This window comes from Chamaea fasciata, unplaced genomic scaffold (genome assembly GCF_029207755.1).
Source record: "Chamaea fasciata isolate MVZ Bird 193981 ecotype frontalis unplaced genomic scaffold, bChaFas1.0.hap1 SCAF_6, whole genome shotgun sequence".
In the NCBI taxonomy this organism is placed as follows: Eukaryota; Metazoa; Chordata; class Aves; order Passeriformes; family Sylviidae; genus Chamaea; species Chamaea fasciata.
In genome coordinates this window covers 60,475,081-60,619,259 of record NW_027094091.1, presented here as the reverse complement: position 1 = coordinate 60,619,259, position 144,179 = coordinate 60,475,081, and the positions used below count along the sequence as shown (strand labels likewise).

Genomic DNA, 144,179 nt, shown 5'->3' with positions numbered 1-144,179 from the left:
GGCCAGTGTGCAAAACACTGGCAGTCCTAGGAAGAGGAAAAGCAGAATGGCCAAAGTCCAATTGCTTTTAATCAAGAGGCCATAAGTGAAAAGATCCTGTCCTACAATTTTAAAAGAGAAAAAAAAGCCTCAAGAATATAGTCTGCAAAATTTCCTCATCTCCATTTGGGAAAGCACTCTAGAATTTTTGGCACTAAGATGAGAAGTCAGTAGCAATTTAACTAAAATGCCAAATGTTATTGCCAAGTGTTGGTAGCTATTTCAAGGTATAAATCCATGTTGCCCTAAAAGCCTAAACTGCTACCTTCTTCCCACTATCATCACTAGTATTTTATGGCAATCATTTAATCATGCCAGAGAGGGTCAGATTTGTAAACAAAACTAGAGATCTACAAATTTTAAAGTTCTTTCCTCCATTCGTGTGTGTGTGTGTAGCCAGGCCAAGTTATGTTCTGTGACTCATCACACCTGGAAGCAGCACACAAGGTGAGGTGCAATCTCCTAAAAGGACTAGTGACTTGCCTTGGGGAAGAACTCAGCATGCCTCACTAGGGCAAATGCCCTAAAGAATCACAGAGAGAGACAAACATTACATAGAATCAGTCAAGATTTCTTTTCTCCTCCTCTCCTTACATAAATTTTGGCTTTCTAATTGAAAATGCCCATGCACTTAAGCAACAATTTCTCATGGAAACATTTGCAAGCTTTCACCAGGAAGCTAAATCCTAGCCAGGCACAATTTTCCAGCCAAATCTAAAGTCAGAAACCTCAAATTTACACAAAGACAGGATATGGGACATGCTGATTCAAACCACTGATTTAATTTGAAGTGAGAACATACAACTTACTCATGAGGGGAAGAGCAGGGGGGCAGGCACTGATGTCTTCTCTGCGGTGACCACTGACAGTACCTGAAAGAGTGCTCTGGAGTTGTGTCAGGGGAGGTTGAGGTTGGAGAGCAGAAAAGGTGGTTGAGCACTGGAACAGGCTCCTCAGGCAAGTGGTCACAGCACCAGCCTGACAGAGTTCAAGAAGCACTTGGAAAATGGTCTCAGGCACAGAGTATGACTCCTGGGGTGTCCCGTGCAGGGCTGGGAGTTGGGCTGGATGATTCTTGTGGGTCCCTTCCCGCTCAGAATATTCTGTGATTCTTGATAACTTAGACTTCCCAGAAGAACATCCTAACTACTCAGACACCAAATCAGTCCCAACAAAGTTATTATATTGTGGGAGCAAACTCCAGCTTATAAGATACAGAAAAATACCCAAATTTTGGTCTAGTAGCATGAGAGCTGTCTTCGGTGGATATTACACAAAGGTTATACTCATGTTTTCATTGAGAAAATGACTCAAACTTCATGCCAGAGGCCTACTCAAGAACTGGTTTGGTATGGATCACTCTCCTGTTTTGATTTAAAAGTACACACTGAAAATCTCTGTTTGTATTATATACTATGAAAAGCAGAAATATTTGAAATTACAAACAACGTTTTTGGATAATTTTAATATTGGGTTGCTGAATCTGTTTACCAGTAGTAGTAAATCCTATGCCTACTAAAGAAAACAATCTCTACTGCAGGTTCACAATAAAGTAAACAGAAAAAAACCCAGTGGGGAAATATTGACATGGAGCACCAACCAATTGCCAACTTGTTTCTCATGGGTGATCTTTCTGGAAATTGAATTTGGCTCTGACAGTCTCTTCTCTCATATATACTTGCTAATCTTTATTAATATACCTTCAGTAACCTCAAGAGACCATGACTTTGAGAAAGCTATAAAGATGGCTTTGTATTATATGATTTACAAACAAAAAATTTACATCTCCTACTGTGACTTAGGGACAGCTGTATTTTTGGTTGCCAGGCATCTATTGGTTTAATTTGTGCCACTGTCAATGCAGTCAATGCAAACCTTCAAGAATCAGGCTAAAAAGATGAAGCTTTTATAACTGAGGTTACAGTAGTGCTGACTTGATTACTGTTCTTAAAATAACACCTTTCTGCTTACAAAATTATTTACAGAATTACAGCATTTCTTCTTTGAGAGACTGTTTTCCGGATATTTGCAAGTAAATGCCTTAGTTGGCTACTGAAGTAAAAGTTCTAAAATTTAACCTTTTAAGAAAGAAAGTAATCCTATAGCTTGAGATTGAATAATAGGAAGAAGCTTGCATGAGCTGCTCCATTTTAAAGCTTCAATGTAAATGCAAATGTGTTGTTAAAAGAATTATCTTTCACCACCACCAGCCTCCAAATTTGTCCTTGTTACAGGTTTTTATTATATTCCCTCTCACGGGTGAACTCTGTTTTCTCTTTTAACAGACGACTGCCCAGGGAAATGGCAAGGACAAATCCAGCTCCACTTTTCACAGCAGATAAGGAAAATGTAAACACCATTACTATGACCATAACGGGCATCCAGTGCTAATTTGTAAATGAGATGAAAACCTAAGACAAACACTAAAAGCCAGATGGTCAAGTTGCAATATTTTAATAGTCAGATTTCAGGCTTTCTGAAATGTATGTGTCATCAAGGTCAGAGCAAGAACACACCTGCCACACAGTGCCAGCATCCTAATAAATACTTTTGGAACTTGGCTCAAAAAATCCCAAAGAGTTCTTTTATTCAAAACTGGCATGCATGAATAATAACGAGTGAATGTAATTGTTGGTACAGACTTTTTTTTCCATGCCAGCTGACCAAGATTTATTAAGGTAGGCTCATGCTGGCATAAAAAATACTCTGAAAGTATCAAATAAATAATATTCTTTGAAAAGTTTGTAACACCCCAACATTTTGGCTAACATGCAAGTGCACATAAATGAATCAGAGCCTGTTTTTTCCCTTAGGAGATATTACTTTAACTAAATTGAAAACCGTAGCAGAAATGCCATGAGGATATGTCATTTTGCTCAATTTCAATATTAAGAAAGTGATATTTTAAATTAAGGAGCCGACTTTTCAAATAATTTATCACATTGTGCTTTCATAAACATTGAAATTTGAAAAAGGTCTTACTGAGAACCCTAATCCATTGTATAAAGCACAGAACTGAAGAAGTATAACTGGTGCTTCATTATTTCCAGCAGATTCAGAAAAAAGATGTTGAAAGATTCAGATTTCCTCTGGTATAATCTCCTCTTTCTTAGTCACCTCTCAATGAATCTTAAATTAAAACACTGCCAGGCTGAAATTACCACTGGTAATTATTTACTGGGGCATGGTTTGAATCATAAGATTTAGGCAAGACAGATACCAACATAAGGTACCAATTCTGCAAAACTTCCATTTGAATAATATTAAAGAGAACTATGAATTTTAAAAAATAGGATTTTTTTTGGTGGGTGCAAAGTCCGCACCTGAGTCTAAACGGAGTCATCAACAGGTCTTTTTGGCTACAGTTCTATTTTTTTTAGTAGTTGCATCAGAATTTAGCCTCATTTTTACTAAGTTGAACCAAGAGTTTCCATTACCACTAGGCTTTATTTGTCTATACTATCAGATGCATCCACCTGGAGCAGGGCTCCATTTGGACTTATCACCTGTCTCTAACACCTTCATGCCTATGTACATCTACTATTTCCCCAAGGAATTTGATGATCTTAGTGATATTAATGAAAGGGACTCCATCATAATAAAGGCTCTAGTAGACCAGTGGGGCCTCGTGCAGACTGCACAATGGGATATATAAAAGATTACCTTGTAATGAGAATTTGGGCCTCTTCCTTGGCCAGAATGCTACACACAGTAATATTAGTGGGCAGCAACTTGCACATTTGAACCCAATATGCACATCTTCCTTTTGGAAACTGTCACACATCCCTGGCTAAACAACAGGAATTGTGAAAGGCTCTTCCTACAAAGTGGTCATACGACTTTTGGATTGTTACACAAAAAATGGAAAACAGATTATGTTTCTTCAAAACGGGTTTTGGAATAAACCAATACCACTGGTATTGCTTCCTGCCTGTTTTCAGTCATTTCCTCCTCTCTCTCCTTCAGTCATTCACTTTTGACATTTTTTCCTTCTCTTCCAGCTGCCATAAGAACTTGTCTTTTTTCCTCTAGTTTTCCCTGAAAAAGACTCTTGCTTTCACCAAAACTGAAGAATGCAACCACCAGACCAACTTGTTTCTTCAGAGCTGTAAATCTTGTTTAATAATGCTTGGAAAACAAGGAAAACAAGTGAATGATGAAAATCGGGTGTTGGTTATTTCTATACTGCTGCTAAGACCAGAGTTTGGGTTAGTACCCCATCGGCTTCTCCCCATTTAAAAGTGAGTCAGAGCATGATCCAGCAAGAAATCATCGTGGATGTTTGTAGATCAGACTAAATGACAGACATAATTTTTTAACGGTGATCTTCTTCCATACTAACACCTCTCTTCCCTCCACAGAGACTACTGCATGAATCATTCAGCCTCCTTATCCACAAACTTAATATTCACATGCCTTTCACCATTTCTTGTGGTTTGATGGGTTGTGGGGTTATTTTCTGAACTTTCAGGTTAAAAAATTTCTCTTGAATATTTACTGCCTGCAAAGGCAAAAATCATATACTGCCTTACAAAAAGGTTATTGACTGCACTGTGATTATTAAAAGCTCACCTTAAAACAAGTGTGAGAACAGACAGCACTTTAAAAATGGCAGTAGAGGACCCATTGCACAATTTAGACATAACTCCAAATAAAGCACCATGGGCAAGTTTGTAAAATGTTCTATTCAGAAGAGCCGTGTGAACTTTCATAGTGTAAGAAACTGTTCTTAGCACATAATTATTATAAAATACACAATCTTTGAAAATAGAGTTTTGATCAAAATGAATGTCTTGCTGGCCCTCAAGTCGTCTTGCTGGTTCTCAAGTCAGCTAGCTGCCTGAAAAATGGTATCTTGGGGGGATACATTAGTTGTATGGAAGCTGAGCTAAGAGACTGCAACTAATTTCTATCCCGCTTTAATAAAAGTTTAACAAAATAAGTGCTTAGTTCTCACGCTGTTTCTACGGTGAATATAGTCCAAACATTTCCCTCCCTGGGCCCTGTCTTTTTCAGCAAACACACAGCAGTGGCTACAAAGCATAAATCAAAGAGTAAGTTCTCTTCTGAGTTTGCCTGCTCAATGTGTTCATTTCTAGACCAGCCACTTTTATCCTTCCTCCCCTCATTTAGGGTTTCCCCTACCTACCTTGACAAGGTATTAACACGGAAGTTCTTTTACCCCCGCTATTAAAACAGTTCTCCTCATAGTTCTAGTGGAGCTTGCAAAACCACTTTCATCTCTGTGTAGGCTCCTAGGAACACTTAGTATTCCTCAAATAAGAATCTCTTTGTATTATTAAGCCAGTTTGATTGATTGCCCAGTGTTGATACTCAGTATTTTATGGTAAATTGTGTGGCCTGTCACAAAATCTGTTACTTGTCAACAAGTAGGCCACCAGCAGCAGCGTGCCAAATGTTGTGGAATGACAAACATAATTACGCATGGTGCTCTGAAATGCATCTCACAGCTCCAATGTGGAGCAGGATTACCCATTTATTCGGTACTCTGAGAAAAGCACAGCAACAGACGTGCAGGGAAGGAATCTGGGAATATCTTCTCAGAACGCCAAAGGGAAGTTTATTACAGTTTATAATACTTATAATCACACTAAGATAAGCCAAGAACCAGCTGGCACCCATGTGGGAAGGCATTTAATACTAAAGCACTGTACAGCTACCCATTACCGCACAAAGATACTGAGACTCTGCAGAGGGAACAGCAGAGAGCAAGGGGAAAGGAGGAGGGTATACGAATAGTGGATGGAAAGCACATTGCTTTCAGCTAGTAGAAAGATGAAGCACATTAAAGAAACAAATTGTGTGGGCAGACAAAGACACGATGAAGGAGAAGGAACATCAAAAGCACAAAAGGAGGAGCAATAAGAGGTCATAAAACCAAATGAGTCAGATGCAAAGGTTCGAGCTATTGGGGAAACCCAGAGGAGCAACTGGAATGTGCTTAATATATTCCATGTGAATATATGTCTGCCAGCTCCCTTTCACCATCCTCTGTTTCCCACAGCCCACCACACTTCTCCTGTGGAAGAACCTGCTTTGAAAAGCCTCAGATGGAGGACTTCCCACACACCCTATGTGGCTCTTTCAGCACACACTATGCAAAACTCACTTCACATATCTAGGGCCTCTTTACAGAATCTGGGATGAAGAAACAAAAATATTAAAAAAGAGGGAAAGTTGAACATATGTTTCACTGAAGTCCAATAAGTCCTGTAAACAAGCACTGTGTGTACTATTTCAAAACTATTGTCCTATGAAAACCCTTAAATTAGAAATATCTGGAACGCAACAGTAATGGGATCTGTTCCCTCTGGCCCGTATAATCCTTCCTAGCTTACACCACCCACTCAATTTAATGTTGCTCTGTCATAAAATTGGCAAAAGTATATGCAGAGGTCAAGATAATATATTGCTAGAAGATTGTTTGAATCACATTTCTTATTCAAGAGTCTAATTTCCTAATAAATATCCTAGTGATCTGTGGTTTTGACTCTTGCATGTGGTTCTATGAATACTAAAAAGAAATTGTCAAGTGCACAGTGAAGACTGGGTGGGCAGTAATGAGTGATAATAGATCTAACGGCAATCGGGAACTAGCTGGAACACTCTCTTCATTCCTGGGTTTTCCTCATATTTGAGGTTTTAGAAGTGTAGATATTTTCAGTATGTACATTGCTCTGGGTTGTTGGTGGGGGTCCATTAAAAGGTTTTTGGGTTTCTTCTGATGACCACCAACCACTGATCTCAGTGTTTCGCTGGCTGAGAGATGTGGTCCCAAAAGGGGAAGCGTACAGTGCTCAAATTCAGTACCTGAATTTCAGTCCTTCTAGGCATCTTTAACCTCTTTTTTACTCTCTTTGAGTTGTTTCATTGAATCTAACTTAGTTTTCACAACTCCTGTTGCAAATGCTTGGTGGCAGTCAGTACTACTGCATTTGGATGAGAGGAACCTGTTTGGACAATCACAATGCCATCACAATGAAGAAATAACCTGTTATGATACATTATGGCTTTTCAACCACATGACTTGGGACAGCATCCAGACAGCACAGAATCAACATTTAATAGTGGTATAATAAGAGAGGAAAAGGAAGAGATCATGACAGTATTGCCTGAAAGCAAAAAACCCAATCAATCTCTAGGTAACGGACAATTTAACTCCCTTGTTTCCATCTAAACTTACGAAATATTACTGTGGTCAATCTTATGATTTTTTTTTTCCCCACACAGAAAGAGTACAACATATGACACATTATTTCTGGTAAACAGTGCCTTATTGACATGTTATTTCACTTCCACTGCCCTTTCAATCACAGCTAGCATGCCTTCCTTCTTTAACGCTGTTTTTGTCCAGATCCCACTTCAAAATTAAGTGGGAAAAAAATCAGAGCTCTTGTCCAAAGCAGTCAGTACTGCAGATTGAGTGCTAAAGACTGTATTCAGTGATGGCATGAAATAACTGTTTTACATTGCTCACGCATAGATCCAGACATCTCCATTTTTCCCCAGTAGTTTGATACAGAGCTGAAGACTGCAAAATACTTTCATCAAAACTCAATAAACACAAAAATTCAATTACACAAGTAGACTTTAAGTAGAAGATTGGAAGAAATCAGCATGTGCCTAAGGAAAAGCAAGGAAGCTTGTAATGTGAATATTTTTCGTGTTATGTCACAGGTCTTGTCTCACAACCCTACTGAAATTAGTTGCAATGAACTGCACAAACATCTAAAGAAAGGCAGGGCGTGGTCTATTTAATCACAGCCACTTCTGAAAACTGATGGGTTGCACAAAGGTGACCATAAACTGAAAATAGATTACTGCGTCTGTCATGCTCCCTGCAACTGCTGCAACCAAGGACAGCGGTCTGTGCAAGGACAGATGCAGCAGAGAGCATCCTGGCAGGCTTCCAGCTACAGCTGCCTTTCCTTCTCCACTGAATATCTCACCACCACAGAGTATCTCTTGGTTTTGTGCTTTTTTGGCAACTTAGACCCACATATTTTTTGTAAAACTGCTTTCAGGTTACTGATTTTCAATTGCTGTGTCAGCTCTGGGTTTTTTGCATCACAGCAAATAATCTCACAAAGCAAGTACCCGCGAGATGTGAGATATGTTGACCCAGAACCTGAAGGATTGTAAGCACATGGCAAATAAAAATAGATTTCCTCACGTCGGTATTTTTCTTTGCAAAATTATTTACATTACACTGCAGTTCTGCTGAGACAACAGTGACAGTGGCTCCGTTTCAGTTACCCCTAACACTGAGATATAAGGGTAAGCCACGGGTACAAGCTGTAAACAGCTGTAATGAAACAGGCTGCTTCACAGTACAAATACCTCAAAACCTGACTACATCTGAACTGTCCGAATTCCAAATCTAAGCACATCAGCCTTGCCTTAGAAGCATGTTCTCTTTAGGAAGCAAACACCTGACTTTAGTGACACCACTGGAGCTACTCACATCCCTATGTTAGTGCCTCACTAAACGGCCTGACCAGTGCTGAAAACAGAACCTCAGGTATTTCTACAGGAACTATTAAAGCAGGAGTAAGTAGTAGCTTAAATTCTGAACTTTGATCCCTTTGGTTTAAATCCACTGTTGAAATCCATGTAGCCCAGTGCCTGATGCATGAAATTCTAGAAATAAAAGTATTATGGGATTTGCAAGTCATGCGTTTCTTTTCTGTTTCATTCACCAATACATGCATCCCTCTTTTATATTTGAGTGGCAATATCTCAGGTAAAGAATATGTCTAGTAGTTTGAAAAAAAATTAGCATCCTACACACAGAAGCAGGAGCCCATGTTATTATTCTTTCAAAAGATAATTTGAATTTTTATTACTTTTCTAAGTGGTCAGTGATACAAAACTCACAGTTCTTATGTGAATTTTGCTAAATTCAGGAATTCAAAAAAATAAACAAACTGAGAAGTATTTCAAAATTTAATTAAAAAGAAATCATTATTGATGAAACAGTAAAGTCCAAATCCTATTAAAAAACCCCAAATTTTCCATTAAATTCAGTAGTGGTGTAAAAATCAAATGATTGGGCTTTACTTATACTTTAAAAAATGATATTTTAAAGTATATTTTCCTATAGAAATACTATAAGGTAGTGCAGCAATCCAGAAACCTTTGATTTCTGAGAGTATTTTTGCTTTATCCATGAATTGGCCTGGATATAGAATTTCATCAATGCTACACCTCTATTCTGTAAATTCTTGGAGCCCTTTTTTCAAACAATTGTTCTATAACAACAGAATATTACCTCAGAATTACTAAAGCCCATTAGAGTGTCTCACACCATGCCTGTCATATCCCACAGTCCTTTTCCCCCCCAAAACAATTTTCATATGCTCAACGTATGTTTAAATGGCTTTTCAGAGCATGGCCCAAAAATTAATAAACCTGAATTCCATCTGGGCAAACTCCAGAACCAGAACCCTTCAAGTTGCTACCTGGTTCTCCTTCATGAGCGGCTAGGTGCTGCTCTTTTTACCGCTCAGATTTGTTTCATAAATAAAAAATGGGCATTGAAACACTTCTGTCTCACATGCTTCTGTTATTTGGAGAAAGTTAGCCAAGGGTAAGAGGTGCTGGAACAGCAAACATGGCCTCTGTAAATTAAGCCCAGCATATTACTTTCTTATTTGAAACCCAGTAGTGTATTGCTTGCTTTTTTCTTTAATTCAGTAGATGTATGGGCATTTGAGTCAAAGTATTGCCCAGTACAAGACCAGAGACGTGACATAATCCACATGATGGCTATAGAATGGCATTCTGCTTTTCTCTTTTATACTTAAACTCAGTGGTAGAACCACAGGCAAAAAAAAGAGGCAAACGTATTCAGTAGCCACAATTTTAGCATGACCCTCTAATTTTGTTCTCTATCTCTCTTATGAGATGGAAAAACAGGCATAAAATGAGAAACAAACTGAAGACTAGTATGATGTCCATGACTTCCTACACAAAGAAAAGACAGTGCAAAGGCTAGGAAAGGTACATGGCCACATGGGCAAAGACTGCAGATCCAATAATATGAAGATGGAAATTTGAAAAAAAAAGAGAACCCTTATTTTCCTAGCAAAATAGAGACAAATATTGGTTGGACAAATATTCACTCTCCAATCAAGTCAGGTGGTGAAAAATTAAATTTTAACCCTGATTCAGCAAAATTATTAACTTTGAACGCAAGTAAAAATTACTAATCAACATTTACTAAATCTGTGATTAATTGAATATATGACTAGAATTAAACATCACACATCCTAATGGGGGACACTGCAACTCTCAGCAAAGAGTAACTGATTAAATTGGCACCATACCAATATGCAGAAATAAAAACAAAAATCCCATTCCTGATTATGTCACAGATGGAATATTTTGCCCAACAATGACACCTTAATTAGTACCACTGTCAGCTGCAAAAGGTCATCTATTTTCAACTGCAATAGCAGCATTGTACAAATTATGGTTGGCAGACTGGTATCTCCTTAATCAAAATAAAACATAAAGTGATCCTTAGTGGACCAACTGCAGCTGTCCAATCATAATAAACAAAATTCCTTAGTTGATTTCTTTTTCTCGATCTATGTTTTCTTCACCTTTTCAAGAAATTAAATGGATATAACAGAGATGAAGGAAAAGACTTTTGAGGCTGATTTGTGTATGTGTTGGATTATCTCAGATACACAGCTAAATCTGGGTGTTAGCCTGAAAACTGTGCAGTGTCAATTTGAAAATAAATAACGGTAATGGTATTTTCAGGATATTTTTTTTCTTACACGTCCATTGCCAAAGCATTTAGAGGACTCGGTTGTACATGTAAGGTGGTGAAAAGGTTTACCTCTACACATCTGTTGTTTCTTGAGAACCTATTGCATATTGCTTGAGAGCACTGAATGCAAAAATTAACGTATTTAATCTTGATGCTGCTAGGATGTGAAAAAGCCCATTAAGTAAGGCTCTTAAAATAACAGCATAACTAAATACTGCATTTGATATGTTTACAGTAATTTGCCCTAGGAAATGCTGTAGAAAGAGCAAACAAAGCATGTGTTTTTGCCAATCCAAATTTGCCTGCACTAAAACCCGAAGGTCTTAGTAACATAGTAGCAGTTTACTGAGATATCAGACTCAGACAGTATTTACTAAATACCACATATACATTCAGTACCAAGCATACAACAAAACACAAATCCTGCCTCTAAGGTGTGAGATCTGCTCTACTGTAATCCAATAAGTGATAACAACAAGCTTTTGATAGCCATTACAAATGTGTTATTGCATAATGAACGGCATTCATCTCACCTAACTCTAACAACAGCACCTGGTCTAAATGCACAAGCAAAGCTCCATTTCTAGTGGATTCAGAGAGATGTGGGCACTTACACACTATGATTTATCCTAGCCTAGTTTGAGATCCTAGATAAGACTATGATTAAACTTAAAACACAGGCAAAATTTTGATTCAACCTGACCCCAACTTAAGCAGAATTAAATCAGAGTAACTGAGAATAGAAAGAACACCTATGGAATATTTTCTGTGTTCAAGACTTTTGAAGTTATTCTGTACTTTTTTTCAAGACACAGTCTCCAGCCACGGTTTGTCTCTTCAGAATTATTTCATAAACTTTTGGTCATTATTCACAGCTAAGAAGTAATGACTAAATTAATGTCATAGTTAAAACTTTCAGGCAGAGAAAAGTTTTATTGCAGGTCTCAGTTTAATCCTCCTTCTCAGAAGCTGCTGGGTTTTAGGCACTTTGATCTTTTCCTCACCATCACCTCTCCCAGTAGTCTTGTGTCTAGCATCCTTAATGGGTGAGTTTCAAATGTTCTTAGAGTCCTTTCCTGTAGCCTCCAATACAGATCAGTAAAATGTTCCTGTGAGTAGCAACTCTATGCAGCCATTCCTCAAGTAAATATTGTCAGACAGACAAATACTCATTCCACAGTGATTCCTAGCAAACAACGGGGCCTTTATGGAATTTTTCAAAGATAAATACCAACAACGAGCTTCCTTTTCCACAACCCTATATTAAAAATATGACTAGCTCACCATTTTACCTAATAGTTTCCTCACCTTGCTTTCTAATGTACTTTGGTTCAATTCCAGGTATTCTGCAATGTATTGGCCCAGGAGCTGCATGTCAGTAACACCGTCCGATAAAGATTAGCCAGAATGCAGAAAAAAAGGATGATGCAGTAAAAGGAACCTAAAATCATGATGCAGCAGACTTAAATTGCAATCCTAGCTTTATACTTGATTTGCTAGATGATCCTTGTTTCTTGGCTCCCTGTTTCACAACTTGTTTAGAGTTCTGTACCATGCCTTTAACGAAGAACATCAGTTTAACTGGCTTCGCAGCTTTTCTACTGTGCCCAAGACTGCACCCCAAGTCTCATAATGTAAACAGGCCACAAAAATGAGTGGTATAAGCTACAGTGAGGCAGCAGTCACTGGGAGACATTGGTACTGTCACAACTGATCTATTGCCTGAAGGCAAGGAAATTTCTCAAAGGGAAGCTGCTAGAGGAAGAACCATCAAGGTGAGGTAATTCCATAGGACTGATTAAGCCAGTGGAAAGAGTGCTGCACTCAATGTATTTCTCCATATATTCATCAAATTGCACAAACTCAGACTTTGCAGGGTTAGGTAATGTCTGTTCAAGGCAATGCTTCTCAGTCATTTCAGATGTGCAACATACTTCAAATGAGCTTAAAATGCTAAGGCATCATTATGGTAATTTAACAGTCATCTATCAGAATAAGAAAGAATCTTATGTAAAACAAATTAGTCTTCCCTAGTTTTCATAAAGACCATAGAAAAAGCTAAAAAATCACACATGAAGTTAATGGCTTTATGATCTTCTCCATCTAAAAGACTCTTTTCACACTAGTTACTCAAAAAGTGTACCCAAAAAATCTGCAGTTTCTTCTGCATGAAGACCTCCCAGAAGCTTCTCCTATTTGTTTCACAGCTCTTTAGAAACTTACTTTCTTCACTATTTTTTCCAATTAAAATCTGTATTGGCACTAGAAGTGTGAAGATGAACATTTTAACCTGTTTTCATAGACAACACTCTTCCTTATTATTGAATTTTTCTCTTAAATACACTCCTAAAAATGATTTAATTAAACAAAGTTTTAAGATAGATCTGTTGATGAAAGTATATGAAGAAAGACAAAGAATTTTATATTTCAATTGCTGTTGTCCTCATGAAGGAGAAAAAATTGGTGATATAATCCCTTAGGTGGTTTCACAAAGGCTGAATTTTAGGACGCCTTTTACAGTATTGTTCAATTCCATGGTGATAAAATAAAAAAAAAAAAATTAAAATATGAGAGAAGTTTTAGAGGTAAAAAAAAAAAAAAAGATAAATTTGACAATTGCATCCTGCTCCTGTAAATGTTTATAGTTTTAACATATTTTGATCTACAAACATTTTCTTTGCACCAACCACAATAAGAGTATTTGTGAAAGGACTTCATTGGCCTCACAGAAGCTGAAGTCAGTGTAGAGGTGATGCTAGATGTTTGGGAGGGAAAAACAAGATTCCATTGCACTTGAGCATGACCTAGTGGCTGGTTCATTGAGTGGCATTTATGGCAGAAACAGAAAAGACTACTTCTCTGCTCAGGGCAATTAATGTGTGTGCAGCAGCTCATTGAGGATTGGATAAAGGGAAAAAAGAGTGGCCAGGAATGAGGTATGTAGGTGAAAGACCCACACTCCCACACAAATTGGCCAGTTGGGACTCATGCTCCTGGTAGTTGGACCAACCAAATGCACTCTATTCTGTGACTAAACGAAATGCTCAAGCAGATTTGCACAGAGGAACAAAATCTGTAAACTTTCTTCTTCTTTCCAACATATTTAGTATAAAGCCTATTTAAACTGTATAAAGGCTTAATGGGCTAAAAAAAATAGTCTTTGTAGCTCACAGTTAGTATCACCATTAAACCAGAGGTTGATATTTTTATTATTCTGTATTTAAATTGGGATTCCAGTTAGACAGCAAGTGAAAACTTTGCTAGTAAAATAAATGGTAGAAGAGTATATAATCTATATTGTTTACATGTTCAAATCATATCTATAGTTTCTCCAGGAAGACTATACACTTGTTCTTTAAACTTACGAAATAGTTTCCTCAAAGTCAGCCAAATTATTATTTAACTTGAGTATCCTGGCTAAACTATCTGCTAAATAAAGCAACTGACATCTGTACCTATTCAAGAGTTATTGACGCTGCTTACATTATAAGAATTTATTGTGATTGCCTTCAATTTAAAAAACATTAGTTTGGCTTAACCATTTAAATATCCCACTGTAATACACTCTACATACTCAAGGCAATAAAACACAAAGCTGTTGACCTGTACTAGTCAAACTAAAATGGTAAATGGCAATATGTATTATGTTATCATTACCAATTTTTAGCTAAATCCCTTGAAATGTAAAACAAACTCATGTTACTAAAGCCAAAACAACTTTAATAATGCTGTGTCAACAGAATCTGAATGCTTGTTGATAATGACTGACAGATAAAGATAAATATATGTCAAATCTTGTAACCCCTCATCCTCTTTATCCAGGTCCTATATCATCAAACATGCTTTTGCACCTCTCCATGTTAGTGGTCAAAACACTTAAGGCTTCCAATCATTAAAAAAAAATACATGTGCATTACATTGAGCTATTTAATGGCTCTTGCTACTCCCTGACTGTCGTTCAACCACAAAACAGTCACCTTGCTATCCAGATCTGATCCACACTAAAGACGAAAGTCTTGGCTCTGAACTACACTTTCATTCATTCTGCTGTCTTCTCCCTTAATAAATAAAGAGAATTTTTTAAAAAGTTATATTTTTAACAGTTCAGTCACACTTGTCTATCTTTCAGCAAGATACAGCTTGCCCTCATGATGACCCTTAGTTTGAAAACTCAGAAGCAAGGGGAGTAGGTATGTAATTCTGCTTGTAAATCATTAAAGCCAGGACCTATTACTTAGACTGTGAGATCAGATTTTAGTCCAAAATTTTCCTTCAGGCTGCCAAAAATCACTTAACATAAAAGCAGAAAATATACAATTTCAGAGATTGGTATATTCCTTTCTGAGTAAACACATGTCACTTTAAGAAGAACAGAACACATTGGGAGTGAGTAAATACATTCCAAAAAGAACTAAAATAACATTGTCTTTGGTCCTGATTCCTGAATGGGACATACTGAAAAGTCCAGGGGAAAAAAAGTCAGGGACTATGTCATCTCCTGTTTAACTAATGAAAAATTATTCTTAGTTGAGATAATTCTTCATAATGCCACCCTACAGAGTTCATAAGTCAAATTTATACGCAGCCTTTTTGGATGAGCAAACTGTACAAGGCTCCTTACTGTACACAGGCTGCAAATAACATCAACCAAGGGAAAGGCAAGCCTACTGCACAAAGCCACATAGGAAAGAGGAGAAACCTCCACAACAGGAAGTTGTGGAGCTGCCTGTGGGGTGGAAAGCACATGGAACTAAGCTCCCTGCCACCCACACACTCAAATTTTACTGGAACCAGGTACAGTATCTTGTATGATTTCCTTCTGTGTCATTGCTTCAGTAACTTTCCGGCACAGGCCTGCATACATAAAGAACCTACTCTGCTAATTTGCTTAGGGGAGGAAAAGAAAGAGAGGAACATTTTGTGGTAAGGAATAATGCCTTCCTTTCCCCTCCTTCCCTCCCTCCCCAGCTATCACTTTGTTTTAGTTGGATTTGTTATAATGAAATGGCCAATATTCTCCTGTACAGGACATCCACAGCTATGTAATGTCAGGCGTCTTCAGGTTTCATGTGAACAGAATTAGGTAGAACCAGTAAATCCAGCTCAGAAAAGTAACCCCTGGATAGCTGTAGTGACAGACCAATATTTTCATAATCCAAATGATATCTAGTCATTACATAACAGTTTCTAAGAGGAAGACACCTACACCTGTGCTACCTCCAGATTTCTGCCCAGAACCTCCAGATTTTAAAGCACACATTCACTTGGTCTTCCATCCCACACATAATTTGCAGCTGGTGGCAGGAATTAAAGCCCACACTGTGCTTTTGCTTGTGCTGGACCGCCCACATCTGCAGCAAGGCCCAGCCTTTCAACACCTTTTCCACACTTCTTACAGGAAGACAGACAAGTTCTTCTGCAGTAGAACTAAATAACTGCAAAACAACCCCAGCGTGTCCACACAAAATCGGAGAGTTGTGTGGACTACACAAATGAGAAGAGCACATCAGGCCTAGCTGACTTGCTCTGTAGAACCCTCACCACTGATACTTGAGCAAGTGCTTAGCTAGGCAACTGTGGATGGCTTTTTGCTGTAAAAGGACAGTAGGCAGGGCAAGAGGATGAGAAGAAAGCAACCACAAATGAGCAAAGAACTCTGATTCATGAATGAGAAAACACTGATCTTGGCAGCATTACAAAAGTAATATTTTTGCTAGAATGAACTGTTCTCAAACAATTTCTCCAATATGTTAAATACAAACAAGTTCTACTTCAGTATTAGGCATGCATGTCTTCTCTTTCCACCCCTTTTTTTTAGTTCCAAACCCAAATATATTGTGGCCAAAAGTCCTTTTAAAAAAAAAAAAAAAAAAAAAAAAAAAAAAAAAAAGTCCTGTCTCTGTTTGCATTTTAGCTGTGTTTCTCTCTCATGGTATACCGCAGCAGTGATGCAGTATGACATCTCATTCCAGAACAACATTTCCCTTTCTTGATCCTTCTCTTTTAATAGTCCCCTGCCATAGAGAAACTACCAGCATTTAGGGAGTTTCTATGGCAGTAGCACTCGGTTATGGAAACGAATGAGATTTTCTTTGTCTCTCAAAGATATTAGTAAGTCAAATATTAATGCTTTGACAAGCTCATAGTAACCAATAGCGTGTTATGGATTAGTTAAACCACAAGTGAAACATAACTGCCTGTGGGAGGAAATGTGGCAATTGTTAAACAGTGGCTAGCTTCAAAAACACCTAAAATTTTAGACAAGCAGCAAAGTAAAGAACCAAACATAAGAGAAACTTGAAAGGAGACGCAGACAGGCAAATCAAACCTGGAGCTTGGCCACTATTAATGCCCCTACTTTTGTAGGTACAAGTTAATAACTGCATATGATGAACATCACCAGTTTGCAGGTCTGGTAAAATCCAAATCAGTTTTCTGAGGGGATGCAGTTCCACACATATTCATGGGGAAACTGGATAAGGCCTTCTAATTCCAAAATTACTGCATTAGGGGACTTGGTGTTGATTGAGATGAGACATCGGAAATTAGAACTTTTGTGTGTGAGGCTGGCCTGGAGAGAGAGAGATTTTGAAAATCATGAACTATTTCTTTATTGCTAAACAGTGGCATTAACAGCAAAGAGCTTCCTATTGGATATCATGAGTGTGGATTCTCATTATGTCTTGGGGTAGGGGCAGGACTTCCCCATCTGCTTTGGCTACATCTAGGAAGTGAACTGGAGCTCAGTGAGTCTGGAGATGTAAACAGGGTTCACATCCTTACTATGGGAAAGCTTTCTATAGTGTTTAAAAAACAGTTTAAATCCTGTCCCTGAAAAAACTCTACATATCAGCATTACGACATTGAAAACTTGCACTCCTCTGAGATCACACAGAATCATCTGATGTAGCTTCCTGATTCAGAGATTTCTGAAATTCTTAGACATTCCATAAAGAGTTTTTTTCAGAAAATGAATTTGATAATGTCCTAGAAAGTAGGACAATAAATTGACTATTCCCCATTATATTACACTGACTGCCAGAAGCCTCTTTTCAGTGGGTATAATTCCTATTTATTACCTGAAAAGGGTGGAAACTGGAGAAAAGTCTTAAAATGTCCATTGAAAGAAGACAATATTTCTAGAAATAATTTAGCATGGTGTTGTGAACTCTTGGTTTTCATAGTAACTTCAGTTCAACTCTCTCCCTATCTTTCTCCGTATCAATATTAAATTTAACATGACAAAAACCTAGATGCGTGATGTTTTTGCAAGAAAAGGACATGTTTCAGATGTGGAAAGTTCACAGATTTAAGCCCCAACCAGGTAAAGGATTTGGATCAAGAAAATTTACTCCAAAATACTCTGTGAACTATCAGTGAGACTTTGAACAAATAGCCTGTCACATCATCGGTGTAAAGTAAATTTTTAATGTTTTAAGAGATTTGAAGAAAACAAATTACAAAATAAATGGCTATTAGAAAATCAGATGAAAGCAGGACTAATGAGGTTACCACAAATACACAATATGAGTGGGTTTGTTTGGTTTTTTACAGGTGTCTTCTAAATGTATTTATCTGAATACTGTCAGGAAACAAAACCTGGCACAGGGAAGGTTTCATGGCAGGGACTTCAGGACTGTGAGATTAACTGTAAGGAGTAAAAGGCCAGAGAAAGAAAGGAATACACAGTATGAAAATAGGATTTTTAATGGAGATACTCGCTTATCCATCAGAGAATTTTCATTGTCCCTATCACCACATGATTCCCAGAAGTGGAAATTGTTGCAGCAGCCCTCTCATTAGAGGGCAGAAATGAGCCAAGACACAGACTTCTTGTTTATCACAGAATGAAAAGGGTCCTGGTTTGTTCTTCTTTACAGCTCAGCCACCCTGACTCCAACCATTCACTGACTCCGCCTGCAGCAAGCTCCTACTGGAGGTTTCCCTTGCAGCCTCTGACTGCTGGTTATTTCTGACTGAACTCTGACTGCATGTATTGGTTTGCAGACTCTGGCTGCAGGCTTTTACCCAGCCAGACTGTGGCTGCAAGTTCCAACAACAGGCTCTGACTGCAGCCCCCCCACAGAACTAACTCCCAATTGAGATGATGAGCTCTTTACACGGACTAAGGAGGAAATGACAGAATGTCCTAAGGAAAATCACTACTGTCAGATCCACAAAGTATGGGTTCTGAGAATTTTGGTCGGAGTCTCCCAATGTCGTACAACAGCAATCTACCACATAGTTTCCTATGGCAGCAATGTAGCATTTTGCATTGCTGTACAATAAACATGAGATGGAAAGTATGTTCTAAGTTCAGAAAGGAGCTTTGCTGTCTAGCTCCCATAGTAGGTTAAAAACAGCAAAAAACTGGAAATTTCTGAATAGATTCAGCATCACTCTGTAGAAGAAGAGCATGAGTAAATTTAACTAAGTGGAAATATTCACACAAACACCTGCTTATTCAAGAAGATACCTTATTAGTCATGCAAAGCTAATTGATCACTTTCTGATATTTCATATGCAAATTCTCTGATACTGAAAGTCCACTCAAGCAGTAGAGAACACTGTAAGACCATAAGGAAATAAATGACTTACTGGGTGAGGAAAAGGTCCATCCAGTCCACTGTTCTGTTTTCAACAGTGACAGGAACTGCTGGGATTTGGGGAGGGTAGTCAAGCCTGGCCTTTATCTACAGGTACCTATTTTTAAGGCCTTGTTTCAAAGACGCCGCCAATAATGCATGCTGCTGCTACCTATGGTAATTTATTAGCTATCATGAGGTTTGTAAGAAACCATACACCAGTATAAAAAACAGACTCTCTTGCAATACAAAGCAATAGGAATTCTTTAGGTATTCCCACTGAAAATCAGTCTGAGCAAAAATTAGCCTTATAAAATATACTCTCAATATTGATCTGATAACACATATTTGAAAAGCACGTATGTTAAAATGCCACAAATAGTTTGATAAATTCTGTGTCACACATATATTTAATTTATGAATGAATAAATCAAAATGTTTAGATCAGTATTTGAACGCTGTTCATCAGCATTTTAGATGTTGCTTCCATTTTACAAGTGCTGCTAAAATACAATGGAATTTCAGATGCTCTCCACATTGACTTAACTCATCTGTTATGGAAATCAATTGGGAATTCTTCTCAATGTCCTATTTATGTGAGAACAATTTCACCAGCCCATTCTTGTCTCCAAAAACCAGAGTTCCAGTGTAGTAGCTTGCTGGTGTGATTTAAATATTTCCATAAAACCAAATGTCATATTTTTCTGACAGTAGAATATGTAGTGAAAATTGAAAACATGTTATAAACAGACTGAATTACTGTATAATTAGGATTTCCAAGAAGGCAGACTGCAGGCTAGTCAGCGTTTTAAAGATGCAGAAATAATAAATAATGGGATTGTTCATGCAATCGCTTCCCAATAAATACAAGTCTGCTAACGCAGATCCAACTGACATGGATCCAACATTTAATGACTTTTCTAAATCAATATTTCTTAGTCTGTGATTTCATTCACTTTATCAAAAAACAGTGGAATATGAAAATAGTCTATCCAGGCAAAGTTTTCAAAATAGAATGAAATGAACAGAAGCTCTGAAGCTGTGAAGCTTCCAGTGCTCTGAGTCACAAGTGCAGGTGGCTAAGCCTGGAGGTATAGAACACTTTTCATCTAATTCTCTTTACATATTAGTATAAACCCTCTGCTTTTATGTTCTACCTCAGTAAAATACAGTTGCATTCTTCCTGGTCTGACCGTGTAAGTCCAAACTCAGGGAGCTGAATTAGAAACCTGGAGCTGAAGCAGACTGTATGCTACATGGTGCAATGCACAGAAATGCTTCAGGCTTCCTCCATTCTTGAGTTGCACTCTTCCCCTGAGAATCTTTGTCTACCTCAATGGCAGTTTTTACTCATGTGAACTGTAGCAAGATGATATTTTAATATTTCCTTAATCTGACTAATCTCAATGCCTTGCTTTTTAGCAATGAAATAGGAGCATCCTTAAGAAGCTGGTAACAAAAGTATTCATAGAATCACGGAATCATTTGGGCTGGAAAACTCCCCAGAGATCCTTGAGTCCAAATGGTAAATCCAGTGAATTAAGTTTTATTTCTAAGTCTACATTTTAATACATTAAAGTTCTAGTGTAGGAATGGTAAGTAAACTGACTTCCAGTTTTAAGCTGGCTAAGGAGCAGAGCTCATCCTCATACCTTTGCTGGGTTTATCTGGACAACAGCTATCAGTCAGTGCAGTGCAAATAGACAGGAACTTAACTTATTGCTGACAGAAACTACCAAATAATGCTTTGTCACCAGAATAAAAAGTGACATATGCAGGGTACTCCAGGAATGAACTGACTGCAAATTCTAAAAACTAACGATTTGCCTAAAAATGCTCCTGTAATTTCAGAGAACATAAACATTGGAACAATTTTTAAATCACTCCAATATAATTATAACTCTTTTTTCCCCAACATAAGTGTATACATAAGAATAAATAATTACCAGTTCTCATGCTCTTACATATTAAAAATAGACAGGAGTTATGGTTGTTATTTCATTTTAACTGATGGGGCTGATGTTGTTCCTCTAAGTAATTTCAGCATATCACTATGTGTATCGCTTTGCTTTTAAAGTACAGAAAGAAATCAAAAACATGTTTAAGAGCTTAGTCCTGCCATTTTATTAAGGCCATGAAATATCACAAAAATTATGACTGCAAGTTGTTGTAACAGTAGGTTGTAAAAAGCCTGTTATCTCAGCATATTCTTTACCACACATCTCAGGAGATGCATTATTCTCACCATCATCCCTCCCTTGCAGAACAACCTCCTTACCTTACACCTTCCTCAAGAGCAACATCTGATCGAGTGCAGTTGTGATTTCTTTCTGTGAGGTGATCTGGAATTAGATAGTCCTACACTTGAATAGGAAGTCACCAGAGTAAACAGGAGAGTTTGCTTCAAAAGGTTCCCGTACTGAAAACATTAACCAGAGAATTCAAGGGCATTTTATAATTCAAACTCCTAAACAGGGCCATGTCTGTCTCTTAGGGATGTTGTAAAGCTGGCCACCATTGTCTGTATGTCTCTGGCAAGTAGGCAGCAACTTGCCACTTTGTAGGCCTAGAGCCTTAACAGTTACCACTCTTCACACCCAGGACCATTCCCACACGGACCAGGACTGTATCTCCTACAGCACCATGTTCCTAGCACCATTCTTTCCGTGTCTGGCACTTCAAGAGGTATTCAATCAAAAAAATATTTATAATGCATTTATTTCAGATGTGTACATGACAACATGTAAATACAATTGCCTTTGTTTCTTCCAACTGTATTTCTTCTTACTTCTTGAACTAGTAAATCCTTTTAATAATTAATAGAAGTAGTCATGTACAGAATCTGCTTTTTCCTTGGTGACCATATGGGAGACAGATCGAAAATGTAAGCAAAACTTGCTCTTCGCAAGCAAGCAAATGTGCAGGTGCACATTGCCATCAGAAATAGAGTCATGAAAAATATGACAAAGCACACAGTGGAAAAACACAGCATCCAGCCAGACTCAAAGCCCACTGAAAGTACTCTGAAATACCTGCTCACATAGTTCTACATGGAACAGCCATTTAAATATTTCACACGTGTTCTAGGAAAGGGGTTGGGGGACAATCAAAGGAAAATTCTTCTAACTGTGAACTGCCAAATAACAGGTAAGAACGCTGCCATGAACTGTGATACACTTTTGAAAGATGAACAAGGGAAGGAAGAAGAAACAACAGTAAGTCCACATTGCAAGCTGAAAGCAGCTTGGATGCAGTATGTTCTCTTGCTCTCTTGCTACTGAGCAACAAAGAACAAGAATTTCTGCATCTTCTGTACATTTCTGAGGATCAAAACAAGATCAAATCACCTGAAATGAGTGTTTTTCCTCATTTTTGTGCATTCTTTCAAGTTTCCTGCTACATTACTGCTTTGTGAGCAGTAAAGATGGGGAAAACCTTGTTTCATCTCCTTGGCATGACAAAAAAAATACAAAATGCATATATGATCAGCAAGAGATATTTAGATCTATCAAATTATGCTGACACAAGGAAACAAAATGTAAAGTTTCACTTAAAAAATACTTTCCTATTAACATTTAATGCTTTCACAATTTGCTTCTTTTTTACAGAACAACAGTATGTAGCAGCAACCAAAGAACCCTTTTTTCACAGTGATGAACTGAGACAAAAGTTGGAGCAATTTATTACTGACATCTCCATGATGTTAGTCAGAGTGATGTCATACTTTTAATAATATTTTTCCAAACTCCAATTATTGCTTATAAAGGCATCCAACAGAGATTAACACCACACTCTATATCAAGTGATAATCTAAAGACTGCCTGACAGTGATTGGCTCAGATTTCAAAACTCTTCTGAATAGAAGCCAGTAAACATACTGAGAAAGTTCTTTTCCCTACAAGATAATTATTCATAGAGGCTCTCCTTTATCAACACAAGGAAACAGATGAAGAGAGTCATGTTTGTTGGTAAATATTGATGGGTTTAATTTACTAACAGTATTTGCCTCTCCAGATGTGTTTCATTCTGAAAAAGGTATTAAAATATGGTGTGGAAAAAACCTGCACCTTCTAGTACCACGTTCCCTGGCCATTTTTCAGAACTATTTTTGAGTCATTTTCTGTCTCCTCGAAGAATCAGTTGTCAATGATGAATTAATTCAATACCCCAAATTAAATGTTTGTTTTAATGTAAAATTTATTTCATCTATACTTTGCGTATTTTATTATGTCTTTTTAGCTGCCAAATTTCCAACAACTGATAAACAGAGCCTCCTAAGGTATTTATTTCAATTAAGCTTGGCTTCAGGGTGGTCCTTATTTCAGTCAAAACTAGAAAATTGATGCATGATTTCCAAAGCAAAAGCCACACCAAGTTGCAAAAAATAATTCATTCCAACTTTTTAAAGAGTTTCACTGATGTGCCTTCATAGTATGTTCCATATTTTATTAAATGCGTTATTTTATTTACACATTTGTTGAATGCTTTCCTCTCACCAGAAAACATCAACACAATAAAAATTACATTTGATTGGCCTCTCCTTTCACAACTGCATTACAAATATATTGGTAACAGTTGAGACATACCAATACTTCTTCTCTACTAACAGTTCTAACTACATTTGCAAATGAGTGTCACTTGTCACCTGAAAATATGTGGTGCAGTAAATTTGCCCTTTCTTAGGGACTAGTCAAGTAACTTTTCCAAAATGAAGAACAGTAACTGGCCACTGGATTTCTTCCATGTTTTGGTACATACAGCATATGTTGCTGAAGTCTACCCTTCATCTACTCGGGTAGGTCTCCATACATATTTTATTTCAATACTTAAACTGTGAAAACTTCTGTTTGAGCTCAGAGGTTGTACATACTTTGGGGCCAACTTGTCTAATGTGAATTAAAATTGTTGAGCACCTTCAGAAAACCATTCCTACCTCCCTCACAGACAGCTCCAAAATACCAGCAGTTATGAAGAGGATAAGACAATGCCATACAAAGTTATAATTCACACAAAGAGCCATTTCTGTGGCTATATATCACCGGTTAATAGGATATCACAGAAAAGACTCAGCAGAGTTGCAAAATTATGCTCAAAGACATATATTCACAGGCATACATTGTGTATGTACATACTTATTTTGGACATAAATTATATTTATTTTTGGCAGTAGTGTCTCTGGCTATTAATTTATATTTAAATCTTTGTCTTTAATATTCTGCTTCGTTTGGACAATTGTATTGTATATGGACAACTGCACTGTAAAAGGCTTGACAACATAATCAAAGTTAAGGTGATTAAAATATCTCTCTTTTTATTTTTTTTTCCTTTTTTCAGTGCTTTTAGATTAAACCTGTTAAAGACAGCACCATGTTGCTCACTGGAAACACCTGGGTACAAATGCTCCTACTCAGATGAAAGACTAAAACTGTATGATGACAGTTGGATAATTATGGTGCTGAATGTCCTCATTCACAGAAACAACAGATTTAAATTCCAACCTGTCATCCACAAAAGTATATGCTGTATTTCAAAGAAATAATTTGCTTTGTATTTAAATGCCAAAGTTTCAGAAACCCACGTTTTCAGACACATGACTAAAACAGAATTACAGCATTTACTGATGTCAAAAACATGGTATGTCTTGCCACAGTTTGTAGAGCAATAAGCCCATTTGTTTATAATGGAGCCAAATAGACATTTATCTTAATTTTTTTCCAGAGAAATAGCGTCTCAAACTATATTAAATAGTTAGGTTTGTCACATAATACTCTTTCTGAAAGCAAGTATTAAAAATTTTAGCATTCACACTAAAATAGCATTCCTAGAGAAATAAGGGAAACAGAAATTTTAAGGTACTTTCCCTTACTGCAATTTACTTAAAAAATATAACACAAAAACTTAGAGTAAATTATCAAAAAATCCTGGATGTTGCGGTGCTATTGCCTTAGCGTCTTACTGAAAATAATCAAGCCTGGTGATGAATAGAGAAACAGGCTTCAAGATGTATTACTTATTAAACTGTATTATTTCTGTTTGACATGACTATACCTCAAGCTCCTGAAAATTGGAGACGCACTGTCCCATCATCTACACCAGTAATTAGTAACTGCATGACTTTATGAGCAATAATTTCCATCAGCTCAATTTCAGTCAGAAGAAACAAGAATTACTTTTCCAGACAAAAATTAAAACAGTACCAGTGCATCCTATGATATAAACAGAGAAGCTCCAGGCAAATGTCAAAGAATGGAAGACATTAAATTCATGTCTCAAAACAAATTCTGAAAAAAGTAAGCTCTTTATAGTTCTTAGCTCCCATCTTGAAGCACAGTTTAATAGGACTGAAATCAATTTTCCTAGTCAAACTGGGAGAACTCTCATGCCTATAATACAACTCAAAATATTTTTCACACCTCACATCCAAATAAATCAAATGGGAAGTTCCATACATCAGGCAGTAAAAAACCCAAATGTACTATAAATAGCTGGAGTGGAGGAGAGCAACATCCTTTTGGGTACTTTCAGTGAGCATGCCACAAACATTGGTCAGGCATGCTACCTTTACTCTACAAGTGCTTCTGTTCCAACTTTTAACAGGGATGAGCCAGCTGTGAATAGCTGTAGTGAGCTTTCTTCTTACTGCAGTTCGTACCAGTATTGCTGCACTGTGTGTGCTGAGATACTACAGCTGGCAGAGTTATAAGGTCACCTCATCCAGCCCTTGTCCATTCAGAAGTGCTTTGCACCTTTCACTTATCCTTTATCATGAGTAGATTGAAGTAATAGGATTTCTCCTAATTAGTAAGGAAATTCATTCTGTAGGTTCCTTGAAAGGATTTTCTTCCCTTGATATATTCATCTTTCACGTCTTCTACTTGTGAGCAGAGCTGTGAACCCACTCTCTTCTCCCTAGCCTTTCCTTACATCTGTACAATGTACAGTTCCTGTGTACATCCCTGTCATCCTTTGGTTCCTGGTGTTCATTCCCTGTAGTAATTTTGTATGAACTGCGTGGATTAGATAGTGAGCTCTGACAGGAAACAACCAGACCTCTGGCGTACATGGCATCACTCTCCTAAGAGGTTTCTTGAAATAGACTTCTCACAAACTCCTAAGAATATCCTCCACACAAAGCACAGATCAGGTGACCGAAATTAAGGTCTATAAAGGAGCCTGTTGAATAACAATGACAGCAAATTGAGGTTAGTCACTTTACAGCCAAATAAGCCACTTCTCTGATTATTCCAGGTCACAAATATCATGTAGGAGAGGCAAATATTTAGGGCCAGATGTTCCAGTTAATTCCACACTTCATGGCAATCATTAGAAAGGCTAAGGACTTCAAAGGGCGTCACAGGAACCTACACTACTGGGCCAGATGCCACAGGATGCAATACTCTAGAAAGGAATAAATAGCAGAGCCTGATTGGAATGAGGTAACTGCCTTTGAACCAGAACTTTTCAGTTCTGTGTAAAGCCCACTGTGATGACCAGACTTCAGAAATGAGACTTCTCATCCCACAGAACTGAAGCCCACCAAAGAAAACAATTGAGGACACAGATCTGAGTGTTTCCCCTGCTTTATATGCCTCCTCTCAGGTAAAAACAGAAATATCTGTAAAACAACACACATATAGGTAGCCACAAAGTTTGGCCTATGCTATCCAAAGACTTTTAACAGATCATAACAGCTTCCTCAGCATGACCATGGCCTCTTCCCATTCGTCTCCAGAAAACAGGTGTTTAGCAGCTTACCGTAAGTCACAGAATGACAGAATGGTTTGGGTTGGATGGGACATAATCACAGAATCAATCAGCTGGAAAAGATCTCTGATCAGATCCATCAAGTGCTGTGAACAATAGTACTTGGTGGATGGTATTTTAAGGCTCTGATGACGATAAGCCACAGAAGTTGTGGTCTAGTAAAATGTGCCTAAGAAATAATCCTGCTATGCATAACATATTTTTGCTACCTGAGAGCAGATAAATAGAGCAGCAGAATAGTCAGAAATGGCTGCTGCCTGGGGAGCACTAAAAAAGATGTCAGCTAGTAGAGAACTGTGTTTGTGTCAAATATATCTCGAGGCTGGGTTGGAACAGATTCTACACAGATCCCAGAAACTTGACCCAGGTATGCAAAACAGAGGTTGGTATTACAGATGGAAATTATATTCATACCATATGTCCACTGTCATCTGGTGAAGGCACAGCTGGGATTAATGCAGTTTTCTAATATTTATTCAAGTCCTGCTACTTGTCGATACCATCCTCAAAAAGTTGCCTTTCCTCAAAATTCTTGTGTGGTCAGTTTTCAGTTTTTCAAATCCCCAAGGCACTTGATTTGTTCCTCTTATTATTTTCTAGCCTTTTAAATTCTCCAAGTATCCTACAGGCCATGGATTGGTCAACGAACTATTAGGCTGTGCAGTTAAAGAATCCCGTGGACCAAGGGCAACACTCATCAAAGACTTGGATGGAGGCGGCCAAAGGCATCACAGAACTGAGGGTGGGCCTGTTCCACAACTAAGCCCTGCATAGCCTCAGTCTGCTCAGTAATTCTTTATAATTCATGCCTCCCCCATGGGGTAAGAAAGCTGGAGTAGGTGGCCTGCTGGTCCTCTGCCAAGCTTGTTTCTCCAGCTCCTACAAATGCCCAGACTTAACTAAGGGAAAACATACTGGCCAACTTACCAAGAACTCTTTAGACTGCACGGCTCCCCCACAGACCCTTCCTGTCCCATACTTCTAACACCAGTTTACTGCTCTTGTGTGCAGTGTCATACTCAGCCTCAATACCCCGCCTGCCCCTTGCACCGTCCCCTGCGTGTCCATGATAAATCCGTGGCTGTTTCCCAGTGTATCCCATCTCTCCTAACACACGCTTTCTGTGCCTCTGCTCCAACTGTCTGCTAACCCAAAGGTCTGGATGAGCATGAGGGAATAAAGGCTTTTATAGTATAAAGTGGGCAAGCCTTGTTCCCAGTTTCAGAGCCGTGGTTCTGATCTTCCTGGGTGGGCTAGTCATGACCCTGTCTTGACAAGAATTAAGGACTTTCCACATGGGTTGGGCACACGGCATGAGGGAAATGAATCAAAACAGGGATGGGTGGAGGACAGAAGGCTAAGTTGGCAGGGGAGAGTCGAATGAATGTGAGAAAAGCAACTCAGAAGGCCAGAGGACTTTGTAAATCCAGTTCTGGAAGCCTATCTGAATTAGATGAATACTGCATCCTTGGGAAGTGGGATTAAGGTCAAGAGGAGGAAAAAAGGCAGATGACTTTGACAGCAAGACTTAACTACTAACCTTCACATAACCAGCTAAAGAGAGAATCCCAATATTAATTTCAAGAATTTTTTACAGGGAAACAAATTACTCACTTAGATATACTGAATATATACTGAAAGCTATACTGAAAATACAATACTGAAAAATAAAATATACCTTATCTTTTAAAACATTGCGGTAATGTCATCCCTTTACTGCCCTCTCCAAGGTTCCCAGAAATTCAATGGCTAGAAGCAGGCTGCAATTTTATGGAATAAATACATACTATAATCTCCTTACACCCATGAAGCTATATTCAATGAAGAAATTAATTATCTGTGATATCATCTATATTGCATTTGTCTCAACAAGTACTTCTATTATGCCCAAGGAACTAAATATAAAACAAGTATCAATGAAAACCAAAATCAAGCATTTGCATCAGATATCAGAATTTAAGAGAATTATAGCATGTACTTGACCAGGACACAGTAGTTATACTGTATAACTTTTGAGTCTGAAATAAAATAAACTTTAAAATATTTTTTCCAACACCAAGCAATGGTACATTCCAAATTCATGAAATATTTTGTTAATACATTAACGTATTAACTACATTTTTCTTTCAGCCATTAAATCTGACTCATGTTCAAACAGAAAATTGACCCATCTTCTATTAAAAACATGATAGTTTTTCTATGGACTCACAAGAGAACTGGAGTAGGCCCAGAGAGAAGAAAAACTCCCTCCTCACTCCATGGTACAGTGCAATAACTTCAGAGTTTTCAGTTTCCTACAACACTTCCGCTGATTATGATGTACCCATTTACAACTTGTTAGTTCATTTTTTATTTCTCCATCCTCTGTAGACCATGCTGTTGATCACAATTCAGGCACAGTTTCACAGCTAGTTTCTTTCACAATCCCATGGCCATGTTGCCACCAAAAGGAAAGTTCTCCCTATTTCATTAAGCCCTTGGCCCCTCTTTTGTGCCAGCACTTGATCAGATGGATTGACTCTATTCAGCTGAAAACTATAAAAATTAATTAATTAGTTTTCAGGCAGATCAGCTCTTTGATCTAACCATTTACACAGTTGCCCAAATGTTGATGCCAGCAGAAGAAAGGCATTATAACGCATTGCCTGGAGTGAAAAAGTGGTGGGACAGTAGCAGAATAGATTTAAACTGGTTTACACCAACTGTGAAACTGCAGCCCTAAAAATCACATGGAAGTTTGCTGAACATACTGATCACCAGCACAACATACTTCAACAGCACTTTGAATGCTAAATGGTCAAGTAAATAGCTGTTGATGTGACACTGATTATATGTACAAACAAGAAATTAACATATCACATTATCAAGCACTGAATCACATGTTCATTAAGATGCATACTATTCTACATTCAGATCTTACTGAAAAAAGGAATTTCTAGATAAATTTTTGTGCCTCATCTATTTTTTCTGTTTCATAAACATTACATTTATAACTTGCTATTAAACCTTACCTAACAAAAAATGACTGTATTGCCATTTTGTCGCACTGTGAAAATGTTAAATAAATTTTATCCTCATTTTATGTCAAGTACCTTAAAAATAATTGCTCCTTTTACTATACACATACCAGTTATATATTTCGGAAAAAATCTCAGATCTAGTATTTTGATCAGTCCAGAAATAATTAGTATGTTCCTGTGTAAGTTTCATGTACTTCCTCACTGTTCATATGCTTTATTTGTTACTGTAATTTTTAGCCCCATTGAAAGTCCTAACCGGTAAACCTAAATGAACGTTGCATATGTGAAACAATAACGACATATCAAGTAATATAACTGCCTAGGACACACAGCAGTAATTTTCTAGAAGTGTACTATTCGTATCAGCTGAAATTATTTTGTTTCTAAAAGAAAAAAAAAAAAGTAGGTACAAACTCTTTTCTTTATCCCTTTATTCTTAACTATAAGAAGCTCAACATGGATCCCACCAATTTGAGCCAGTCAATAACTTCAAGTCAGCCTTGCAAAAAGCTGTTGCAGAGCTCCGCTGAAAAATCAGTGCTGAGTTTTCTCCAGGAATTGTAAAGACTATTGTCAGATATTATAAACTTCCAGGGGAGAATTTGTCCCAATATACTGGTGAGATTAGAAATTGCCGGCTTCCTTCCCTCAAGTATCACATTCCTATACATTCCAGCAAGAACTTTCTTATTTCTCCCATGGACTCTCCAGACTACCTAAAAACAGTAAAATCACAGAACTACTTTACTATAACTGATATCCTTCTATCCTACCAAATTTCTGAACAGACCCCTTGAACCTGCACTGTTATCAACATCTTGCAATCAGGAATTTTTTAAAAAGCCAAGCAAAAAAAAAAACCAAAACAAAAACAAAACAAAACAAAACCAAAAAAAAGAACAACAACCAGAAAAGAGTCAGAAATGTCAGGTTTTCTGGCTGTAGTTTTTTCCATTTCACCTTTAAATGCCAGAAGTAATTTGTCACTTCTACTGGATTACCTCATAGATGTGCGAAGTCCGCCAAGTGCTTTTCACTATTATTTCCATCAACCTTTCAGTGTGATGACTAATCTGCTGCAGAATTACGTGATGTAACACAATGGTTAAAAATAGTAAGGAATAGCTTTGCTTTCTTTTATTGCCAGTAATTTCCAGAGTTCTTCATGCCCTCATGTAACTTTCTGTCCTTATAAAATGAAAATTAAAGCACCTTTCTGTCCTTCAGTAACACTTAAGCATCAGTCTGTTTGGGCACACTAGATCATTCGTATATATACCTAAATGTATATTTATATATTGAGACTATGACTTGAAGCACTGAAAATTTAGAAAACACTGGAATTAGTGTTGTTGGTCCAACCCCACTTAAAAAGCTAAGAGGGACAGAGGCCTTACAAAAATCTCGGAAAAAAATGAATAATTCTACCTTTGAACAAGTATTTGAAATGTCTGTAACAAGTAGGGCTCGGAGCCGTGCATGATAAGGGCAATGTATTTAATAGCTGCTCATTAAGCGCATCCTGCGTGAGGTAGGAATTCTGTGGAAAAACAGTGTAATCTCATAATTAAATGTAAACACATGAGGGACCGAGTTTACCCCATCAAAACCTCCCAGGCTTTTTCTCATTCCTTATCCCTTATAGAAGCTGTTATGCCCACTGTCCACACCTCTCTTGTTCTTGTCTCAGTTCCTTCCGTTTATTTTTATATATATATTTGCCTTTTCCCAGCCTGCATTCCACCAAGGCAACTTCTCCTCTCTGTTTCCATGGGGGTTCGAAATAGCAAAAAGAAAAAGAGCCTGAATTGTTTGTTCCAGTGACTGGACCTAGATCCAGTCCAGTTTCAAACACTGCAGGAACACATGTGTACAAAGCAGGAGTTCAGTTCGAGGTTATTATATCTAAAGAAGAACACAGCTGAAAAGTTGATTTTGTCACAGGTGGAACTCTGGAACTCTGGTAACAGGCAATCCCGTGAGCCTGCCCACAACAACAAAGTCACACCGTAGGACATGCTTGTCTGCTCCAAGCACTGTTGTACAAAAATTGGAGGTCATGTAATTAAACATGGTGCACACACAAAAGCTCAAATCAAGCTGCACAGGTCATGCTAAGACATCAAGTCCTATGACTTGACTTCTGGATTTGAGAACTCTTCACACCGTTCTTTTAATACAGGTTGTGCGAGTATGTGTCTGTGTTTGTACACAATATATTTCACAATAAAACCAAATCTGATCAATGCTCTTGATCTAGAGGAGGTGTGATTCACCTCTCACACTGCTTTACACTACTTTGATTTCAGTGTAGCTATTTCGGATGCATATTAATCCACCAGTAAAGCATTGGTTCTTTTCATACATATGAGCACCCCCCCACATAAAGCAAGTTTTATACATGCAGTCATATAGGTACAGGTACCTGCACACTCAAACATTAAAACAAAGCATTTTATGTCTATTACATTTTGTGTATGGCCGTGTCTGACTGCATTTGTTCTACTGTGGTTTTGGGAAGATTATCTTACTAAGATCCTACTCAAACTTGCTGCCAGAAAAATTTAGTTTAGCACTAAAATGAAAGCTAAACTAAGGCAATAAACTAAACTTACCCCTTACTCCCGGAGGGAGTCCAACAAAAAAAGAACATAAAAGCTGCTTGTTCAGCTGTGGCACTCCTCCTTTAAAGCTATTGTATGACTGCCTCTATTTCAATGACACATGCTGCTGTCAGAAGGTGACAGTCTCTGTCATATTTATTAAAAGGCATTTTGGAACTAAGCAGTCTTAAGTAACTAACTAAAGACTGTGACATAAATCATGTATGGCATTATAGGACACAAAAAAAAATGGTTCTCAAAGTATTTAGCAATGAGTGACCCCACCATAAAATATTTTTAGCAACACAAAATGATCAGGAAAATACTGTCTTTCAGGGCAGAAGCTTCAAAACTTTTGAATGTCAAAAGGCTTAACTCTCAGCAGTTGATTTTGCCTCTCTCTGGTAACGGAAAAGGTATATAATCCTGCAAGCTTGAAGCCTTCTGATAGCTATGCCATTTCAGGGACTCATGAGAACAGTTTCATCCAACAGTTTCTGCGTCTCATTAACTCTGGTTTTTAAAGTGTTCCTGATTGCTGGTCAAAATACACAATAAATTATACTTTTAGCAGTACTTATTTACTATACCTTTTCTGAACATAATCTTCTAATACATCATTTTTTATGCAGCAATAGCATAACATTTAATGGTATGCCACTGCTAATTTACATTACAGAGAGGACTGTTCAAAAGACTGAAGTGCAGACATGTCCAAGCTCACTTTTAACCACCTACAAGAAGACACCCTGCTGCATGGCCACGGCCAAACATATCAGCTTATTTAGTCTGGAAAACACGCATGTTTCCCCAGCAAGATTTCTGCCAGTGGTCAAGCTTGCTTATTTATACAGGTATTTGGGTACTTTTACATTGTGCTAGATGTGCAGGTTTCATTTACACATCTCTGGTCCTGCCTGAATTTAACAAGACTTCTTGACTTGGCAGCATTTGCCGTGTTGCTCTGCTATAAACCTGAAAAGTGTATTTATTTTTCCCTTGGAGACAGCTAGTATGAAATTCTGATATCACCCTAGCATGTAATCCAGATCACACACACAATCAATGTTTATAAACACACTAAGCATTACTTTTCCCTTACTATACCTAACACCAGTTCATTGTTGGGTTATTTCATTAAAATAGGGGCAATAATATCACAAATCAATAATAAAAAAAATCACAATACTTTTCCTTTGGACAGTGAAATACGAGGAAATCCAAAATTTCAAGGAATAAAATACAATTCAAATATTTTATGAGGCTAAATATTAAATGTGCTTGTGTCTATAAGAAAGGTGAACAATTACTTGGTAAAGAAAGGAAAAGTTGGGTTTGGCTGCGCAAGAAAATGGCAGGAGAATGAGAGACTGCAGAAGTTACTGCAGGCCTTGACATTAATATAAACCACCAGAATCAAATGGCTGTGAGAGCAGTGCTGCTTATTTCTCTCTGCAAAAAGATAGACAGACATCTTCAACACATATCCAGGTACAGAGATATCAGGTCTTCAAATCACACAGAAAGAAAACAGATGGATCTAAGGGGAAAAAGAGACAAAAGCCTAATGCAGCCAGCACTCCCTAACAGTTTTCATGTTAAATTCCATTTCTTATTCCTATGGATTCCATTATCATTAAACTAAATAGCTCAATTTCCTTAAAGGAATGAGAAGGACCATCCTATCAATAACCCATTTTGTGGGTAAGAACTTGAAGTTTCAAATCTGAACAAGAAATTACTTTGAATGATTGCTGCTGACAATTGTTTTGGTTCATGCTATTTCTTGACATTGTATCTGGGTGGCAAATAGCTCCTTTCCTCTGAAATTCTGAAATCTCAAAAATATTTCTTCCCCACATTAGAGTTAACCCCAGAAGTTTCAGAGTTTCCCCACATAAAAGCAGGGAAGACAGAGTCCAGAACAGCCAAAAGGCATCAGTTGTCAGTGTCCTTTTTTTAATGTCAGAGCAGGAACTTGAAACTCAGCTTTCTGCAACCCAATCCCAGTGCTCCCTTTATTTTTCATATTTTTCATTCATTTTTTTCTTTCTTCTTCATTCCTAGTAAAAGTGATCATGTAGAAGCATTTTCAGGGGAAAAAACAAACAAACAAACAAACAAACAAACAAAAAACCCCCCCAACGTTATCCCTCCTCAACAACTTTTATAGAAACAGAGAAGAAAAATAGCCAGGCATTTTGCTAGTTCTTAGTGTAAAAATCAAAACCAGGTAAGTGAAGGAACATAGTAATTTGCTTGATGAAAACGTATTTGTTTACATCAAGCTGAGAATATTAGTGTAGTCTTTCTGAGGTGTAAGAGTAAGGATGTGAACCATTCTGTTGAATACAATATTAAACTAAATCAACATACTATTAACAACTATTCTAAATATTCCAGATTAAACTGGAAGTGAGGAGATCAGACTAACATTATTAGCCAAAGAATTTTCACCACTCATATGAATTTAAATTATTTAAGCCAGTTTCAACATTTGAAGAACTTTCCTGGTCTCAAGGGAGATATTAAACGTATACGTCAGTAATTCACAGATTGCTGCTGCTGCTAGTCACCAGAATCTGGCTTCAATTCCACACAGCTAAAATTTCTCTTCAAATTAAGAGTGTTTAATTCCCCAAATAACATATCAAAATCAAACAGAAACTAAATAAACTTACTAATGATAGACAATTTGAAATGATACCTTTTCTTTAGGAGGAAAGGAAGGTGCCTGATTAAATGAATTATCTGGAGAGTGAGCTGTGATCTTACATGGTAGTAATGAGCACGTAGCTTTCTAATTACTTCCTGAAACATTTGCACACTAAACTGATGGAACCTGGAGTCCAGAGAGCAAAGAATATTACACTATAGGGAAAAGGAATAGTCTGAGCCAAAGGAGGTTACAGTAAACATTTGGATGCAATTTGCATGGGTGTGAGGAAAAAACCCGGGTCATGATGTGGAAAAGAGTTCAGTAGTTTTCGTTTCCCACCCTTCATACATGTTAGGGCTACTTTAGTGCAGCACTGTTCCCAGAAGTAATAGAGGATGAGGTAGTGGTCTTGACAATTCGGACTGCCTTAGGCAGGGCTCTTGTTGTCTCTCCTTGAATGACAGTGTGGTTACAGAATGGCCAGGAGAAGATGTTGGGTTGTTCATTTGTCCTTCCATTCTCCCCAGCCATTAATCAGATAGGCAGGGGCTTGCTCTTCTGCTCCCTCTGAAATTCTCCGATACCATTCCTCAATAAACCTGGCTATCAAAGGTAGCTTTCAGAGCAGTCACCAGCCATGGAAGGGATTAACAAATCATTTAAGTGCTACCTGACTACTTGAGGAAAGAGGGGCTTTATACTCCAGATCTAACACATTCTCTGCAGATACTGAAGCTGACCACACTATGAATTGCCAAAGAGGTTTCAAGGAATGCAAAGTGGTCCCATTTCTATGCAAGAATTCATTTACAGTTGTATTTATTGAACAGCAGGGTAAGTCATTCCTTTTTGATTTCTTTCCTAAAATGAGACCAAGTGTCAGCTAGGCTTTAGCTTGTCTGACAACCTTTATTTCATGCAGACTGTCAGATACATGTGTTTAAAAACTCCCAGTGACAACTCTGGTTCCCCCAAAAAGGTTGGGTTTTTTCCTAGGAAGTCCTGTTCTACAGGTGAATCTAGAACTTTCTGTGATGTTAGGCAAATAATGCTGCCTCTAGGGAGGTTCTAAATCTCTGTGTGGTTATATACTTCAATTTAATGGATTTAACCCCATTTCTTTAAAAGAACCAATAAAGTAACTTCATTATACACTTCTGCCTGTATTAAAAAATTCTTACAGCTGTTTCACTGAGAGGGTCTTCAACCTTCCTTCTTTGGAGAAAGGACTTAAAATTTGGCAGGATCCTTTTCACTGTCACTATACAGTCTCACTCCATGCAGACACGCTCTAAACTTCTGAGAAAAATCAGGAGTTTGCACGTGCTCTATGAAAGCTTGCTAGAGGGTATCAAGCAACATTCTTTACAGAGCCTGTTTTCACATTTTGTCTTCCAGACTGAACAGAGCTTTTCCTTGCAACAGCTTCTCATGGCTGCCAGAAACAATTATGGCACTGGGCACTGGAACAGAAAAGAGGCAAACAGTCTTCCTGTGTTCTCAATGTTCCTCTTGTTATACACACAGCTCAGAAAAAAGGATCACTTGGGTTGGAAGATGCAGTGCTCATAAAAATAGTGAGTGAAAAGTGTATGTGAAAAGTGTATGTGAAAAGTGTATTGACAAGAGAAAATCAGAAGGGGCAAACGGCTGGGAAAAGTGTGAAAAATATTAATTAGTACTACTAATTCCAACTTAGTACTACTAAGTACAACTACTTCCCACAAGAACCTGGAACAGGACACACAGTTCTCAATTTTTAAGATTCCTCTGCTGTAGGTATCCTGTCGGGAAAGTCACTGCTGAACAGCATGAGTCTTCTCCACACTGTGGGCAGCCCACAAAGGAGATGACAGCTTACGGCTGTTGCCAAATACTTCATTTGAAGACATGCAAAAGCCTCTGCCACAGGTCAGTAAAATCTCTTATTTAATACCAAGATAGCAGTCTGTGTACCTCCACCTAAGAACAATTCTGTTTTTCAGGAAGGTCTTATTTCCTTTACTATATTCTGCCTTGTCAGATAGGATGGTACATTAAAATCTAGATAAAATAGGACACATGCTGCAAAGTCTCACTCAAAGTTTAAAACAGATCAGCATTAACTTCACTTGTACAATCTTTAATTGCTTCCTGTGTGTATAGAGAATCTACTTTTTTTTTTTTTTTCACATGAATGGGATCCTTGCTTCATGTAACAGTCAGGAAGCATAGTGATGGGAACAATTATGGCCTAGGCTTTGAATAAGGACATTGTCTTTAGACTTCTGCCTCATTTCCTCCAAAAGGCAGACAGTACCCTGAAATGAAGCAAAATCAAAGATTCATCTTCTCTTCTGAATGTGAATTTAAAAGTCTCTGTTGAGCTGAATAAGAGGAGATCCTGAGGGAAGGAGCAGCACTCTAGCCCTTGAGGGAGCAGCCTATGTCAGGAGAAAGGTGAGGGAAGAGAAAGCAAGGTCTCACTCATGCAATGGAAGACTGCTCTGTTGGAACTGTTCTGCCTCTGAAGTCTGCCAGAAGACCTGAATTCTCTCAACAATGACATAAGTCAAGAAGATCTCTGCTTTTCACACTTCAAGCTCTATAAGCACCTCAAAACCACATGAGCAATCAGGCCTAAAATCTCCTGCAGTCTGAGGAATAGGCATTCATGACAAAACAGGATTTGCTCTCAGTCTTTCAAGTACACAGCTGCTTCTGTTGGGGTATAGAAAGGAGCTCATTTCACAAAATATATTATTTCTTGCTTGCAGGAAACTCATTTAATACAGCAGCAATTGCATAGAAAATCCCACATGGAAATTAGTTACTCAAAACAGGGTTTGACTGGAGGTCACAAACAAAGCAAAAGGGGAAAACATTGATTATGCAACCACAAAGCTATGCTGTGTTGTCAGCTCAACTGAGGTATATTTAACTGGAGCAACACAGCTCCATATACGGATAGACAGGCTTGCCTGAACGACAGACTCTGTGCCCTCTGGGACAAAGCACCCTACTGCCCAGCAGGGCCAGTAAGATAAGGATTCCTGAATTAATTAAAATAAAGTTATTGCCCAGAATTTGCTGATATTCCTGTAAACAACAGGTGCATGCCAGGAACTAGGATGTAGGGCTATAGGAACCCAAAAGGACTGAAATACCCCCAGCTTTCATGTCAGTTCAGAAGTAGCCAGGAGAAGAGTCTCTATATTTCTGCATGTTTAGTTGGGAAGCAGGTGAATCCTCAAGACTTTGTTCTCCATCAGATTCTGTTGCACCAGAACATAAAACTAAAACATGTTTTACTTACACCTTGAATAACTTTGGAGATATAGAATGGATTTCAACTCCGTTTCTTTTGGACAGCTGCAATTACATGTCATTTCTTCACAGAACTTAACTTGAAAAGCACAACCAGCAACTGATTTAGTAACCTATGTGACTCAGACAGGAGAAAATATTGCAAACAGTCCTGAATTCTCAGAATATTAAACTCATGAAGGTCTGTCTTCATGTCTGAGGATCAGATTCTTAAGGTCCAGTTTGTGTAAACGTTGCTTACATGGCTCTTGGCTCAACAGAGGGACCACAAACGTTGCATACTATGGAGCCACTCAACATAATCTGAAGAGAACATTTTCTTCAGTGTAGCTGCAAAATACCATAAATAGCCATTCCCTCTGCTTCCTTACAAAGAACAAAATCTCAGACTTGGCTCAGTAAAACATCTGCTTCACTTGGGGGAGAGGATCCCCTTCATTTCTTTCCTACAACTATGACTGTGTAATAGAATCAATACTTTAAACAAAAAGGATGAGTCTACATTGTGCTCATTCTCTCTGATTTCATTATCTGCAAAAAAAGATTACAACACTATGCTGGATTAAATTTCACTCCCTATATGCCCTCAAGGAAAAGCTAATTCACAGCAAGTAAGGGGACACAATAACATGGAAATCAACGGGCTGCTTTAACCACTCTCAGTCCTACTTGCCCCAAACACTTCACAGCTTAGAAGCTAAGGAAAGTTTTTTTTCCTTTTCTGTTAAGTGGCTATTGACTTGAGCATATTAAACTGCCATGCAAATTGTTTAGGTATATGCATTATAGTAACAAGGGATATACATACATAGTTCACTCTGATACTGAGACAATTGGTGCCTACTGCAATTGGTAAGACTGGAGATTGAGTGCCCATGGCTATTCAAAGTATAGTGTTGCCTTTCCTCCCTCATTGTCTCTAAATTGCTACAAAAATTAGTAATTCACATGTCAAAACAACACTCCTGTAATGAACCCGTAACATGCAATCTAGTCTCAGATAAAATGTTCCTTTGGTTTTGAATAAAGAAAACATTTTCATCTATTTTATTTTTCTCTTCCTTCAGACAACCGTTGAAAACAATTAGCAGATAAAACATTTCTTGCTCTTCGTTCTTTATATGCAAACACCATGGACACAGTGAAGATACTAAACAGTATTGGTGCCAGTAGAGACCAATACACCACTCACTGCTGGCTTCCATTTGGACACTGAGCCATTGACTGACTCTATCTGCCCTTCCATCAAATTAATGTCTTTCACAATTTAGAGGCAAGAATGTTGCAGAAGTCGAGAGAGATGACATCGGTAGATCTTTCCTTGTTCACTGATGCAGTTAATCCACCCTTGAAGGCTGCAGGATCAGTTGTGCACAATTGACCCTTGGTGAATATTTGCCCTTGGTCAAGCCATGCTGGCCACCTCTAATCTAACTTCTGTAAAATGTTGCACATCTTGTTGGTGTTTTAGTTAAGGATGCACCTCTGTCATTTTAATTTAACAAAACCAATAGCATTCAGATGTGTGATACCATTTTTTAAGATAAGACTTCCAGGAAATGTGGCTTTCAACCAGCAAAATGTTCCAGCAACAGAGGTTATGCTGATTGCTCACTGGAAATAATGTAAGATACTACAGAGGATTCATTGGTTTTCAGCAAGCAGCAGACTGTTATAATACACACCACCCAATCATAATCTTCAGGAGCCAATGAGGGGTGGCCGGAATTTTGGAATTGCTGACAAAGCTCCTAAAATGATCTATTTTGGAAATTGAGTCCTTGCACATCTTGCAATTGAAAAGCTTGTGATTCTTTTATAGGACTGTTACTCCAACAATGCCAGTGATTGACCATATTCTGCCTGTGGTCGTGATTTCATTAAATCAGGGTAACAACCCTGAGAATAAATTTCTGTTAGAAAACATGAATACAAATAGAAAAATCTAGACTCAACCTTTGTATCACAGTAAGATGCAAAAATTTTGACAAACCACTGTTCAATGGGTAACTATGACCTAAATTCCTCTAGTTGAATACTTTCTGCAAGCCAAACAAGGAAGAATTTACCAGTATGAAATATACCCCTTTTCAAACCCATTGGCTTCCTAGGACTTCATTGTTTTATCCATAAAGCTTTGCACCCTCTTGAAATCGCTTTAATTAATAGTGTGTGTCTGGTACCCAGTAAAATGGTTCTGCTGCCATTTCCACTGCTCCTGTTTTTTCCATGGTGTGTCACAGAATTATCACTGCTTGTTCTCAGTTCTGTGCTACTTTTCCTGGTTTTCAACCAGCTCCAAAGACTTGTTCCTAGTCTTTATTGACTCTGATTCACCATCTTATCATACATCATGTGTAGTTTCCTCATCTGATTTTTGTATTTCTTTCACCAGCCTCTTTTATCCTCCAGTGCCTTACCCTCCATTTCTCTCTCCAGGAACACTTCTAAAGACATGAACCCTGCAATTATTCACTAGATATACTTTATAATTATGTTTTGCCTCACTTAAACTTTACCTCTTTTTAAATATGCCATCACATAGTCCTTCTACAATATGGCTGACTGTAATCATCAAGTAAAATTCAGTTTCACTAAATGAATAGTTACCAGTAAGAAATCAGGGAGTTTGTTGCTGTTCCTGTTAGATGCTTCAATTCAGTTATTTATTCCTGAACAAAACTTTTCTCTGAAAGTTGGCATATGTCTAAATTACTTCAGCTGTTGTCTTCCCTTCCACTTTCCTGTCATCATCAGTCATCTCCCAAATAACAGACAACATTAGGGAAGGCAAAGGAAAACCAAGAGAGGTGTAGGACAGTGCAGTAAAGAGAACCAAGCAGAAACAGAAGGGAACCATCAGACTGAAGAATATGGGGAGAAAATTGAGGAGGGGCTGAACACCAAAGGAAGACAGTGGTGAATCAGTGTGAAAAAGAGAGCTGAGCATGAAAGGAGAAAAGAAGGAAAAGGAAAGACTTGGGGAAAACACTACAGCCATAGATAGCATAAAGATTAGACAATAAGAAAGAACAGGCAAAGAGGAGACAGAAAACAAAGGAGTTTAATCAAGACCAAAAATAAAAGCCCTGGGGAGATGATCTGTATCAGAAATAAGGGGTGATTTTAACCAAAATTGGAGATGCCTGGTATAATGGGGAACACTACAAACCAGAGTAGGACAATAAATAGAATAAATATTGTAAAATAAATGAACACAGAGTGACTAGAGAGAGTTGTGCTGCTGTACACACTAAACCAGAAAGAGGTAAGTTATGAACATTCATCTGGTGTTTCTCTACACCTGAAAAGGAAAGCAGGATGCTAAAAGGAGTAAGTATAAAACTAAGATTGAATATTATGGAGGGGGTTTTTTGCTAAATGCTCTTGATACTTCTATGTGCGACAGTAAATTGAATAAGGATAATAAAACCACAGAGCTCTGCTGTCATCACACAATGATATATGGTAACAGTAAATATACATTTTACATTGGGGTAAATTGCTCCTGATTGCTTATTTCAGCCTTTTGCCAAGCTGTAGTCTGCCCCATTCTTCCTCAACATTATAAATATTTTTAATGGAAATGGAATACACATCAAAAGGTGATATAATTGTTTTCTGAGGCACTGGTTAGACCTCATGATTAGTAGGGCTCATTGTGCTACAAAAAGGCAATCACTGTACAACATAATGGAGTACATGGGATCAGTTCAGCCTTTGAGATAATTTCTTAGGAGAAATTGCGTGTTGGCAGATGCACTGATTTCAAGGGAGGCACCCATCTGCATCTGAAGGCACAGGATTCTCCAAAAAAAAAAAAAAAAAAAAAAAAAAAAAAAAAAAAAAAAAGAAACCTGCAAAGTAACCGAATGAAACCCTTTGAAATGATATTGGAAATTTGACATAATATACTTGGTTCTTAGGGTGCTTTCAATGCACAGTGCTTGGTTATTACCATCATGCTCATCTTACCTCAGGAGAAAAGACAGAGTGACTTGACAGTGGGCACTTGACAGATGCAAACCCTGAGATAATCCCATGAATTGGTAACATCAGCTTTGTTGAAGTTAATATTAAAATTCTAACTAGCTCCTACTGTCCCAGGGCTTAAGCACAGTTTTCCTGTCAGTTTGTCTATTAATCTATCAATCTAACCAGGAAAAATGGCAGTGGCCTAGTTCTTTTAGGGACAGGTGGTAGCTCCCACTTGCAGCATCCTCTTTGAAGACTGTTGAAAGGATAACTAGCCCCCTAGACAAATAGCTGTGCTGGGGGAAAGGAATGTCTAGTGCCAATCTCCTTTTCTGGGTGGACATGGCACAATAGTTGGGCTTCAAGCACGGTTATGTATCTGAGTAATAGATAACATGTGCTTGTGAGGGCAGTGCATGCCCTTACAGGCATTTCCTAGCTCCTCCTTGGCAAATGCAGCAGGCCAGATGGAACTGTTCCTTGGGCTGCCAGTTGGACCACCCTGGTTTGTACCAAACAGGATTTTAAAGAACCCAAGGGGATGGAAAAAGTCTGAAAATTAGCAACTAAAAATAAACAGGAAATGAAGGCAGAACTGTTTCACATGAAGTGCCATAAGTAAACGAAACAGAATTGACCTAGTTGGAATTATCAAAATTATGAATTCAAGTAAAAACACTGTGAATAGCGAAAATAATGCCAGGGCAGAAGGGAAAGGAAGAGCTATATTTAAACAAAAAAGCTAAACAAACACAGCTACAACGATGCTATCACTAGAACCACACCTGGATATCTTCAATGTGAGGTAAAGGAACGTGTGCAGAAGTATGGCATTTTGGAGGTCTGAAACATGTTCACTTCAGCAAGTTCCCTCTAACCTCCTTTGGAATTCCTTATTTGTCACAGACGATGGTCTTTTGCTTGAAAATTTTTTTCCTTTAACTAATAGCTCTGAAAAATTAAGGTTCAGGCCAAGTACATAATGGAAGCTTGTTTTCTATAATTTGTAAGGATGAGCAATTGGATAGGAGAAAGTCACTGCATAATAACAACAACAAGAATACTTCACTATTTACCCAGGATCAGTTAAGATTTAATGCGTATTTTTTTCCAGATGAATGTTAAGACATTGTCGGTCTGTGAGGACACATCATTTTCAAAAGGCATTATTTAATGGAAATAGAATGCCAAAGAGAAATAGCACCACCTACAATTTGATAATACTGTTTAAAGCTCAACAAATCAGAAGAATCTTCTCAAAAATACAAGGCACAATCCCCTGTTGCTGAGATAAAAACTAAATGATCTACACATGACCTTTTCTGTCTGTAGGTTCTGGTACTGCAAGGAGCTGTGAAATTGCTTTCTGACTATTCTATTTAACAATCACACCGATGAAACGTAACACGGAAAGCAAAGCATAATCAGATATTGTTTACGCAATGCATCATCTATGCCAATATTGAGATACTGAGTAAAATACTTCAATATGCAAATCCCTTTGGTATTTCAGCCATCTGAGACCTTGGGACACTAAAGGCTGTGTTTTATAATTTTAGAGTTTTACACAAATGCAGGCACTGGAGCACTTTCATCATCTAAACAGTTCCCCAAGAAATTTAAACACAGTGAAGCACAATCAAGCCTTATCAGATAGCTTATTAAGTAGGACTTGCTGGGATACTTGAACTGTTAGCCAAAACACCACAAGCAGCCTGTGTTTGTGCAGCAGGCCAGGAGCCTTGAAAAGTCTTGCTCTTTGGCAAGGTGAATTCCACTGAATAACACTCGGTTCTGCGGGGTAGGTGGGGAGCTGTGGAAGGGAAACAACAACAACAGAACACCAAAAAAGGGACACTCCTTTCCTGCAGGACAAAGGGAATGCGAAGCATCCAGGATGGCAAACTGAAGAAGAATCACTTCAGAGTTCTTTGGATTTGGGGCACTTTCCCTACAGTTAAGGTCAGCAACAGAGCCAGAATCTCAGGTGTTTCCACACCATCTCTGTGACCACTTTTCAAGGTGGCTGTCTCTGAAGTGTCTCCAATGGAAGGACCTCTCAGTGGTCATGCTTATCCACCAAATGTCTTAAGTCAACAGGTGAAACAGCACAAGGTTTCTTTTTTATTATTATTATTATTAAGTCCCATAGCTACAAGCGTAATCTTTTTCTGGTTCACTCTGTCTTATGAGCACCAATAGTATTTCTACATTTGGAATTTAAAGTGATGTGTAGAAGACAAATTCAATACAACACAGGCTGGCTAACAAAGAGGACATCATGTAAGACCATTTAAGAGGGTGGAAGGAAATTGCGCCCTGCTTTAGTTGGCAAGCCATCTTCTTTTGCTTCCAAAGTGCCACTACACTTTAATATGCTAAAGTGATAATGCACAAGATGGAGCACAAAGGATTTTGTTGCTGTTTTCTGGGTATGGTTTTTTGCCTCTCAAAGAAAATAACACAGAAGGGTCTTTACAGAAAGACCCTGGAGCAAATTTGTAGTTAGAAATTATTCAAACTGAAATCAACAGAGACAGGACAGTTTCAAATAGCCAATGGGCCTCCTCTTCTTTTTTTCAACTGAGACTTGAATGTGGCCATAAAAGCATCATAGGAAGCCCCAGCACAGAATTTCTGTGCCTCAGACATCAAGGACAAAAATCTGACTCTGCTACAGGTATTAATGAAGCTTTTTCTTCTTTAATTCTTAGAGCACGGATACTTCAAAAGCTAAGAATTTTGCAAATTTTCAGTAATTTAGGAATTTTCAAGCTCATAGTGAGTAATGGCTGTTGTTTTCCTTTCACAAAGTTAAAATTTAAATTAAGACCCGAACGACTAATAAGCAAATGTATCAATCTATTAATTTAACATTTTCTTTTTTAAAAAAAATAAGATTAAATCTTTACTAATTTACTTAGAACTATTCATAATACAAAACCAGGAAATCACCATTTAGAATATTATCTATAGCTCAGAGTTCACACCAGAGTTCAACAAGTCTCAATTACTGCCCAGAGATGTTTAATTTAATAATGGAAGGAAGCATGCCTTTTCTCCATATACAACAGTACCCTAATAAATGTTCCTTCTACAATCTCCATATTTCCTTAGTTTACTTAAAATTTACTCTAATGCTACTCTATAGACTACTGTAATATGAATTAAATGACAAAATCAAATTCAGATTGCCACTGTGCGGGGCAACATACAAATACATTTAAAATACAAATGGAAAACTAATTTCTAACAGTCTTAAAACAAAAGACTAGAGTTATATTGAACTAACTTACATAATGAAGATTTTTAAAGTAATTGCATTCAGCTTTCCCTTTCATTGTATCTTATTACAGTACCATGACTGTAGTAAGTAGATTTCCAAAAGCAGGAGCTTTAGACACTGTTTTACCCATGACACCACGTGAAAATAAAATTAATTTTGATGCACATTGTACCAAAATGTCAATATAGGTCCTGCAAATAGTATTCTGTAGCAATGCTCATATTTTTTAGTGTCAGCTAAAGTGTTTAATGAAAACTAATTACCCATTCTCAGTATGAAGCATCGATGGAGTTGGCGGTGGAATCACACTTGGGTTGCAGCACTCCTCACCATCTCAGCCAAAATCCACACAGCCAAGGGTGTTGGCTACCTGTAAGGCAGTGATTTCATCATTTCCAATTGTCTCCTTTCTACAGACATGTAAACAAATCAGGGCATCAACCTCTACGGCTCTTTGGAAAGCTGCATTTCCACAAACAAAGCAAATTCAAGAAATTGCATCTCGACAGTATTTTATTTTGAAATTTATTTTATTTGGAAAATGTAAAACTGTAACTATGAAAAAGAAGGGATCTTTATCATTCATTTGAACAGGAATGTTTGAGTATTCATGTGCTTCTGACATATATCGATACAACAGATCCTCAGTTCTTTTCTATCAGGACAGTAATAAATATTCCACAATGTTTATAAATTGTGACTCACAAAGTCATCGAACCTGTATGACAAAGCACAAAATCTCTCCATTTTTTGTTGCTATATGTTGAAACAGCTTCTCAGAGCCCTTGACACCAATAAAAAAAATGCATGTTCATTACATGCAGTAATTCAATAACACAAACTGCAGCGCTCCTTTCTATTTTGTGGGTTGCCATACACAAAGACTGTATCTTACATGCCAAATGAAGCAATGAAACATTATTCTCATTTAAACACTACAGAAAGTTACAGCACAGCCTGGCTAAATAATTTTCTGGGAAGAGCTTAGGTTTGGGAGTGGAAGAAAAATTTCCTATTATAAACAGTACTTAGCACTTAAGAAGTGCTTTGCATTTCCACAAGGCTCCTCAAACAAGTACGTAAGGATTGTGAGCATAGTACAAGTAAGGTCACTGAAATGGGCATCTTTCTCTAAGAAAGATTTAAAAGAACTGTTTTCTCAAGTAAGAATCAGAATACACTCCAATGGTTTGTCTCAGAGCAAACCGAAACCCATGGCTTCCCCATAGCTCAAAAGTTAAGTGGTACATGAAAGGATTTTATTATCCTATCAATGCACAACTGAAAGTATTCCATATTAATGCAACATTAATGAGTATAAGAATAAATGTAAGTATGTAAGAAAACAAATACCGTATAGATAGATAGCTGACATTACTGCACTCACAAGAAATAAAGTACCAGCTGAAGATCAGGTCCAGAAGAGAAGGATCTCCACAGTGAGGGGAGGATCAAGAGGGAACACGGGGTAATGACTTTAAACTGACAGAGGACAGGTTTAGGTGGGATATTTGGAAGAAATTCTTTACTGTGAGGGTGATGAGGCACAGGCACAGGTTGCCCAGAGAAGCTGTGGCTGCCCCATCCCTGGAAGTGTTCAAAGGCAAGCTGGATGGGGCTCTGAGCAATCTGGTCTGGGGAAGGGCACCCCTGTCCATGGCAGGGGGTTAGAACTGGATGATTTTCAAGGACCCACCCAACACCCAACCCAAACCATACCATGATTCTATGATATGAATTTCATGGGAACCTGTTGAATGGGCTCTGAATCAAGTCACAATGGAGAGGATAATTTGGTTTCATTACTCACTTTTTTTTAGTTTCATTACTCACTTTTCCTTCTCTATTTTATCACTGAGTGTTGCTCTTTTCCTTTTTTCTTCAGTATTTTTCAGTTATAGTCTAATTTTATTATTATTCATAAATCTTAACTTTCTACAAGAAAAGATATTTACCTAGTTCTACCCACCAATGAGTGAATTGATGCCTGCATTGAGAAAGGATGCAAAAAAAAATTCATAATTAACCCATTTAAATGTTACACCTTCTCAGAATTCTCTCATCCTACTGAGTGGATCTCAAGACACAGTGTGGAATCCTGTTCCAGAAATCTCTAAATTAAGGATCAGCAATAAGGAAGCACGGGACTGTATCCCCATCAGGTTATTTTTCTAGAGGTGCTCTATTTATGTCCTACATGACTCCCTCCCTGTAGCAAAACAGAGAGATAATAAATAACTCATAATTACTATGTTATCTGGTTGAAATTACATTTTTAACATTGTTTTCAAATCCGCATTAAAACTTTAAAACTCTGTCTTGTATCCAAAACCACTGGAAAATTTAGAATTATTACCTGCCCACTCAGCTCTGTCAAAACAATTTGATTGTGCAGACTTCCAGACTAGTTCACCGATTTCTTGGTACAACAGCACTCTCAGGGAACACACAGCTGTCACTTAGAAGTGTTTCCCAAAGTTTTGTCTATACAGATTGCCTCCTCCTGAGACATGCAAGTGCCCCTGGTGTTAAAGTTCAAACCCTTTGGAAAGCCACGCTTGGCAGAGCAGCGATACACAAGCCTCCCAGAAGAACTGAACGTTTGGTGTGAGGTTCTACTTAAAAAAACACAGGTCCAGAGAGAACAACCCACACAGTCCCTCTGCTCCTTCAAGCTGCCAGAGGCACAAGATTCAAATGTCCTCAAGAGCCTTCCTCCCTTACATGTATTTAGATAAGTTTATCATAAATAGTTCCACAGAAGTACATCTCAGACTCTATATTAGAAAAAAAATTACTGCTGGAACAAAGAATTCCCTTGTGAATATCCAGCTGGCCCCTGAGTTTCCAAAAAATGTTGAGTGGCAACAGAAACTCATCTGACTCCCACTAATACTTGAATCATTTGCTAGCAAGATTGAACAACTCGTCCATGACATAGACATTGTTCTGCAAACAATGTATTTCCATATTAAAAATCATTAAGTATCATTATTCCAGTGCATGGGTCTCAAAAAATTGATCCCTCATGAAAGTCAATGCTATATCTGAGCGATGACCTACACCTACTAATCTTGACACAAAAGTAGTCTGTAACTTTGTACAGTTCCTGGAATGCTAGGATTCTGTTTTACAATTTGGGCCCCATTCTAAAAAATTATACAGGGAGTAGGAAAAGCTAAAAAGCTAGAATAGTGATGACTATAATTTTTTTTTTTCCCAAATTAAAACCAAATCTCTGCCATAAGGGTTAAGTGCAGTCTGTTTACCTCATTCAGACAACATCTAGTCTGCAGTGACCATTCCTTGGGAAATTAGGGATTCCCTCACATCTGTAACAAATTATATGGAGCAGTACAGCTCATCCTTAAAGTTCATTTGATAGTGATTGTAATACATGCCTTAGGTTAGGATGGAGTGCTTAACTCAATCACTTGATTATATGAAGAATTTCAAATGCTGCAGAAGCCAGGCTGCATATGGAAGTTCTGGGATTGAGGACAACTCACCTGGAAATCAAGGCTCTTATTGTTCATATCCTACCACAGGCAGACCACATTCATAGGGAGAACACTACTATCTAATGGAGAAAGAAACATGCAATAGACTAGAAGGAGTTTTCTATTAGAGCTGTCCAGGAACAGATGGTTCCAGCATCTGCTATTGTCTCTCCTTATCCTGGGTAATTTATTTATTTTTTAAAATGTGGTTCGGCCTTAAGTTCAGTCAAAGTTCATCTGGCATCCACATCAGTTTACATCTTTATCCAAAGATCTTCTTTGTTCATGCATCTTACAGTCAAATGAAAGAAATTACTCACACACTGCCACCTGTGTGTGAACCTACCACCTACTTAGATTTATTTCTCACCAAAGTTAATGGACTCTTTACCTCAAGGTCTGAAGAATTTAGACAGTCTAAGCTGTCTTTGAGGACCACATTCCTGGCAGAATAGTATCAGGCTGCAGAACCAGGGAGTCCCAAAACCTGATGGTTTGACAGTACTCTGTGCAGCTGAAGCAGCTTTATGGTCACATCCCAAGCTATGGCCAAAAGAGTGCTGGCATCCCCTTTTAATTACTGTAAACCTGAGGATGGTTTTTTGGTTAAAGGGTCACTATTGCACATCATCTAAGATCCATATGCTTGAAATTTGCTGTGCATCACAGGAGTGTGAGGAAGGGCAAGCAGGTCAAACTGAGTGACTTCAGTGATGGATTCCCAAAGAACACCCTCTGTAAGAAACAGCGTTTCACAAAATCACCTGCTTCCAAGAGCTTTTTCCTTACATGACTGGGAGTCAGGCTACAGCTTTAATCCTCTCCAGACTGATCTCATCCAGTCAGGATTCAGGCTGGTAACACAATGTTCCCGATGCCCCTTCAGGGAAACAAGATGGAAAATGTAAAGAAAAGAGAGGATAAAATTTGCAACCACAGGTCAGTGGAGGCTGGCTAGGCACTTGGAAACGATGGCCTGATGTAGGTATGACACTGCACAGAGGTGCACACCAGCCTGCAGAGCTCGCGTGTGATGCCAGGAATGTGAGGCAGCGTTGGGCACTGCTCGGAATCGCTTACCATGGCAGAATGACTGATTTGGGGCAGGCTGTTAGCACAGGGCTGAGGATGAGTGTCAGCTACAGTGTTCCCCCTGTGTGCCAGGGCCCTGGGTAGCTGTGAGAACAAAGCACTGAAGAGCAATTGTAATAGAGCTGAACTCCTTAATTCCCAGAAGATAAATGATGGTACTGAACTAGAGACATCTTTCTGAAAGCTGCATCACACATATGAATTGGACACATGCTGTTCCAGAAAAAATATGAGGCAATGGTTGCTGACTCCACTGTTATTTTCCATCTGTGTGAGAAAAGCTTTTTTATTGTTTGTAAAGTAGCCTCAAATTAAGGTACACAGTGCCTTCGCAGCTATTATACAAAAGCGACTACGAAGAACTTCTCCAAGGTTCCATACCAAATAGGAATTGACTCACACTGATCTATGGAACAAAGGGAAATGCACATGCACCGCATCAACACAGGGAAAACCGGTGGGATCCTGTCTGACATCCCAGTCATTGGGCAGCTCACAGCAGAGCCCTCATGACCATTTACTTTTAACACTGCCAGGGAAAAATTTCCATCCCCACACTCAGCAGGCTAGAAAGAATACTAGGCATAAATATTTAAGTCCATTATTTAGTTCTGGCATGCAGCATATCACTTATTCAGAAAGACCTTTATTACTTTGGTAAGTATTACAAGCATTTCAGAGTTCCCCTGTTGACATCTTAAGCAAATTGTTCCTACAGCAAGTTATGGATACTTCAAACACTGGAGCAAGGCACAGCATACACGTGGCTTGTAAACTGCAGTACGGAGTGGGATTACCAAAGTCCCTGGCAGGAAAGAAAGATTTTTCCCACAGCAGCTTCCTTTGTCTCTTTGTAACACACATAAATAGAGACTCGCTGTTGAGGTGAATTGCAGCAGGTAGTGAAAGTATGCAGGCTGTAGGCAAGAGGGCCTCTTGAGTCTTCATTCCCTCACAAATTGCTTTGCTTTATCTGCCTCCTAGTTAGACCAGCCCTCATTGCAAAACCGAACACACGTAATTGAAGGTTTGTGTTAGCAGCTGACGTGATGTGCTAAAACAATCTGAAGGTCTTAATCCCTGATGAGCCAATCAAGTGGAGTTAACATCAGTCCAATACTGCTTTTGTACACAGATGGGAATCAGGGTCTTTTGAAGTCTTGTGTAGAGAGGAGACGCATTCGTTTACAGACTCAAATGGTCCAGGTGGCTTCAGCTAGGTTAGAAGATTTCCAAGAGCCGTGGGGAAATCCGTGGTAAAGGCATACCCTAAAAACCTTTCTGGGACTGTCTGGGCATCTATTTTCCCATAAAAAATATCCTAACAAGTCCTGTTCATTCATGCCACACCAGCTTTCACACCTTGTATTTGCGGTACGCAAAGACAAGCAACATGTTATTCTCAACCCCATGAAATGATGTGGGCTATAGTATAGGGTGGGGAGAAGCAACCAGAAATGTTTTGACCAACTGAAAAAATTCTGTTACATCACAAACAGAAATATAAGCAAAAAATATAAACCTCTGACTAACCACAAGACACTTTAATGAAACCATTCCAGCAGTTTTCCTTCTTTATTACCAGAGGAGCTGCTACAGGGAGTGGACTTGTGGAGTTCACAGCTGTGGGGAACTCCTGCCATTAAGACCGTCCCAGAGTCAGAGTTTCCTGATATTTCAGTTCTCTGCCCTAAAGCCACAGGAACCCCAGCCCCAGTGATGCAACCCAACGCCAGGAAAAACTCTCAGCTTCACTTCTAATGGGACTCTCAGGACAGTTGGGCTTTCACCCAAGAAAAGCCAGAAGCACAGGAGCCCAGACTGCCAAACCTTGAAACTCCTGCCCAGGTCCTCATTCCAAATTTCCAGATTCCTGTGTCTCTGTCCATCTAGCTGAGAGAAAACAGGGAGATGGGAACTTGAAGTTTCAGGAGCCACAGCTCAGGCAGAAGCCTCAGAGCTTGGGCTCTCAAGCTTGGTGTTGTTTCAAAGTAATTTAAACAAACTATGTGACCTTTAGAAAGATGTTTTTTCTGCTTCCCCCTCTAAATGAAACATATAAAAATTCAAATTAAAGGCTTTTTTTTTTTTTAATAGAATTGAATTTGGAAATGGAACTCTAGTTAAGAGCATCTACAACACAGACTCCATGATCGAGTGTTTCTTACTGGCCTGTGATACAGAATAATCCCAATAAGACCACAGAATTTTAGAATATTTTAAGTTGGAAGGGACCCAGAAGGATCATCAAGCCCAGCTCCCTGCTCTTCACAGAACTATCTAGACTGAAAAGGAATCACTGGCTTCACAACACATCCTACAGTTTATACAAGACTCAGTGAAAAGTGTAATGGTAGTGAGATACGGAGAGATTACACCCTCAAGTAAGTGGTTCTGAAAAAAAAAAACAAACAAAAATCTTTTTTCTCTTTACAAAATTAATGTGTTTCAGAAGTTCAACTCAAATTCCAGCTAAAACAAGAGCAGAGTCACTCTCCCAAGGACTGACATCCCCCTGCTTTATCTAGTTGTGCTCTTGATACACAGGGGTGATGCTCCCCTACTAGTATCTGAAATACCATAATTTTCTCAGAATATTGTCATTTCATAACATCGTAATTTCCAAGCCTGCTCCAACACTGCAACATTCATCCTCATAGCATGCCAGGTATTTGCCACCAGTGTGGAAGGCTGGAATTTAGCCCTGATGAAGACACATCTCACACTACATGGACTTAGCTTTTCCCAAGTTAGGTGACCACATGGAAAGTTTCCCTGTGAATCACAAGAATATGTAAATCTGGGCCACCAAACAACATCTGTTAGTAGTTTAGGGATAATTTGATGCTACTGTTTGCTTCTCTCAAACCTGGTGCCATGAAACCACTTTGCTCAGCTTCTGCTCCTATCTGCAAACTCCTGTGTTCTGTATTTCCCTGACTCTAGCCACTACACATAACTACACATTTCCTCTTTTGTTCAAACTGCTGGGGAGTTCACGGACCTAGAATCATAGAATCATTAAGGTTGGAAAAGGCCTCCAAAATCACCATGTCTAACCTCTGACTGCGCACCACCATGCCAACTAAACCACGGCACTAAATGTCACGTCCAGTTGTTCCTTGAACACTCCACAGACAGTGATTTCACCCCTCCCTGGACAGTCTGTTCCAATGCTTTAACCATCCTTTCACTGAAAAAATTCTTCCTGATGTCCAGCAGGTCTTCAAACCTGAAGGCAAGTTCTTGGTGAAGCTGAATTCCCATGCAATATATGGAAAACATAAACTAATTTGAGGAACAGTAAGTTCAAGGGCATGCCACAATCAGCCTTACACTCTGACACATTCAATCCACATGATACAGGTACCCAAGGACCCACCATTAGATAGATAATAACAACAATTAATTAAAGTAATGGTGTAACTAAGCACAGTCTATTTATCTCCCAGGAAAAACTAGAAGAAAATCTAGCTACCTTCAAACAGTGTGGCAGAAACAGCTTCCCCTTTTTAAAACTTTCTAACCCTTTCACTCATAATTGCACTGTAACCCAAAGATTCTTACTTATATCCTACAAAGATTCTCATCTACATCTGAAGAAATAACAGAATTTATTCCGCTCACTTATGGCATCACCATGTTTAATTATTTCTAGTAAGGAGCTTCATGTGACAGAATCCAGGTTGCCTTAAAAAACTGACGTGCTTATTATCCTTATATTTCCTTTGTGTATGTTTTTCTTTTGTCAGTATTCCCTTATCTCTGTTTCTCAGAGGCTGGAGGTCACCTGAAGTTAACACTCTGAACTGGCATATACTAACACTGATCTTAACTTTGCATTATTGAAATTAAAATAAAATTCTGTATCGACCAAGAAAAACACTTCATTAGAAAAGAAGCCAAGCTGTACTTTTAAAGAGTGGAAAGGAACATTAGATTAAATCAGGTCTTCTTGCACAAAACCCCAAGAATCAGCAATTTCTATTCAGAGATTTTAAAGAACATTCAACCTTCTTCAAGCCTCGCTTATACATCTTTACATCACCCCATCACTACAGAGATTGAAGTTTTGAGCACTTTATATTCTACAAGGTCAACAGTACATTCCACAGAATCTCTGGAAAGTGTCTCCATCATAGATCCACGTAAAATTTCGGTGCAGAAACAGCTGTTCACAAACTGTCAGTTCTTTCTTAGTTTGGCAGCTTGATCTAAATCCCATTTTGGGAAATCTTTCTCCATCTAATTAATACACCTCAAACTCACCTTCTCTAAGAACTAGTACAGATACCTATGCCTACACAGGGAGAGACACACAGACCTCCTGCTCTGTCCTTAGCCACTACAGTTCTGCCAGTGTAACCCCCTGTGAGGGATCTGCTTGGGAATCAAAGTGACTTTATTATGATACTGTAATTCTGCTGTATCACAGAATCACTTTCATTTCAGAATAATCTACGCAGAGTAGATTTCCAGGGAAATGGAAAGGACACAGCTGTCATCGTAGAACTGCACTGCTACAGCTCTGCCATGTCAGGTTGCTCATGGAACAAGTTTGTGTACTGCAACGCAGACCTCTTCTCTAAAACCACAAAGCAAGGATTCCGTATCACAGGAATACACCCGTATTTTACTCACAAATGTGAGAGATGAAGCCCAAGCTGCACCACAGGCCTTCCTTACTCATGTGGATGTGGCTGAAGCCTTGGTTGGGAAAACCAAGTCAGATGAGAGTCAGTGGCAAGACAAGGGGTAGTCGTGAGTTGCCTTCAAAAATGCACTTGAAGGGGGAGGAAAGGGTCTTTGTGTCTACTCAGTAATCTATCTGATGTGCTATTTATCCATGCCTAACTCCCATTTATTTCAGTGTGGCTGTTTAAGAGCTCAAGTGGAAATATGAAGAGACTCGCATTGTTTGGTGATAAACAGGAACAGGGCCTGGTCGGTTTAGAGACACCAATGCGTGTAAGGAACTTAATGCAATACTTTTCTCCCTTTCTCCCTTCTAAGGGGGCTCTTTGGGTACACCTCAATTTTTCCTCAATTTCTGGGATGAGCAGCCACTCCCTGGTAAAGACACCTCTGACTTTGGTTCCGCAGCCGCCCTTCGCCTCCAAGCCAGCGGCTGTAGCTGCACCTGCACCCCAGCCACGTCTGAGGGCTTACCCTGGCCTGGGGTTCTCTGGGCTTCCATCTTTTTCCTCCATTTCACCCCTGCTGGCCTTCCCTTTCTGGATGGCTCCTGGCCTCACAGGTGCTTTCTTACCACCAGGCACTCGGATCTTCCTGCTCTTCCCACACACGGGTCTCCCGTTCTCGGCACGCCGGGAGGGCGCTCACCCCTGCCCGTGCCACTCCCTCACACCTTTAGAGATGGCCGCCGTGCCGGCCCCACCCACAGCTTGTGCCTCGGTCATCGCGCCCACACACCCCAAGGGTCTCCCACGGTGCCGAAGCCCCGCTGGAAAAAGACACCGGGAGCTAAGGGCAGCTCCCGCCGTCGACGGCCGCCCCGCGCTTCTTCCCACGCCTCTGGAACCTTCCGTGGCGTTGGGGATGAGCTGTGGGCGCAAGAGGCGGGCGAGCAGACCCCGAGCCGCGCGCCGAGGGAGCCCCGCTCGGCCGTCGGGGGCGCAGGACCCACCTGCGGCGCTCGCCTTCCGCCGGGCACCGCCGCGATCCCACCGGCTCCCGCCGAGACGGGGGGGCGGGAAGCCGCCCGCCCCCTCGCTCTCTCTCTCCGCCGGCCCTCCGGGAGGCCCGGCTCCCGCTCCCCCGGGGGGAAGGGGGCAGCCGGACCCCGCGGCGGGGGGATCTCCTCGGGGCGGGGCCCCGCCGGGCGCGGCCCCCGCGCCGCTCCCGCTTCCCGGCGGGCCCCCACGGGCGGCACGCGCGGCCGGTGGATGCCGCCGGGTGACGTGCAGGGCGCGCGGTGGCAGCACCTCCCCGCGCGCCGCTTAAAAAGAAGAAGAAAAGAGGGAGCGAAACATGAGAGCCCGGACGAGCCGCAGCCGCCGCCGCCGCCGGCAGCAGCAGCAGCAGCGGAGGGGGCATCGCCCGGCCCGGCCGCCGCCGCAGTCCCGCCGCGGGGACACCCTTCCTATGGGACGACAAGTGAAGGGCTGCTGCCGCCGCCCGCTGCCCGGCCCGCCCCGAGCCTCGGCGCTTCGGCGCGGCAGCGGCAGCTGCTAAAACCTGTGCCGCTCGCACAACTTCGCCGGCTTCGAGCATCCTCCCGCCGGGGCTCGGGGGCTCGGTCCCCCCCGCTCCTGCCTCTTCGCGTCCGCCTTTTTGGAAGAAGCGGGGGTGGCCGAGGTGCTGTTCCTCCGTCGGCGCTTTAACCGCTACTGTTATTATTCTCCTCCAGACTTTCCCCTTCTGGGGGAGGGAGGTGGTTTCCTGATCTGAAGTGCAAAGAAAAGTCAGTGGGATTCCCCTCCTTCCTTCTCCCCCCACCCACCCCCCCACCGCCGGTTTGGGTGCATTCACACGCTCCCTCAGGCATGATGCTCAAGATGCTGCCGTTTAAGCTGCTGCTGGTGGCCGTGGTTCTGCGCTTCTTCGAGGGGGATGCCAAGTTTGGGGAGAGCGGCGCCCGGAGGAGAAGGTGCCTCAACGGGACCCCGCCGCGGCGGCTGAAGAAGCGGGACCGGCGGGTGCTGTCCCCGGAGGCCCCGGGCGGCGGGGAGGCGATGTGCCGCGGCCTCTACCCCCGCCTGTCCTGCTGCTCCCGCTCCGAGGCGCAGGGGCTTCCCCACGCCGAGGCCAAGGTAGGCACCACCCGGGGCTGCGCCGGGCTTTGGGGGAAGCTTTCGGTGTTGTGCTTTGGGGTTTGTTTTTTTATTATTACTTTTGCGCCGAGCCACGCACCGGCCGGGAACCTGCCGCGTTCCCACGCGGGTGGGGGCGATGCGGCGGCGGGGGGCGGCCGCTCCTGCCCGGGGGGCGAGGGCGCGGCGGGAGCGGGATCCGGCTGTGGGTCTGGCGCTGCCTCGGGAGGCGCGGGGAGCCGGCGCAGGTCCGCGCTCGGAGGGGGCACGGGCGCCCCGCGGGGGGAGCGCTGTGCGGGCTCTACCGCCGGCTCTGCCTCCGAGTTACTTTTTGTCCTCAGCGCCCGAGTTTCTGGCGGCGGCCCCGGCGCCGGTCCCGTCCCCGTGCAGCGGGGCCGGGCCGCCCGCAGGTACCGCCGGTGCCCGGGAGCGGCTGCGGGGAAGGGCGGAGGAGCCGGGCGGGCTCCCGGCAGCGGCAGCGGAGGGGCTGTGCGCTCGCCCGGAGGTGCCATCCGCCTTGGGTTTTTCCTGGAGTGAAAAATCGTGTCCGGTTTGCTCCACACGCTTACTTCGGGAGGGGGGTTTGGATAGTGGCTCGATGCCGGTGTACCGACATTCCGTGATCTCCGGCCGCCTCGGGGCCCGTGTGCTACTCACGGTTCCGCGTGTCAGCGCCGACAGCCCCCCGAAGTGTCCGCTGCGGAACCCCGGCCTGCCGGCTCTCGCCCAGGGCCGGTGTCTCACCAGGTGCCGTGAGGTACTCTGCCTTTCCACATTACCTGGCAGCCTCTCTGCCCAATTTCAAGCTGCGGTCATGTGAAGGGAAGCGCCTCCTCTGCTCACCGATTTCTTAAAATTGTCAAGTTCTCTGCATCCTTTAGCAAGTGAAATTCTGCTTATCAGCCTGTTGCTTTGATTTTCAAAAGCGTGGGTACCTAACCAGGCAGGACCGTGTTTGATAAGCTGTGCTGTGCTGTGCTGGCCAGTGCTGCATCCGGGGGTACGCACAGGGAGGGAAGTTGCTGAATAATGTCATTAAGAATCACTGCACATGAAATAAACAATCAGGTGTCTTTTTCTTTTTAATTATTATTACTTTTCCTTTTCTTTCTTTTTTTTTTTTTTTTTTCTTAAACATTTCATCCTCCTTTAGGTTTAATTAAGAATTCCTCAGTTACAACTCTCTAGTTGTCAAGGTCTGAGAGACTCCTGGAAAACTTGTGTTTCAGTCTCGCTGGCCCAAGCATAATAAAAAAAAATACCCAGCCTGAATCGAATTTTTATGCTCAGTTCACGGTAGATTTCACTCCATTCTCATGTAAACAGCTTCTACGAATCAACATATGTGTCTGGGTGGTATCTCTCACTTTGTTTTGTAACAAAAAGCCATATTGCATCATTTAATTTGCTCAAGTCATGCAAATAGGAAAAAATCAATAGGACAAAAAGGGGTCGACTTATCCTCCTCCCCACTAAACTGCTGCCCACACACAGAGTCCTGTTGCTTATGGCAAAAGAATAACAACAACACCATTGTGTTTGTTAGTTGGTTCACTAATGGGTGAAACTGGAGAACATCATTCTCCTTCAGTCCCCAGCTCTGTCCAAATGTTCATGCCTTTTGAGGGAGCATTTGTCCTACCCCCTCTATTCCCAGATGATTGAGAACTGTCTTACTGCAGGTTTTCAGCTGCAGATCTCTCTTTATTCATACCATATGCAGCAGCAGTTTGAGATTCAAGGCAGATATATTTCTTCATGTTGTCTAGAGACAGTGTCATTAGGCTCCTGTGTGATGATTGAATTAAACTATAACCACACACAGATAACCTGAAAGATCTAGCTGAAAAAAAAGAAAAAAAAAAAAAAAGAAAGAGAGAGAGAGGAAAAAATAATAAGGAGTGGGAAATATGTCCTTAATTCACCCTGTTTGCAATGTCTCAGTGGCATATATACTACTGAGATTATTCAGTGCTTGGAGACCCTTGTGGTAATTGGTTGAATGCAATAAACTGGAAGTTCAATTTTGGTTAGTTTTCCATCCCCAGGCAGTTGAAGTGTTTATTCTCTTCTTACTATTACTTTAAAAGATCTTTTAATTCCTTTTCAATGTGTTTTTTTTCTTACTGACGGTACTAAAAGCCTGATGTAAATGTGAGATGAGGAAGTGACCATACATGCCGCAGTACCTATTTCTGAGCTGTTGAACCCGTTCTATATTTTCTTTAAAATACATTTTTTAAGGAATATTATTTTACAGGGTTGTAAAATCAGACTTTTTTTTTTCACCAAAAATTAATTTTTATGAAACTCACAAATCTGCTTTATCATATCTGATAAACATATATTTTTTTAAAAAATATGTCAAAATATATGTCATTTATACTTGACAGAACGGGGTGGTCATTCTGTAAAAGACATGGCAAAGTATTATGGTATACATTTGAATGTAACTTTTCTAAAAGCACATTTTTTAAACTGTGTTCTACTACAGTTCCCAAACCAGCTCTTTTAAACTCCATCATCTACCTACATGATGGAGTGGCCATGCCATTAGCAGAAATCTGAGCACTGCCATCTTTAAAGAAAAAAAAATTAATTGACAATGCTCAGTTGACATTCCAATAAGAGCTTCTTGGTTAAGATGCTGGCTCTGTGAGAATTTTTGACCAAATTATTGATCTGTGCTTATAAATGAAAACACCACCTGCAGTTTTGGGAACAATAATGGAGCTACCTTAAAGAACAGATACAACTTTGCACTGGCTCAAGTAAAATATCTGCGTCCTGTTGTTGACATTTAACTCTTTCATTTTTCTGGCAATATCCCCTTGTTTATGAAGGGCTGCTACATCCCAGCCAAACATTTTAATATCAATTTTTCTAAAAGTTTGCTTACAGCCTGACAGGCAAAGAAGTCCTCTCTACCTTGGATGGTTTCACAGCCAAGGCTGTCAAGGAATGGGTGAAAAGTAATTGTTTTCAAGTGTGCCCTTTTACAATCATTTGTTTGCTCTGGCTCTTTCATGAACAAAGGCTATTGTTGAACACATCCAACTAAACAAATAACTCATCTTGGGGTCCCTTTAACAGCTGCCTTAGTACAATGATCTATTTAAATATTACCCTAAAATTGAAACTGAACTCTTTAATGACATAATCCAGCACTATAATACAGAAGAGGCATATGTTCAACTCAACAGCTGAACAATCTCGTCAGCACATGATTTTTAGACGTAAATGCTTGTATATCAAAATGGCTCAATGCAATGACTTATTTCACTGTTTTTTTCCTTTCTTTTAGCATCAAAATTCTACTGCCTTTCTCTAACTAGACGTGACAAAGTACACAAAACAGATGACAATATTAGTTGTAAAGAATCTCTGGCTATTGTGTCATCTTCTGTTTCTTCTTCTTTTCACTCTTCCTTCTGTTGATAAACCAATTTGGTATGCTGTGCTTTCCTGTACATTCCAGGATTTATCTTACCTTTAGTCTACCCGTTTTACTTTCATGTGGCTAGAGATTAAAGGATGATCTTACAGATGTTGTAAATTAGTCAGCAGCAGGCATAATCATTATTAGGCATGTTGCAATAAATGTTTGGAAGTTTTACATATTTTCCAGAGCGCAGTTAGTTTAAACCACTGCAGTTTGATGGTTTCACATACGACTTTAAAAATTGAAGCAGGAAATTAGTTTACATTTCTTTAAAAGACCAAAGCCATTGTCAACTTTAAGGTCATTTTCAAAGTAGACGTCCAACCGAAAAAGCTTCATTTAAACAAGTATTTCAGAATCTGCTTAGAACTGGTTTAGTATACTCCAGGATAAATACATTATCGATTTACTGAAATTCAGAATAGAGACTTGTCCTATCTCCAAGCCAGTACAGAGTTACACATCAGACCTCACACAGAGCAAATGTTACCACCCTCTTTTGCTTGAGCATTCTAAAAGTTAAGTAACATTGTACTTGATTTTCAGATAATTGATTGACTCTCATTCCTTAATCTTCCGATTAGCTATTATATGACCAAGATTCATTCCAGAAATTACATGAGGGGGTGAATTCCTGTGGTTAATTCCTGGATAGCAGCTGCTCAGGGGGATTAGGATCCTTTTGTCTTAACTTTGAGGACTGAAATGTTGGCAAGCCTGTATCACCAGGCAACGTCAATTACGTTTTCCACAAGAAACAGTAAATTAGCTTTGCCATCCTGTAATTTATTTCCCCCCTCTCCCTGTTCACAATGTGTTCTGGAGTCTTCCAGTAGAAGTACAGTTTTCTATCTGCATCTCTGTGGAGTTAATTCAATAAACACACTGAATATTTACCTAGTAATACCTTGTGTTTACTTGTACTTCTAAACACACCATCACACTGTTACCACAAAAAAGCCCCAGATGAACTCCCTGATGAAAACTTCTGCAAACCAGGTGGTACTACTGCATGTAGGCAAGTACTTTGAAGGTTCTGTACTCACAGTCCTTTGATGGAAGCACCAAAATGGGTCATTTCATCTTTACTTCAAGAGACAAGTGACATGATGTTCTTAAAAAGTAGCATTTATGGATAGTGGTTTTGCTCATCCCCTGTTGGCTTCAGACTTTGTCCTGTTTGGCAGCCAATGACCTGACTGAATTATACAGGCCCCTTCCCTGTGTCAGAATCTCAGCATCCCTTAGGAAAGTCCAGCTAGTGCAGAATATTGCCTCAGCAGCATGGACTGCTGCAAGCATATCAAGTCTCTTTTCTACTACCTGGACTGCAATCCTAGGCAGTTTTCAAGTTCAACATTGTAGTTGTTACGTATTTTGGTTATTGTTTATAGTAGTTATCATTATATTTTTGTTCCCGTCTTCAAGATTTGCCATTTCTAGAACAACATCTGAAACTCAAGAAGGAAGACTAAGGTTAAGAATTCTACTGCTACGGCCCAAATGGGCAATCTAGCAAAAGGAATCTAAACTTCTTCAGGAGAGAAGAGCCTGTGGCCATGGAAAAAATTCCCGAAAGAATTCAGGACTAATGCAAACCTTTTACCATACATGCAACATGCAATTAATTGATTACTGTCTTAAAGCTTAAAAAAAAATAAAGACAAGCCCTTTACAAAAGATGTGAGACGATTGTATTCTCAAGAAAGGTCTGAAGAGACATAATAAACTATATGTGGCAGATGTTAATCACATTACTTGCCTGGAGGTGCCATGAAGCTTAGGATAGTTTGACAGCAGATAGTCGGAAGAACAGAACATTTAATGCACTTAGGGATCCTGGCAAACCTGGAGGAATTCTTTTTGTCGCCAATGGCAGCACATCCAGAATAACAGCAGAAGCCAAATGGTGTTCTTCTAATCAGTGGTCCAACTTCCAACACTAAACTTCAGTGCATATTTCAGATAGTCTTTTGACAATGCATGTATGGTAAGACTAAATTTTCCTGGATAGAGTTTGCCTTCTAAATTAAAGTTGTTTTAAATAGGACGTTGTTTAAATGTATGGGCCGTATGTTGTGTAATATTTTGAATATATATCTGTTATAAACAATTGAAAGGGCATTTCTCTCAAGAATTTGAGGTCTATGTAATTATGCCCCGTAAATAAAAAAGCTGAGTTCAGACCTGCGTTATCAAAGTACAGCATCCTAGAAGAGAGCTGACCTATGAGACAGCAGACTCAAGCATATGCAGTGTTCCTGCACTAAACAACTTATTTATCAAAAGTAACTTAGATAATTCCCTTTAATGTTGCATGGCAAGGGAATGACATTGGAAAGTCCTTCTGTAAATCAGCTCAGAGATAGAAACTATAGAAAGACTAGTAATATTTGCAAATGTGTGATTTGCAAATATTTACAAATTCCATACAATACATGTATTTACCACATCAATATTTCTAAGTGTCTTACAGTCTCTGTTTATAGCTGCGTTATATAAATAGCAGAAAGAACCTGAGCTTTGTTTTTGCACTGGATCAGATTCAGACCCTCTAAATGAAGAGAACGCATTTCCCACTGCCCACCATTGGGATGAATGATCAAAAAACAATCCATGTGGTTAACAATAGATTAACAAAGTGCATTCAAAAGCTAATAAAGACAACTACGCTGTTTTCCATTATTTTTCATGATTTGATGACACTGCACTCCTTAGGCTCCTGTGTTTACTTCAACACATCATCAGTTGTGGTTTTGTGCCTCTTTAAGTGCTATGCACACATAATATATATTTTTTTTCAGGACAAAGTTACAGCTTCCATATTGACACAAACAAGACATTACAAATTCTACTTTTGCACTTCTAATAGAAAAATATGTCTGAAAACGTACAGGGTTTCCCACCTTTAAATAGTGTGCATTAGAGAGAGCAAAAAGCAGAGCAACATTTAAAGCATGAAAAATCCATGGCACCTGCTGAATTCCACAGCAGTCATTTCAGCAGCCAGGCTGTGGTGTCATTCAAGATACACCTATTTTGCAAATACCTAGACATGGTTTTCCTGCTGTGTTCTGATGGGAGAATTTTAATTTTTAATCTCTAAACACTTGAGTAGGCCACCTTACAAGTTAGGATTTTAGGTATTTCTTCTAAGAGAAGTGGGGGTAGGCCTGCTGCTGTCACTCCCTCATATAAACGATTCCTCTAGTTCAGAGATTGCCTATGTGATGGCAGGCACGGGTCCTTAAAATAACTTGAGTACTGTTATTCTTTTCTGAGAAGCAAGCTCAGATAGGAAATCTTAAAGAAGATTCTGTAAGAATCCTCTCTAAGAAATCAGAGAAATTAAAATCTCACTGTACCAATGGCATATTGCCCATTTCATAGTGATAACTTTTGCACCTCCAGAACGGTGACATGAAACTCGATGCAATGATAGTAACTGTATTGCTTCCGCAAGCATTGTTCATGGCATTAGGCCATGCAGTCTTTCTTTGTGTGAGACGGGGACACAGGTCACAGGTTTACTTGTCTCTGGTTTGTGGCTTGCAGGTCCTTTCTGTTACCAACAACACAGAATGTGCGAAGCTACTGGAGGAGATCAAGTGTGCACACTGCTCACCTCACGCTCAGAACCTATTCCACTCACCTGAGAAAGGGGAAACTCCTGAAAAAGAACTAATGCTTCCCTACCTGTGCAAAGACTATTGTAAAGAATTCTATTACACCTGCAGAGGTCACATACCAGGTAAAACTCCTAACAAAATATGGGGCTAAAGGATGTCCTGATATGGTGATATTGCCTGAGCAGTTATAGATCCAGCTTTTAACCAGGAAAAATCCCCACTGATATCCAGGGGAATTCACCCAAGCAGAGACAGAATGTCTTCACAGCAGATCTTGTGTAGGGAGGTAAATACTTTTAGAAATACTTTTAGGGCTTTCTTGCCACCCTCTTGTTAAACTCGCTATGAAACACGAATCAAACCATGAATCAAAAATGGTTTGATTGTAGTCAAAGGCACCTGAAACTACTACCTTTGCTGAAATATTAGTGTGTTCATTCTAATCATGCAAACAAGCAGCTGGCCATCCAGAAGGCTATTCTAAATGATAGATTGCTTTAAAATGCAAGAAAGAAAAGGTCCTGGCTGTTTGCTGCAGCCTCTAAAAGCTGATGAGTAAAGTGTTTTTTCTGGTTTTGTTACCCTAGAAACTGATGTTTTTTTCCACAGGGTTTAAAGCCCATTGAAATCAAAGGGCCTTGTTTGATAGACTTCTGTGATCTTTGAATCACTTCCAGTGTGCTGTTAACAACCAAATTCTTAACTTACCCAACACTTCCTCGGTGTAGTCAGTGGAGTTAGCTGGACATAACCAAAAGCAGAGTTTGCCCTGTGTTGTCTGAGGCGGTCACCAAATGTGTGCTATCACTTGTAACTGTATCAACAAAGTAACCGCAGAAGATGGCTCTTTTAGAAACACTGTCTTAAGACACTATTATGTTAAATAACATCTTTGGTATTCCCAATAGTAAATTATTTATATGTTTAAGACTGTCATTTTTAAACTATGCTTTTTTCCCTGTCCAAACACTACTTATAAACAATGCCACACAGGAGAAAATAATTAAATTGGTCAAGATTTCTTTTCTTTTTTTTTTTTTTTCCCCCCCCCCCTTTAGACTAGCAACACAGACTGGAAAAAAGGACTTGATAATGAGATGAAAAATGAATTTGTGAATAGTCACTTTTAACATATGAACACAGCTTTGTAATATAATATAAACATATTTGAGTAAAGGGGACAGTTTAAGTGGAATGGATTTGGAGGACGGTTTTTTAATTGCATGTGTACAGTGTGTACTTGTTTTCTCTGAAACCCCAAGAGTGCAGGGATTTTTTTGCAGTGTACTTTTATTGACTTGAGAAAACATTTTGAATTGACTTACTTTTTCCCTTTACTGTGGTTTAACATGTATCTCAACCCATTCAAATATGAAAATATTATTATTGTCTTTATAAACTAAGAGATGTTTCTAAGGCTTTCTTAAACCAGCTGTTTCTTGCTCTTTATCACATTCCCCAAAGCAAAGCAGAATAGATCATAGTTGCCAAGACTGCCTGCTGAAGAGCGATAACAGATTAGATATTCTAAATGTTTGGCCCATATAAGAAGTCAGCACAAAGACATTTTTGACATGAGTTTGTAGCTAGCACAAATGATTTTCATATTCTTCACAGTGAGACCCTCAGAGTTGTTTTGTGAAATTCTGTGTTTATGAGCACACAACTTGTTTAATTGAAAAAAGTGAAAGAGGGAAAAGGGGGAAAGAAGGAGGAGGTGGAGGCAGGGAGGGAGAATGAGAAAGGGCTGAGCAGCACAGGAGCTACAGGCACAGGAACCTCGCTCCTCAGATCAACATATGTGGTGACGAATGACAAATTTATTTTTCTACAAAGTTTGTGTATATGTAAAACTGCTGAAGTGCATCAAGATGTCAAGTGCTTTTTGTGACCACCCAGGTTGCCTTGAAAGATAACCAGATGAAAGCATAACTTTAGCGCTGGGCAGAGCACTGTGCTTTGCAGGAAAAGAGCTTACATACTTTAGCATCAGTTAAAATAGGATTTTTCCTACATCAATCAGATGCTAATAATCGTTCTAAATACTTGTCCTGAAAGTAGGTTGTACTAACAAAAACTTGTTGCATGCTTACATCCACCAACAGGATTAATTTGGTGAGTTGACTGGTACTCATGGTTGTTGATACCTATTCTAGGATTTCCCAAAGGTATTCATTAAGATTCAGGTCCCTCTCTTTGAGAAGATGGCCTATAGGATTTTAAAATAGTTTCATAATCTTGTTCATTCTGAAATATAAGTAATTAAAATAACTTATTTGGGGGTTCTGTTTTCCTTGTGAGACTTGTATATCCGTAATAATATTTATTGTAAAAGAAAGAAAAAAAAAAAAAAAGAAAAATGTGGAAGCTATATTTTCAGCTTAGCCTGGAGGATTTTACAAAGAGTTGAAAATTAACAGGCCCCCAAACCCAAGGTCTCTGGCAATGATTCACTGTGCATTTGTTAAAATGTCAAATAATTACTCTTCTCCATTAGGAAGTGCTAATTGTTTCTGAACACCAATACAACGGAGTTTAAGGAAATTGCTGACTGCAAAAATAATTTTATCCCTTGAGTCTTGTGCAAATGAGAAATATTATTAACATTTTAAGACAGCAAGCATCTTTTCTGAGATTGAAATGTTAGCAATACCTATTAACCAAGAAGGCTATAAGGAGAGGAGAAGAGAAATTATATATCAGTTTTTTTCATGAGTTAGCTTCAAAAATTCATTTATTGTTCTGTCTCCTGCAAAGACGAAAACTCTAGCAGATCCTTGGTTAACTCTTTTGATAACAGCAGTTTTCCCACCAGTTATGACTGCATCAGAACTTCCACTGACTTCTTCAGAAATATTGAGAAAAAAAGTGCACTCTATTCAAGCAGAATAATGTCAGAAGCTGTTAGGACTGTATGGATGAGCAGGAGGGTGTAATGTTTCACGAAGACTTTGAGATTAGAGATTCTCTGCTTCATTCCAGATAACCGTTCTGATTATTTCTCATCTAATCTTTACTGCAAGCCTCAGTTTAAGGGATTATTAATGGAGACACTGGAGTCAAGTGATTTAATGAAGTGTCTTCAGTCAATATAAATTTTAAGTTTTCCCTTTCCATAAGGGAAGACTGTCTAATATTTATTACTAATATAACTAGTAAAGAAAGGCACAGCTGATTCTGCCTTTGGACATAAGCAGAGACTTGATCCATGCCATTGGAAGTGGCACAGTCTAAGGAACAAATCTGTGCACAGCCACAGTGCCATCCAATGACGTGGGAGAGATTTTGAGCTATCTGTCCTCCATTATTTTCATTTGAAGGAATGGGTTCCAGATGATTGTTCGCATCCAGGCCCAGATCTGAATCCAGACATTACCAGAACAGATGGCTGATAGGATTTTTCAAGCACCAAACAGGGTGTTCCAAAATGTTGGAATTCTAGACCAAAACATTGGAATTCTAAGAAATTCTACAATTCACAGAGCACTTCCAGAATGTCTGACATGGCTGATTTATAGTCACTGTCTACATAGTCAACCTGCAGAAAAATAGTAGTGGCTGGTAAATTTGCTACTGATAACAAGAGCATGAAGGGAATCAACCCTGGCCCTGCCTCTGCGCAGGAACCTGCAGTGTCTGAGCAGGACAAGAGGGTCACCAGTCCCTTGCAAACCAGCTGGAAATGATGTGAGCTACCAGTGGACTTAGTACATTTTGAAACAATCTGTCTGAATTGATTGTCTTTGATTTGGTTCTTACTGGCAGTTGAGAAGAGAGGAGAACGTGGGGGTTTTGTGACCAAATTCACATTTAGCTGCCAAAGGTGCAAATCAGAAAGAAACCCCCAAAGGTAAAAGCTGCTTTGACACAATGTTGAACTGTATGCTCAAGGTCACAGCAGAAATCAAGCGGGTGAACCTGACTTCCAGGTGCCCTCGAAGGCAGTGCAGGGTTACTCAGATGAGTGGATGATACTCAATCCTGTGTACAATGCAAACCGGAGGGAGTGAATAGGAACTGGACTTGCTGCAGAGACTGAGACATGTGCTACCATGGCACTGGAGCTGTGTGTCAAAGAGAAGAGACAAGGGGATGGGTAATCAGGGAATCCAGCAAAGTGGAATTTGGTGAAGGTAGGATAGGAAGGGAGATAGAGTATGAGGAACAACTGGCTGCAAATACAAGTGGAGAGAGGAGGTGGGGATCAGCTGGGAGCAGTTTTCCTTTGAAAAGGCTTTTAATCTTGCAATTTATTCCCACAGTGTTTTATAAAGGCGAACACAGAAAGCCTTCACTGTAGCTGCCTTAACTGAAAAGCCTGTCGTTGGATTCTTGTTTGCAAGACAGAAAGTTTAGCATAGAAATGCAAGCCTGTGCAAAATCTGACACTTAAACATGATGTTTAATCATCCTTTGTGATTTCAATTTTCTTTGTTAACACAGGCATTGCTCTGTCAACACGTACACAGCTGGTAGGAAATTTGTAATAATATGTATGAGTCTTTTAAAATAAATTAGTAAGTACAGGAATTCACACAGGACCAAGGGTTGCAGTCCCTATTACTTTTTTTTTTTTTTTTTTCTTTTCTCCAAACAATTCTAGTGCTTAGGGGCACTTGTCAGGGACCATTCTTCTGGACACTGTACAAACTCTGAACAAAATGGAAAACTGTACACTAAAGACCTTACAATCTAAGCATGAGAAAGAAGATAATAAATGGCTACAAGCAGATAGGAGAGTAGAAGCAAATGTTTCTCTAAATGTCCTCAGTGAAACTGTTAGTGTGTTAAATGGAGCACATATAACACATGGAGATTTTTTTTTCTAAATTACTATGGTTTTTATAGAACAAAATAGCAAAATTCCACCCCTAATGCACAGGTGAAACTGTATTTACAGAGGTTACATTCCTTCCAGTAATGTAACATTTTTCATAGTTTAATTCCAACTGCACTTTTTCACAAGCATTTCTACTGAAAGTGGTTCATAAGCCTTATCCTGTCTTAGAATCTGCTGATGGGTTTGCTGAACAGCAAAAGGCAACTGCAGTGCACCATCCACTTTAGTGCATGATAAAATATTCCATGAGGCAAAAGGATTAGTCTTACATATAAGAAAAGGCATTGCACTGGTCAAGTGAGTTTGCATCTGATTGTTATTTGAAATGGACATGTACCAAGTGAACCACATGATCACAACCTGCTCTGGGTTTCCCTGACTAAAGATAACACTCATGCCAAGGGGAGTTTATCTTTAGTAAATAGTAAATGCTATACTTGGAAAATTCTAGAAATTCTTAGTAATCATACACCTCTAATTTGCTATTGCATGTTTTCGACTGACCCACTGTGCCTAGACAAATAAATTATTAAAGACAAACCCCTGTATTCTTAAGTCAAATAATTCAACAGCAAGATCTTAGATTACCTTTGATTTTTAGCATTATATTTACAAGCCTTGGAATACTACTCTGTGATTATATCAGAGTTCCTCTTCAGTTGTTCCACTTGAAATTACATCTCCCATTTTCTCCAAATAACTACTATAAATTAAAAGCAGCTCCTCGAAGATGAAATTTAGCGAAGCTCCAAATCACAGTAATTAAACTTCTACACCACAACACACTACCATGTGTTTCCAGATATTATTTTATAGAAATCAAAGGCAGGCTTTGTCCTGTCATTTTTCCAATATTTTTAAAGGAAGATGTATATGAAAAGAAGTATAGTTGGGTGGGAAAGGCTTTTCACTCCACAAGAATTCTAGGATCCAAAAAATTTTCCTATTCCACATAAGGAAGAAATTGAACTCTTTCGAAATTTTCCATGAAGAAAGCCACAGAGAGACCACCCCAGGATAGCTAATAAAGTCGTTGTTAGGACATTTACTTGGGAAATGGGAGACTTAGGGTCAAACTCTTGCCTGACAGATGAGGGGCATTGACCTGAATATTCCTCTTCCTAATGAAACACCCTAATTACAAGACATTGGAGTATAGTGATGCAAGGTTTGCTGTCTGGTTCTGTCTTTTTCATTTAGACCAGAAGTTTGAGCTTGGACCAGAAACATCATGTTAAGTGAAATTTTGTCGAAACTGATAATGTTTCTGAAAAAGCTTTGCTTGTAAGAAATTGGCATTTTCCAACGAAACACAGCTGTCCCTGATCAGTTCTTATTGTATGTTGTAAGCCAGAGGTTTTATGGCCAAGATCTATGGATTACTGCATCATTCACAAGTGGTAAAGCCATGCATAAATTAGGCCTCTAATTCCAATTAAGTGCTAATTCCGTGTATCCTATGAGTTATGTCTTGGACTATAGTACATCCAAAGACAGTTGCCAGGAATGCAAACAGGAATGAAGGTAACTTAAAACGTATTATCTTAACAACGTCCTGGTAAAATAGTACATGTGTAACTAGCCAGACTCTGTCCTCTTAGATTTAATACTCCTGATTAAAACCTGGATAGAAGTGACTAGAAATGGGTTTGTGAACAGAAATAGATTTTTCTTTTAATGTCCTTAAACATAACGCAAGCTAGTAATAGCAATAGTGGCAGGGTTTTTCTTCTAAGGCTCTCATTTTATCAACTTTGTGTTTCTCTGGGTCTTCAAAGTCCTCCTCATTTTAACCTAAAACCTAAGGACCACCATTCATCCAACGCAGCATGAAACAGCATGAAAAGCATCCCCTTTTCAGGGGATGGGGCTGAGACTTCACCATGGGACACTGCTCAGCTACTTTAATGCTGGCAGTCAACCAGAGGCCACCTGGATGTCAACACGGTGCAGTTTTCAGCACTACTTCCCACTTCTCACCTCTCCAACCAATGTCCTTTGCTGGCAGCATTCCACAAAATTTTTACTGCATGTCTTTTACCAGAGTCTTCACTGAGATTTTGACTAGAACTAATCACTTATTTAGAAAAAGTTAAACAGAAGCTGGTCAGGCTATTTTTACAGGAGATACTTCACTTGATTTATAGGGTTAAAATTAGGGAGAACTGTGTCACAGCCTCAACTCTGTCTCTTAATTTTTCAGTGAGTGAACTGTTGTGTCATTTTGAATGAAACTTAAGCACACTGAAAATGAGGTTTAATACAAATACAGATTAATTAACTGTAAAAGGCAATGCTCAGTTTGTGTTTATACATTTGTGTTTACTCAGAACAGACTTTTTTTTGCAGATAGCCCTTTGTTTAAAAGGACCTCTTTTTCCACCATAATCTATTTAAAGATGAGTTTGATGACACAAAACTGCAGACATGACAACACACTAAATATTTGTATACTCTTTTGCATTTTTAAGGTTTCCTCCAAACTACAGCTGATGAGTTTTGCTATTACTATGCAAGAAAAGACGGTGGTGTGTGCTTTCCAGATTTTCCAAGAAAACAAGTGCGAGGGCCAGCTTCTAACTCCCTGGACCACATGGAAGAATATGACAAAGATGAAGAGATCAGCAGGTTCATAAAGATAAATGCTGTTTAATCTGAAAAAAAAAAAAAAACAACCCGTACCAGAGCCTGTGGTTTTCACAGTGAAACAGCTCAGTGTGTGCTTATGCTGAGCAGCTGTGTTTTCCAGATGTGACTTTCTTTTGCTGCTGCTAGTGTACGTCAAAAGAGAAAGTTACACGAGCTTCAGCACTTCAGTGCCATTTGATATTTGCCTTGCTGAAAAGGTGTTAGAATCCTGCTCTGATCCACTCTGTGGATCTTGGTTATTGTCCAGCCCATGGATCATTTGTAGTTCTGGGAAGTAATCTGTACTTAAATTTAATATTTCTAAACAACTATGATAAGTTTATTAGTAAAATATTTATGTTGTGATCTTCAGTTTATTTCGTTTGTGGTTTGGGGTTTTTTTTTTTGTGCAAATAGTTCAATTAGATTATTCCATCATAAGTCATTATTTTAAAATTGATTTTAGAAGCCAAATTTTATCCAAATGATGAAATTTACTGTGTTTATTTTATAGTAGAAATTCCGTATTTCTAAATTTTTCTCTTGTTACGCCAATTTTTTTCCCTCCCATGGCTCTACATTTTGGATCTAAGTTTATTTAACATTCTCTTTTTTTGTATGCAGACTAAATTTTCCTCAAGTGAAGCTCAAGCTGATTTTCTGTATTATGTGTTTGCATACATTCAAGGAAATAATTTATATACATTAATATATGTATAAATGTTTTATTAGAAACCTGCTTTTAATATCATTGCAGAGAAATATTTTTTACCTTTTAGGGACACTGCTGTGTCATGGTTAGAGAAAGAAGAAATGTCTCACTATTTCTTTAAATTTCTTTAGAAAACACAAGCACAACTGCCTCTGTATTCAAGAGGTTGTGAGTGGACTAAGGCAGCCTGTGGGAGCAGTACATTGTGGGGATGGATCCCATCGCCTCTTCATCCTTGAGAAAGAAGGATACGTGAAGATTTTCACTCCCGAAGGAGACATACTCAAGGAACCTTTTTTGGATATACACAAGCTTGTTCAAAGTGGAATAAAGGTTGGATTTTATACTTACTTCTACCATTTTATATTTTAGCATGTATATGGGAGAAATGGGAAGAATATTTTTTAGATATTAATTAAATTTAAATAACAAAAAAGGGGAATGACAAGAGACACCACAGTTCTTTCTGGCAAAGAAGTGAAAACTCGTAGTGGGAAGGGAAAACAGCATCTTGTAACTCTTATCAAAACTTTTTCTTTCCCTTCATTTTTTCCTCACCTTAAATTCAAATGAAACTATTCAGCACCAGCAGTCCTCAGCAATATCTTTGTATTTTCATCCTTCGGGCTCACTTCCATCCCATTGAATTCATATGAGTTTTGCTGTGGTGCCAGTGGAAGCAAGTTTGGCTTAGGGCCTCCCCTGCTCTCCGGGTGCTCAGTGATGCCTAGGGAGCTGGACACAGGAGGGAACCTGGGCATGCTCAGGGATGTCCTGGAGGGGAGCAGGGATGCTCATTCCTTCTTGGCTTGACCCTAACTGTAGCGCAAGCTTCCCTGGGTGGGAGGCTGCTTTAAAACGGCGTGTACTGGAGTGGCACGTAAAAGTGACTGACCCTGTAAATTCAGACATGAGGGTTGGCGGGATGAAAAGCTTCCACCCTGTTCACTGGGAACACTTTCATGGTCAGGGCAGTGAGTGGGGAATGAGCACTGATGGGAATATGTTGGAAGGTGGAGGTGAGAAATTACATCTAGTTATGTGGTAAGTACCAAGGGAAAATTCATAAGTCTGTTGGAAGATATTTTACTTCTGGAATGCAGTCAAGTGTTGTTCCTCGTTGATTTTTCTGTCACAATTCAGAGTGGTAATGCAAGTAAAATCCAGATATATAAAGAAGTTTTAAGTTGTAATCAGGTTATGTCTAGAGCTGTCAGGACTATATATCAAAAAGCCTTCGTGGATGAAAGTTATATTGACATACTCTTGACAGATGGATCTTAAAAAATAATTGTGACAAACTAGATCTATTTGAAATGCATAGCACATGGTAACTGTTAATTTTGTTTCAGTTATAAGGGCAAGAGGCCGATTAGGATACAATTTATAGAGACAAAATCTCAGAGGGTTTTAGTGTGTGTTGAAAAAGAGAGCAATAAAACATTGCACCTTTATCAGGAAAAAGAACACGTTCTATGATTATGTATGTTGCTGAATGCTTCCCTTTCTGCCCCTGCAGATAACCATTACGTTCAAACAGCAGGGATTTATCAGGGGTGTTTTTGAACAATCATCTGTTTCATATTTCTTAATGAAAAGTTCTGATCACTTGTACTTGTGGAAAACTGACAGTGAACTTTCCACAGAACTGTTATTGGTCCCAGTAAGTTTTCCTTTCTCAAGGAAACTTTTACAGCTGCATCTTAGAGACGAGGCTGAATGGAAAACTGATTTTCCATGCTTCTGAACAGGCACTAACCTGCTTGATATGACTCAACAGGTACTGTCAGGATCAGATTCAACTTTCAGTTCTGGTTTAAATCCATGACCTGATCTTTTTAATCTATTCTAACCATCATATAATGCTCTACCCTGGATCTGTTTCAACTGTAACATTTTGTGTAAATAACTGGATGTTTCTAAGCTAGGAAGTCTAATTCAATTCCCTGAGATAACAGTCCAGTGACTGAGGATAATTGTGTTGCAGTGTTCAATGCAGGCTGGCAAGAACGGAGGCTTTATGTACTTTGCAGGTAAGGAGAAAGGGAATGTGCCTAGGAGCAAGACTCCAGCTCTTAAACAGAAAGAGTAAAGAATCTGTGGAATGAGTACATTACATAAAATAATAAATAAATCAAAAACCCCAAACCTGATATAACCAAAACAGTAGCTTTAAAACAAGGGTTTCTTAAACGTTTTCACATTTATCCTCTGCAGTCTGATTCCTATAATCGTTGTCCATGGTTCCTTACCCACAAGGATGGGAGATTACTGTGCCAATGGCAGCATTGTCACTGCTTGATGGAGTATTTGGGTTTACTTACCTGTTACACACTTCAGTACTAGAAATCGGTAATGGAGAATACTCTGTGGATAGATGATTTTCCAGCAGGCAGTGCAGAACAGTCAGCAGTTAAAAAAACCCTCAACAAACCACTATGTAAACCACTGCATCCACTTGCACAGTGCAAACATCATGGAATGTGTCCTCTGTGCTCACTCAGGAAATATGTATAGTGCCAGAATTTGAATGTACACACTTTAAAGAAAACAAAACCCGCTCACCTGTTTTCCAGCCTGGGAGCAATAATAGCAAGAAAAGGCAACCAAATTTTTTCCCTAAAAAGAAGTGTAAAAATTTTCTCTCTTATACTCAAATGTCTGAAAACAGCAGCTTCTGCTATTTTCTTTCTGTACTGAAATACAAACAAATACTTAATTCCAGTGACAGTAAAAACAGCAAAAATACTTTTTCAGGCTTTTAGAGACATATGTTGTGCCCAGTAAATAATTAGAATAATGATAATGACAATGCTAATGGTAGTAATGCAGCTGTGGTTGAATCAAAGGTAGTATAAATTTATGCCTCTGAGAAGAATTTTGGACAGTTATCCCAGTAAGATATTTTTAATGCCAATAGATGGAATAATATAGTGGTGGTTGATTTTGTCTTCTTTTTTTAATGTCCTGGGAAGGTCTTGTGATTATAAATAGAAAGTAAGAAGAGTGTGGTACAACTCTTTGCCTAAGTTTTATTGGTCCATTGGCTTTTAATGCTCATTGAAGTCACTGAGGTTCTCTGCTTGAAAATTGCTGCTGCAGTACAATTACTGACAGTTACATGATTTAATTTTAAGGAGTTCAAATAAAAAAGGAGCAGTAATAATTTTATCTGCTGCCAGTATCTCAGAAGGAATTAGCACTAGTGTGGAGAAGTATTTCATAACAAAGATAGATTCCATGAATGGACGATGGTGACTTGTGCTTCTTGGTGGCCCTACTCAAAAGAACATTAGATGCAAGATTCCTGAAGACTTGAAAAAAAGCTTAAGAACCAATTTTTCTTTGCATATCTCCTAATTTCTAAAACTCTTTGACAGCAGTTAGCGGGAATGCTTTTTTGATCTTCTATTTTTAACTTAGTTGTTGGAAGCCCTGAATGGATATTGATCAAGAATTTGCTAATTCAACATCTGTGGCCTTCTCCAATGCATTTTATGTCACCCTGGGTACATAAGTACTGTAGTGTGTGTGCACGGATTGGGCCAACCCCCTCCCCTATGTCAGGAATGTGGTGACAAGAAAAAGCCATGTACCTTGGTCTTGCCTCAAAGCTGAGGAAAGACATGAGTGAGACATGGACCTGTAACTTAAATCTAGGCCATGCACCTGGCTCAGCTATTAAGGAATATCTAGCTCAGTGTAGCGGAGAAAATACTATTCCATCTCCTAATATACTAACGTACCCATTAATATTGCAAAATATCCTGAGTGTATACAGAAGAATGAACCTTTCACCAAAAAATAACCCATAAAACATCCAAACTAAAAGTCTCCTTCCCTGTTTTGGTGATTTACTGCTCCATTATGTTGTGGTGAAGGGAGTTGTTAGTTGCAGAGTAACATTTTACAGTTCTTCCTTCAAAGTTATGCTGCAAAGATAAAATAATAATGAAAATATTAGAACCCATTTTTTTTGTTTCAGTCTGATTTTCATTATTGTTATTTTCTTTCTATTTTAAACTATTGCCAAGTAGAAAAGAGGCAGAAAGTTGAAATGAGAAGCTATTGAAATAATAATGGTAACAACTTTAAGTAGCATTTAAGGAGACCTTAATCAATTATCTAGAAAATTTAGACCTGATGTGTCTGAATCTATTGCCAAAATTTAGGAAAATAATTAAAGGTTCCAAAGGTATCATGCAAATCCGATTTTATCCCATAATGCACTCAGCAGGGGGGAAAAAGAAGTGTCAAAACATTCCAAGCACTTGCATTTAATGATTTCCTGGGATGCAACAAAGTTGAATATGCTGTTATTACGAGATCAGTCCAGTCACCTTGTACTCAAGATTGTATCTAACTTGCAGAAAAATGGTCAATGTTGTAGCAGTTCTCCAACTTTTCATACTCCTGTGACTGTATTTTATCTTATTGCCCGTATTATTTCCTAAGATTTGGAAACCTTTAGGTCAGCAGCCGTCACCATAAAATGTAGCACAACCTATTACATCAATTTTCACTTACTTTCCTCTCTCCTGAGCCCAAAACCCTGAATTGGTCTAAAATATATTGGTTTAAAATATATTGTTCAGAAGGGAAGGCATCAAGGTACGGTTTGGCAACAACAAAAAAATCAGGAGCTTACCACTTCTCTTGGGAATTAAATGCTATAATCACCTTTCAGGATACTTTCTGAAAAGCTAAGTAGCTCTAGGCCTGCAACTAGAGTTAGTCCTTAAATCATTTTTGTGGTCCTTTCCTATAATCATTCAACTTCCCCAAATCCTTTTAAAACGAAGGACCTCAGAACTGCACAAAGTAGCCAAGTTTACATCTTACTGCTGCCAATGGTAAAATCAAGTCCCTGTAGTTGGAAGGTTGTTTTCTACTTATAAACCCACCGACTGAACGAGCTCTTCAGGTGCGGCATTGCAAGCAGGGCTTCATGTTCACTTGCTTGTCATCTCTGATCCTTGGGTTATTTTCAGTTCATTGCTTCTTCTTTTGTTTGTTTGCTTTGTTTTCTTTTGGTTTTGATTGTGACTAAGCTCTGGTGTGTATCTGCTGGCTACAGGGTCATAAATTGTGCAGCCAGCAAGAACGGCTGCACTCTGCTGCCCTTTGCCTCACACAGTGCTGAGAGCAGAAACTCCTGCAAAATGGGTGTTCTTAAATTTGCTATTATGAAATTACCACTTGCACTTGTGTAGAGATTCAGTTTTTTATATTTCTTTTAGCTAGTAATAAAATATTTCTCATGCATCTCATAGGAAGACCATGATAAAGGACAAAGTCTCTGAGGAAGGAAAGGGCAGGGCAAGGGAGGGAAGGGAAAATGGACAGAAAATCTCAATTAAGTGGCATCAAAGATCACTGTGAAGAACATGAGTTAAACTCAACCTTTATCACCCTCTTCTCTGATCTAAGACTATGGTTTTCCTTGTCAGAAACACTTAAACAGAAACTTCCCCTAAATATTAAGCCATAGTCACCTTAGTTCATCTTGCTCTCAAATTAATATCAGTAAGACTACTTTATGTGAGTTTTTTTAATTCCCAAGGTTTTTTAAATGCTATATTCCTATTTAATGCCTCAAAATATTTTAACAGTCAGTTCTCTTCACAGGGAAAAAAATCTCCATAGAAATATCTGAGCATTATTTTAAGTGTATGCTCAGCAAATTTCCAAGTAATAGCCTCTAGATGAGTCAAAAGTTAGATGTATCTCTTACTGTGTTTTGGTAGTTTTTCTGCCAGAGCACAAGTGCTTTCAGTCCTGCAGAATCTTATTAATGAGTTATCCAGTGATTCAGGTAGGAATTTTTTGTGATGCCATGAAGACTGCTGTGGAACACAGCAATTCATATGTTCAGTATAAGATTATGGAAGTAGACTGTCGGGCATTAAATATGTTAACTGTGCTGCTCTGAGCCAATTATTCCAGAGTTTCTTAGGATCAAATAAGCATCTGGTCGCCACAGGCATCCTTTTGATGGAATGCATGATTAGTAGTGAAACATCTACTGTGCCTTCATGTTTGTGTCAAAATCCTGGAACAGACTGCTCAGGGAAGTGGTGGAATCACCACCCCTGGAAGTGTTCAAAAGACCGGTGGATGTGGCACTTGGGGACGTGGTTTAGTGGTGAACATGGTGGTGCTGGCTTAATGGTTGCACTTAATGATCATAGAGGTCTTTGCCAAAGTTAATGATTCCATGATTCAGTAACATTCAATCACATGAATATGTTTTACTCAGGTCATTCAACATATAATCAAATATATATATATATATTTATTTTTTTTAATTGCCACTACCTCCAGCACTGGAAAAACCTGCTCCAAGAAGCGTGAAGGAGGTAGGGCTGTCTACGCAGTGACGAGTGGCTACAGAAAACTACAGTAAGGCCAGGGATAAAACCTTTTTAAAACTTAGTGTGGAAACCAGATTGTATGTGTTATTTGCTGAATTGCTCAGTTCTGACCCTGATAAACTTTCTCACATAGTCCTCTTGACTGGATGTATACATTTGTTCTTGCATCTTGTTGATGCACAGACAGATCTAAGTTAACACATACACTGTCCATTGGTACCCACGGGATTTATGTTACTGACAGAATACCCACAATTCCCATAATTCATGCTAATCCTTCCATCCAAGTCCAGCAATTTCAGTTTACTTTCCTTTGAACACTTACATGGATGAACCTTTCTTGAACTTTTTGCCCTGACATCACAACAAGCTGTGCTCTCCCTCACTAAGCACTAGCTTGCACTGTCCAACAAAGGTTATTTGCTCTCTGCTCCCTTGAAAGCCAAACTTTTAGTGGCTACTAAATTCATGACCAATTAGTTCCAAAAGGAATTATTTTGATGTATGGATAGAAAGGAGCAGTGGAAGGTTGTATTTCTCTCCGGGCTGCACTGGAAGGACAATTCAGAGATCCTATTTTAATTTCTTCCTTCTTCAACCCAATGGGCCTGCAGTTCTTCAGAGTTATTCAGAAACAAACTATGAAAACTCTGGAAAGTAAATCCTCACTCTTCTGCCAGACCAAGCTCTCATCTCTATATGAGCAATAAGGGATGGTCCTCTAAAATAACAATGTTGGGGCACAGAACATGCCATGTGTGTATGACATATATTCTATGATGAACAAATCAAGATTTCATTTTAATTCCATTCTACAATTAATTGCAGCAGTGCTGCACTCTATTAGCTGTCCTGCTCCTGTACTTCTAAGAGTAATGAAATGGTAAATCCATGTAAGATATGTGCCTAGGCCCAGGCAGGGGGGCAAGGTGAATAAAATCATTGACGTATAACAGCGATACACTTTGGGGTATTCTTGGGTGTCCTGGAACTCCTCTTTCAGTGTACCAAAAGGGGGACTCCAGCCTGTCTTTGGTGAGAAACTGAAACACTACATTGCTTGTCTTGTTGCCTAAATGACAGACTTTGGATTTGTCCTGCAGACTGCAGAGGGAAGTGATGAAGACTATTTTTCAGCAGGTGAAGTGCAAGTGAAGTGATGTCAGGTCACAGGACATGGGGGTTTGTCACTCATCCGAGAGGTCAGAAGAGCAGCAGTCAGACCTGTCGCACAACAGACATGATTTTTGAGGCCACACCTCACTTCTGACCTGCCCACTAGGTACCACAACTAATTGCTTTTAAATGTCTTGACATAATTGGAGCAGAAAACTTAGAAAGAAATAACGGTTAAGATGTGCAAATGGCCAAATGTGAAAAAATCAGGACATTTTAAAGATACAACACATATAATATCACTGGATATAGTGACCTTAAACAGTAACAATACAGACACAATGCACACAGCACAACAGTCTGCATGAGAATACAGCCTTCTTCATGAAAAGGAAGACTTTTTTTTCTTAACCAGGGATAAGTTATCTGCAATTTTCGAGAGGGCGATATTACAATTGTGAGGACTTAATATACTTTAACTGTGCTCAGAAACTGTAAAATACTGTTTTTTAACCAAGGATTGTAGAATGACAGCGAAATGTGCCTGGGTTTCTCATTAACCATTTGGTTCTAATCCTAATAGGGGCACAACAGGCCTTTGAAAGAGGTTGTATCTTAGCACCATATAGCTTTGTTGAAAATAACGTTTCTTACCATCTAAAAAGCATGTGCCAAAAGCTCTAGAGACCTCTATTTCTGTGTGAGAGACTGCACTAGATAACCATACTCGAGCTAGCAATTGTGGAACAGTGCGGTGCCTGTCAGGTTGTAAGCTGACCAGATGAAGAATTGCCAGTTTATTCTGAGGAAATTTGAATCAACAAAACATAATCGTTTCTGTTGATTTTGGGTAGCGTGTCTCAGATTTGAGGAGCTGAGAGGGGAAAGAAGATAATACTTTATCATTTTACATGCACATGTGTAGATTTTAATGTTCTGTGTTTCCTTGAGAGGAATCCCATGGTGCCAATTAACCTAACTTATTCCAAAACAATTCTCTGTTTGGAAAGAATAATTTTCATTGTGGGTGTTCCATGAAATTGTATGCCTCATACCCTGTTATTACTGAGATGTGTGCAGTGCAATTGAGAATGCCAGTTTCTTTTCCATGCTCTGTATAGATTATAGCTGTATCCCACACACAGTGCTAGATAATCCCTACTTTAATTTTGTTATGTGTACAAATCCTTTTTGAACATTTAGCGGTTTAAAAAATGTAAAAATCCATCATCTTCTGAAACTACATTTGTTAAAACCAAAAGCTGAATTTAGAAGTGATCAAAACCAATGAATAACATGGCAATTATCTAATTAAAAGGAAATTATTGCGTTTGCTGAAATATAACAGGCAGATCATGATAGCCAACACAAAATGGCAAAGAAGGAATAAAGTTACGCAGAAAATTCCATGGTTTTTAGCCAACACAGTTTCAACCACATGTTTTTCTTTAATGGGAGGAGGTTTAGCAGTCCACTTAGGCTCCAGGATTCATCATCCCTTTAAGCTCTTGGACACCCCAAAAACTGTAATGAGGTCCTAAGAACCCTTCAGGGAATCCATGGCATACTGGAGCTCTCAAAACCAGTCCTGTGTCCTTGGGACTTCTCTGTACTTTCCTGTCCATCAGAGCTATGATTTCCTTTTGTTACGTCCCTTGTACTGTGCCACACCGAAAAAGGATCCGGTGTTTGTCTTGAAAGAGGTGAAAAATTGAGTAACACATTTACTTTCATGGTTAATACAGCCCAAGTGCTATTCCTATATATATTTCCCCCAGATGCCACAGAACAATTTTCCTTTATATCCTCTTGCACACATTTTCTCACAAGCTCTTAAGTCTTATTCCTTAGACAGGATCAGCAAGTTGGGTTGAGGGAGGAACACTTCCTCCAAGGAGCGCTGGTATATTATCATGTTTTCCACCCATTTTATCCCCTCTGCAGTAAAAGTTGGACAAATGATCTGCCCCTAATTAATGGTTTATATATAATTTTAGCTTTAAAAAGCAGTCAGAACTAATTTTTCCCATTACCAAAAACATAAAAAGCTCCAAAAGATGAAACCACTTAGTAGCTGACACTTATTTTTCTTCATTGTCAGTGTCTGCCTACATTCTCATATTGCTGGAATTTTTAAAGAAATTATTCCATAAATCTCAATAAAGTAATATTCTCTCTTAGATTTAATTTGGAAAATGGAATATACAATCTGTGGGAGAGAGGTCTGCAAACTACTTCCAACCATTTGTTTTTAATTTACAGCAGATACTTTTTAAAACCTTGATCTATCTTCACTGGCTTTGGATTGCAATCCCTACAGCTGAATTGCAACAACTTTAATTTATGTAATAATCATTATTTTTATGCTAACTGAATGCCTTGAAAAGAAATAAAAGAGGAAGTAAATCACCCAAAAACTTTTATATTTTTGGCATTCTTAAAAATTTGGTGAGTCTCCATCAGCTGGATTCTCAATCATTCTAACAGCCCAGAGACAACACACAAGTGGTGGTAGTAGATGCATGGATCTGAGTGATGCTCTAGTGTAAATGAGGTTTTCTTAATAGCAAACCACATAAGAAAAGCACTTCCTGAGCTCTTCCTTAAAGAAAATACATATTTCTCCATAACAAACTGGATGCTTAATTGTTAGCAATGAATGTAAAATGATGTTGTACCCATCACAGAGGCCTAGTTGAAGACGTGACCAAGCGCTATTGACTCTCTTTATCAAGCAGCAGACCATGTTTGGGGCTGTTAAAACCTTGAGCACTTTAAAGATCTCATCAAATCAATAGAATCTCGCAGATCAGAAGAGAAGCGATGTGAAATGGTGGCAGCTTCCATTGCTGCTGTTTTCCTTCCCCATAACGACCTTACAAGATATGACAGGACAATATTATCAGGACAGGATCACTCCAGTGACTTTTTGAGGGAAAGAGCAAGAAGTCAGTGAGTGCTCTCATGTAACAGGCAGGTAGGTGTGTGTGCCTGTGTAAATAAGCCAGAAGATCAAATAAACCTTAACAAGCCACGTACGAGGTTACTCTGCTTTGCCCCTCCAGTGAGTGACTAACAGATCACAGCCCCGCCAAACCCAGGGTAGTTCCAAACATCGTGTCCAAAGTCTGAGGCAGAGGACAAATCCAAAAGTAGGGAATATTAGGGAACTGCCTCACAGAAACCAGTCCCTGTGGGGTTTTACCCCTCTGCTTGTTCTCCCTCACTGGGGAAAATCAAAACTATTTCACAGACAGGATCCATGTTTCTCCAAAGGCCTGTAGGGCTGGGAAGGCTGCAGGTAAAATTGGATCAAACCCTTTATTTACAAATGCTTGGTAAAGAAATACGTAATGGATTACTTAATTTAAAAGTAATGTCATCCTTGAAGCAGAAGCATTGAAAACTGTGGTTTTTCTGTAGTTTAGTGAGTCAGCGTTTTGTAACTTGCAACATTTTACAGTTCTTGTAGAGATACATTCTCCTTACAAATTATATGGTCCATTAAATTTTTTTTCTTTTAAAATAGTATATTAAACTTATATGGCACAAATAAAAAAACGAAAGGAACATAGTTCTATGCAATCCACATAATCCCCTATTTTGTATAAAATGCATATACATTTCATCAATGTATATAAATTTTATTTTACCATCTGCATAAATATTTCAACTTCCAGGACAAAGGAAAAAAAAAGTAACAGATGACTAAGTGAAGTGAACCTAATTTGCTGCTTACTAACCCAGTAACTTCTGAAATCACGTTATATGAATGGTCATAAAAAACCAAAAAACCAAAACCCAACAAAATTCATGAAAGAAAATTACTATTGAGCAGAATGAAAATTACTTTTAATAAGGCCTAAGAATTCCTTTATTCAGTAAAACAAAAATGTACCTTCAATAGCCCATGAATAATTTAGGTGAATTGAAACATAATGAACTAGAATCCTTGGTAGTGAATTTTATTTATTTGATTTCCTTAAGTGTTGTAGTTCATCAAAGTCGAAATTACAGATGATTTCATGAGATTGAAGAGAATATCTTATGCATGTGTTAGAAATTCTAAATGTGCAGTGAAGGGGAGGTTTGTGGGGGGGAAAAAAAAGGCTTCAAAAGTGAAGCACTGGCTTTTAAAACAGAATCTGCAATGTGCTGGTTTGGTTAGCAAATGAGTATGGCCAGTAAGCAGTGATAAAGCAGCAAGTGCAAAGGCTATTGCTGTGGTATAGTATCACCCTGTCTGGAGTATTCAGAGAAGCTCCCAAGGCTGGGCTGCACAGAACTTGCACTTCTTCCATTATGTTTCCTTGTTTTCTGTGTGAATTCCGCCCATTTACAAAAAGGTAGAATAGTGTTTTCTTAATGCTGTCCTCAAGCGCACAATTCTTCATTTGATCAAAAACTAGTGGAATCAGGATTTGTGTTCAACTGATTAAAGGTCTGGGTCCATGATACTTTGTTTCAATTCTAGCTGTTTGAAACTTTATCGTCTTAATTTTGAGACTGAACATACACTGTGTTGTTCTAATTGCACTGGCTTTTTGCAAAGAACTTTGTACTGTATTCAGCCAAGTTACAGGGTTTCCAAGATCATGGTCTTGGCTCAGGATAAATGGAGCCAATGAGCTAAACAAATTCCTGCTTTCTTGGTTCTTATAGTACGAGAAAAATGGAAAGAGCAGGATACTTTTACTGCTTTGTACAAGTGAAACAATCCTGGAAACTGCAAAAATGTAAGTTAGCTGTGTTTATGTCAGAAAGACACACTATTTTAGAAATTATTTTTAGCTTTCTTTCAAAACCTGAACCCCAAATTATAACATTAATGAAGCAAATATTTCTTTCTTGGAAAATTCAAGAAAAGTTCGATTTAAGATAATCACTTTGGGATTTAAAATAATGAAGAAATTGAGTCTAGTACAGACCAAATCTTGTGTTCTCATAACGTGTAATAGTAACAGCTCTGTGTTGAACGAGGATACACATGTCCATATTCATTTCAACTTCTATTATTGAGAATGCTTTCCTAATGAGATAGATTTTAAAACTGGGGTTGAAATAAATGAGTAATGGAAAAAAAAAAAAGAGAAGGGACTTCTAATCAGGAAAACAGTGTACATTCTTTCAAAGTCATGTTTATAAGTTCAGAGAAGCAGTGGATCTCGTTCAAAGACAAACCATATTTCAATCTGCTTTTCAGAACTACCATATAGTTCACTACTAAAGTTTGTTTTCAGCTGAATCTTGGCCCAACAACAACTGATTACTTGAGGTACATTACTGGGCATCATCATGGGCTTTCAATTGTAAGGTATCACAATTTCTATGGAACACTGAAAGGGCAAACCTAGTCTTGATGCAGATCTTTGAGCAAAATACATGAGTTGATTCAGGAAGTTAACGTGGCTGAGCCACTAACTAAAAGCGACCATAATATAATTAAGCTCAACATCCTCCCGTGGGACTGTACCATAAGGTAATAATATTACAGTACTTTTCAAAAAAGGAAGATTTTTATATTGAGGAAGTTAGAAATAGCCTGAAGGGGAAAGTTAGGAAATTAAAATCCATAGAAGCAGCATGCAGGTTCTTTAAAGGTACCTTATTAGACTCGGGGAAAATATGTATATACTGGAACAATCAGGAATCAAGAAGGTGAGAAATATTACAAGGTACCAGGGAATGTTCAGGCCTCCAAAAAATAATAATCCAATAATAAAATGGAAATCCAACTCAAGTGGCACTAACAGAGCAGAATATAAATTCCGAACACCAGAGTAAGGGTTATATCCTGCCATTGTTTCACTGACAGAGTAAGTAGGAGTTTCCCATAAATATTCATGGTAAAACAACATTCTGAGGTTTGAGAGGAAATTTAAAGGACAAATAGGGAAAAATACAGAGAATTTTTAAAGACATTGTGATAGAAGAACTTCCTCAAGTTAGGTGATGATCTTTGGCAAAGGCTGGCTAGGTGGACCAACGGAGTATAAAAGCAAAAGATAGAACTTGATTCCTTTCCGTAAGAGAAACTGAGAAAAGCACATCCTATAGTTGGTGCTTAACATCTGCTGCTTCTCCACCTGTAGGATGAGAAGGGGGGAAAAAAAAGAGGGAGAAGAAAAATCATGGAAAGCAGCAGCATAAATTACCCTGAAAATAAGCGCTCTAAAGCACAAACTGAAAACTTGAGTAGTTAAGGTAATGAAGCAGTGCTACTTGTTTTTACAAAATTTCATCTTTGAGTCTGGCTTTAAAAGGCCTCTGAAGGTCATCCTGCAAATAACAGAGAAGGGAGAACAAAAAATGCTAGATGAAAAATTAGGAGAATTGTGAAATTTGGGCCAAAAAAGCATCTTGTTTGTATGTCTATTTCTTGCCACAAACAGCAGAATCTGTAAGATAATGAAGAAAAAGCAGTTTATATTTCTAGGAGTTTTTATTTGGCGTTTCTGAAGAAAGTGGTATGAGAGATTGCTGCTCATGCAATAAAAACACCCAGTTGTGGTTCTGACTGCACTCAGGCAAGAACTGCACTATACCAATGCCTCTGGACATATCTCCAGTACACTTCTAAATTAGGAGTGAAAAACAAATAGAAGAAATAAATAATCCATATCTTTAAAATAACTTTAAAATGTGTAATCTTGTATTGCTTCCAGAAAATCAGCTATTATTTTGAAAAGTTCATAACCAAGTGTCAGAATTTGCTGGTGATACAAGATTGAGTGTGTTGGAAGGAAGTCTAGAGAATTTTTTTTTTTTAAATATAAGTAAAGAAATGGCATAGTCATTCAATAAAACATAAAGAATCTTTCAACACACAAAGAGCTCTCTCTCAGCTTATTCTGTTCTATCCTGGAAAAAATATAAGAAGTGAAAGTGACAACTCCAAAAATCTACCCAACTATAAAAAGCAGGTATTGAGCAGTGTCTAAAAGAGATATTTGGGTAATGAACCCTGTCACAATTTAAATCAGCAGCATCCTCAGCAGCACAGCAAGATACAATTGAATAAAATAATACTGAAAGGGGTTTTGATGACATCTAAAAAACAAGATCTAGCAGAAATAGGTGGAGTAATATGTTTCAGAGAAGGCAATATTTCCTTTTCATTCTGTTTTTCCTTTGATGAAAAAGTTTAACAAATTGAATTGTCACACTTGAAAGGAATGACATTTGAGCAACATAATCACTTGTCTGTTACATGCTGCTGCTTTGATGGTTTCGATTCAGCACCAATTAATGAAGTATTCGCCTGTAGCTTTCCTGCTACTATAATTTATTATCCAATTGTTTACAAAAAAATACAGCAGCCATGTGGCTGTCCTGATAGGGAATTGGGCCATCTGTCAATAAAACTGGGTGCAGGTAGGTCCTACATCTGCTGGCGTGGTGGCCTATAGAACAATCACTTTTCATCTTTGCTTCAGATTCCTTGTCCAGAAATAACGTAGTGTTAGTGTTGGTTTTCTGTGTGGGACAGAACCAAGCATCTCAAAATTAGCTTTGATGTGAAACTTGAGGTGTGCTGCAAAGCTTGCTGACTTGATAACTAACGTTTAGGCTACCAGACTCACATGTACAGGCTGGTTTTTATCAGGGCTGGACGCAAGAGAAAGAAAGCATTTCCAAGAATAACTAGGAATTGTCAAGGTACGCTTCTGGGGAAGCTTATAAAACTACAAAATATTGGACACAATATCCAATATTACAATTAAATTCAGAGAGGCAGCTTTAAAGGCACATATCAAGTCAATGGTCCTTGCTCACAGAGACCTGCTATGCTACTGCATGAATTAAATATTGTTTGGTAAAAGGGATTCATTGCTCTATATAGATCAAGGACATTATTCAGGATGTGCAAATTACAGATTTGAGTCCCTGTCATGAATAAAGTGCAGGATTCCTCTCCTGATTATTAGGAAGGTCGTTTGGAAACCTTCTCAGGGCAAGAGTATAAATTCTAGTAAAAACAGAAAAAGAAAAGGAGAAGAAGTCCATTATAAGAGAATAAGTAGCTTGATGGGTTATATCTTTAGATTTGTTGCCTGCATGTTTTGGGGTCTGTTTACCGATTAGGTTTTCCAACAATACCTGCCACAGAAATGTTTTGCCAAAACCCCTAGACTAGCATAAGAGTCACAGACTCTCACAGAGGACGCTTACATTGGGGATGTCATTCTCAAATTTCATTGCCACGCTTAAGCACCCCACTTGCAGAACAAGGTCCCGAAGCCTTCTATTCCCTGGGCTGAACAAGCCCCATTCTGGCAGCCTCTCCGCAGAGGGCAAATGCTCCAATCCCCAGCCCCCCTTCACTGGGCTCACTGCGGTGTAGTGACACCACTCCAGTGCTGAGGGGCTGTGGAACTCAGAACTACAGGTGCAGTGCTCTCTCTGCAGCCTCCTGAGTGCAGAGAGGAGGGAGGATGATGGGTTTCTGTGCTGCCTGTGCTCTTGTTAAACAGCCCAGTCTGCAGCTGGTTTTCTCTGCTGCCAGGGCACTCTCCTGGCTCACGTTCAATTTGCTCTCTGCCGAGACCCCACACTCCCTTTCAGCAGAGCTCTCCCCAGCCAGTCAGTTCCCTGCCTGCATTGTTGCAAATGTAATGGGATTTGAAAAAGAAAACGTCTGCAGGAATCTCTATCTGTAGTTCTGATTCATTCCTTCTGGCTGGGCTATCGAGTCAGAGGTAGTTCTTCCCCAACACAACAGAGATCAAGATTTCTGTTTAAACACTAGAATCTAGAGATAGCCCCCCTGAGATATCTCACTTATCCTTCAGTCCCCCACCATAAAACCCAGCAAGCTGCTTTAAACGCTGTAAGGTTTAGAACTTCCTATCAGGCTGGCTCCTCTCTGTCTTAAGAATTGCTTTAATTCCTCTAACAGCAGTATTCAAATGAAATTTGCCAAGGGTATGGATGTACATCAGAGTTCAGAAACGATAGATGCTGTGATGCTGCTGACTTAATGGCTGTGAACAGCAGATGCGCATAGAAGGGTGTGAAAGAAGCCTCACCACTCGCACGATTTCCACTGAAGACTGTCCTTTAAGGGGTTGATTTTCAGAACTCTTAATCACTGCTGTAACCAGATACTTGGACTTGAATATTTATTATATACGTAAGGCATTAAATACTTATTGTGATTTATAGCTTGGGTTAGGATGTTATTTTTAAATAAGCCATGTAAAGTACCTTCAATCCTGTCCATTCACACACGCATGAGGCAAACTCCAAAATCACAAAAGTGGCTTAAAAGCCACGTGCTTAAAAAGTCCATTTGAAAACAGGGGGAGTGGAAATTCGCTGCCTCCTTACTTTTTAGTTTGATTTGTGCTCTCAGACGTCTTCCTGCAATCAAGAAGTCTGAAGGTTTCAAATTAAAAAGCTGAAAACCTGCTTGCAGTGCTTTATTCTACTAATTTCAGCTTTCAATACACCTCTTTTACTTTGCAAGGCTTGTAACTTAATTGCAAGCATTGGCTACACGACATTCTAAGATGTGCGCACACAGCTATGTAGCTGAAAATTCCACAACATAATGAAATATTAGTTGTAATTAACAAGGGACTGGATTGCTGAGGTTCTGTGGCATGCCTGCAAATGTTTGAGCCCACATTCCTTCCATACAGTCCGCTCTGACAAGGCTCATAAGTCCCTCATGCAGTGAGACTGTGGGAAGAGCCCATATGGGCAGAGAGAAGGGGAACCTGCTGGTGTTCTGGAGAATGTCTGCTTTGTTTCAATCTTCAGAGCAGAAAGGGCAATTTTCATATTACACTTATTACATTTCGTGTGTCCCTGGGAGATTTTCCTCTATCAGTTCCAAGAACAATTGCAAGGAAATATTTCTGAGTTTATGATTTTGTAGAGGAAGTGAATTTACCACTTTTAAATATGTTTAAGCAGTTACATTTTTATTCCTCAGATATAGCAAACTGTGTATAGCCTGTCATTTTTTTCAGAAGTTACTGTTCTTTTTCTCCTAAGGGAATATAGTTTCTGTAGCTTTAGTGAGGCTCTACTAATTATTACATACCTCATATTTCTAAAGAAGAAATTATATTTATGTCAGCTGTTTTTCTTTCAGGAATTGTTCCATTCAGTACTTACGTGTAGATTGCAAATGTGTGAATTTCCTATTCCGTTTTGGTGGGGAGGGAGGGTAACAGAAAATGTTGGCATTTATCAAGGAATAGTATATCTGCGTATTACAATATTCTGACAACTCTAGTAATTTTTTCTACCTTGAATTTGAATAACTGTCACATTAAGCTAATGTCCATTCAAATGCAAAAGCGTAAATAATGACATCATTTAAAACAGATGCCCAAGTCTAACAACAACAACAAAATCAGGAATAATGAATAATATTTACTTAAATTCAAGTTTATATTAAGTAATGCAATGGACTGTTTGAAAAAGCTGTCAGGGGTCTTTGGATTAAATTGGTCCACATCATCGGTGTACGGCATATCTTTGAAAGATGACTTGAAAGATTTAATCCCAGTCGATAATTCCGTTACAAATTAACTCAACTGGTAGATATTTGTCTAAGGATGCTGATGAGCCAGACATGCTGAAGCGACAAAAAATGAGTCCCTGACTCCTCTGAAACATTTTTTAAGTTTGATTCCAAGAAGCCTTTGCAGACCAACTGTGATAAATGTGCATTTGTCACATGGAAGGGAAAATTGCTTTCTACATAAAACAATTATGATGATGCTTATTTCTTTTAGAAGAGAGCAACACCAAAGGGCATGGTTCCTTTCTTCATGTGAGCCCTAAGACTTGGGACCGAAACTGTGGTTCTTACAGACAATCACATTTTTGACAAATTGCTACTGCTGTACTCCTATCATTCCTGGACTGTTTGGGGTTTGGTTTTGTTTTGTTTCAAACAAGCTACAAGGATGGCTTAACTTCAGAGAGCTTTTCTTAATGAAATCCATTCCACCCAGAAGGTGTTCTCTCTAACAAATGGGAAACATCACTAAATTTAACCCAAAGTCTGAGCATATGGAAAGCTACATAGATGATGTCAGACATTACAAATATTATTTGTACTTGCTAGTTTACTTCAAGGGAAATTATGAGAATGACATCATAATGATGACTGACTAATTTTTTATTAGTGTTTTCTCTCTGAAACTCTAGACTTCGAGTTATAAAGAAAAACAGCTTTTAAAATGCCGTATCTGTTACTCTTTTCTAACACTTTGTGATTTTCTTATTCATAAAAGATATTCATATTTTAAAATACCATAGATACTATCAGCTCTTATTCTACCCCTTTGACATGTCAAATATTTTTTGTCAAAAAAGAAAAAAAATTATTATTTAATGCTCATAAAAGACAGGAAATGATCACATCTTCTTTTAAATTAATTGCTGCTTGGGTTGGCCTACGAACCTATAAACTCTGCTGGAAGAGTTGCAGCTAATTTCTTTACAACAGTTTCTTACTCTGGGAATGAATTATGCTGATGAAGGGGTGATGACCAGCTTAGGAATAGCGATATGTTCCTGCAGTCAGCAAAGACAAATCACAGGGCGCCACAACTTTGGAAACATCCAAAATCCACAGAACCCGTGGAGCTCTATTTTACAGCAAGAAACCCGGTAATGCAGGGTTGTGTAAGTACTTCTTGCAAAGGTCTGTTGGGTAATTTTGCCGAGGAGCTCTTACAGGATCAGCTCCAGCTCTGCGGGGCTGCTCAGGTGCTCTGTGTTATCTTCAGAGCCAGAGACAGCAGCAGCCAAGGACACCAATAAAAGTTTCTGCCACGGCAAGGCAAGAAACATTCTTCAAGCCCAGAGGAAGGGCGTCCCTACAGGAATACTGTGAGAGTCATCAAGGGATGAGATACGACGGTTCCAGTCAGTAGGGACTCCACAACTAAAACCTGGTGGGTGGCACAGCAAGCCGGAGAATTGTGGAGAATTCTCCTCCCTATTTTTAGGAACTGAATACCGCCAGACTGCATTCCTGGGCTCTTTACTGAGGACAAGATTAGGCCACAACACCACAAATGTCCATGACCGTATTAGTATCTTTCTCCAAATGCTCTTGGCCCATTCAGCACCGTGTTTATGGTTGACCTCAAAGGCAATGGTCTTATTAATGTGTTTCTAATTGAGCATGTTCATAGATGTTGCACTTATTAGGACCTTTGTTTATCTGTGAAGATTTGTTCTCATGAGAAATTGATATTTATGGTGTCACAGTGCTTACACGCTTAAGGTGTATGCTGTGTCCCAGTGGAGCCATCATATTCATGAATTAATTTAATATGCACAATTCAAGGATGAATTTAGTATCAATAATCTCTGCCAGATCTGCATATTTGGCTCTGACTTCTGGCATGAAGTGATGCATTGTCAGTCACAAGCCCCACGTAGATATGTTTACATTAGGTCCGCAGAGGTGAGGTTCACAATGTGACTCCCATGGCTGAGTTAAAGTCCCACTGGTAAAGCTTTTGAGAAATTGCCCCCTCTCAGTCTTTGTCACCCTCTTGCCTTAGCAATGCTGAGTGAGTGTCTAACTGCTCTTATTCCACTCCAATGCAAAGCGAATAAAGTTCAGCAAATAACTAAGGCTTGGTACCATCATATGGTGTTACAGATTTTTACTTCCAGAAAATCCAGCAACATCTTCCATAAATGATGTGTATGTGAGTTCAAAGATGTCCCAAAACAAGAGGTCTAGGTGGTACCAATGGCATCATTCAGCTCAGCACAAAAAGAAGGTTAATTCTGAGACTGATTTGCAGAGCAAGTCTAAAGAGAGCTACACCACCATGTAATAGGCCTATGCTCCAAGGAATGCTCCCCTAACCAGCCCCATTTGCAAATGATTTTCAGGATAAAAATGAGCATATGATCTGTAATAGATAATAAACAGCTAATCATTACATCACACATACCACATCAGTTAATATTGATACATTTATTAAACCTCTTTCATATATGACTTACATTAAAGCATTCTATTTTATCAAGGATTCAAAGGGATTAGAGTTTAATTTGTTATTTTAGTATCCTATACCTTTAAATTGTTGACATATAAGTTGTATAAATAGAAACACCATAAATCTCTTAAAAATGTACCATAAATTTTTTATGTACGACCTTTAAGTAACAGCAGTCTGTTGCATAACTCTGCAGGGGAAGTCACATGGTGGAAACCTCATATTTCCTTAAATTTATGGTTGTTTCTTGGTGGTCTAAAAGACTTCTTTCTTTTTTTTTTTTTCTTTTTTTTCTTTTTTTTTTTTTTCTAAAGTTGTAATCTTAGTAAATTGTTTAATGTTTGGTCTAATGCAGGTCAATGTAAGTTCTTATTTAGATTTATAATAGGAAATATATAATGTCAGATACCAATGAAGCCTGGCTAATAAAGTCAAGGATACCAGTGTTATGTTTCATTATAATGATGTGAAGATAATTCCTTTAGCTGCATAACCACCACGTTAGCTACAGACCATAAAATAATCTTTCTGAAATCTCAGGGTAAGATTAATTAAGAGAAAATTCTCCACTTTTTCCTCCTCTATCAGAAGCATTTTTGATTGATAAATCCCCTCATCAACATTGTATCAGATCTCATTTACTGACACCAAAAATCAAGCAAACACTGAAGTGGAGAGAATTGGCTGCCTCATGTTATCCTGTTTTGCACTAGGAAAAAAAAAGAAATCAGTGGAGCTTGGGCACGTGCCTAAATACTTGCTGAATTAGGGCCTTATGAAACAAAATTTTGATCATTGCCATTACTTAGAGGAAATTTTACACATTCCAACTCCGAAAGAGTTTAGTTTACACTCAGAGCAGTGTTATCAGCATCAACAGAAAAGGTCCGCCTCAAGTTAAAACATGCAAGTGAATATAGGTTGCGCGAACAAGAAGAAATTATTAGTGGTTTTCCACCTCCACTGAAATCCTCAGAATCCAAAACAGGAATTTACAACACTTGGCAGAATAAAAATTAAACCCCACTCAGAAATGTCAATATTTGAAATACGTAGTACAACCATAATTTAATGAGCTCTTTAAAAATACACACGGCACATACGTGAAGTGCAGTTTTCAAATCCCTTTTTCCCAAACAGTGGAATTGAATGTTGCAGGCATAACAACATTAGTTTATTCTTTACTATAAAATAAATCCTTCTAGATAGTTCAAAGACCATTTATTTAAGCCTTAAGATATGCAAATCAAACATGTGTGCACTGTTTATATCCACTCATGTTCCACTTTTGGGGCTACAAAAACAATTACATTTGACGAGACTTGAACCCACAAGGCCAAGGAAAACAGTGTTCACCTAAATGCTGGATGCAAGTGTATGTAGCGAATATGCGCATAAGGCATAAGCATAAACAGCTTGGAAAATCCGAGCCCTGCACAGCCATAAATCCTCCCCTGAGAGGCAGATGTGCAAGGCAGATGTGCACGTTCCACAGGAGATGCAAGTGAAAGCAGCGCTTTGTGTGTCCAGCCTAGCAAAGGATGAGGGCAGGTTGAGACTGGATATGAGGAGGAAATTCTTGACTGTGAGGGTGAAGAGACACTGGCACAGGTTGCCCATCAGGCAAAGAAACCCAATGGTGTGCCTTCAGTGTCTTTGGTCCAACAGACTTTGGTCAGCCTGTCTAAAGGTCTCAGGTGCTATGCAAGTTCCATGCCTACTGAAAAAGAATGGAAAATGAAAGAATGAAAAATTTTTTTTCTCTCTTTTTTGGGTTCAGACTTCTGTATAAGCACTAAAACAATTAATACATGTTAAATAAATATCTCCAGAAGTGCTTAACAGTGAGAAACCAGATATGCCAAAAATCTGCTGAAAACCAAATTAAGACCAAGATACAATAACAGCCATTTTACAGTCATCGTATGAGCATTGCTCAGTTAAGGAACAGGCAATTTGTAAAATGAGTGTCTTTGAGCCTGGAAGAGGGTTAATCCAGAATCTTGACAGATATGAAAGACTAGCAAACCTTCTATTACCTCAATAATTTTCTTCAAAAAGAGCATTTAGAGCCTGAACTTAGAAGAAGGGTAATAGTACTCAAGGCCAGTCTGGAGTAAAAGGCAAATGTGCACCAAAAAGAGAGTCTGGAAGTTTTTCCTATCCATGCAAGGCATTCATTATCCTCACAAATAACAGAAAAATCAGCACTGCTGGGGCTTTCACAAGTAGATGAGGGTGTCAAGGGAGAGGCAAAAATCCATCCCGCAGGCAGCGAGTCTTAGGAACCTCAGAATGCTGGCAATGGCTTCGTTAGAAACCAGAGAGCCTCCCTATGCCAAGAACAGACACTAAAATCTCAGACAGTTAATGCAAGAACAGGATAGAGAGGAGTGAGAATATTCTGAGATTTTGAAAACATACTCTCACCAAGTGTGGACTGAAAGGTTCTCAGAAAGGGCCAAATGAAATATTTCATTTCAGTGTTGACATTCTTTTAACTAAAACTAATTTCTAAACTGAAAACAACTCACTGAAATCATCAAAATTCCCACTTTTACACGTATTAGAACTGGATGTTTCAAGAATTTCAGAACTATTTCATTTTTTGCCCCCCAAATACAATATGTGTGACAAGCAAACCTCCCTTTCCACCAGGGAAAGCGGGGGCTTGGACAAATCAGCATTTTCCAACTGTGGTCTTTATTCAGAGAGCTTCCAGCCATTTGCACTGAAGACATTTTTCATAGCAATTTACTGGTTGTCTTAGGACAAATGAGTTCTGAAGTTCTATGTCTGCATCAGCTATTGACGCACACAAACATATTCCTCCAATTATTCCATATGCATGCAGTGCCTCACCCTATTTCATTTTTATAACTGTGCATGCTTAACACATTCCTTCTTTGCAATGTCCAAAACTATCTTTGCATTCTCAACAAGAAACATATTTCTCATTCACACATCTTGGGCCAAACCCAGATGGTATTAGTTTCCTACAAGGGTATTTCCTGTATGTCTGAATTGTCAACACGGCTGTGGATTGCCATCATTCTCCTCTTATATACAGATTCTAGTCATGGAGAGCAAACCGTATATCCTCCACCACCCTGGTTTTTCCACTTGGCACATTTCATAAAAATATTCATGTCTCTCTTCAAAATATTAATATTTTTCTCGGCATTTTAGTTGAGAGGTAAAGACAAGACCTATATGAGGGATCCACAAAAAATGCTCGACTATTTTAGCTTCCTCAGGTGTTTGCAAAACGTCTGTGGAAAATATCTGGATATCTCTGGATTTATTTACTGCTCCTTCTCAGGTAGCTGGCAAAATACATGTATTTTCTAAGACTTACTGAAACAACTAAAATAATTTGATTGCTTAAGGTAGGATTTAAAGCCAAGCTTAACTGCAGCAGTGTAGGTAAGTTGCTCAGGGGCCTTTCTGCCCTTGGGCTGCTCAGCTCCTGGGGCATTGGGTGGTTGATGGGATTGGCAAAGAACCAGACAGAAAAATCCTTGGGCAGTATCAGAGAATTCAAACACATTTGTCTTCCCAGCTCTCATTCAGTACCTTTTCAGAAATGTGAGGGTTCAATGTTTAGATGTGTTTCTGACCCAGGTACAAACATGATGCACATGCATGATTTTTGTTGAAAAGAATGCAATCATGGCCTTTTTGGAATTATCTCTGGGTGTATTTGTACCAGGACGCCAAAAAGTGCAGTCCTTATATTTCAAGGAATTTGATTTTTGATAACGAACACAGTTCCAATGCTCACATTCACGTGTGGAAGGCTAGAACTTAGTAGCAGATGCTGGACATTTAAATGGGTTTTCTGTTTGCATTTGTGCCAATACAACAAGACCATTTACTTTTTGACACAGCTGAATGGCCAAAGAACGTAGGTAAAAACAATTTCAATACTGAAGTAAGAAGACATAGCACAGTGGCCTACCCTTCATCCAGTAGCGCTGTTGTATGTCTACTGGTAAAATCTTGAAGAATGCTTACAGAGCTTCTAAATACAAAGTCTGACTTTGCCTATTATGTTTAGCTCAATAATTATTGAGAAAACCAGCAACACATGCAGCCAGCATTTGCTTTGAAGATATGACACGTTATTATCAAAACTATGCTGAATGCTATTGCTAAATATAGGCTGAAATATGCCTCTCCATGCATCCAGATTTCAGAGTCCAAAAGTTCTTCGGATACTAGAGAGCAGAATAGCATTTGCTTTATCGCTAGGATTTGCACACACATTAGTTGGCAGCTGAAAAACAGTGACGTGTTCCCATCTTTTGGGGCCTGCAGGCAAAGCCTCACGTTCTACGTCGGGTCTCTGCCCTCAGGTGAGAACCTCAGACAACATCATAGGTGGATTCTAAGCAGCAATTGCAGCAAACCTTTTCTTACCCTTCCTGTCTCTCTCCTAAGTTTTTATGCTACTTGAACTTCTATCCTTCAAATTGTCTCCCACTCCCCTACTTAAAACCATTCAGATAATACAATTTTCCAGTTTCCTACAATAAGAAGAAAAGGAGATTGGAAATATCGTGCAGACATCACTTGAAAGCTTTTCCTAAGTGCCTTCAGAGCCTTAGTGACTTAAGCCAGAAATTTGCTTAAGAAATAACCTTCAATGAAGAAGATTACTTTTATATTTACAGCGAAGATGAGCATCATTTTGATAAGCCGTGGAATTCACTCTTCTCTCAAAACAGTGACAGAGCTCATAAAGGCCACAGTTTAATCCAGGTTATGTTGCAAATATGAATGATTATCATGGCAATACTTGGCAAAGAAATACAAACGGTGTGGACTGAATGAAGTGCCTCTTGCCCTTCATTAATCTCTGACTAAAGGTATCCTGTTGAAGGGGTGTTTTTTAGAATTCTTTTAACCATTTCTTTTGCAAGATGCAGACTGCTAGCAACTTCTGGCACTTGCTGAGCGAGTTTTAATATCCATTAGCATGCAGACAACAGTAAGGACACAGAGACCAATCTAAGCAGAAATCTAAAGCTTTTTTCCTTCAAGCTGGCTGTGGTTTTCTGTGTTCTCCCCCAGCCCCACAATATTTAAGCACATAGCTCATGTGAATGTACCATTCCTTTTGCAACCAGAAAAAGCAAATATCTGCTCTAATAGGTGACAGTTCAGCATTGAGAGCCAAAGGAGAAAGGCAGAATTGTTTGTAAGAGTAATGTCATCATGGCACATTCCCATTTGCATCCCTCTTTTTTGAAACTAGCTATTTTTAATGCCTACAATTAGACAGATCAACATTTCTGGTTTTAATTTAATGCAGAGAGTATGATAATTAGTGTTATTCTGTTCTGAATTATATGCCTAAATTTCCATATAAAGTGGTCACGGTAAAACAGCATGAATTTGTTTTCGATTATCGGAGTATAGAATTTGTTGTAGGTTCGTTCATTTTACATAAGCACTGTCAAATTTGCTCTGTGTCACCATACATCCTTTTTTTTTCCCCTCTCTCAGCAGAAAAGAAAATAAGTCTTATAGCTCATTTAAAGTGCTGTAGACTTTTTTGTGGACATTTATTAAAATTAGCAGCTCAGGAGATCCCTGCATAGTAGCAGGATTTTTATTTTTCCATAGCATATTTTTATCCACAGGAAGGACAAAAGTGACATCAGTGATTGGCTGAAATGTCATGCCATAAAAAAAGAGGAACTTCTGTATTGAATTGTAATTCTTTTAGTCTTCTGACAACTCTCTGCCACTAATCTGAATTTTAAACAGAAAAAAAATCGTATTGAACATGCTACTGCAAAATAAAGATAAGTTTTATATACACAGTGAGGGAAGGAGAGCATAAGAAAACCAGAAGAGATGGTTGTAAGGATCATAGTCAAATTAGAGCATTGGTAGAACGGCAAGTCACTAATAAGATTAATTTGTATTGTTTGTGTGTTTACAGAAAAAATAAAGTCAGATAGCATCAAGATAGGGTGTAAGTTTTAAAAAGTCATTCTTGATCGGAAGAGGTAAAGCCACAGTTTTGGTGACTGGGAAAAAAAGGGTTATTAGTGTCTTGTCATCATGTCATGTATTTGTGAATGTAAATGGAACATAGTATGTTCTCTGTGGGGCATCATCTGAGCCGATTTTATTGGACTGCCCACTGAAAGAGAGTTGTAAAATTTGCCTTTATCACAGAAGTGGCATGGAAAGGTGGGTAAAGCTTCAGAGCAACAGAAAGGAGGAGGAAAAAATACAAAGGTCATCAAGTCTATTCTCCCCTATTAATGAAGGATTTTCATGGTCAGTAAATTTCTGAGCAACTTACTGCATTCTCATTCACTGGAAGGAAGCTTTCTCGCTTTCCTGGAAGGCTAATTCTGCAGCACAATAGACCTCAAACCAATGCAGCAGAAAACCTGTCAGGGAAAGACAGTCTGTAGTGGAAGAATGCTGAAGGGGGAAAGTGTAGGAGAGCAGATATGCCAAATAAATAAATAAAAGCCCAGAAAGTGGAGGCGTGCCAGGGAACTGAGAAGGAGCATGCTTATTTTTTACCTTCCCATAGTGGCCTCCGCTGGTGAACCACTCACTGAGTTGCTGGTGGAATGTAAAGCTTCCTTGAAAATAAATCCAGCTGGGGACAGAGGTGGAATCACCACCTGTGTTCCCAGAGGATAAATGCTGCTTACAGCTCAAGAGGCCTCTGTGGTGCAGGAAAGTGTGTAATTCACACCTTCCTGAGCCAGCTTTACTGAATGCAATAATCATCTGGTCTTTATTTGAATCTCCCTCTTCCGGGACTGATTTCCACTGTCTTCTGTTATTCCACTTCTCCTAAAGCAGTGCAGTACATAAAGTTTCTCAGTCCAGATGTAGACCTCACATGGGCTCATGGCCACCTCCTTGCAAGCACACTCACAGCCGTATGTCACTCTGCCCAAAACCTCTCAATTATTGGCCGGCTCTGGGCAGTCTCAAAGCTTTCAGCTGCTCTCAACCAATAACTGGGAGAGTTGTAAAAGCAGGATTCCTGTTGTACCAGAGGAGTGTGAAGGAGGCAAGCTGTGCGTTTGTGTTGGGTTGGCATCTGCATTTATAAGTTTCATGTACTTTCTTTAGGAGGACGGAAAGAAAGAATTGTATTATCAGGGAACGAGGATTGTCATTTGGATTAAACTAAAGGCTTGCCCAGCAGAACAGCAAAATCTGGAGTTGAGGAATTAAAAATATAAGTACAGAGGACTAGGACTAGAAGTGAAAGGTCCTGCATTTAGTGACTGGTATCTTCAAAGGACTGTGAAGGTAAGGAAAATAAAAAGCGATCCCCCCATGTCAAAATTTTGTCTTTGCTACAACAGAAATAAGAAGAAAAAAATAATTAGGTTTTAAGCTCTAGTGCTGTCAAACATCAGAACAGAAAACTTTGTGATGGATGCATTTTGGCCATTTTCAGCTAAATCCTGCCTTGCACCTAACAGAATAAAAAGCATCTCTAATTTCAGTAGGTTTTGTACTTAAATTCCAAGTCATATACAGCCCTTTAAGTATTTCTCATATATAAATTTAATTGTAAAGTGTTCCTGTACCTAAAGTCAAGTCGTAAAATAGTGCATTTGTTGAAATCAGTAAAAACTAAGGAAAATGTTTTTTAAAAAATCCTTAGATAACTACAAGAGCCTTTATAAACAAGGAAAAAAGTGAAGCTCTGCAACACAAGAGGAAAAAGGAAATGCCTTGGAGATAGGGTCTAGTATGTAGACCATATTGAGCCATGACATCAGTGTAATTATTTTCCCCTGAGGTAAATGTCTTATGTTACAAATCCTTCCCTTGCCAGAGGCCTCAGGCCCCACAGATAGCAAAGCACTGGAGTCCTCAACACCCAAGAGGTCTCAAAGGAGCTCTGCTCCTGCAGCCTGCCTGCAGCCCAGACAACTTCTGCTCCTTTCATTCTATGTTTGCTGAATTTCCACCAGTCAGGGGCAATTCCCTCTTGAGGAGCTCAGAATAGGTGGTGCGGCTTGAAGGGCAGGGTGTACCTCTGCAGCAGACCTTGGCAGGCTTCTGCTTCTGCTGGAGTCACGTTTCTGTCCTGTGCTGGGGCCAAATTTCCAAAACATGGCAATTAAGCAAACACTTCCCACTGAGAAGAATACCTGACACTGATCTTCAGACCTCCTGAATCTCATTCTGAAGAGTTCAGATGGTGCTGCCTGATAAGAGGTTTTACCCTTCACCCATGTTTTTTACAAATAAAACTCCTTAAGATCACTTGGTAAGGCATATTGCTTATGCTATTTATTACATAGGAAATAAACTAAATTAAAGGTGATGATATTACTTCAACAACTTACCCAATATTTGTGCTATAAGAATAGATGAAAAAAAAAACCCCAGATATAAAGCTATTAGAGTTAAAATATTAGGTCAGTGTTGAATTTGCATATTTTAAGCACAGCCCCTTTTAGAAAAGGTTGTTACTCCATTTCAACACAAGAGTGAGTTTGTCCAGATAAAAAAGTCAAGTATAAATACCATTATACACCATATATATATACACACATCATAATAGTAAAGTATAAATACCGTTATTTTGGAAGTATTATATAAAGAGTGCATTTCAAAATCAATTTTAAAGGAAAACTTGGAACATGCTACCTACATTGTTTACTATTAAGCCACATAGAGTAATGGAAATAAATGGTCATGTCTGGTTTTGCTTACTAGCATTAATTACTACTAAGGATATGTAATTAAGGGTCATACTTACAATATGATCTAATTAAGGGTCATACTTACAATATGATCTATTTTAAATTAAATCATTTAAAACACCAGTTAAAGCATTCCTGTGTGTTTCTCTGTATTTACTGTATGCAATAACACATATATTGACATAATTAAATGGCAGTATGTCTTAAAAATAAGTGCAGCATATGTTTCTGTATTATAGAAAAAGTATAATATCTTAATAAAATAATAAAACTTTTGTCTGTAATATCAGAGCTACACCAGAGTGCATTTGAAAGCACCCAAATTGGAAGCAGAGCCTACTTCTAAGTAGTGGTTACATGAAAATAGCACCATTCCGTAAAAATCCAGTATTCACATGCCTCACTTCTAGTATTCACAGGCAAGTTACTTCTCTTAGTGTTAGGTCAAAATACAAAGTGGATCATTTTGTGCAGTTGTTTAACATTTTTACAAGTATAAATATATTGTAGCAGAAATTACAACACAAAAAGAAGTATCAAAAATATCCTTCAGTTGAGAACAATACTGCTGCAATATACTTTCAGAACTGACCTAATGTAGCTAAACAACCCTTTAAAAATGAAAAATATAGAAACACTTTGTTTTAATGTTTACTTGGCTTTGTAACGACTTTATGGAATTCTGATTAAATTATTTTCGTGACTGTGGTCTTACACTAGACCAGACTGGGGTTTAAAGGTGCAAGGTTCCTGGCCTAAGGAAATCAGTTTTGAAAGAAGTGTAGTATTGGTGCAGAAGGTGTCACAGCCACGAACAGGAGAGGGGGGCGTTCAAGCCACAGAGCAGCACAGGCAGACATCGAAAGTGGGAGCTGCCAGACTTAGTTACGACACGAATTTCACATTGGCCCCAGTCCACAGTATGTTTAAGTAATTAATACTCATTTCAGCCAACCATCATTCTTTGTCTTCAACAGGCATCCCAATGGAATACAAAGATTTGTCTCATTCTTCTTGCCCTTTCTTATACAACTGACAAACATTAATGGCTGTTCCATCAAATAGTGCAGAGCAGAATCTCATACAAGCTGCTTTGTCATCTACAGTTTGTTGGTGCTCGTTTCATCTAAAGGGAAACATTCAAAGTAAAGGATGCCAATAACCTTTTAAGCTGCCAAGAAGAAGATGCAGATATTTGACACGTTCTATCCACAGGAAAGACTGTAAAGCCTGGGATACTAGTTTCACATCAAAAGTCCATTGATAAAAAAAAATAAAAGAGGAATATTCTATAGAGAAAGTCTGAGGTTTTGTACATAATTATTTGGTTTGATAGTACTAAAATAACTCCTCCTAAGGGATTTTGCTGGGTATCTCTCCACTTACCACACAGCATATGAGACAGCACTACAGAAAACGATATACTTTCTGGCACATAGAGGGCATTTCAAAAGCTATGGAAATTGTGGCAGGGATGTGGTTGGGAAGAACAGGTTTGCCAGTTAGTGACAAAGTTGAAAATACGCATGAAGAATCCATTTCCAAAACCAGGAAAACTAAATGTGGAATAACTCATCTGGATGTCTAGTTGAACATGAGCCAACTAATGGCTTGATGCTGCACTGATTTCAGGATCTTGGAGGATATTCACAAAGTTTTTATTAACTGCATGAGTAAATAGAGTTTTTAGAACAAAATGTGTCTCTCTGACTTTGAAAAACACCAATGTGACTTTACAAGGAGCAACAGAAACAATCTACAAAGTGATACACTGCTCTCTAACAATCATGCAAGACAGCAATGGGTAGAAGCCACGGCCTGATCCTACAAATGCAACTTGCCATAGTTACTACTTTGCAGGTCCCGTGTTTCATTCATTTTTCAAATTCTTACTTCATGTGTGCTTCATTAAAAGCTCTTAATTTAATTTTCACCTGTTTACGCTTTCAACAACTTCGCTTTCACACTGAGACAGCTGCCATGGCATCAAGTGCTACATAAAATCTTCAGCTCAGTAACAAAAGGATCTTTTCTTTCTAATACTTTCAATAACTCACCTTGCGTGGCAGACCTAGTGTGACTCACTGACATTCCTGGGCCCTTAAATGAGTTGAACTCATCTCTCAGGAGAAGAAATAGGACTGTCTTTGTCTGGGCACAACAGATAGAATCATTCATCAGGAATCTTTGAAATATGCCTTTCTGTTCCCAAAGCAACTGATTTGCCTCCCTTTGCTTCAGACTTTATCAGAGCAACTTGGTCAAAACTCTTAGAAACTCAAACAATAATATCTAAAATCAGTTCAGACTCAGCTGCAGAATTATTTTTGGCTCATAAGGGAGAAAGAGCTGGATTGGCAGTCCCTTCATCCATGATGACTGCAACTGATTTGGCAGCTCTAACTAGACTTTCAAAACTAACCTTTCTGATAACCCCCTGAAACTAAATTTTTCTAGCAAACAAACTAGCAAATTTTGTCTGCCTCTAAATTAGCAGGATCCAGATCTCATTGTACAAATCTGTTTGTATGGAAATCTCTTGACCTATTTACATCTCCATTTCTGACTCAGGTTTCTCTTTGGTGGTCGTGATTAAAAAGGAAGTACGGCAATCACGTTGAATTAAAATAAATTAAAGCTGTGCACTTTCCCAATTAGGCCCTTTGTGGGATGACTTTCAACAGGAAGACGTGCCCATCCATCACTCTGAAGTGCAAATACATTCTAAAAGCTTCTTTCTCTCTTATAATTTCAAATTTCATAATTAGTTATCTTGGGTGTGGTTAGAGTTGCAAAACGTTGTCTCCTTATGAGTGCAGAGCTGCAGCAGTTGAATCTACAACAGAGTCACTGGTTCTAGTTTTGAAGGGCCAGCAAGTCCTGAGTCAAACCCCAAAACATCTATCACCTCGTGAATAATCACATATATTAATTGAATTTGAATTGTTAACTATGTGCTGTGTTTATTTCTGTGCCTCGGCTTCGCTCTCCGTATTGCCTCAAGAGCAAGAAATGAATCTAAGTTTTATTCTTCATTTCTACAAATACAGTTTTAGGCATAGTGATAGTACATACATTTTTAGAAGCTTTTTAGTAGCCAAAAAGATAATAGCCTTCTATTTAAGTTCTATTTGCATTGTCACAATACATTACATGGATTGGATGCCTAACATATAACTGAACTAATCTTCATGGCAAACATAATAACAAAAGAAAGTTGTTCTGAGATTTTTCTATTTTTATTTTTTTTTTAAAAAAAATAACAAAAAACCTTTCCAGTGAGGGACCACATGTAAAACTATGGTTTCTCTGCACACAGACCAAGGCTGCTTATTACCTACAGTACACCAGCTATGATGAACAGACCACCATAGTTGTGACAACTGATGTTGCTGCCTCCAGGGTAAAACAAAGGTTTACATATTACACAAGCAATTTAACTGTTTTCTAAACATATTGCCAAGACAGTGGGAGTTGGCAGCCAGCACTATGTTTTAGGTTTTGGATACTTGGATTAGAAGTGACTGCTGATTATAGACCTTTTTATTCGTCTTCTACGAATTACAAGCAACCTAGTAACCCAGCAAAGAATCCTTCACAGCACTTAAACTTGTCTTCATGGCTTCCCAAAGATTACATACACAAATCACTCCACAAAAGTGGCGTAACAGACTTGGGCATAGATAACTACAGAAGGCAATTGTCTTGTTCTAACTCTTAAAGACTTCCCCAAAGTGAAATGTTTTATAATCCTTTTTGTGCAGTAGTCAGGAAAGAAAGAAAAGAGTTTGGGCAAAGATTATCCACAAGAAAGAAACTTTTTTTTTTTTTTTTTTGGGTTCCAGCTGAAACACAATAAAGAACATAATTAACTTCACAATTCTTTGTGTTTTTCATTTGACTGCAGGGAGGAGATGAAAGAGGACTGTTAAGCCTTGCATTCCACCCCAATTACAAGAAAAATGGAAAGCTGTATGTGTCTTATACCACCAACCAAGAACGGTGGGCTATTGGACCTCATGACCATATCCTTAGGGTCGTAGAGTACACAGTATCCAGGTATGAGTAGAAGTCTAAAATTAACAAACTCTGTATTTCTCAGCAACCTCTGCACTTTATATTTCTGATTTCTAAAATGAATATGAGGTTTACAATGTATAAACTTGGGCACCTGCAGAAAAACTATTGTGGATTTTATTTCAAATAGTAGTTTTGGAATGACAGTAAGTTCACTGTTTTTTTTCTTTTTAAGACCTTTTTTTCAGTTATTCTGTCTTTTTTTTTGATTACAAATACTTCCTACTCATTGTGTATAGGCAGAAAAGTAATCATTTGTGAATGCTAGAAAATTGAAATTTCTCAGAAATAACTGTTAGGCATTTTTCCACCAAGTCACAACATCCACATCTCAAAGTATAATTTGAATGAGTCAAGTGTATTTTCAGAAAGAAGAACAACAATAGTGAACTGCAAAACCTGTGTTCCTATCCTTGACTTGCAGGAAAAATCCACACCAAGTTGACATGAGGACAGCAAGAGTGTTTTTAGAAGTAGCAGAACTACATCGAAAACATCTAGGAGGACAGCTGCTGTTTGGCCCAGATGGTTTCCTCTACATTTTTCTTGGAGATGGCATGATCACTCTAGATGACATGGAGGAGATGGATGGTTTAAGGTACAAAAACCTTACCAGTGGATAGACTTCTATTATTGTGCTCAAAGGCCTCTGGCTCAGCTGAATTGCAGGTGCTCCTGTGGTTTTTAAAGTATTTTTTAAGTATAAGGATATACTCAAAACTCAGACCAGAGGGCAACTGTAGTACTTGGATTTAAATTAATGGAATGGCATTAATTTAAACATCACATCTTTCCATGTTTATGAAAAGGGTTTTGGTGCTCTTCTTCTACTTCTCCTTTCCTCCATCACAATCACAAATGTAAGTTAAAACATTTTAGTTTCTTCTGTTTCATATAATGAGAAAGTTCTAAATCCCTAAAAAAACATGCCAATATCTCCATTCAAACAATACAATTTTTTTCTCATTTTCTTTCTATATAATTAGTCTTTGGATTCTATTGTGACCAGGAATCATTGAATTCAAGGGTGGGATCCAAAGTGTGAGCAAAAAGCACTTTGTAATTACAAAGTGATTATATCCATAGTTACTCTAGATGGCACACAGTATAAAAGAGTTAGCAGCCTTATATTTGAGGCCCTAAACAAGTTTGATGTTTGCAAAGTTGTTCTTATGATCAAGTTGCTTCCCAACAACATGGGGCATTTTCGTCTTCACATAACAAGGCAAGACATTTGCCAAACTGAATCTTTGACAGCTCTGCTAGTCTTCTTTGGACTTGCATCCACCATGAAATCAATCTCTACGTGATTAATCAGTAAAGTGGGTTGTTTGTTTTGCTGGTTCACTCTAGTATTGTATGGATTAAATCTACCTGTAGAATACTTTTAAAAACCCAATTATTTTACCTTCCAACTCTCTCAGTGATTTTACAGGTTCTGTATTGCGCCTTGATGTCAATACTGACCTGTGCAATGTCCCTTATTCCATCCCTCGGAGCAACCCACACTTCAATAGCACAAACCAACCTCCTGAGATTTTTGCACATGGACTCCACAATCCAGGCCGGTAAGTAAGTTTCAATTAAAGTGAAATTACTCTGGAGCAGACCCTGTTTTCAACCAGGATTTTTCTTTATACAGTCAGGCGGCAATATTTGAATAATAAAAGGACACGTGAACTTTTTGATTCTTCCACTCCTCCACCTCCACACATATGTCACAGTAAGAAACAAATGTACATTGGCAAAGGGGAAAGAGAAGGGCATGCACAGCTACTACAAGTCAAGACCAAAATGACAGAAACAAAGGACAGGATTTTTAGTTTTAATTAGTAATAAAATTGCTACCTTTGTGAAAGAAAAGGGCTTAAAGCAGAGAGGTGGTGAAGTGCAGCTGAGATGGGAATCTTGACTGTGGAAAAAAAGGCACGTGGAAAACAAATGAGAACATCTGGTGATATCTAAACAATAGCAAGGAGGAGAACAATGCTTTAACTAAACAACACATAATTCAGCAAATTAGGTGGGTGGTAGTACTGAAGTGACATTTAAAGTCATGGTTTGAAAAAAGTCAGAAAGTCAAGTTGTTCAGATAAGGACTTGATTCTTGGACTTTTTAACAGTCCAAAATTCCTACACCATATAAGTTCATTTAGCTTAAGGCACTATTCTTTTCAGGTGCTATAGTGCAGACTACATTATATCACTAGGGAAAAATAGGGCTTTTTTCATATTGTATAGAAATGGTGTAGGAATAGCAAAGTTGTATTATCTCCTGTATATAAATCTAACATATTTCTCAGGTATTTTGGCTCAGCATGAAATAGGTCCCCCAAAAGAGTAGACACCACAACGACACAATAGTACTTCAAAATATGATGTGTCATGTTGATAATTATATGCTATGAACTCACCTTTCTCATGGACTTTCTCTTTTTTTGTTGCTTTAAAGGTGTGCTGTGGACCGGCACCCAACAGATGTAAACATCAATTTAACTATACTTTGTTCAGATTCAAATGGCAAGAACAGATCTTCTGCAAGGATCTTACAAATAATAAAGGGTAAAGACTATGGTAAGTTCTATCCAGGGTAGAGCTGCTGGCAACAGTCAGGTTCTACGTCCATGGAATAATAAACAGAAAGCAGAAGTGAATATGTGAAGCCTGTATAGCCATGATAGGAAACTTACAGCATAGATAGGATAGACAACTCATTGGATATAGAAGTGAAAAGTTCTGTCTTTACAAAAGAAAACTTCAGTGTAGAAGTGGATGAAAGATGCAGGCCAAAACCAAATTGAAATGACTCAACTTTGTTCTTGTTTTGGTGTAGAATATCATGTAAATGAGATTTAACAAATTTGACAGTTGCTAGTCTGTCAAAGATCTCACTGTTGCTGTATATTTTGGCTCATAAAGAGAATATTTTGGAATATCAGGAAATGATGAAAATGTATTCTTAATCTTTCACAAATAACCTTTTAAGACAGAGAATGGAAACCTCATGTAATGTGCCTCTTATAATGGAAAAAGTGAGATAGACAACAACAGACCACAACCAAAGAGGGAAATGACTGAGCTCTGTTTAAATGTTACTAAAAATAAAAAACTTAGAAAAAGGCACTATGCTACTATTTCATAATAAATGACTAGTTTAGATTAGATTACAGAAAGATAAATACACACAGTTAGGGACTTTAAAATATTAAAGTGCTTCATGCTCTCTCTGAATCAGTACGATTGCCAGTCACAATTTGTTTGTTTGATGTTTAACTGATGCTCACCAAGATCTCTTGCTAGTTCAGGCAAGCCAGGTGACACTTCCTCTGAGCTATCACCTGCCTGGACTGTCCATTTAGCAGCTTGTAAATTCCTGATGGTAACACGTGATAAATGCCAAATCGTGTGAAGGCATTGAGAACTGGCCTGTCTCCTGGAATGTAGCATTTCCCTTTCTAATTCACATCCCTAGGTTTTCCCACCTGTACTCCACTTAAAAGCAATGCAGCTGTGCCGGCTGGCACAACAGTACGCAACAGCCTAATGCGATTGTACCACTTCAGTTATTGCATGGATTTTCTGTGTCCATTTTATAAAAGCCAAACCAAAGAATAATATTTGGTTAACCACTGCTCCAATGGAATTTTGACTGCATCCTTATTGCAGAGTAAACTAAGCAATATTGTGTCTATCCAGAGCAGCTTGCCAATATTAATACTAGGCTGTGGGTCAATGGCTTCAATAAAAAGAGTTCACCATCCTTTTCTCCCCCATAAAATTTCAGCTGTAACTCATGTAGAATAGTCTGGGAAATGCATTTATCAAAGACTTGCAGATAGCCCTCTGACTAAAAAAAAAAAAAATCCTATTAAAAATGGTCTACTGCCTGTGGCTTTTTCAAAAATTATGCAGCTAGCATGTCAAATGGAGCCAGCTTCTACCCTAAGCAGTATTTGATTGCATGAATAGGAACATGTACACTGAAACTTCCTTGAAGAATTGTTTGATAGGACTAAATTCTGTGGTTTTATGAAATAAAAAAGGGGAAAAAAGCATAGGAATTGCAACTACTATAGCAGTACAAAATAAATTACCATGAAAAGTTATAGCCAGTAATAGTAGTGTTTTATGAGAGATAACACACATACAATGTTTAAAACTGTGATTTGGAAAGTTTCTCAAACCATTGAAAGGATTTCAAAATTAATTCTACTGAAAATCACTGGAATTTCTGCACTGGACTCTACAGTGAATGGGAGTTATTTTGTTCCTGAAGTTCAGGAGATCCAGTCTGCAAACTGGATTGACATGTAGAAATTAATCACACTGATTTCAATGGAAGTCCACCCTAATCTTTATGTAGTTTCATTCTCCCAGCTTGCGCACATGGAAGAAAGCAATTATAAACTCTCCTTTTGAAATCACTAATGGATTATTTCATAAACAGACTTTGTTGTAATTTTCAGGGATTTTTTAACATCTCATTTCTGGCAACACATCTTGAATTCTGAGGAATCTTTCAATGGATTTCATCTCTTTTCTTGAAGCAGTGACATTGTCCTAAATGTGCATCAATAAGCAAAGGCATTTGATCTAATGCTGTGGTAGTTCCTTTTCAGAGAGCGAGCCCTCACTTCTAGAATTCAAACCGTTTAGCAGTGGGTCCCTGGTTGGTGGATTTGTGTACCGGGGCTGCCAGTCGGAGAGGCTCTATGGAAGTTACGTCTTCGGAGACCGCAATGGGTAAGTTTGGGACGCCTCACGCTGAGACAAAAATGCATGTGAACTTAGTGTGCTTAGTCACTCAGCTGCCTGGATAAAGCCACACCAGCAGTCTTGCGTATTGTGTCACTTGGCCAGTTTATCAGTGTGGTAATGCAGCTTAGATTCTAGATCTGGGAATAAAATAGCACAGCATTCTAATGAATGGTGACACACAGAACATACCTGGTCCTTGGGAAAAAGTACAGGAAATCGAAAGACAAGGAACTGCACAGATGTATCTGTGAAGCTACTTGCAGCTACTGAGAAGTGTTTACTTATTTATCTGGACAATGAAAACTCTCTGTTCAAAATGTAATATAACTTTTTTTTATGTGTTTTTGAATGTAGAAATTTTTTAACACTGCAACAGAGTCCTGCAACCAAACAGTGGCAAGAGAAACCCCTCTGTCTTGGCAACACTGGCTCATGTAGAGGTTTCTTTTCAGGGCCTGTCTTGGGATTTGGAGAAGATGAATTAGGTAAATACTAAAAGAATTGTTTGGAAATCATAAGGCTTATCAGTAATTCCCACTGAAGTTTTCATAATTACAGTAAATGTTTAAAAAGAAGGCTATCTGTCCTTTGCCAAAGCTGTCTACACTGCTCTCAGCTACACCTCAGCAGTCTCATAGGAAGAACTGAAAAGATAATGTGTTGCTGGAAGGGACAAAATTCTTTATTGTGTCTCACGTGCTCTGAACCCTGGCACTCACTATGACACAATGTATAAAATACTTGCTTTTATTTCCAGCATTATGAAATTAAGGGGCAAAGACATTGCATGAGCAGACTGACCCCTCTTCTCCCTTCCTCACCAATTTAATTTTTTTAATCAATTCTATACTATATGAAAGAAAAAACTTTCATGATAGAGTATTTTTCACATTTTAGCATCAATCTGGGGAAAGTGCTTATATAAATTTTCAATTAGTGATTGATTGTGCTGTATATTTCAGTATTTCTTCTGAAGTTTTTTTTAATCTCATTTGGCAAATACAATCAGATCACAATAGTCATGTATTTAACTTCTTAGAAAAGGAGAAGTAATTTATTGCACTGTTTTCCCTAACAGGTGAGATTTACATATTATCAAGCAGTAAAAGTATGACACAGCCTCACAGTGGAAAACTCTACAAGATCGTTGACCCAAAAAGGTGAGTATTGCACTTCTCTTTGGGATCAGCCTTTCCTTCAATAGCTTAAAAACTGCAGTTCTCTTCATGTGGCTGAATTATGCAATACTGACATTCAATAAAAAGGAAAATTCTCGATGCAGGGGGCTCCCTAAAAGCAAATGTCCCAGCAGCAGCAAGCAGAATAGATTCAGTGTGTCACAGGAAGTGAATGTCAGAACAACAGAGGGGTAACCAGCACTAACTTCTGGGAATTTTTACACTTTGACATTGTGCTGAAAGCTGCCCACTTTCCCACCCAGATGTATGTTCTTAACATGTTTCCATAGAGAAGCAGACCTACTTAATGTGGAACCATGTGGACTGGTGAAAGACACTCCTGGTAGTTCTGAAGCCAAATGATTCATAAGTACCACAAAAAGTTATGCAGCATCAGTGGAAGGCAGATGCTGGAATTCTCCCCAGTGCTGCTGCTTCCTCACCTGCTGCTGTGGTGGGACAGTGCACAACAGGAGCTGGCTCCAAAGATCAGCACTGTGTGACTATAAAGCAAGTACAGAAAATACTTGGCAGTCCTAGCCAGTGTCAGTTTGACCATAATTAAGTCTAAGGGACTCGTTCAGTCTTTCCCAAACATTTCTTTTGCAGTACAGGAGATACCAGCAATGGACAATAATAGAGAGAAGTCAGTTCTCAGTAGGTGTGAGTTGTCACTGCTTACTAATATTCAACATCCTTCCACACCCCTTCCATTACCTGTCTCTCCCCTGGCAGGCTTGGAGCACCGAGGAGGGAAATCCTCTGTCCTTGGACTCTGTGCCAGAAATACACGAAATTCTTTAACAGTTCTTAAAGAACTGTTTCCAAAGGGCTCATAAATGCCACTCAAGTGATTTGTAAGACATTGAATTAATAGGATTGTTCTAATTATTTAGACTAATCTACCAGTTTTAAAATGAGGATAAATGAAAATTATCAAACCAAAGTTCCTCAAGACATGATCTTTGCAGAGCAGCTGGAGGTACGAAAATATTAAGGAATCTGGACAGACTGCAAAAAGCCAGTTCCCAACATGTCCCCAGGGCCCCAGCAGCAATAAGAGCTGATGACTAGCAGAGAGATACTCACTTTAGCTGGGGGAATACCATGTTCCTCATGGTGGATGTTGCTGCTCTATCAGACCAAGTTCTGACGTGTAGAAGTAGCACATCTATCCTGCAAAAGAATCAGAAATCAACACAAAATGAGACAGCCAACAGGAATGAAGTTTGTTGTATAATTACTTTGACCCCCTCATACCCTGCAAAAGCAGCTGCCTATTTGTTCAGCATCTACTTCAGCATGTTCCTCCATGAGTACCAGATACAGTCAGACTTCCATTTTTGGCTTTGCTGTTAAGGGAGGAATTTATTGTCAAACTTAAATTGGAAACATTGTTAGTGGGATAACAAGGGAATACAACAAGAAAATCATGACACTGGATGCACATTGTAGTATAAATTACAGCAGAGTCTCAGTGGTAGTGGAGTTTCAGTGTTTTATAATTGTACTATCCCAAAACTACAGCAAATAATTTGGAAGCAGATGTTACTGCAGGTTGGTGCAGTCTGTCAGTCAAGGTTATTATGTATGTTTTATTTATGCTTTCTGGTATTGAAAACATTTTTTTAGAACAAAACTCGCCATTCTTCCTGGGATTGTTTAGTCTGTTGGTGTATGGTTTTAAGTGAATTTTACACCCTAAATCCACTATTAGTATCTAATTACATGGGGCTGCCTTGTTTGACCTCAGCTTTTTGTTCTTGTTACCTCTTCCAGTAGGGTGGTCTTCAGCTGACATACCTGAAAGGCCAGACCTCCCATTGCTGCACTCACGGTTGGCTGTTTTCATGCATGGAAAAGGGTCAAGACTGTGTTTGGTTACTGGTGAAAGTAACCAGAAAACTCTAAAATACTTTTGCAAATTGGCACACAGTTGAAATTAAACAGACTGTGGCAAAGGGATATAGTTTTTGGTAACACTTCTCAGGAACATGGGATCATTTTCATTCAGGCAAAGATTTGAGGTTTGTTGTCTTTCAGTCTCACACCATTGCAGCTTTTAAGGGAAGGATAATGAGGCACTTCCACAACAGAGCATTGCAGCTCTATTTACCATTCCATGTGAAGTTCACACTGCCCGTGTAAAAAACTTAAAAATTCCATGGCTTTGGCAAATGTTCACGTAAAGTTTTAGTAACAAAACACTGTTATTTACGAGACACCATTCTTTTCCATGTTAATATTTTGTTGCTTCTCCTCGTGGTGTGCACCACACCAATACAACGAATATTCACATAAACCCTACCACACTAAGCTTTGTAGAACACAAAGTAAAGATGCTACAGGTGGACTATGAGTAGCAGGTAAAAATAAAATCACGAAACTATTGATTTGTCATATCTTAGAAATTCATTCCTCAGTAAAAACCCCTGTGAGAGGTGGCCCCTGGCAGACCTGTTAATTTGCAAAGAGAACCTTCCATGCCTGGAGCAGTGTAGAACAAAATTATCATTCCTTGCAGTAGCCCCCTGCTGGAAGTTAACACTTCCTTGTAAACCCAACCCTCTTCTGTTAGTGGTCATTTGTAAGCTGCCGCAAGCTTACAAAACTGTTCTTTTATTTTAAAAAATAAACATTACATGAAGGTGCAGGATTTGATTTATTTTGATCATTTTAGAATCATAGAAACATTAAGGTTGGAAAAGACCTCCAAGATCAGCAAGCCCAACCTTTGACATATCACCACCTTGTCAACTAAACCAGAGCACTGAGTGCCCTGTCCAGGTGTCTCTTGAACACCTCCAGGGATGGTGATTCCCTCGCTTCCCTGGGCAGTCCATTCCAACACTTAAAAACCCTTTTAGTGAAAATATACTTCCTGATGTCCAACCTGGACTTCCCCTGGCACAGCTTGAGGCCCTGCCCTTTTGTCTTGTAGAGAACTACTGCATAATCAAACATAACCATGACTCCTATTTTTCTTGTCTCAAATATAGATTAAGACAGCAATCTATTCGGATATAGAAAAAAAATCAAGTGGGCAGGTTAAAACATTAGAAGATCAGAAGGTGAGGGTAATCCAGAGAACCCTTTGCATTAGTGTTCAATATACAGCAATGGGAAAGTCCCATCCTAAAACAATCCTCTAAGTGTAACAGAAATGAGGTGTTAAACTGAGGTGATATATGACAAATTGATGAACGTGATCAGCACAGAAGTTCTGAATCCCACAATTATCAAAGCAGTTTGAAATACAGAATTCCAGGTACCACAGTAAAACTTTTGTTCAGTTCTTCCAAACACTTCATGTCAATAACTAGATAGACTCCCACTGAAAGCATGGAGTGAAATAATCCTTCTCTTTGCAAAAAGGTTATAATGATACATTAGTGCCTGAGAGCTCATAGAAAATGAAGTGATTAAAAAAATCCCTAAGTATGTGAGGTGGTGCAAACTGGAGATATACTACATATTGCCAGAAATCCCACAGAGAAATGTGTATAGCCAATAGCATATTTAGCTTTGAGGATGGAGAAGATGTGGGAAACATTAAAAATTACAAGCACATAAAACCAACATTGGGCACATTAGTTAAACTGGCAGTTAAGAAAAGTTCTTAAGTTGAAACTGTCTCTGAAAAATATATCCATAGTTTGATGATTATCAAAAAACCCGTTACCACTACTTCCCAGGGACTGGAAGTAGTGAGAAAATACAGAGAGAAAGACTTATGTTCTTCTCTGCTAAAAGGCAGTTAGATATCCCGAAGGTCAATGCAAATACTAGCATTTTATAAATTTTGTGACCAAAACCCAAAACGTTTTTATTTTTGAGTTTTCTACTTTCTGTTTCGTAACTTTTCTGTAGTGTTTTCTGTTTCTAAAAATACATACTAATATCAATCACAAAAGTATTGATAAGTTGAAAAGAAAAAAAAACAACTAAGTAAACAGTAATGTAGAAAATGTATAGAGATCAAAAGATTCCAGTTAGTCGATAACAGAGAAAATAGGAGACAAACCCATTAGAAAAGAAAAAGTAATAATTTTTCTAGCATGATGAGAGGAGAAAATCAACTGTGAAAATGAATATTTAAATAAGATCTGTTGATAGGTCCGTGCAGTCTGTAATTTAAACATTATTACTAGACCAAGAAGTAAGAAAATAAACTTTGTATGGTGGAAGAACAGCCAGAAAGAGGCTTTGTAAGTTTTCTTTTAGAGTAGTTATAATATGATCGTTTTAATTTCCAAGGAAATGACAGATAAAAGGAAAGATATTCAGAGAAGAGTCTAGAAATGACAGACAATGCATGAGTTTTCCTTTTAAAAGATGTGCTGTCAAGTTTTAAGTATGAAGCTTTAAGAGTTTGCCACCATCCATACAGCGATTCCAAAGGGGATGAGTAATTGTTTTGACCAGTTTGTTTTGACCAAATTGTTTTGGCTCACAGAAACCAGCAGGTGATTTTTATGACGGGGGGCAGAGCCTGAGAAAGTGTTCCCGCACACAGAAGACGACTTCCTCTTCCTCTCCTTGTAACACCTTATAGATCTGGATTTCAATGTGTTTCATATCAACAGCCGGAATAGCTGCTTCCCGTTGGATTGAAACTTGAACTTGATTCAAACCATCTCACTCCTCTTTCATGCCCCTCCAGAGTATATAATTCCACTTATCATCCTTTCCATCATCACCTTCCGGGATTTCCGCTGTCGGAGAGCATTTCCAAACAGACTGATTTCAGACACGAAGGGACAGTATCTAGGTCATACCTCATTTTGATGCTGTTCAGGCTCTTTAGAAAGCCATTGGTGATTTGATTTTTTAATATGAGTCAGGAGTGTTTGGTGGTACGACAGAAGAAAAGCATTTGTGAAAGTGAAGCTCTGTTTGAGACTTTAATTCTTGTGGAAATGGAAACACAGTTTTAGAGTAATCTGCATCAAGATACTCAGTTCTGATGAGTTACAGATAAACTCCAAAGCTCCTACTGTAGAAGGAGCCAATTTGGTTGGTGAATGCACTCACCAACCCAGGTGGGCCATATGATTTCTTTCTGTTCAGAAAGTTACTATCCCTTAAGTCATTTGAGGGAATGGAAAGCCAGAATTAATGTCTAATTATGTTTAGTTTAGCCGGAGCATGCAAAATTCTTATCTCATTTACCTACCCACATGCAGTTACTATTCCCACAAGAGACACTAAAGAGAAATTAGAGCTTTTTGCAAATACCAGTCTAGAGAGTTTCACTTTACAGAAGTACTTCACAAAAACTCCTTTGTAACCACGATGGAAAAACCTAAGGATTTTTTTCAATCACATCACAGCTCACTGACTGTAAAAGTTTTTGTTTTGGTTTGATTTTTTTTTCCCCCGTTTTCTTAAAGTCTTTCTAGCATTGGCTATTCAAGAGTTCTCACTTTTTATCGCTTTATAAGGAAAAAAACAGCTCAGTTTATCTTGTGCTTATTTTCTGGAGCCTGCAGGAAGCCTCTGCCATCCTAAAGAAAAGTCACACATAATAGAGCAGCTTTAGCCCAGTAAGCCAGTCGTTCCCAATTCATCAGTCAAAGTGTTATGCAAGTGGCCCCCTAAATTGATAAATTCCCACAGTGCCTGTTGACCCAGCTGCCAAGTGCTCATGCAGCAGGTGTTGTTTTCATGACCACCCTGACAGTAATACAAACTGTTTAGCAGTTGCATTGACCTCTTAGCTATTAACATTGATACAGGCTTCACTAGGGACTAGTTTTCAAACATGACAGAATTTCTTAAGACTAGAGGTCATGAACAAGTATACCATATAAGAATAAATTTGATATGCTGCTGAGTTTAAATCTTAAAAGCCATGAGTTTTTTCCACATTATTCCCATGTAGTAAATCTGGAGACAAGTAACGAGCTTTTGGCATCTCTCCCAGGACTAAAGGTATACTTTTTAATTTTAGAAGCTGTACCTGAAGAGATACTGTATTTATTCTATGACAAGTAGTGAATTTAGGTTATGACAAGGAGTGAAGCAAAATTATTTTTTCTTGACATTTTCCCTTATAAAGGAAAAAACCTCAACAACTAATGCACAAATGTTGGTGATATACTTAAATATCATTCTAATACCTAAATCTTATGTGCAGGTAGCTGAAGCATACCATTCCACATATTTTGTATCAAGATTTCCACAGCAGTGTCTCTTGTTTGAATCTGAACATCGAGGAATTTTGTCTGCCTTCTTGGTTTTTTTGGTTTTTTTCCTCACTTTAGTAAGAGAAGTAGAGATTTTTGATATTGTGTCAAAAGCCTGGTGGAGGAATTGTTTTCTGTTCAGTACCGTTGTTTTACTGCTGAGTTTGGCCCTCCATTTGCATTGATTTATGCACGTGTGAGTTACAGATAGCACATACAGCAACTAAATCACTCTATGTGTTTAGTGGAGCTGCAAAGAGATGCACTAAAGAAAGCATGAAGTCCTGAGCTATGCCAGGAGGAGTTTTAATCTAATAAAGCATTTTGGACTTTTATATGCTTCTAAACAGTAGAGGCTGCTTTCTTCTACTAGCGATGGTAAGGCAACAAAAATTCTTTTACACATTGCACAGTCAAGAATTCCCAGCTCACTGCACACGTCAGCGAAGGGATCCAGCGAGGCCCCAGCCCCCAGTACAACTTTTCCTCCATGTTCCATACATTTAGAGTTGTTATACAGTTTCATGAAAGCCTGTTTTAACAAGCAAGATATACTGTACTGTACTGTATATATGAACAGCTCTTTAAGATAACTAGAATTGTACAGACCATATAAATAGTCATTATCAGCTACATTTTTGGCTGACTCTCTGTGGACCAAATAGTGCTTACTGTAAGAGTAATCAAGCTGTACCCTTTAGAGTTTTATAGATTGAGGGATACAAGGAAAAAATTCTCTCCAGCCCAGAGTGTGGCTCCATCTATTGCCCTCCATTTTCCACATCAGGAGACACAGCGAAGCACTGGCTATATAAACAAAATCATGGTCCTGTCTAACAGTCAGTTTCAGGACTTACGTTATCTTTGTGAGATTCACTTCAACTTGCACTGAGCCTGAACATTTCCACCCCTTCCAAGGCCTAAGAATGCAAAGTGTGAGCACTGTGGGGCAGAGGCTTTCTCTCAATACGTGTTGGTCCCAGAGCTCGAATCCTGAGAAAGAAGCGTGGCTTTTCCCAGAGCACAGCTCAGGAAAACCAGCGATTCTCACACGCGAGGATTCCGCTGCAGCTGCATTCGTATTCCTCTTCTCCTAAGGCACCCTGCCAACCAGAATTTTTTCCATCTTTGTTTCTACTCCACCCCACCATTAATAAATATTATCCAAGGCTGATAAGTGCAAGTTCTTGATTGATGGTAGAATAAAAGGCAAGGTTATATTCACAAGTACCAAGAGCAGTAGAAAACTTTAAATCATAAAAATGACCAGCCATGCTCAGCTGGATACAAAAAAGTATGACTTCTGCCTTCCTAGTTGCATACAAAAAGAACCATATAGTATAGCACGATCACAGATAAATACTTCACATCTATTAATAAAATAAATCATTATCTTCCCAAATAAAATACCTTTGTGATTTATGAGGTCATTCTTTGCTAAAGATTTGCCACTGGAGCTCTTTTCCAAGAGATGCTCCAGGAGCCTGAGGTTATGCTTCCTGTTGTACCTGTGTTTGAGCAAGAGAAAGAGAAGCCTCCCATTTAAAGAAACTTGAAATAAATGAGCTTTAAATAGTGACAGATAAAGAATGTTGCATCCTATGCAGTTGGCTATACAGAAATAATTCAAATGTAATATTTTTTTTCTGATGTAGGAATTAGAAGACAGATATTTTTACTTTAAATCTGAACAAGTCTCCCCTGAAAATCGTATTTTTTTCTAGAACCATTTCCAAAACAGCCTCTCATGTGAATACTGCTTTTTAAGCACAGGAACTTTCTTAACCAGATCATATGTAACACACTCATTGTTCATTATAGAACTGGAATTCCTTACAGGTCAAAAAAATAATGCATTCTATTTAAAAGACAGCTGTGGAATATGTAAACAGTAAAACTGAAAGGGTTTCAAGTATGCTGCACCAAAGGTGTCAAAACATGTTTCAAAGGCCTTAAATAATACAGGACCTTCAGTCTGATTCTCAGAAATGCTTTGGGAACCAGGACTTGGTGCTGTGCTAAAGAAGCATCTACACATTCTTTCTGTCCTTAACATCTTTGGGGAACCAGTTCTTATGTGTGGATGTTTAAAAAATCATGGTAGTAATTAAGACTGAGCAGAGAAAGTGCTATGCTGAAACAAACCAGTGGGCCTGTACTGTATTACTTTGTTTCAAGGAAAAATGCAAGAAACCCTGTAATGGCCCATTAACAAGATGCATGTCAAAATGGGACGGGGAAATGTAAGCCCAGTCAGCTAGTGAGGGACTTAGGTATGAACGCTTATTTTTTTAAAAGATTACTTTTACCCTATTTAATATTTCTTTGAATGGCCCCATTGTGCACAGAAATATCTATTTTAAATCCTAGTAGAACATGGGCTTTAGATATCTTTTGATTATCTTAGTAGCAACGAGTTCAGCTAGTTAATTTTATTTTCTTTATCTTAATTTTTTCCCTTGATGTTTCTTCTATTGAAATGGGAAATAAAAAAGAATGCCAATTTTTTTCCTCTTTTTCTTCTGTCACCGTTTTCCACACCTCCATCAAACCCTTTCTTTCTCAGACCCCAAAAAATATCCTTTCCTCTGCACAGGAGTATCAGTCTAGGAAATTAATATGTGACAGAGTAATCAATGCACAAGCTGCTATTCCAGCTATCTGCATATAATTGGCGTGTTAATACTGATGTCAGTATAATAAACAATGTTCTATTCTATCTCATAGAATTTTGGTTTGGTTTGTTTGGATTCCAGCTGGACACTTAGCCAAGGTTTCTCTAAGCTCTCCACTATTAGAATCTTTTTTCTATTTCTATTTAGGGTCTTTTTTCTATTCTAAAGATTCTAAACTATGAGAATCTTTTTCCTGCTCATTTCAAGCTTAGTATGTATGGCAGTAGTTAAGATGATTTCCTTGGGAATGAGTAATTTTGTATTTGTCACTAATTACCTTAATTTTCCATGATGCTCCTATTCAATTACTTGATTAGATCACTTGGGAGATCTTGACATTCTTTTCCAAACTTGTACCTGTGCAACCTACAGCAGAGACAAAACATGGTACCTCTACTGGGAACCTGCAGCCTTTGGATGATCCTATCACCCCAACCAAAACATCCAGTGTCAGAAATATTTTAAGTCATCTGAACTAGAATTTCCTTCGTGCATACGTTCCACAGAATCACCTGATGCTGAGTTTGGAAGGCACCTCTGGAGGGCACCGGGTCCCTGCTCAAACAGGGACTCCCACAGCCAATTTCCCAGGACCATCTCCAGACAACATCTGAGTATCTCCAGTGATGGAGGCTCCACAACTCTCTGGGCAATCTGTGCTAGTGCTTGGTCACTCTCACAGGGAAAAAGTCTTTTCTGATGTTCAGATGCTTAAATAAGCATCCAGAATACACAATCCAAATATCATTCCATGAAAATACAGAAGTAAAAAAGCTGGCAGTTTAAAACTGAATTCGTAGACAGAGGAAATACTTCTGCAAAATTATTGCACGTCATAATGCGTGACATAAAACTTGTTCAGGTTACTCTTCCCCCTTTGTTAGGGGAAATCTAGATCAGCTAGAAATGCAAAAAAACGACACCATCAGATGCTGCCTGCGATAAGCTGGCAGCTTTATGAAGATAAACCTTCAGCAAGCTGGTTTTGGCAGGTTCATGCTTCAAGAATTCTCAAGGACTATTGCTTAATCTTGTGGAAGATCTCTGAAGGCAGTTACATGAAATAATAGCAAATTGCACTGTATTTTTCTGTACTGTAACATATCATCTCTGGGCTTATTCCTTTTTCTGAAGAAAAAAGAAATCTCATGATTTGTCCCATTGATAATACTACAGCAGAGAATCAGGCTTTTAATAAAAAAAAAAAAAATCAAAATTTTTCTTCTAGATCCCAACTTTTAACTCTTTGCTTGGTTTGTATGGTTTTATTCAGGCCTTTAGTCCCTGAAGAATGCAAAAGAACAGCTCAGCCTGCACAGATACTGACATCTGAATGCTCAAGGCATTGTCGGAACGGGCACTGCACTCCCACAGGAAAATGCTGCTGTAATCAAGGCTGGGAAGGAGAGTTCTGCAGAGCTGGTTTGTATACAGATTCACAGCAACAAGTGAAAAAAGCAGTGACATGTCATAATTGGCTTTATTTATTTGCTCAGAGAAATTTTCAGTATATTTTGACCAATATATTAGCCTTCAGTTCCAAGACAACATTAAAAAATACTGATTTCACAAGCTGCAGGAGAACAATAAGTCTTTAGATGAATGCAACTGCTGAAACATCCAATGCATTGTGAGCCAGTGCAGAATGCAATTGATAGCATAAACATGACAACAGTGTTCCTTTTTTTTTCCACCAAGATTTTCAAATGAAAGGAGATGCAGTCAATACATCTCCTTTGTTTGGACATTCACTTTCCACTTGCAGTATCATCACTGTCAGTGTCAAAGAGAGTTAACTTGTCAGGAAGGATGGTAAACCAGAACTGCAGGTCTCCATTGCATCTTTTGCACTTCACTAATTTAATGCAGATTTTTTTAGTTTTGGTACATTCTTGCTTTTGATCCGACCAAATGTAATGGCTCCAATTTGTAAAAGACAATTCTGTCAACATATCACAAAACAGCTGATAATCAATGTAATTGTGATCCGTTATTACAGTGATTTCATCAAGTCCTATCGTGTTGCTTTAGCTTTTAAAAGTCATTTGGAAAAGTGACTGTGATCAAACTAAGATGATGGGTGTGCCAGCCAAGGGGTGAGGTGAGCAAGCCTGGAGTGCCACAGCTGTGCCATCACTGTCTCAGAGGCTGTGCTTCTGTCTGAGCTGCGTCATTTTGGCCAGTGCAGATGTTCCAGAGCCAGCCTGGCTACCAGGAGATGTTATTTACAAATATTTTATTGCTCAGCATCAGCAGAGGTCTCTGACTAGGCATATTTGGTCAGTGAGTTTGACCAGATGCCCACAAAAAGAGATGTTAATATTGTGGCAGTAGAACTCGAAGAGATAGCAAGGACTAAGGGAAAACTAGGATCCCATGATGGATCGTGGATAATTCAGGTTGGAAGGGCACTTAAGAGGACCCTGGTGAAGCAGCGTCAGCATGAAGTAAGTCCTTATAGGCTGGAGTGCAAATTTCAGCAACCTCCAGGTTTTCAGTGATGAGCAGGAGCGAGTTTGGAATGAACTTAAATGAATTAATCACTAGTAAAGTATCTTACTGGCAAAGATACATGAGCTGACCATCTACAACGCAGCAACAAAGGCAGGTTAGAGAAATGAATGAGGTAATCTGGCCAAATATCCCAGCTTCAATTGTCCTCACTTGTCAGAGCCTTCCTGCATTTAGAGAATGAGGCCCATTCTACAGCCTTTGTCAAAGTGGAATTTGGAAGTAAAAAACGCCTCCAACATGAACATAAATGGGTCTTGAATAACCTGTTCTGTTTTAAAAATCCCAGTATTACAATAGATTTGATGGACACAATGAGCAAGAAAGCCACAAAATTATGTAGACTAAGGATCTTCCCTGTATCCCACACAATGATTGATAGGGATGTTCTAAGTTGAACCTCAAGCTACTATTATAGTTTAAATAAGAAAATTTATCTTATGAGGTGTGAGTTTCCCTTTCAGGTAGTTAAAAAATTCTTGGACAAAATCAAGAAAACCTGCATTTCCATGGTGTATTATAAATATCCATAAATCCATATCAAATTTATTACAATAGATAACATTAAGCAGCCTAACACCTGCAGAAAAAAAAATATTATGTACAGTATATATATCACAGTCCTGTGACTATCCCAGAAGAAAACATTTCTGCAACTAAAGTTACTGATCGGTAATTTTGCTAACACTGGCTACAATTTAAAATAGGAGCTATATTTCAAAAACTGAAGCAAGCTGATTAACCTAGAACTCTATAGATAAATCATCAGGCATCTGCTAAAGAGAGAGGAAAACTTGGAAACTTATATAACTGATAAAATGGTTGAAAAAATATTCTGGCTCTTTTTTTCCCCAATAGGAATTCTGTTTTGGTCCCAGAATTAAGTGATTCAAGAGCAAAAGGAGTACATTTGGTGCACTGCTCAGGCGCAGTCTGCTTTGCTAAGGCACGTGTAGTGCAGAACCCTGAGTATACAAAGGAGTTTGCCTGAGATTGCTAAATGAAACCTGAATATGGAAATTGGACATTTCAAGAAATCTGTCATTTGAGTTTATCAGTCTGTCCTGGGTGGCATCCTCACAGATATACAGAATTACTTCCCCCCCCTAATATTCTAAAACCTTAAAAGATATGCTTCCAACACTCCTAATATTTCATCCTTTCTATGTTGCTTTCAATTTATATGCTTTATCACGACAAGGTTAGAAAAGCTCTAAATGAATGTGTACTGTAATTTTGGTTTGGTTTTTTTTTCATATGTGGTGTTCTAAACAAATTAGAAAATCACTGTTTTTTCACCCACAGCAAAATGCGACCCAGCCTGTCGACATGGAGGTGTCTGTGTAAGGCCCAATAAATGCTTATGTAAAAAAGGCTATCTGGGCCCCCAGTGTGAACAAGTGGATAGAAACATCCGAAGAGTGACAAGGGCAGGTATTCTCGATCAGATCCTAGACATGACATCCTACTTGCTGGATCTAACCAGCTACATTGTATAGTTTCTGGGACTATTGGAAACTCCACTTTCAACGGGCATTTGTTTTGAATCCTGTCATTTCTGAAAGACTGTTATCCTGCAACAAACACCGGTGATTTGATTTACTTTATTAATTTAAGTGTAATATCCACCAATGTGCAGAGAAATCCCTTGTATGTGTGTAAATATTCCTGCACGTCTCCACAGACGTCCCGATATCCAATATGTGCACACATACACACGCAGCCACTGTCACAAATACGGTTTTGCAGAGAGTGGAATCTTTTTTAATATTTATTTCTTCATGAGAAATAGTTTACGAAGCAATTCCACTGTAAAACACATTTTCGTCAAAGGACTTTCCTGATGTCTTAACGGATTCTTTGACATCCCAGAAATCTCGTTGCTGTACCTATCTGATTAGAGCAGTGAGCAAGCAGTTTCCAAACATCGCTGTATAAACTGCTGGACTTAATAAAATCCAGTTGTAACAGTTTCTAAGGTAAACTGAACTCCATCAAGAGACAATATTTCAGAACTGCTTAATGCATTCCTATCTAGGCAATTCATTGTAAGACTGTAACCTTCACTTTCATCAATGTAACTCTATTACAGAATGTTATTTCTTTATCTAGCATAGATGCAAAAATCTGGTTATCGCAGCTTAATATCAAGATTGTTTCAAGTGTTTAATAATTAAATTATATTCGCATATTTCAAAACCAGTCATCCTAGAAGGTCTGCTTTTTATCATATATTTTATTTAACGATGGGCACTGGGTTCATGTTACATATTTATATTATTTTATTTTATTTTTATAATATAGACATCACCTAGATAAGACAGCTTTACCATGTCCTGTAAAATACTAAAGTTACATTTTTCACCAGCTTAATTGGAAAGATTGGGAAAGAGAGAGCAAACACACACACACTTCAATGTGTTGTGGATGTAATCTAGAAATGTACCCTTGTGCCAACTTGTGTTCGTTTACACCGGATGAGAAAAAAAGCAAACGCCCACCAACCGTTAAAAAAGTTACAGCATGTGTTAAAAGTGTCCATGAAGTGATTTTCACTGTAGCAGGAGAGTGTAAGAGGTGACACACAGGCAGACTTTGCCGATGCCACACTGAACGGGGCGTCCTGGGGCGAGAGCTCACACGGGCGTGTGCTGCCTGTGCACGGGGTCACTTGTGCAAAACCTACAGCAGTTCTTGCAAAATGCGGTTCTGAATGTGCCTTGGAGAGCCAAGGGAAAACCGAGTCTTTGTAAATGTGTCAATAAATGTGGTGTACATGCTGTAGTCAGGTTTTCTAAGGTATTAATTAATTAGATGTATCTGCAGAACTGGTGCCCTCTTATCTCCAGCTCTACTGGCAGTCTCTTTGTTCACTACTTACCAGCTATCAGGTTTCCTTTGCACTACCTGCAAACTACCTACTGCAGCTTTTACAAAATCTTGCCTAAGAAAAGAAAGCAGAGCGGCCCCAGTGTGCACATCCTGTGGTCCTTGGAAGCAGCTGCTCATGCATCGAAGATTGACAACACTTTAGCCAAACAGATCTAAAAGACTTTCACCGTGTTACTCTCCAGTAGTAAAATCATCTCTCCAGGGCAGCAACATGCAACAAGTTTTCTCTTATAGAAGTTTGTCAGTGTTCATTTAGTGAGTATTAAATCTGAAATTACAGCATAACCGAAACTCGCATTTCTGTGTCTCACACATTCCAGCTCTGAGGAACAGACAATTACATTTGCCTTCCATATATGTTTGCCTGGGTTTCGAGTGACCTCATGCCAAATGGAAATTGGTTGAGAAATCTTGGTTAAGTGCTCAGAGAACAATGGTCTGCATTAAAAAGTGCATGCATAATTTTGCACAATGTAGATTCAACTGACAGTCCATTGAAAGACATCTTGGGATTAAATGAGCATGAAGACCAAATTGCCCTCTCACCCCAGAAAAGGGTGGTCCCTTATAGTCACACGAACACTTCATTGGGTAAGCAGTGTGACCAATCTTAAAATGAACCCTGTGGTAGCATCTGTAGGTTAATAGCAGCTCTTTGTCTCCGCTGCTTTCTGCCTTTAGTCTTTTCCCTGAATTCCATCACAAAAAGTTTTACAATTAAAAAATGTCCTGACAACCATTTTTGTAAATTGACCTTAGCATCTAATCTTTCCTTATGCAACGTGGGTGACAAAAATGTGAACTTCTCATGAATGAGCCAGCTGTCTAAATCTGTCACATAGCACGGTTTTATTACACTCTTCATAATCAGCAAGGCAAGAAAGTCGCTGAAGTATTTTAGCAACGTTTAAATATCTCACAGAGATAACATCTTTAACACTTTCTTCAATGAAATATATTTAAAAATAAACTTAACTCCACTGTGACACATTATTTTCAACAACCAGCTGGGAAGATGTGATAGTTCTTTTCTCACTGCTTAGTGCCTTAAAAAATACCACAGATGGCACCTAAATTGAAGATTCACAATAAAATATGTATGCCACAGTCACGCAGAGAACAGAAAACAATGATCTTGGAGTTTTGATCTTAATAATAAAGACAATTTAGTTTACTAGTGAAATCCAAAAATAAAACTTCAGTAAGAGCTAAGAATTAAATCCAGGCCACATTCAAATCAACAGCAAAAAATCATATCGACTGTGCTGCACCCAGAAAATCACTTTCAAAATGAAACAAAATTTAACGAAAATTCTTCAGTTTGTTTTATTTTAAAAAATCTGCTCTGAGTCGTTCCATAAAAAAACTATAAAATTAAGAAATAATCTAAGTGAAGGTTAGAGGCAGAGGGGAGATAGTTTATGAAACTGCTTTGATTCATTTTTAAATCATCTTTTATATTGTGTGAAAGCAGGCATCTGCATTAAGCCCACATGTTCATAGGAAGTCCCAGTGGAAAAGAAGTATTCTCATAAAAAAAAAAAAAAAAGAAAAGAAAAGAAAAAAGACACAAAAAAATCCTAGCTGCTTATTTATAAAAAGAAATTATACTATTAAAAAGAGTGAGCAAACCCCAGGCCTAGCCACCCAAGATGCTGATATAAAAAGGGCAACTGCAGTAATTGCCCTGAGAATTGGCATACAAAAAAAAAAAAAAAGGGTCTGTAGAAAGCCAGTTGCCAGTTAGGTCATTCTGCAGCCATTCTCACACAACCTCCGAGAGTGTCCCAGAATAAAACTGAGCTTATAAATGCAACTAGATAAATGAGGCAATTAGATAAGGGCCTCCAGAAGGGATTTTATGTATGTGTTCAAGTTGTCTCTGTCTCTGTGTCTCTCTCTCCTAATCTTTTATTCCATTCATTTCTTCCTTTATTCCAAGATACTGCCTCTCTGTTCCCAACACATTGTACATTTCAAGCATTCTTTCAGCCTTTCTGCTGCTAAAGGAGAACAAACGTACCTGTTGCAAGAAACATGACTCTCCCTGATGCCTGCTAGTGTTAAACCCCTGCTTTAGTATTTTGGGACAGAAAACTCATCTTTCCCTTTTTAAATGCTGCTGGATCAGAAAGAAGATCAAAATACCATATTACTGGAATATAAGGAGAAACATCTTTACTCCATAGATAAGTAGGGAGACAAAAAGATGTTATGCAAAATCAGCTCCAAATCGTTTCACTCCATTTCAGAAAAACAGTAAACTCATTTTTCTACTGCGCCTCAAAGCCTCCCCCTCTGGGAATAAATTTCTTCTGTTAACAGACAGGGACAAAGATCCAAACCCTTTTTATCTTTAAATCCTCACACGTTGTTCTATTTCATGCAAACGAAGTGTAAGTTAGGTATAAGTAAGAATATAAATTGTGTATCACTGACATGGCACCTCTGTGTATCTCCTTCTTTTTCACTCACTTGCCCACATTTGGTTTTGCAGCTCCTTCCTTTCTAGACCCACAGCAAACATCAGCAATCCCTGGTTGCTGCAGGTGCTTATTATTTTTGAAAGTGCCTGACAGATGTGTATATCAAAATCTTCCCAGCAGGCTGAGGCTTTTTATATTCTGGTCATTCCACAGAATTTTGTTATAGTGACTTCGAGCACTACGTCTTAGCTGGGCATTTACAGTTCAGGAGTAGCAGCTCACACAGCTCAGGCAGAGACAGACTGAAGCTGCAGGAAGGCAGAAATTGCTTCAGTCACTGTGCTTCTCACAGAGTTACCCCATTGCAATCCAGTCATCAGATGCCTTAACTGAAAACCAGAATGATATCCCTGGCATGATGAAATGTAGCCTTTCAGTACACATTTTCTCTAATTTGGGTTGAGAAATAAGGACCTTTCCCTGTCAAATTATGCAAAATGGGGATGCTGAAAATATGGACAAGTAATTCCACAGGTGTAAAGTTGCGCTATTGTGAAAATGAGTATTCATAAATGTAGTTCTAATTGCATCCATGAAATAGGCATTTATAAGATTAGTTCTACATGGAAAAAACAAGTCCAAGGACAGCCTGTTCTGCTAATTTGTCCTTAATTACATAAATTCTTAAAAGACATTAATGCATTTTAATTTACTATCCTTTGGATTATCTCTGTATCAGTTTAATTAGGAATTATACCATTTTGATCTTCTGTCCAACTTAAAATGCGTCCTTTGTCTTGGGGGAAAAAAAAAAAAAAAAAAAAAAAAACCAGAAGGAAGCCAAGTGGTAAATAAAAACTAACCATTTCCATTTTGCAGTATTAAAAAAATAGAAAGTAACATTCTTATTGAAAATGCCCCTTAAATTTGTTTCAATTCAAATTTGCAGAAAATTTGTACTAAATAATCTGGGTTCTGGCTACAAAAACCTGACAAATAAATCTTTCCCTAAGTAATTTCAGGACAAAATGTTTCAGAAACACTGAAAAAAAATTAAGACTGTTCTGCTGAAAAGTTTGTTGTTTTCAACAACAGAGTAAATCAGTGAAATAAGGCACTGTACTTTTTGGGATATAGGTGTGAAACAGCAGAAGCCACCTGAAAGCTTAGTACAGGATTACTTTAATCTTTGAGGGCCTGGCTCCAAGCCCATTGATGTCAACTGATAATCTCCTATTGACTTCATTAGTTACAGGATTAAGTCCTTAAAAGATATCCACTTAGCTGGCAGAAGATCTTAACTTCAGACATCAGTGCACACATGACCTCTCCGTGTCTGCATCTGCAGCATTACACCAATGCTTTGTGGAATAAGAGTGCAGACCCAGCCCTGCAGAAAACCCTACAGAGCTTTCCAATCCTCCTGGGTTTCCTTACAGCTACTGCCAGCATTTACACAAAATCTGCCTGACTTCTTGGTACTTTTTTATTGTCCAGCAATCAGCTGATGCAAAAGCTGAGTGACTCACCTGCTTCCCTGAGCTCTCAGTGCTGAAAAAGTATCATCTAGTGATCATTCTATGCTAAAGATAGTCACAAACATTTAATATTCTGACACATATGCAAATAATGTGTGTCTTTACCTACTGTCTACTGCACACAAGACAGGCTTCCATAAACAAAACTGTCAGACATTTTTGCACAGAGAGCAAGCTGCATTACTGGAGAAGAGTTGTATGAGATTTTTCTATCCATTTTTGTTTTGTGAAGAAGTAAAAAAGTAAAAAAAATATTTTAAGTGAAAAACTGCTTAAATTCCCAGGAAATTTCAGGAAGGCAGCATCAGCTAAAGCATGTGAATATACACAGTGGCTGTGCTCACAGTATTCTTGGGAAAAAAGCAGAGAGAGCTGACTGGTTTGGAGGCGGGGTTTTTGTTTTTTTGAAGTAGGATACATTTTACAGTAAGACAAAAGGGTGTTTTGCATCACAAGGCAGTAATAAACAACCCCATTTTCTGAATGTTCCTAGGAGGAGCTGCTAAGATGTTCTAGGCAGTCTAAACTTGTGTGCAGAATGAACTTAATTCATATCGAGACATACTGAGACCAGAAACCACCTGGCATTAAGTCACCACACGTAGCTTGTAGTGGTCTCCATTAGTACCAGAAGCAGTAACCCTACCCTGTGAATTATCCAGAAATGCTATTAGCTGTCCCCCACAAAATATACTGCAGAATTAAAATTTCAATTCCCCTTTGAGAACAATTAGATTGTAATGGGAGCCAAGCAGAAGAGGAAATCACAAAACTTCTGTCACTCGAGAACATTACTGTAGTGGCATTCCCCTGTTCAAGTAGTTCTATTTCATAGTAGCTGTCAGGTACTGTATGTACATTTGAAATGTGGGAAAATAGCTTAGAAAATATCACTCAAACTAGGTTTAAGCGTCCTTCTATAAACTGAATTGTACTACTAAGCATACACAGGCACCGATCTAGCTGGGAGCACACAAGTAATTTTAAGCATATGAGCCTCACTGAAGTCATGTGCTTAACGTTATCAATATCATTAAGTGCTTTCTTGGTTTGAGACCTTACAAGTCTTTGCAAGTCTACCTACGCAGACGCCATATGCTATACGTGCATTTCTTTTTAGGGGGACAGCAGGACTGAAGTTCCGAACAAGAGAATTCGGTTGCTGTCTGTCACAAATTCAATATAACCTGAAACAATTGCATCTTTTTGCCTCCACTTCCCATCCAAAAATTAGTGAAATCAATCCCTGTAAAGCACTTTGAGCTCTTCAAATGAAAAGTGCTATAAAAACTACAAATTATTATTATATTATTGAACACCATGTATGTATACACACTATTATGTAATATATAATATATGTATAATGCATATAAATTCTAACAAATGTATTTGTGTAATATCTGAGAAATGGAACAGTTGTATCTGGAAGTGATAAATACATAGAGTTGGATTTATTGTTAATCTGTGGATTTAATGATTTTTTTAGACAAAAGGATGTTTAAGTGTATAATTGCTTTCCTTAATTTAATATATTTATGTAAATGCATGCCTGAAGTTCTGATTAGATAGTTATTCTGTGTCCCTTAAGCTAATAAAATATATTAAACTTTATCTTACTATATAAGGTACAGCTGCTGTTTTAATTATTTTTTGTTTTAATATTTTTTATTACTAAATGCATAATTTAAAGTTCATTAAATTTTAATTTTAATTGGCTTTTTGATCTTTGCAGTAAAAGCAAAACGCCAGCATTTTATATATTCTTTGAAATGTACACTAGTTTTATTTATATAAATTCTAAGATGCTTTCATAAAATGTGACTGAACACTGCTATTATTTTTGGAATGGGAAGTTTGGAATGGTGTTTCCTGGACAGAAAATTAAGACATCCCTATTGAAAAGATACCTGTCGCATGGCAAGCAGTATGTGACTGGACATGCAGCTGGAACAAGGGGATTTCATGCACAGGCTTTGGAAATACAGATATCTTGGAGAATTGGTTCAGCAACAGTGGGAGAAGCATTGGGGTCATTTATTTGTTGTTTTTTTCATCGCTTCAGTGGAGCACATCATCAAATCAACATATGTTAAATTCAGAGGTACCATTTCCAGTGCTTTAAATGAGGGCCATAAAACATGGATGCAGTGTGGAATTCTTTCCTTTTCTCCCCATCCTAAGTCACAGGTTCTGTTCCATTGAACTCAACACCTGAGCATACACATGGGAGCAGGGCCACCTCCACAGATCAACCCCCTGTGTTTGATGATAAAAAAGAACAATCATCTCAAAGCTTTAATGCAAGCCACACTTGCATCTGGGACAGCAGAAACCAGTTGGGACAGGGAGCACTAAAGAGCCAAGGGCTTCTTCACACACTAAGTTTACTTTGGTGGTGTGAAATGCTGTTGAATTAGTCTTACACATTTAACTTACCTAAAGCCTTTAGCCTGTCCTGTGTTTATTTCTTAAACTAAAGAATGAAGCATTACCAACTCTAAGATATTGATGCTATCTCTACGTTTCAGATTGAAGCCAAAATAATCCTGAAATTTTCATGAAATTGTTTTTCCATTTTTCAGCTAGCTATACCATTAGTGATATGGGCTGGTGGCCAGCCAGAGAACTAGGATCCAAGGAAAATTTGAACTTCACCCAAATTTGAGGATATTTGGAAACTGTATTTTACTGCAGCTTTTCAATGAATAAATACAGCAGTTGTAGCAATGTTCTTTTAAACATATTTTCTTGAAAATTTTCTGCATTTGAAGTGCTCAGAGCAAGAAAACAGCTGAAAGATGGCAAATAAATAATGAAGAAATCCATGAGGACTGTTTTGATTTTTTAGTGGGACTCATATATTCATGTAGAGAGTAAAAAGAGTTCTGTGAGTTTTGTACATAATTACAATAAATACAGTGCAGTGAGTAGTTCTGGTGACATCATGAGTCACTGAGTTTGTTCTTGTAATTTATTAAGACATTATGAAAACCCACTGACATATTTATAAGCCTTGGAATTAACAGCTACCTTTCATTCCTTTTACAACACATAAGACATGAATTTTACTTAGAGAATTATATACACTCAGCTGTGTACAGCAGGACTGTAATTCTACCTAGAGCTTCTGATGAGATCCTAAACCTGAAGGGCCAAATTCTGAATCTGCTTTTGGATTTACCAAAGGAGGTATCCTCAGCCTCTTGAACAAGGCTTGTGTGGTTTGCCAAAAGCCATCAGAACTTTCAAAAGGAGTCCAAAGCCTAATGCACGATTCAGGCGCATTTCGTGTTAATATGTTAGTAATTTCGTGTTAGTAATACAGTTACTAGCCATATATATTTAATGATTATTCCCAAAATATATACTTAGAACAATCTTCTGTCTTTTAATTGCCTTCTTTTTATTTTCACATACAGCTCTGTTCCTTAAATCCTTGGTTCTTTATTTGTTTTCTTATAGATATGCTGCTTCTCCCTTCTGTTGCACTAAGTTCACTACATATTTACAAGTGTTTCATGAAACTGGTTATGGCACAAGTGCTTTTTTTCTGTTTTACTTTGACGAAAACACTAAGTAATGAATCAGGCCCTGGCAAATTAAAAATGCACCACAAGTAAGTAGGGTAGAATCTTTAGGATGCCAAAGAATCATTTCGGTCTATGTGGTTGGATTTATTTATTTTGGGGGAAGGGTTGGTTTGAGTCAGATTTGATGACATGTCTACGGATGACATATGTCTCTGGCAGAACTGGGCAAAGTGGGACACAGCTTTGGTTTGGAAAACCTCACTCAACAGTGGCTTCCTTGTTTGCTTGTTTTGGGGTGGTTTCTGGGGTTTTTTTAAGTTCTTTTTTTGTTCGGTTTTTTTTTTTTTGTCTTTCAGAGCTAGGACTACTGGATTTTGCATGAATTCCAAAATTTTGGGCTAAAACAGTTGAATGACTGGCTCTTACACTGGTTCAACATTCAATATTTCAGATATTATCAATATTTCAGTCATCTTCAACAGTTGCTTATCTTCCATTAGCACAAATTCATTGATATCAGCGTTGTCAGGAGGCAAATCGGGCTAAGCAGTGGCTTTTCCTTTTCACTCATTTTATCTCACTTTCAATACATTTCACTCAGAAGTGTCAGCCACATTGTCTCGCAACGAAACTGGTGTCATTATCCCAGCACAGCTGGCTCCAGTTGTACACACTGGAGCAACTTCTACATGTCTCACCTTTCACTGTGCACGTTTGATTACTCAGACATAGACTGAGGGAGGCAATGTTGGAGTTCTGTGCCTGTCCTTCATCAGAACAAGAGGTTTGTTCTCCTTTCAGCATTAGATAATTGGGATTCTGTGATACATATGCAGGCTATTTTCACTTCAGGGAAAGGGAGCATACACGTGAATCAAATGGCTGCCTTTGGTTCAGGAGATTTACAAAGAAGAGATCCAAACTGCACAAACTTTCCTGCAGTGGAATTCGTGCTTTCCTGGTTGGATGAATAGAACAGGTGCAGACACAGCTTTCAGGCCTTTAAACTACACCAGCCCAAATAAATTACAGCTACGGAGCATGTTCAGCAATTCCAAGCAAACATTAGAAATGCAATGCCCATGGTGCAGATAAAGTGCTTATGAAAAAGGTGGACGTAACATCTGTACTGGCACAGAACGCCTGTTCTAAAGTAATAGCTGCAAAATGCCTCCTATAAAGCATAAGACTGTTAGTACAGCTGCAGCTTTTAATAGCTATTGAATTTCTTGATCAGGGAGGCAGGTCCAGAGCAAGGGAAATGGACAAGTGAAACTATAAACTGCTATTTTACACCTATGAATGTAATATCAAATAAATGTGGCCGAACCCACTTTTATTTTTTTAAGAAATTCATCCCCAGAGAGCCTCGTGCTAGATCTTAGCTAGCAAGCCATCAGAAGGCACTTATGTCAGCCTAACCCTGAGGTTTCCAAGATGTATAGCTGTGCAGCCTACATATATATTTATATATACCTTTTGCTTATTATATCTGTAACACAAACCTGCAGCCACACACACGCGCGAATACCTCATGCATCATTTCTGCACTTGCTCAGAGCTATTTGGTTCTAGATCGATGCAAACAAGCAGTGAAAAGCTAAAACAATAGGCTGTTTTTAAAATGGTTCTGCAAGAAAAAGTTATGGCAAAGTGACTGAGTTGCACAGACTTCAGTATGGGCAACAGAATGCAACCAGTAAACTCATTACCATGTTAGCTTATTAAAATTACTCAAAAAAATACAGCTGTCTAGCATTTTCTCAGGTTTCTTATTTAAATACCTTCGTAGTAAGATGAATTCATGTCTAGGAGGCCCCTGTAAATTACCAGAATCATTTTTACTTTGCATTTATAATTATAGCTTTTTGTTTCTGATGGAACTTCTACAGAATAATCAGATTTTCAGTATGCAGATGAACTGCACTTTAATATTTTTAAAGCTTTTTATCTTGCAAATTCTTCACATCTTCTATTAGCCATGAAATGAAATGCCTCACACAATACTCAGGCAGCAGTGGTTGCTGAAACTGCAGATTCACCCGAAATTACCCCAGATGGAACACTCGAAATATTCACAGAATATTCTGAGTTGGAACCACAAGGATCATCGAGTCCAGCTCTTCAGGAAAAGACTCCTATGGGGATTGAACCCACAGCCTTGGTGTTGATGTGTCTCAAACACAGATTAGACAGGATTGGTTTGGTCATTTTGTTGTGTTTAGGACCACTTTTTCCTCCAAGAAGACAGCAGTTTTCAAGCTGATGTGTGTGTCTCCCAGGCCTGCAAACCCTTCTGAGTCCCAAGGAACAATTCCATCTACCCAATTTCCAGTACTACTTAAATATCCTGGCACCTGAGCTCACTATGTCTCTTTTAATATGGCTAATTTTTTTTTTCTGGCTGGCATATATGCTCAGAAGTACCCAAACATTATGGAGATAGATAATTATCTCCTTCTAAAAGCAGAGCAGGATAAGACATACCACTGCCAAAGCTTGCTTGAAACCTTGGAGAATCCTGAAAAGTTAGTCATAGCCAGCACCTCAATTAACTTCATGGGTGGTGGTGCCAGTTTAATGATAAGAACACCACTACGATTCACAGAGAGGTGGATCTAACTTCTGGTTAATTCCCAAGAAATTGTTTTGACTGCAGTCTTTCTGGTTGAATACAAGGTACAGTGAAGCCAGATGTGATAAAAAAGCAGTGGATCAAAAGAAGAGAGGGAAGAGCAGAGTCAGAATCTTCTGGCGCAGAAAGCTTATTTGAAAGTGTAAATTAGCCCACTAAATTAATCCTGCTGAGCAATTTAGATATACACGCTCGAGGAAGCAGGACCCAGTGCCTCAGTGCCTCCTCCCAGGTGAGTCAAACTCCCTTTTCTGCCTCTATGCCCTGCTTTTCCAAGCGGTCTGTTTGCAACAGGCAGCACTGACAATGCTGCCTCTTCCACACTTCACTTAGCCCTCACTGGGGCAGAGCATCTCTGAAATCAAGAAAGACATGGACCTGTTGGAGCAGGTCCAGAGGAAGGACACAAACGTGATTGGAGGGATGATTTTCCTATGAGGAAAGAATGAGATAGTTGGGGTTGCTCAGACTGGACAAGGAAAGGCTCTGGTGAGACCCTGTTGGAGTCTTTAAGTTCTTGAAGGTGACTTGTAAGAAAGATGGGAACAAACTGTTGAGCGGGGCTTGTTGTGACAGGACAAGGGGCACTGGTTTCAAAATGAAGGAGGGTCGATTTAGATGGGACAAGAGGAAGAGGTTTTTCACAAAGAGGGTGGTAAAACACTGGCACAGGATGCCTGGAGAAGTTTTGAATGCCCTATCCTTGGAAATATTCAAGGGATAAAACGCTCCAACAAAAAGCTCAAAACAAAAGCTTTGCCAGATTATGGCAATGAGACATTAAAACCCCCCAGGATGATATGAATCCTTTCATGCATCTTTTGAACAGGTAACAGAAAGAGCTGAAGTGTTCTCTATATTATCAAAGGGAATGAAAGTGAAGACAAGTTTTTGCTGAAGTTTTGAGTGGCTACTGAGTCCTGGGAGACAGCTTTGAGTCAGCTGGAGTATGAGCAGTAGCCCAGTGGTGGCAACGGGAAGTCTGGGACAGCAAAGAGACATCCCAGGCAAGCCTGTGAAGCTCTGCAGGACTGTTTTAACTGCAACCTGTATCCCAATGTGCTTACAGACACCTCATTCAGAAATGTATTCTGGCTGCTGCAACCACTGTTAAATGCAGCACAGGCACAGCAGAAGGCTCATCTTCAGGATCACTACTCATTTAAGCAGAACCTGAGATCAGAAGATCAGAAGATGATCACTCAAATTAAGAGGGATGAATTAATAATTCATATTAACCTTTTTATAAAGAGTAAAATGAAGCAAATGAGATTCTGTCCTCTGACTGTTTTGAAAGCTGCCTGCTCAGAAAGAGCTTTCTTTCAATTATCTGTAATGGGCTGATTAGCACATTGTCCTCAGTAAGTTTCTTCTCAGAAATAGATAATGCTGATAAACTCTCCACAACAACTATGAGACAAGCAAATTTAAACAAACTAATATTCTCTGCATTGCAAATATTTAGATGAACATAATCAGGGCAGTGATCAGCACTCCTATAAAATGACAGTGCACTATAGGATAATGTTTGAAGTAAATAAGCTGGATTTTGCCCATGTAAAATATTTTCACCAATTTCAATTAAATGCAAAATTTTCCTGCATCCTCTGCCTCTGTTTCCTGCGATTATAAAATAACTGCTACACTGCATTTCAACCAACCAGATAGGTTAGCTTTTTATGTGGTCACAAAAGCATAAGGTTTGGCCTTCTTCCTGTTGATTCTTGGTGACCAAATATTTCAAGTATTATTTTGGCTACAGCACACTTTTGCACACACAGCATGTAAGCTGCTTAGCACAAAAGAGAATAGGGATCTGCAGGCCCAAATCCTGACACCAAGTGAAAAGAAACAAAGTTCAATCCCAAAAATCAATGATGTGCTGGATCAGATGTGGACCCTTATGCACACTAGTGTATTTAACTCTTAGAATTTTGCATGCATAAAAATTCTACTTATTTGTAAATTAGAGAATCCTTAAGCATCAGCTATATATGTACAAAACACATATTTATTAAAATATATTAAAGTGATGCCTCAGAAATATAGATGGTTCAACATATTAAGTCCAAGAATACATCTGGAAGGGGTAATCCCATCTATCAAAAACGAAATACATGTGAAAATATCTGGGAGATGTTATTCAAACAGAAAAATTACAAAACACATTGCAGAAGATGCTCCCCGCAATGTCCCATTCCCAACATCAACCAGCCATTACATCACAGATGAGAAATGAAAGAACATGGGCCAGGGGGTTTCACATCCTAAAAAAAAAATTAAGGCTCAAACTAATTTTTTCAGCTTGCTTCTGTCAAGGAATGACCGTAAGAATTTCCAAGCGATATACAGGAGAAGTTTTGAATAAGAGGAATGGAATAAAACTCTGAGAAAAGGAATTAGAATGTGATTTTAAATTCTTTGCGTAGAAAAATGATGTCTGAACAGCCTTGAATGTCTGGCTTTTATTTCCTGATCCTGCAAATTGTCCTACTTGCCAGCTTTACAAGTATAACCCATTGGAATGAACACAGAGCATCTGCTTATGGATTTTTAAATTTCACATATATAATATTTTCAGAGTCGTATCTTGACAATAAAAAGATTCTTTTCATTCCTGCCTTCCTATATGACATGACAACCTCTCCAATGTTCAGGATACAAGAGCATCCTGAGTTATTCAGCACAAATGTGTTTACATTTTTTCCAGTGTATCAGTCACTTGCAGTAGTTTTTTTCTTTCTCTCTCTTGATTAGTACATATCCTAATGCCTCAGCAGCCCAAACACGAATGTGAATAGATAAGCTAAAACCTGAGAATTTCAAGAGCAGTGAAGTGCATGCTTTCACCTCTCCCCCTTTTAAAATTTTCAAATGCTTCCTGACACGCTTGGGTCCATGGAAATGGAACATTTTTTCTCATTACGTTAATTAATAGGTCTGCTTGGGTGGTATAATTCAGTGTAAATTTCCTTTAGTATTCTGTCATACCTAAAAGGGATCTTATTTTTGTGATGTCTTTAAATTTTTATGACTTCTACTCTGTTTAGTCTGTGTGTAATCCTTCTTTTGAAACCTAATGTCCTAGAAAATCTGCAGGTTTCTCTCAAAACTGGCACATACTGTAGTTTACAGTCATTTCTTTTTCTTGCCTTCTTAGAACTCCCTGCAAGTCCTTAAGGTGTAGTTCACAGCTCAGGGAATTTATGATTACATCTTCAATGTGAACCCAAGCACTGTGATATATTAAACCTGACAAGATGCCGTTCATTAATCTCTGAAATACGGCCAGGTGTGATGTAATGAAGAGAGGCTTCCAGCTCAGAGAAGCCTAACACAGCTCCCAGCTCAGCTTGATGGTGGCTTCCTTTACCTCATCTGGGAGAAGGACTGCCTGGGTGGGGACTCTCCTGGAAGCATAATTCCAGAAAAATGTGGTCTGGGGAAAATGAGACAGGGTAATCTCTTGCTGTGCCAGTGCTTCTCAAACAGCTCAGCTTCTGCTTTCCTTTCATTTCCAGGTTAGAACACTAACTTGGTCATGCTGTCATGAACCACAGCTTCCCAAGGAAATGGTTTGATGGGCTGGAGGTACATTTTTGTGTAGGGAAAAAAAATAAAATGGAGCATTTTAAATATTGGAGTCTCAGCTAGTGGAGAAAGCAATGGCAGGCTCAGAACACAGAGCAGCAAGGGCTACAATTTACACCCACATGATATCTTAATCAAAACAAGGCTAGAATTTTGTTGTGACAATTTTTTTTAAAATGAATAATTGCATCATTTCAACACAAAAAGAAAGGGTAAAATCAAACCAGAGCAAATATAAGGAAAAGCACAACATTTCCACATCATTAATTCAAATCTCAAAATAAATTGATAAGTGTTATTACCCAACTTTACTTCATTAACAGCACACAGGGAATATATATTGAGTAAAAGTAAGACTTTGAAACTCATCCCTGTTATGGCAACAGAAGAGACTGTGAACGAAACTCATATTCCTGAGTTGAAAAACAAACAGATTTTTTTTTTAAATATGGAAACAAAATGTGAAAATAAGGTTTTATACAGTCCATGATTTAGCATTTTGCATCCATGAAACATCGAAGTCCACATCCTAAAACAAGTTAGACCACTAAGTGGATTTGCTCTCTGCAAATCATAACCAAGTTGCTTATTGCAGCAGTGCAAAACCTGGTTGATTTTTACAGGTTATTTGATTTGATTAATTTTATGCAGCTGCAAAGGTAACTTTTAAGAACAAAGACAATTCCTATATCTACCCTGGAAACAAAAGACAGATCTTCTCAGAAATGCAAGAATTTGGGCAACATTTGTACTACCTTTTGAAACTTCTAGGAAAGAATGCAGAGCAAGACTAGCCCTACATTTTCTTCTGACCATGGAAAAGGTATGAGGAAAAGGCTCCTCTTTTTGTCTAATTTTTTTTTTTTGTAACTGTTGTTATTATTATTGAATTAAATTCTCTCCTGTTTATTTCAGAAGAGATTTGTCCTAGCTCTTTCTAACCTCCTCATCCATGGGCAAAGTGAAAAACACAGGATAGAACAGTAAAAAAGATTGTGGAACTGGAAACAGATTGGATAGCCTGGATTTCTATCCTAACATTCATGGCGCCAGTCACTGAACACTATTTTCAGAAGATAAATAACATCAGTAAATAGATAGGAATACACAGAAAAATATTATACCTAAAATTGTAAATGCCTAAAGGATTTACTGTATTTATGCTCAGGACATTTTCTGCAAATATTCTGCCAATTCACTTTCAGAACTGATTAGGCAGATACTGATGGGCATTCCCAGAAGGTGAATCAAGAAACCAGATTTTTAGAATTGTATTCATGCATTGGGTTGAAAATTCCTCCTTTGGCTATGTTATCTATCAAGCTAAGTTTGAATTTGATATCAAATAAATACTGCACTGATTAGTTGGATGATTATCACAGAATCCTAGAACAGCTTGTGTTGGAAGAGACCTTAAAGATCATCAGGTTCCAACCCCTGTGCCATGGGCAGGCACACCTTCCACTAGACCAGGGTCAGAGCCCCATCCAGCCTGGCCTTGAACACTCCAAGGATGGGGCATCCACAGCTTCTCCGGACAACCTGTTCCAGTGCCTCACCACCCTCACAGCAAATAATTTCTTCCTATTATCTGATCTAAACCTGCCCTATTTCAGTCTGAAGCCGTACCCCTTCTCCCGCCTCTCTCCCATGCCCTTGTGAAAAGTCCCTCTCCAGCTCTCTTGCAGCCCCCTTTAGGTGTAGGAAGCTGCTCTCAGGTCTCTCCAGAGCCTTCTCCAGGTTGAATAGCCCCAGCTCTTAGCATTAATTTAACTATATATCTCTCTTATTTAACTACATTAATTGAATTAAACATATAAAAATATTAAATGACTCACTCCAACCACTTGAGAATATCTTAAATCTTCAGAATTACTTTGAACTCACTCACAAAGAGAAGTAAAGGTGATGCACATCAAATTAAATATCCCACAAGAAGAATTAATTTAGCAACGGTCAAGGTATGTTGCAACTTCCTCAGTTAACATTGCATTCCAGCCCCGAGTTAACATGACATCAATTCTGGATCAATTCCTGCCTTGCAAAGTAATTTGACACAGGAGTTCTTGCTTTTGTTAGAGGTGTGCCACCAATGCTTTATCCTGTTCTGCCTCAGCCTTTCCAGACTATCGCAGGAAAGGCATTTGGCATAGCAAGGAATGTTTCTTGTTAGATAAATATTTAAGAAAGCAATAATTGTGAAACAAAAGTACTCTGAAACTGACACAATATTCACCACATTTGGACGTCTTTTTTCCCAGCAATAGCCAGATTTATCACAATTCAAAACTAATGATAAAGTTTAAATTCTCTTGATGCCTGGCTAACAATCTCCACTAAACAACTGAACCCTGTAGGCCTCTTTCTGTACTAAGGCTACATTCATTAAAAATTCATTAGACCCAAGCATGATGGTACTGTACATCTGTGGTCAATCATTTCAGGTAAAGGTGGACCCAAACCCACGGGTGAATTAGTTACTTAATCCCAGGCTATGTAAAAAAAACTTGGACCCATCATGAAAACAACTGGCAGAACAAATCAAGAATACCTACTCATACTTCAGGAAAACATTAAACGGAAAATTTTGTCCACAAGAATGACAATTACAGAAACTGGCTACAGCCTTAGCCTTGCAAATCAGGAACCGTTTATGGTTTCAAGCTGAAAGAGAGACCAGGTTTAGATTAGATATTATGAAAACATTCTTGACTGTGAGGGTGGTGAGGCACTGGATCAGATTGCCCAAATAAGTTGTGGCTGTCCCATCCCTGGAAGCATTCAAGGCCAAGCTGGATGGGGCTCTGAGCAACCTGGTCTAGTGGAAGGTGTCCCTGCCCATAGCAGGGGGTTGGAACTGGTTAATCTTTAAGGTCCCTTCCAACCCAAGCCATTTTATGACTGATTCTATGATTCGATTCCATTCCATTCCAAATGATACTGAAGGAATTTGAAGGCTTAGATTCCTTTTAATGTCTTGAAAACATTAGGATTTATATGCTTTTTGAGAGACTTATCAAGTTACATAAGAAATAATGTAAGAGCTACTCTAAGCCAGGTTTTCCTCTGAAAAGTTTACTGATAAATAGAGAATGAAATCTACAACTGGTATTTTGTACTTCCACAGTCTTTATGCTTCCCCTGCAGTAAAATAACGTTCTGACAACTGTGTCTTTATCAACTATTTTAAAATAAATAATTAGGCAATAACTCAGAATACAATAAATTGTTGTAACAATTTAGGCTACTAGATGGTCTTGGAGACTGTTAGAAATACCCTTCATCACTTAAAAATGCAACTTTTATTCCAGATTCCAGAAGCAAAAAGACAAAACCTCTGTGAATTCCAGTTCTCTTGCAAGAGCAAGTGACAAGAGTTCTCAAAATCCTTCCAATGCTACAGTGTTTCCAGTGTCATTGGCCAACAAACCTAAATCTCAGCTACAGAAGGAAATTAAGTTTTAGCTAATTACCTTTGAATAGTGCTAGAGATGTTGTACGGATGCTTTATTCAGATCAATTAATAACAAGTCAACACTGCCTTCTGCACATAAAATCTGCTGTTAATACTAGAAATAAACAATATTCCCTAAGAGTATTGACGTCAAAACTATTCTGTGTCTCTTCTTTTTCTTCTTAGTACTTGGCTAAAAGTTCCGGACCAAATTTTATGTTCTAAAATTAAATATTGCCACTCAAAATTTATACCTTTATGTCACCTTCTACCCAAAGTTTCAGATAACTTCAAAAGGGCCAATTAATTCTCCAAATATATAATGAATATTAGCTACATCTTACAGAAAAGGAAGCAAAAATAAAGCTGGCACAATGAATCTGAATCTGATTTATAATGCTGACTAGTCTAAGTTCTGGAAATAAACCATTTCTTTTACTGGAAGACTATGAATATAGATTCTGAATAGCAACCACTAGGTTCAAAAAATATACACTAAAATAGTGCCCAACAGGTGTGGAAAAAACATAATGGATACTATCCAATAGCTACTTCTTTCTCTGCGTTATCTCAATCATTACTCTCTCCTCAGTTCGGTATGAACATCCACCACTCACAGACATATTTTATGGAACAACCTCTCTTCACCTGAAAACAAACCCTGTTCTTTGCAGAAGCCTGTCCCACTCCACTCTGCAGATTCCCCAGAGCACAAATGCATGACTTACAGAAAAAAAAGTTTGAGATATTTATTCATTTGTGCTGGCACACCTGACCACACTTCTCAGTAAGTTTAATTCAAAACCCCAGGCGAAGCAGAAGGCTTTTCTAAACATCTGTGGGAGTCTGTCATACCTATGCCCACCAACTATTTGCCCGTTGAGA

The 144,179-nt window shown here is 38.6% G+C and overlaps 1 protein-coding gene across 1 annotated transcript; it reads left to right on the top strand.

Moving 5' to 3' along the window:
- Window positions 1-57,136: 57,136 nt before the first annotated feature.
- Window positions 57,137-130,590, top strand: HHIP (hedgehog interacting protein). The gene is made up of 13 exons (XM_066186562.1): window positions 57,137-57,403; window positions 64,401-64,596; window positions 71,786-71,942; window positions 72,786-72,987; window positions 105,749-105,900; window positions 106,343-106,516; window positions 107,343-107,486; window positions 108,371-108,492; window positions 110,538-110,661; window positions 111,031-111,161; window positions 111,755-111,836; window positions 121,991-122,139; window positions 124,534-130,590. The coding sequence occupies exons 1-13, from the start codon at window positions 57,137-57,139 to the stop codon at window positions 124,725-124,727; spliced, it is 2,094 nt and encodes a 697-aa protein (XP_066042659.1). The 3' UTR covers window positions 124,728-130,590.
- Window positions 130,591-144,179: the final 13,589 nt, after the last annotated feature.

Bases quoted from the DNA above. Each gene is read 5' to 3' on its own strand.
- HHIP (XM_066186562.1), top strand. From the start codon at position 57,137: ATGATGCTCAAGATGCTGCCGTTTAAGCTGCTGCTGGTGGCCGTGGTT. The intron at 71,943-72,785 runs GTTCATAAAGAT...AAATTTCTTTAG, and splicing joins AAAGATGAAGAGATCAGCAG to AAAACACAAGCACAACTGCC. The intron at 106,517-107,342 runs GTACAAAAACCT...CAACTCTCTCAG, and splicing joins GAGGAGATGGATGGTTTAAG to TGATTTTACAGGTTCTGTAT.